The 121896-nt window shown below is 53.5% G+C and overlaps 9 protein-coding genes and 1 long non-coding RNA gene across 19 annotated transcripts in view; 4 read left to right on the top strand and 6 right to left on the bottom strand.

The window, feature by feature from the left end:
* The first annotated feature begins 10650 nt into the window (after positions 1–10650).
* Positions 10651–55121, top strand: SULT2B1 (sulfotransferase family 2B member 1). 2 transcript variants are annotated; one of them, XM_007997433.3, is made up of 7 exons: positions 10651–10776; positions 31555–31697; positions 42423–42631; positions 46978–47104; positions 48423–48517; positions 52080–52260; positions 54687–55121. In XM_007997433.3, exons 1-7 carry the CDS (start codon positions 10706–10708, stop codon positions 54950–54952), a joined length of 1092 nt encoding a protein of 363 aa, XP_007995624.1. In that variant the 5' UTR covers positions 10651–10705; the 3' UTR covers positions 54953–55121. The 2 variants fall into 2 exon arrangements, with proteins under 2 accessions (XP_007995624.1, XP_072873346.1); XM_073017245.1 differs by lacking the exons at positions 10651–10776; positions 31555–31697 and adding an exon at positions 41664–41950.
* A 94-nt stretch (positions 55122–55215) lies between these two features.
* FAM83E (family with sequence similarity 83 member E) lies at positions 55216–70466 on the bottom strand. The gene is made up of 5 exons (XM_007997443.3): positions 68773–70466; positions 66562–66729; positions 65760–65884; positions 59011–59428; positions 55216–56804 (listed from the first exon to the last, which is right to left on the bottom strand). The coding sequence occupies exons 1-5, from the start codon at positions 69235–69237 to the stop codon at positions 56544–56546; spliced, it is 1437 nt and encodes a 478-aa protein (XP_007995634.3). The 5' UTR covers positions 69238–70466; the 3' UTR covers positions 55216–56543.
* SPACA4 (sperm acrosome associated 4) lies at positions 62182–64027 on the top strand. The gene has a single exon (XM_007997442.3). It carries the CDS (start codon positions 62499–62501, stop codon positions 62880–62882), a length of 384 nt encoding a protein of 127 aa, XP_007995633.1. The 5' UTR covers positions 62182–62498; the 3' UTR covers positions 62883–64027.
* Positions 70467–71176: 710 nt separating the features above from the next.
* Positions 71177–75060, bottom strand: RPL18 (ribosomal protein L18). The gene is made up of 7 exons (XM_037991350.2): positions 74925–75060; positions 73593–73679; positions 73138–73245; positions 72547–72645; positions 71928–72051; positions 71726–71795; positions 71177–71294 (listed from the first exon to the last, which is right to left on the bottom strand). Exons 1-7 carry the CDS (start codon positions 74925–74927, stop codon positions 71219–71221), a joined length of 567 nt encoding a protein of 188 aa, XP_037847278.1. The 5' UTR covers positions 74928–75060; the 3' UTR covers positions 71177–71218.
* A 159-nt stretch (positions 75061–75219) lies between these two features.
* SPHK2 (sphingosine kinase 2) lies at positions 75220–85731 on the top strand. 8 transcript variants are annotated; one of them, XM_007997435.3, is made up of 7 exons: positions 75220–75328; positions 76144–76290; positions 81224–81695; positions 83017–83166; positions 83300–83394; positions 83487–83602; positions 84020–85731. In XM_007997435.3, exons 2-7 carry the CDS (start codon positions 76255–76257, stop codon positions 85110–85112), a joined length of 1962 nt encoding a protein of 653 aa, XP_007995626.1. In that variant the 5' UTR covers positions 75220–75328; positions 76144–76254; the 3' UTR covers positions 85113–85731. The 8 variants fall into 8 exon arrangements, with proteins under 8 accessions (XP_007995626.1, XP_037847277.1, XP_007995627.1 ...); XM_007997436.3 differs by having other exon boundaries at positions 75290–75474; XM_037991347.2 differs by lacking the exon at positions 75220–75328 and adding an exon at positions 75488–75909.
* Positions 77327–84100, bottom strand: LOC119621696 (uncharacterized). The gene is made up of 4 exons (XR_005238248.2): positions 83975–84100; positions 82326–82444; positions 81658–81835; positions 77327–77619 (listed from the first exon to the last, which is right to left on the bottom strand). It is a non-coding gene; the product is annotated as an uncharacterized lncRNA (long non-coding RNA).
* A 156-nt stretch (positions 85732–85887) lies between the features above and the next one.
* Positions 85888–93068, bottom strand: DBP (D-box binding PAR bZIP transcription factor). Of its 2 annotated transcripts, XM_007997434.3 has the most exons (4): positions 92466–93068; positions 91194–91604; positions 89065–89276; positions 85888–86376 (listed from the first exon to the last, which is right to left on the bottom strand). In XM_007997434.3, the coding sequence occupies exons 1-4, from the start codon at positions 92602–92604 to the stop codon at positions 86161–86163; spliced, it is 978 nt and encodes a 325-aa protein (XP_007995625.1). In that variant the 5' UTR covers positions 92605–93068; the 3' UTR covers positions 85888–86160. The 2 variants fall into 2 exon arrangements, with proteins under 2 accessions (XP_007995625.1, XP_072872321.1); XM_073016220.1 differs by lacking the exon at positions 92466–93068 and having other exon boundaries at positions 91194–92049.
* A 560-nt stretch (positions 93069–93628) lies between these two features.
* CA11 (carbonic anhydrase 11) lies at positions 93629–103072 on the bottom strand. The gene is made up of 9 exons (XM_007997451.3): positions 102297–103072; positions 102134–102208; positions 101164–101306; positions 95670–95855; positions 95363–95458; positions 95124–95196; positions 94879–95033; positions 94460–94625; positions 93629–93752 (listed from the first exon to the last, which is right to left on the bottom strand). The coding sequence occupies exons 1-9, from the start codon at positions 102361–102363 to the stop codon at positions 93727–93729; spliced, it is 987 nt and encodes a 328-aa protein (XP_007995642.1). The 5' UTR covers positions 102364–103072; the 3' UTR covers positions 93629–93726.
* A 12363-nt stretch (positions 103073–115435) lies between these two features.
* Positions 115436–121896, bottom strand: part of NTN5 (netrin 5) — a 10354-nt gene continuing 3893 nt past the window's right edge. Inside the window, exons 2-6 of the mRNA XM_037991351.2 lie at positions 118996–119184; positions 118208–118357; positions 117803–117856; positions 117505–117585; positions 115436–116070 (exon numbers count right to left, since the gene is read on the bottom strand). Of these exons, the coding sequence (XP_037847279.1) occupies positions 115706–116070; positions 117505–117585; positions 117803–117856; positions 118208–118357; positions 118996–119184 (839 nt within the window). The 3' untranslated portion in view covers positions 115436–115705. The remainder of the gene's footprint in view (positions 116071–117504; positions 117586–117802; positions 117857–118207; positions 118358–118995; positions 119185–121896) is intronic.
* LOC103234988 (galactoside 2-alpha-L-fucosyltransferase SEC1-like) overlaps positions 116065–121896 on the top strand; it is a 19603-nt gene continuing 13771 nt past the window's right edge. The window contains exons 1-2 of the mRNA XM_007997450.3: positions 116065–117304; positions 121512–121651. Of these exons, the coding sequence (XP_007995641.3) occupies positions 117253–117304; positions 121512–121651 (192 nt within the window). The 5' untranslated portion in view covers positions 116065–117252. The remainder of the gene's footprint in view (positions 117305–121511; positions 121652–121896) is intronic.

Below are 121896 nucleotides of genomic sequence, written 5' to 3'. Positions count from 1 at the left end.
AGGCATTAGCCACTGCACCTGGGCCACTAATATATACATACACACACACACACACACACACACACACATATATATATATATATTTTTTTTTTTTGAGACAGAATCTCCCTCTGTCGCCCAGGCTGGAGTGCAGTGGTGCAATCTCGGCTCACTGCAAGCTCCTCCTCCCAGGTTCCTGCCATTTTCCTGCCTCAGCCTCCCAAGTAGCTGGGACTACAGGTGTCCGCCACCATGCCCTGCTAATTTTTTTTATTTTTAGTAGAGACAGGGTTTCACCGTGTTAGCCAGGATGGTCTTGATCTCCTGACCTTGTGATCTGCCCACCTCAGCCTCCCAAAGTGCTGGGATTATAGGCAGGAGCCACCATGCCCAGCTGATTTTTTTTTTTTTTTTTTTTTTTTTTTTTTTTTTTTTTTTTTTGAGACAGAGTTTTGCTCTTGTTTCCCAGGCTGGAGTGCAATGGCGCTATCTCGACTCACTGCAACCTCTGCCTCCCAAGTTCAAGCAATTCTCCTGCCTCAGCCTCCTGAGTAGCTGGTATTACAGGCACCTGCCATCACGCCCAGCTAATTTTTTGTATTTTTAGTACAGACAGGGTTTCACTATGTTGGCCAGGCTGGTCTCGAACTCCTGACCTCAGGCGATCCACCCGCCTCGGACTCCCAAAGTGCTGGGATAACAGGCGTGACCCACCGTGCCCAGCCAATATTTTTAAAGGTCATTTTCTAATTGACACTAGGTGTGTGGGCCACCAGCTCCTCCCCCATGTTCTCTGCTCTGACCACACTGGTGTCCTTTACATTCCTCTATCACGCCAGGCACCTTTCCACCACAGGGCCTTTGCAATGGCTGTTCTCAATGACTGCAGTACTCTTGTCCCAGATATGCACCCAGCTTACTCCCTCACCTCCATCAGGCCACCTCCTCTGAGAGGCCCACCTTAACTGCCCACCTAAAGCATCCCTTAGTTTAGCCAGGCATGGTGGTGAGCCCCTGAAGTCCCAGCTATTCAGAAGGCTGAGGCAGGAGGACTGCTTGAGCCCAGGAGTTCGAGACCAGCATGGGTAGCATAGCCAGACCCCACCTCTACAAAAATAAAACATAACAAATTAAGGCCAGGTGCGATGGTTCACGCCTGTAATCCCATCACTTTGGGAGGCCGAGGCCGGCAGATCACCTAAAGTTGAGAGTTCAAGACTAGCCTGGGCAACATGGAGAAACCCTGTCTCTACTAAAAAAAAAATACAAAATTAAGCCAGGCGCGGTGGCTCACGCCTGTAATTCCAACATTTTGGTAGGCCAAGGCAGGCAGATCACCTGAGGTCGGGAGTTTGTCTCTGCTAAAAATACAAAATTAGCTGGGCGTGGTGGTGCATCCCTGTAATCCCAGCTACTTGGGAGGCTGAGCAGGAGAATCACTTGAACCCAGGAGGTGGAGGTTGCAGTGAGCCGAGATGGTTTCACTGCACTCCAGCCTGGGGCGACAAGAGTGAAACTCAGTCTTAATAATAAAAAAATAATAATAATAATAAAATAAAAAATTAGCCGGGTGTGGTGGCGCATGCCTGCCTGCAATCCCAGGTACCCAGGAGGCTGAGGCAGGAGAATCGCTTGAACCCAGGAGGCAGAGTTTGCAGTGAGCCGAGATCGCGCCACTGCACTCCAGCCTGGACGACAGAGTGAGACTCCGTCTCAAAAAAAAAACAAAAACCCTCACTCCATCAAATCTGCCGTCTCTTTTATGGTGGGAGGTCACATGGTCGCACCTTCCAGGATTAGGACCTGAACCTCTCTGGAGGGACAATGTTCTGCCCACCATGAGTCCGTTCTCACTTTTTTTTTTTTTTTTTTTTTTTTTGCCACTGTGTCTCCAGTGCCTGGAACAGTGCCTGGCACGCAACAGGTGCTGGGGAATGGATGAACATGAATGGATGGGACCCAGCGGCAGGAAGGGCTGGATGCATGTGTCATGGAGCATGTTTTCGGGGACTGAGGGCCAAGGAGGAAGCCAGGCCCCTGGAGGAAGTGGGGGCAGTGCCCTGGCCCGAGGCAGGAGGAGGAGGAACGGAACAGGGATGAGCAAGATGAGGGTGGGAGGCGGAAAGATGAAGCAGCGATTGGGGCGTCCTGTTCTCCTGTAATCCGGCCTCCTGCCCACCCGTGCACCACCCTCGGGCTGGGCCCAGGCCTCTCTGAAGCCACTGCAGGGAAGGGGGGTATGGGGGGGGTGGTGCACGGGGATGCCCAACTGGCACAGCTGGTTTGGCTGGTCCTGGCATTTGGCAGAGGAAAGCACCGGAGACAGGTGAGGATGGTGTTGGGAGCACCCCAGGCCCAAAAGACACAGAGGAGGAGCGGCTACTGTGCTCACTGGTGCACCCCTATAAACCCAGACCCCCAACACAACACTCCCACCCCACACTCCTCACTTGGCTCAGTCTGTCCCAGCCCAGGAAACCAGAAACCCAATCTCCCTGACCCTGAGCCCCAGCCCCTCCTCCCTCTGACCCAGGAATTCAGACCCCTGGCCCCTCCTCCCTCAGACCCAGGAGTCCAGACCCCCGGCCCCTCCTCCCTCAGACCCAGGAGTCCAGATCCCAGCCCCTCCTCCTCCCTCAGACCCAGGAGTCCAGGGCCCCAGCCCCTCCTCCCTCAGACCCAGGAGTCCAGGCCCCCGGCCCCTCCTCCCTCAGACCCAGGAGTCCAGGGCCCCAGCCCCCACTCCCTCAGACCCAGGAGTCCAGTCTCCAGCTCCGGTTCCCTGACACATTGTCACTACAACCGTGGCCTGTTGGACCCCCTGCTCTGTGTGCACCTGCCTCTCTCCCCACCCTGTTCTCCTTTTGTGACCATGCAGCCAGTAAGGACCCAGGTTCCGGCCTTCAGTCCCCCCACCCTATTCGCCCAGCATCCCTCCCCAGTCTCTGTCATCTTGGGGACCCAGGAGCCAGCACTCTCAGCCGCCCCCTCCCAAGAGAGGAGCCTCGGTGTGATGTGGGGCCCACCCCCACGTGGCCTCCAGCCCAGCCCCAGCCCGGCTCAGGGCAGGCGGGGCATGAGTGTGAGTGTGAGTGTGCGGGGTGGGGCGGGCGGTGGTATCGGCCCTGGGGGCCTGTGCCGGCACATCGTGGGGATGGAGTAATCAGGGTGGGGTGGGGAGCAGACAAGGAGGTTTCGCTGCACCCCAAGATGGACCCACTGATTAGAGGGGACGGCTGGGGGGAGCCAGCGTGGCTTTGAGGTATCAGCCACCACCTCTCACCCCACCCATCTGAGGTTACCTCCTCAAGGGGACATTGTGTGGGCTTGGGGGCAGCGGTGTCGTCTACCACCCGCAACCTCCCGCCAACCCCCTTCCCCAGGTCCACGTGTCTAAGTGTCCCATTTTTGTCTGTCTGGGTCACCAGGGTCTGGCCCAGGCCCCTCCTCCATCAAACCCAGGGGTCTGGGCCCCCACCTCTGGACCACGCCGCCTCCCCACCCTATTCCGGTTCCTCCTTCCATCCTTCCTGACTTGGGATTCGGGCACCCCACCCCCAGCCCCTGCCCCCTCGGGAGTCCAGCCTCTAAGCAGCCAGGGCTGGCTGTCCTCAGGCTCCCAGAACGCCCGGCAATGACTGGCTTTTAATGGAAAGGTCAGGCTCTGGAGGTGACAGTGGCCTCGATTCTGTGGAAACGTGACCTCATGACCCAGTGACCTCCCTTTGCCCATGTCTGAGCTCCAAGAGCAAAATGGCACATCCCAGGGCTTGGGGGGCAGATGAGCTCCCCCTAAGAGAGGCCAAGGAATTGCTTCAGGGTGGGAATCCCTGCTCTCCACCCTCAGCCCATTGGCAAGGCCGCTTCCAACGCCCTCTTCACAATCAGCTCCTGAGGTGTAGAACAGGAGACAGCCTCCCTGTGGTCGGTGGCACACAGGGGACCTGTCCATTGTCCTCTGGGTTTATAGGGGTGGAGGGCATGTCCTGACTGGCCCAGCCCATCCCCACCTGCCACACTTAAGCCCCCAGGGATGGGTGTGAGTGTCCCTGGACGCCCTCACAGTCAATCCCTACCCAGGAACCCAGGACTACCTCCCTATCCCCAATGCTACTCTTTGTTTGGGAGGTTTTTGTTTTGTTTTGTTTTGTTTATTTTATTTTTTGAGATGGAGTTTCGCTCTTGTTGCCCAGGCTGGAGTGCAATGGCATGATCTCGGCTCACGGCAACCTCCACCTCCCAGGTTCAAGCAATTCTCCTGCATCAGCCTCCCAAGTAGCTGGGATTACAGGCACGTGCCACCATGCCCGGCTAATTTGGTATTTTTAGTAGAGACGGGGTTTCTCCATGTTGGTCAAGCTGGTCTCGAACTCCCGACCTCAGGTGATGTGCCCATCCTGGCCGCCCAAAGTGCTGGGATTACAGGCATGAGCCACCGCGTCCGGCCTGTTTTGTTTTTGTCACCTAGGCTGGAGCACAGTGGTGCAATCATAGCTCACTGCAGCCTCCACCTCCTGGGTTCAAGTGATCCTCCCACCTCAGCCTCCCGAGTAGCTGAGACCACAGGTGCATGACACTATGCCCAGATAATTATAACATTTTTTGTAAAGATGAGGCCTTATACCCCAGGCTGATATCAAACTCCTGAGCTTCAGCGATCCTCCTGCCTCAGCCTCCCAAAGTGCTGGGATTACGGAGGTGAGACACTGAGCCCGGCCCCCAGAGGCCCCCTCTTTGGCCTGGCAGAAATACCTCCCGGTGTCTTTCCAGCCTCTAGGCCTTTGTCCCTGCCAAGCCCTGTACCAAGATGCCTTTTCCACTGAAGTCCCACCTACCCACCTGGTGAGTTCCTCTGTCCTTGGTTTTGTCTACTGGGGCATCCTTTTCCTGGGAAGTCATTCCTGGCCTCCCAAGAAGGTCCTGGCCTCTACAGCCAGGATACAAAGCACATGGAACTTAGCCTGAGCCAGGAGTCCATACAAATAGCCTCCAAGCCACACACCACAAGTTGCCACATTTTTAAAAAAAGCAAAAAGAAATAGGTGGCCAGGCATGGTGGCTCACGCCTGTCATCCCAGCACTTCGGGAAGCTGAGGTGAATGGATCATTTGAGGTCAGGAGTTCAAGACCAGCCTGACCAACCTGATGAAACCCCGTCTTTACTAAAAACGCAAAATAATTAGCTGGACATGGTGGTACACCCCTGTAACCCCAGTTACTTGGAAGGCTGAGGCAGGAGAATCGCTTGAACCCGGAAGGCAGAGGTTGCAGTAAGCCGAGATCGCACAGACCATGACAGAATGAGACTCAGTCTCAAAAACAAACAAAAAAGAAACAGGTAAAATTAATCATAGGTTTCTCCAGCTTTAAGACTAGAAGGGCCAGGTGCGGTGGCTCACGCCTGTAATCCCAGCACTTTGGGAGGCTGAGGCAGGAGGATCACGAGGTCAGGAGTTCAAGACCAGCCTGGCCAACATGGTGAAACCTCATCTCTACTAAAAATACAAAAAAACAGCCAGGCACGGTGGCTCACGCTTGTAATCCCAGCACTTTGGGAGGCAGAGGCGGGTAAATCACGAGGTCAGAAGATCGAGACCATCTTGGCTAACATGGTGAAACCCCGTCTCTACTAAAAATACAAAAAATTAGCCAGGCATGGTGGCGGGCGCCTATAGTCCCAGCTACTCGGGAGACTGAGGCAGGAGAATGGCGTGAACTGGGGAGGCGGAGCTTGCAGTGAGCCAAGATTGTGCCACTGCATTCCAGGCTGGGCAACAGAGCAAGACTCTGTCTAAAAAAAAAAAAAATACAAAACAAAAAATTAGCTGAGTGTGGTGGTGGGCGCCTGTAATCCCAGCTACTCAGGAGGTTGAGGCAGGAGAATTGCTTGAACCCGGGAGGTGGAGGTTGCAGTGAGCCAAGATCATGCCACTGCACTCCAGCCTGGGTGACAGAGCAAGACTCTGTCTCAAAAAAAAAAAAAAAAAAAAAAAAGACTAGAGGGAAAAAAGAAAAGAAAATAATTAATTGTAGGAATAGATTTTATTCAATTTGATGTATCTAAAATATCACCACTTCAGCATGTAATCAATATAAAAATTACCCATGAGACGTTTTATATGCTTTGTATCTCAATTTTGATGCTCAATTTCCAAAAGTTACATTAAAATGGAGACTTACCAAGGCACTAATATCATGTTTAAGCGGAGAGTATTTTATGCTGTTTCTGTTTTTAAAGTTAAATTTAAATTAATTAAAATGAAATAAAATGGAAAATGTTCACTTTCTCAGTCACATTGCCACATTTCTAGTGCTAAATAGCCACCTATGACCAGTGGCTTCTGAGATGGACAGCACAGGTCTAAGTCATTTACTTACCTGTCTTGTTTGTGGACACAATACCAGAGACTGACCCAGAGGAGGTCTCTGCAGATATTAGTTGGAGAAATAGATGATTGGATATCGGGATGAATGGATGAGTGGATGCATGGATGGATGGATGGATGGAGGATGCATAGAAAGATGGATGCATAGATGGCTGGTTGAATGGATACCTGGCTGAGTGGATGAATGGAGGGAAAGATGGATGGATGGATGGATGGATGGATGGATGGATGGATGGATGGATAGAAGGTTGGTTGAGTAGATGCTTGGATGGATGGATGGATAGATAGTGATGAATGGATGGATAGATAGTGATGAATGGATGGATAGATAGTGATGAATGGATGGATGTATGGATGGATGGAGGAATGGTTGGGTGATGGTTGGATGAATAAATGGCTGAATGAATGGAGGATGGATGGATACATGGATGGTTGGATGGTTAGGTGGCTAAATGAATGGATGAAAAATGGATGGATGGGTGATGGATGGCTGGATAGATGGATGATCGAGTAGAAGGTTGGATGGATGAATGGATGGATGGATGATGAATGGATGGATGGGTGATGGATGGCTGGATAGATGGATGATTGAGTAGAAGGTTGGATGGATGGATGAATGGATGGATGGATGATGAATGGATGAAGAGGTGGATGGTTTGATGGCTGATGAATGGATGGAGGGATGGGTGGTTGGATGGGTAGATAGATGGATGTTGAATGGATGATTGGATAAGTGGTTGGGTAGCTGGATGAATGGGTTGGGTGGATGGATGATGGAAGAATAGAGGGACAGGCAGATGCATAGATAGAGGGATGAACAGCTGGAGGAATGAATGGGTGTATAATCCTCGCTCCTCTCACTACCCATGACCAAGTGGCACTGCGTTTTCCACTTGCATTTTCCCACACTCTTCATCCTTTTTTTTTTTTTTTTTTTTTTAATTGAGACCGAGTTTTGCTCTGTCACCCAGGCTGGAGTGCAGTGGCACAATCTCGGCTCCCTGAAACCTCTACCTCCTGGATTCAAGTAATTCTCTGCCTCAGCCTCCTAAGCAACTGGGATTACAGGCACCCACCACCACTCCCGGCTAATTTTTATATTTTTAGTAGAGATGGGGTTTTACCATGTTGGCCAGGCTGGTCTTGAACTCCTGACCTCGTGATCCACCCGCCTCGGCTTCCCAAAGTGCTGGGATTACAGGCGTAAGCCACCGGCTCCGGCCCACTCCTTCATCGTTCTAGTCTCATCCTTGTCTCCCAGATGTCCAATCCCCTCAGATTCATTTCTGGGGGTTGATGGTCTCCACTAGTATCCCTGCACTCCCATAATTGGCTACAATGTCACTCTGGTGTCTTCTGGTTCTTCCCTGCCACCTCTGGGAGTGGACCCCTCGCCTCCCAGAATCAGGCTTTTGCGTCTCCTCAGCTCCCTCCTCATTTTCCACAGAGATTCGATGGACTTCTCCTTGCGCCACCATGACCCTCACTCATTCCATCACATCTTCCTCTGACGATTCATTCATTCCACCAACAGGCATTTATTGAGCATCTACTATATTCCAGGCTGTTCCCTTGGGAAACAACTGAAGATGTGACATAAAACAAGCCCTTCTTTCATGGGGTTGACAGTCTCGTGGGGAGACAGATGATAAACAAGACAAAGAAGCAAAACATTTAGGAGGTCAGATGGTGATGAGTGCTATGGGAAACAGTAAAACAGGAAAGAGGAATGGAGAAGTTGGTGGATGAGCCTGGGGGAGGTGACACTGGGCAGACTCGCATGAGGGGAGCCCACGAAGCTCCCAGGTATCGGGAACCGCATGCCAGGTGGGGGAAAAGCAAGGGCAAAGGCCCTGCAGTAGAAGCCTCCCCTGGGTCTTAGGCCTCCTAGTTTGGCCAATTTCTTGCCACTGCCCACTCAGGTACAACCTCAGGCCCTACTGCTCCCTTCCCCGACCTTCCTGTGCCCCAGGGCTGCCTCCCCACCTGCCTGCCAGTTTCCCTCTCAGGACCCCTAAGGACCTGGGCATTCCCTTCCCCAGACTCTCCCCACCTCCCCGCCCCAGCAACACACAGAGCCAGGACAAAGGGTCATTGAATAGAAAACAAAGGTGTAGGCAGCCCAGCCCGAGGCCAGGTGGGGTGTCATGGTTCAGTCCCCCACCTCCAACATCAGAGGGGTTCACTCAGCCTCAGAGGGGGAAGCCTGGCCCTCTCACCCTTCCACCCGCCCTGCAGGAGAGCCCTTTTCGCAGCAGGGAACATCAAGGCTTAACACTGAAAGTACCAAGGCAGAATGTTGAGGATGTGGAGTCAGTGGTGGCTGGGGGCAGGGGTGGGCGCTCCCACAGCTCAGCCTCCTGGAGACGTGTCTTGGGGTGGTGAACTGAGAGATGGGATATCCCAGAACCCTCCTCTTCTGCTCGCCCTCAGAGTGAAGGTGGGCAGTGCTGTGTGACCTGGGAGAAGTTACATGACCTCTCTGGGCCCCCTTTCTGCATCTGTTCGATGACTCTGACATCTTCCATCCCCCTCACCTATGTAACAATAATTGGTCAGTAAATACAATTTTGTTTGTTTTGGCTTTTTTTTTTTTTTTTTTTGAGACAGAATTTTGCTCTTGTTGCCCAGGCTGGAGTGCAATGGCGCGGTCTTCGCTCACTGCAACCTCTGCCTCCAGGGTTCAAGCGATTCTCCTGCCTCAGCCTCCTGAATAGCTGGGATTACAGGCACCTGCCACCATAACCTGCTAAATTTTTGTATTTTTAGTAGAATGGGGTTTCACTGTGTTGGCCAGGCTGGTCTCAAACTCCTGACCTCAGGCAATCCACCCGCCTCGGTCTCCCAAAGTGTTGGGATTACAGGCATGAGCCACTGCGCAGGCCTTCTTTTGGCTTTTTTTTTTTTTCTTCTTTTTTTTTGAGATGGAGTCTCTCTCTGTCGCCCAGGCTGCAGTGCAGTGATATCTCAGCTCTCTGCAACCTCCACCTCCCAGGTTCAAGTGATTCTCGTGTCTCAGCCTCCCAAATAGCTGGGATTACAGGCACCTGCCACCACTGGTGGGGAGACTGGCTTCATGGCCAGACTCCAGGACTCTTACGGGTCAGGGACCAACAGCTGGGGAGGGCCAGCGTTTGGGGTAGGGGCAGAACAGAAGAGAACACTGTCTATGCTGAGCCCACTGTGTACCAGATACTCCACCAGCAGCTGAGAAGGTCTCCCTCAGTCCTCACAGCAGCCCGACGGGTGCCATTCACAGATGGGGAAACCAAGGTAAGATGAGCCTCTGAGCCTGGTTCCAGGCCGCACAGCTGGGAGGCACTGGAGCTGGGATTTGAACCAGGGCTGTGACCTTCAAACTCTCACGCCCAACCATATCTGGCAGTCGTCTCTCATATCTGTGTCTTTCCCTGTCCCTGACCTTTCTATGTATCTCTGTCTCTGCCCTCCATGTATCTCTGTTGGGTCTTTCAAGGTCTCTGGCCCCTGTGTGTCTCTGTCTCCTCTCCTCTGGGTCTCTGTGTGTCTCTGTCTCTGCCCTCCATGTATCTCTGTTGGGTCTCTCAAGGTCTCTGGCCCCTGTGTGTCTCTGTCTCCTCTCCTCTGGGTCTCTGTGTGTCTCTGTCTCCGCCCTCAGTGTATCTCTGTTGCGTCTCTCAAGGTCTCTGGCCCCTGTGCATCTCAGCCCCCTCTAGGTCTCGGTCTCCCACGCGCTCTGCCCTCTCCCTCTCTCCCTGGCTCTGTGCTGCTGTGGTCCTGGCTGTGCCTCTGTCCCTGTGTGTGTTTCCAGGGTGCCCCTAAGCATCAGCCCGTGAAGGCGAGTTTCTGTCGCCCGTCCCCAGCGGTGGCCTAGTGCCTGGAACAGTGCGGGGCAGACGGGAGATGCTCAGTAAATATTTCTCAAATGAATAAAGGAATGAATGAGTGAGTGAATGAATGAGCTCGCTGAGATGGGCGAGATCAGCGCCATTTCCCAAATGAGCAACGTGGGCTCCAGGTGGGCGCCCACAGGCCCAGAACTGCCAGCCCGGAAGGTTCCAGCGTGGGCTTGACACTGACCCCCTGGACTCTGCCCCCAGCTGAGCACCAGACGCCAGGACGTGCCCATCACTGCTCCTCCCCGCCCTCAGAGCAGGGTGACTCCCTCCGGCCTCTCCCCGCTGTCGGAGGCGTGGGTAGCAGCTGGGAAAACCGGCTGGGTGCTGCCCCTCCCCTTGGGCCGGGCACAGAGTAGGCACCTGGCGGGCTCCCCAGGTGGCAGACGCTGTCGCTGCGCACACCTGGCCTCCGTGCCGCCTGCTCCCTGCTCGTCCTCCCCTCCCCACCCTCACCCACCTGCCATGGACGGGCCCACTGAGCCCCAGATCCCGGGCTTGTGGGACACCTATGAACCTGACATCTCGGAAATCAGGTGAGGCCCAGACCTGGGCAGGAGCCAGGAGATCCCGGGGAGGACATGGCTGTTTGGGGGAGCCAGGGGCTGTGGCAAGGGTGGCCTCCAGCCTCCCATGGCGGCAGGCCTAGCCCAGACTTGGCTGGCGGGGCTGGGCTGGGCTGGAGCATCCAGCATGGTGTACAGGTCCCTCCTGAGAAGGGAGTGAGGACCCGGCTGTGCTGAGTCACCAGCGGGGATGCCTGTGGTGTTCCTGTCCCTCTCTGGGCCTCAGTTTTTCTGTCTGTCAAAGGGGCTCACAAGCCCTGTGTCTCCCTGATAGAGGAGTGGAAGAGAGCAGGCCACTTGGTGCGCAGTAGTTGCTCAGGAAACACAACGGCCTGTAGTGCCCAGGACACCCCATGCAAGCCTGAAATAAAGGGGGTGTTTAGGGTGAAATGGGAGAAACTGGGACGCCGCTGAGACCCAGAGGGAGTCTGTGTTCTAGGGGGCTTGGGGCTGAGAGGGCAGGCTCCGGACCCTTCAGGTATCCTAAGAGTGGTTAGGGCAGAGTACTGCCCACCTCTGTGAGCTCAGCGTGACTCCCTGTTCCTGGGGGTGAGTCAGGCACTTTGACAGCACCTGCTTTCCAGGTGGGGAAACTGAGGCTGGGAGGGAATGCGACATGACCGCAATTACAAAGCTAGAAGCAAATCTGAAGCCAGTCTGTCTCACCCCAGAGCCTGTGGTTTCTCCTGCACCTCACGGCCTTGGTGATATCCCTTTACACCCCTCCCCGTGGCTCCATTTTCCAGGTGAGCGTGCAGAGGCCCAGAGAGGGCAGGCAGCCTGCCCCATATCACACAGCGAACTGCTGAGACAATCTGCAGTCCCTCGTATCTTGTACTCTTGCCAAGTGGACCTTCCTGGCAGCCTGGACCCCTCCAGCTACCGTGGGCTGTGAGGAGGAGGACAACCAAGACCCGTTCTCAGCCCAGTTGCCTCATTCCTTTCTTATTTTATTTTTTGAAATGGAATTTCGCTCTTGTTGCCCAGGCTGGAGTGCAATGGCACAATCTCAGCCCACTGCAGCCTCCGCCTCCCGGGTTCAAGTGATCTCCAGCCTCAGCTTCCCAAGTAACTGGGATTACAGGAGCCTACCACCATGCCTGGCTAATTTTATTTTTGTATTTTTGGTAGAAAAGGGGTTTCGCCATGTTGGTCAGGCTGTTCTTGAAATCCTGGCCTTAGGTGATCCACCTGCCTCGGCCTCCCAAAGTGCTGGGATTACAGGTGTGGGCCACCGCGCCTGGCTGCCTCCTTTCATTCCACTGTTTCAGGTCCTCCCCTCCCCTCCCTCAGCCAGAAGCTGGGGCATGGAGAGGCCTTCTTGGGTGCCTGGGACTCCAGAGACAGGCGCAGTTCAATCCTGATTGCTGTGTGACCTAGACAAGCTTCCTAGTGTCTCTGGGCCTCCTGGGCTGAGAGCGGTGACCAGGCTGGCCCAGTTCTGCTTGAGGGAGGCCCCAGCATTCGGTACTCAACATTGGCTAATCCAGGCCTTCTGAGCTCTGCAATTCTTCCCTCCGGAGATAAACAGATAAGCCAGCTCGCCTCTGGGAAGGCCTCACCCCCACCCCATCCAGGCACCTGGGAGCCTTTTTTTTTTTTATCTCTGCTAAGGCCCTGCCAGCTGGTCATAAATGCCCTGAGTGTGCTCGCTAAGTGGGTGACCTTGGTTCAGTCATTGACCCTCTGTGATGCTCGGTTTCATCATCGTGAGGGAGAACAGCCCTCCCCTGCAGGACTCCTCCAGCCCTGAATGGCTGCAGCGCCCTGGGGGGTGCCCTTAGGACCTCAAACTTCCAGGCTCTTCTGGAATCCCCTAGGCCAGGAAGCGTGCCTCTCCCCAGCGAGCCCACTGGAGCATCCCCCTGGGGCCTGCTTCCTCCTGGGTGTCCCCCTCTTGGGTCCCCTCAGATACACCACATCCCCCTGAACTCAGCAGCCCCCCCAAATTCGCATCTCCTCCTGGGTTGCCCATCTCAGGGATGCCCCCCCCCACATCACTGGCTCAGATCCACAGGGCTTCTCCTGGCCCCGACTTTCCCCCCTGCTCGCCCCCAGCCTGTCAGTCCCCAATCCCCACCCCCGTCCCCTGACTCTCTGCCCCAGTTCTTCCTGTCGGTTGCCACAGCCCCAGCTCGGGCCTCCTCATCTCCCCCCAACACCACCTCAGCTGTCCCAGGCTGCTCCTCCCTTCCTCCCAGCCATCCTGTGAATTCCTCAGCGCCCAGCCCTCACCCACCCCGCCCCCAGCCTCCTCACCTGCATTCCAACTACTCTACTACTTTGTTTTTTTTTTTTGAGACTGAGTCTGGCTCTGTCACCCAGGCTGGAGTGCAGTGGCACGATCTTGGCTCACTGCAACCTCTGCCTCCTAGGTTCAGGTGTATTACCTCATCTAATCCTCACCGCCATCTGAGATGAACCCACTCTGATGTCATCCCGTGTTAGAGATGAGGCCCAGAAAGGTTGAGTGACTTGCCTAGGGTCACACAGCTGCCAAGCAGGGAACAGCCAAGATTTGAACCAGGGAAGCCTGACTGTATCATGCCCTGGACAGCAAATGTAGAGATGATGAGCAAGACCAGGAAGGAGCGAGATCCAGGAGGTAGACTCAGCCCAGCTGGGAGGCGTAGCAGGCGCTCTGAGGTTCTAGCCTCCCGAGTAGCTGGGATGATAGGTCCGTGCCACTGCGCCCGGGTAATTTTTTTTTTTTTTTTTTTTTTTTTGAGATGGAGTCTCGCTCTGTAGTTCAGGCTAGAGTGCAGTGGCACAATCTCAGCTCACTGCAACCTCGGCCTCCCAGGTTCAAGCGATTCTCCTGCCTCAGCCTCCCAAGTAGCTGGGATTACAAGCACCTGCCACCATGCCCGGCTGATTTTCATACTTTTAGTATGGACAGGGTTTCACCATGTTGGCCAGGCTGGTCTCGACTCCTGATCTCAGGTGATCCACCCACCTTGGTCTCCCAAAGTGCTGGGATTACAGGTGTGAGCCACCGCGCCCGGCCTATCTACTCTATTACTTCGAATTACTTCTGGCCACACTGTTCCCTGCCACAGTGCCTTTGCTTATCTGGCTCCTTCCACAGGGATCCCAGAGAGATCTTTTCTCTCTTTTGAGACAGAGCCTCGCTCTGTGGCTCATGCTGGAGTGCAGTGGCACGATCTCGGCGACTGCAATCTCTGCCTCCTGGGTTCAAGCAATTCTCTTGCCTCAGCCTCCGGAGTAGCTGGGATTACAGGCATGTGCCACCACGCCCAGGTAATTTTTTTAAAAATTTATTATTATTATTATTTTTTGGAGATGGAGTCTTGCTCTGTCACCTGGGATTTCTGTCACCCGGCAATTCTTCTGCCTCAGCCTCCCGAGTAGCTGGGATGACAGGCACACTCTACCACGCCCGGCTAATTTTTTATATTTTAGTAGAAATGGGGTTTCATCATGTTGGCCAGGCTGGTCTCAAACTCCTGACCTCAGGTGATCTGCCCGCCTCGGCCTCCCAAAGTGATGGGATTACAGGTGTGAGCCACCGCGCCCGGCCTAATTTTTGTACTTTTAGTAGAGACAGGGTTTCACCACTTTTGGGCCTTTGCACACACCAGTGCCCCATCCTTTGCCTGGACTGACCTCTGCCCTCTCTCCTTCCTTTGCCAAACTGCTCAGGCTTTAAGATTCAACACAGGCAATTTAGGATTTTTGGCCAGGGGGATGAGAGAATGCAGGCAGACACCCACCCCAGGTCCCAGGTCCCTGATCATGCTGGTCTAACTTCAAATCTGCCCCATGGCACCAAAATATTGACCTGCTCATGGATAGGAAATGAATGTGGGAAATTTGTGAAAAGGATGTCGAGAATGAATGAATGAATGAATGGAGGTTCCATTAAGCAACCTCTGAGCTGGGGCTTCCAGAATGAGTCAGGGTTAGCAGCCGGGGAGGAGGGGCAGGGCATGCTGGGAGAGGGAATGGTTGGGGCACAGGGACGTAGGTGGCTTCAGGAGAGTAAGGATCAGCTGGGTCAGAAGAGAGGCGCCGCAGTGGAAACTCCCTGTGGTGGGCCATCCTGCAGCAGACCTGCGTGGCTCTCAAATGGTTCATTCTTTAAGCACCCCCAGGGAGAGAAACTACTGTTTTCAGAGTACACGCATATGTGATTTTAAAAAAAAAAAAAAAAAAAAAAAAAAAAGTTGCTGGCGCAGTGGCTCACACCTGTAATCCCAGAACTTTGGGAGGCCGAGGCGGGCAGATTGGGAGTTCGAGACCAGCCTGGCCAACATGGAGAAACCCCGTCTCTACTAAAAATAGAAAAAAATCAGCCGGGCATGGTGGCGGGCACCTGTAATCTCAGCTACTTGGGAGGTGAGGCAGGAGAATCGCTTGAACCCAGGAGGCAGAGGTTGCAGTGAGCCAAGATCGTGCCGTTGCACTCCAGCCTGGGCAACAAGAGTGAAATTCTGTCTCAAAAAAAAAAAAAAATTAAAAAAAATTAAAAAAAATAAAATCGTAAGAGGAAACCATTTGGCACAGGCGGTAGGCAGGATGGGCTGCAGAGCCAGTAGACTGACAAGCCCAGGATGTTATAATCCCTGTAACATCCTTGAAGTTGTTCTCAACCTATTGAGTGCTGTCTGTATTACCTCATCTAATCCTCACAGCCGTCTGAGATTAACCCACTTTAACTACTGTCATCCCCTGTGAGAGGTGAGGCCCAGAGAGGTTGAGTGACTTGCCCAGGGTCACACAGCTGCCACGCAGGGCGTAGCCAGGATTTGAACCAGGGAAGCCTGACTGTATCACGCCCTGGATGGGGAACTTAGGGATGAGCAAGACCCGGAAGGAGCGAGATCCGGGAGGGAGACTCAGCCCAGACAGGAGGCATAGCCGGCGCTCTGCGGTTCCAGGCGTTTCTTTGCATTCCCTGCGTGCTGGGCTACGGAGAGTGTCAAGGCCAGAGAAGCCACGCCGGCCTTTGGACCTGGAGCGCCTCGGGCAGCCAAGGAGAGCTGCGATGGCCGCTCCTCCCCTCGCTCTGATCTCGGGAGTCCCTGGCGCCGGCACCGTCTCATCTCTGCCTCTTATTGGCGGGGAGGGCGGGGCGAGGAGGGGCCAACTCTGGTTTTTCAACCCCGGTCCCGCCTTCCTTAGGGAGGGCTGAGCCACTTGAATGATTTTACGGCCAAAACCCTGCCAGTCATGAGGCTGCTTTTTCTTTTTTCTTTTCTTTTCTTTTTTTTTTTTTGAAACGGACTTTCGCTCTGGTTGCCCGGGCTGGAGTTCAGTGGCGCCATCTCGGCTCACTGCAATCTCCGCCTCCCGGGTTCAAGCGATTCTCCTGCCTCAGCCTCCGGAGTAGCTTGGACTACAGGAGCACGCCACCATGCCGGGCTAATTTTTGTAGTTTTAGTAGAGACGGTGTTCCACCATACAGGTCAGGCTGGTCTCGAACTCCTGACCTCAGGTGATCCACTCGCCTCGGCCTCCCAAAGTGCTGGGATTACAGGAGTGAGCCACCGCGCCCTGAAGCTGCTTTTTCTGAGACAGGGGTTGATCAAGAGGTTTCAAACAATTAAGAAATAATAAGACATTGCCTCCCCGCTGGGTGAGATTTGGGCAGGCAGACTAGGGAGAGGGGCTTTGGGGCCGGCACTAACGGATGCGGGGACTTGGGGAGAAGTGGAAAAAGATGCTCACGGTTCCCTCCTTCTCCCCCCAGCCCCTGACTCAGGCTTGAGGAGTGAGGGACAGGATGCGTTTTCCTTTCCACTCGCTCTTTGGGGTGGGGGGTGGCAGTTGTGCCTGGCGGGCCTGCGTAGGGACCGGCGGAGGAAAGGCTGAGAAGTGGGGACGTTCAGAGTTCAGGATCCATTTGGTTTTGTTTTCTTTTAGAGACAGAGTTTTGCTCTGTCCCCCACGCTAGAGTGCAGTGGCACCATTTTAGCTCACTGCAACCTCCAGCTCCTGGGTTCAAGCGATTCTCTTACTTCAGCCTCCCAAGTAACTGGGACTACAGGCATGTGCCACCATACCCAGCTAATTTTGTGTTTTTGATAGAGACAGGGTTTCTCCATGTTGGCCAGCTGAGTTCAGGACCCATTTGGAAAGAACCGAGCAGCCCAGTTTGCCACCTGGAGGGTCTGGAGGAGGAACTGTGGGACCCAGTGGGTCACCCATGACATGGAATAAATGCCAGGCCGAGAAGGGAGACCCAAGCCTTGCCTGGAGGCCTGGAGTGGAGGCCCTAAGAGAGGTGTGGCCAGCTACTTACACGGGGACCAGAGCCCCGAGGATCTGGGAAAGTGGGGACCCTGACACCACAGGCAAGAATGCCTGCAGGGGCCAGGTGCCACAGCTCACGCCTGTAATCCCAACACTTTGGGAGGCCGAGGCGGGAGGATTGCTTGAGGCCAGGAGTTCAAGACCAGCCTGGGCAACATAGCAAACCCTCGTCTCTCTTTAAAAAAAAAAAAAAAAATTAAAAAGAAAAGAAGAATGCCCACAGGAAGGCAGACCCAGGTTTGAATGCCGCCTCTGTGGCTCAGGAGCTGGGACCCTCCTGGTAGACAGGACTGCCCTCAGGGCTGAGCATCTGTGAAACGGGCAATGACTGGGGAAGGGCCTGACCCGGGCTCATGGCTGACTCAGCGTTTGTGCTGTTTCTCTCTTTCCTCCTTCCCCAGTTTCTGGGACCACTGCTGAGCCAGGGAGGGAGGGAGTGGACGGGTGAGGAATGATGATAATGACGAGCTTCCTGAACATCTGCCCTGAGCCAGGCGCTGTGCTGAGGGCCGTGTGGGGAGGAGCTCATTCAGTCTTCACAACAGCCCTGTGCGGTCCCAGTGTTACGATGCCCATTTTACAGATGGGAAAACTGAGGCCCCACTCATAACCCTCATGCCAGAGAAAGGAATGCGACAGGGGCTTGGAACTGCAGTCAGAGGCTGCCCCTCAGTGGCCATTTCTTCTCTGGGGGCCTTGTCACCCCCTGTGGTTTCCATGACTCTGGCCACCCTCCATAGATATATACCATGAGCCCATAGGAAAACATTTTCTCGTAGCCATGTTTTTTAAAAAAACATAAAAGAAACAAGTGAAATTAATTTTAATCACATCTCTAATCTATCTGAAATAGCATTTCCACATATAGTCAATTTCAAAAATTGTCACTGAGGCTGGGCATGATGGCTCATGTAATCCCAGCACTTTGAGAGGTCGAGATGGGTGGATCCCTTGAGGTCAGGAGTTCGAGACCAGCCTGGCCAACATGGTGAAACCCCATCTCTAGTAAAAATACAGAAATTAGGTCAGCCACGGTGGCTCACGTCTGTAATCCCAGCACTTTGGGAGGCCGAGGTGGGCCTATCACTTGAACCCAGGAGGTGGAGGTTGCAGTGAGCTGAGATCCCGCCATTGCACTCCAGTCTGGGCAACAAGAGCAAAACTCCGTCTCAAAAATTAAAAAAATAAAAATTAGCCAGATGTTGTGGTGGGCACCTGTAATCCCAGCTACTTGGGAGGCTAAGGCAGGAGGATCGTTTGAACCCACGAGGCAGAGGTTGCAATGGGGCTGAGATCGCACCTCTGCACTCCAGCTTGGGAGACAGAGCAAGGCCTTGTCTCAAAAAAAATAAATTCGGGCCCTGTGCGGTGGCTCATGCCTGTAATCCCAGCACTTTGGGAGGCCGAGACAGGCGGATCGCCTGAGGTTGGGAGTTCCAGACCAGCCTGACCAACATGGAGAAACCCAGTCCTACTAAAAATAGAAAATTAGCCGGTCGTGGTGGTGCGTGTCTGTAATCCCAGCTACTCCAGAGGTTGAGGCAGGAGACTCCGCTTGAACCTGGGAGGCGGAGGTTGCAGTGAGCCGAGATCGCGCCATCGCACTCCAGCCCGGGCAACAAGAGCAAAACTCTGTCTCAAAATAAATAAAATAAATAAATAAATAAATAAATAAATAAATAAATAAAATTAATTAAGATAAAATAAATAAATAAATAATAAAGGTATGCTGGAAGGGAGAGAGAGAGGAGGCGTTTGAGAGTAAGGAGGAGAGAAAAAAGTGAAGCGCCCCAGGCGAAAGGTGTCGCGCAGGGTGCGGTTCCACGGTGTGGTGGAGCATTCCACACTCGGAACAAGCCAAACTGGACAATGAGAACGGAACAATACTGGCAGCCCAGCTAGAGCGGGACTCGGAGGGGCAGGGCCTGTGGTGAGACTGCCAGGCTTCAAGGGACAGAGCCAGGGACCTCGAACCTAAGGTGTGTGCCCATCAGGCAGATGTGGGTGAAAGATGCTCTCCATCCCAGAGCCCCACTCTCCTCTTCTCCAAAATGGGCCTTGGCTGGGTGCAGTGACTCATGCCTGTAATCCCAGAACTTTGGGAGGGCGAGGCAGGAGAATCACTTGAGGTCAGGAGTTTGAGATCAGCCTGACCAACATGGCGAAACCCCATCTCTACTAAAAATACAAAAATTAGGTCAGGCGCGGTGGCTCATGCCTGTAATCCCAACACTTTGGGATGCTGAGGTAGGCGGATCACCTGAGGTTAGGCGTTCAAGACCAGCCTGGCTAATATGGTGGAACCCCATTTCCACTAAAAATACAAAAAATAAGCCAGGCCTGGTGACGCGTGCCTGTAATCCCAGTTACTCGGGCAGCTGAGGCAAGAGAATCACTTGAACCCGGGAGGCGGAGGTTGCAGTGAGCTGAGATGGCACCATTGTACTCCAGCCTGGACAACAAGAGCGAAACTCTGTCTCAAAAAAAAAAAAAAAAGTAGCGAAGCGTGATGGTGCACACCTGTAATCCCAGCTACTGGGGAGTCTGAGGCAGGAGAATTGCTTGAACCCTGGGAGGTGGAGGTTGCAGTGAACCGAGATCACACCACTGCACTGCAGCCTGGGTGAAGGAGTGAGACTCTGTCTCAAAATAAATAAATTTAAAAAAAATAAAAAATCATATGAATATTTATATAGATTTTAATTATTATTTTATTATATATAGATCACAGTTTTACCTGTTTTGAGGATATATACGATATTTATACAGACTTTATTTATTTATTTATTTTTTGAGACAGAGTCTCACATCCTCACCCAGGCTGGAGTGCAGTGGCACGATCTCAGCTCAATGCAACCTCCGCCTTCCAGGTTCAAGCAATTCTCTTGCCTCAGCCTCCCAAGTGGCTGGGATTACAGGCATGCACCACCATACCCAGCTAATTTTTGTATTTTTAGCAGAGACGGGGTTTCACCATGTTGGTCAGGCTTGTCTTGAACTCCCAACCTCAAGGGATCCACCTGCCTCGGCCTCCCAAAGTGCTGGGATTACAGGTGTGAGCCACCGTGACCAGCCGATATTTATATAGACTTTAAGTGTGCAGGAATTGGAAAGGAAAAAAAAAAGTGAAGGGGGACCTTTCCCTATCAGATCTTTTTTTTTTTAATATAAAATTTTATTAAAATAGATTTTTTTGTGGAGACGGGGTCTCACTATGTTGCCCAGGCTGATTTTGAACTCCTGGGCTCAAGCCATTCTCCTGCTTTGACTTCCCAAAGTGGTAGGATGACAGGGGCATGCGCCACTGCACCCAGCCTCCTATCAGATCTTAAAACCTACTTTACAGCTACTACAATGCAAATCATATGATATCCAGTCTGTGACCTAGCAATTCTGTTCCTAGTTATTTGCCCAAGAGAAATGAGAACGCAGGTTCCCACAAAGACAGGAACAGCTGTGGCAGCTTTGGGAGTAATAGCCTGACCTGGAAACCACCCAGGTGTCCATTAACAGAGGACTGGATCAACACATTGTGATTTATTTATGCAGTGAAATTCTACTCAGCCGCAAACGGGAACAAGCTCTAATGTACACACAGACACGGAAAATGTCAGAAACATTATGCTAAGCAAAAACAACCGAGACATCAAAGAGCCTCTTCTGTAAGATGACAGGTCCAGAACATGCAAGATGGAGTTGACACAATCTGTGCGGTGGGGGAGGCAGAGGGGTGGCCTCTGGGGACAGGGCAGGGACTGACTGAGACAAGATGCAGTCGGGGGTGTAGGCGCCGTGGCTCACACTTGTAATCCCAGCACTTTGGGAGGCCGAGGCGGGTGGATCACTTGAGGCCAGGAATTCAAGACCAGCCTGACCAACGTGGCGAGACCGCATCTCTACTAAAAATACAAAAATTAGCCGGGTGTGATGGCACATGCCTGTAATCCCAGCTACTCAGGAGGCTGAGGCAGGAGAATCGCTTGAACCCGGGAGGCGGAGGTTGCAGTGAGCCAAGATCGTGCCATTGCACTCCAGCCTGGATGACAAGAGTGAAACTCCGTCTAGAAAAAAAAAAAAAAACATACAAAAATCAGCCAGGTGTGGTGATGGGCACTTGTAATCCCAGTTAGTCTGGAGACTGAGGCAGGAGAGTTGCTTGAACTTGGGAGGCGGAGGTTGCAGTGAGCCAAGATGGCAGTGCTGCACTTCAGCCTGGGCGACAGAGTGAGACTCCATCTCAAAAGGTGCAGTGGCCCCATCATGGATCACCGCAGTTTAGAACTCCTAGGCTCAAGCAATCCTCCCGCCTCAGCCTCCCAAAGTGCTGCAATTACAAGTGTGAGCCACTGTGCCCGGATTACTTTTTTACATAACTAAGATACGACTTTCTATCTGTCTCCACCCTTTCTTTTCCATTCTTTGTAATGTCCGACATCTTGCCAAATAAATGCCACCTCCTCTTCCCAACCTTTTATTATGAAATTTTTCGAAACTTACAAGAACAATGGAAGGATTACCCCGTGAACACCCCTATACCCACCACCAGTAAAATTGGGGGGTTTTAACATTTTTTAAATCTTTTTTCTTTTTTACAGTGTCCCTCTCAGGATACACTGAAATTTTATTGTTTAGTACTTGTTTTGTCACAGATCTTTGCATCCCTCTAGCCATGTATCAATCCTTCTGGCTTTTTTGTTATTGTTGTTGTTGTTGTTGTGGTTTTGTGGTTATTGTTTTGAGATGAGATTTCACTCTGTCGCCCAGGCTGGAGTGCAGTGACGAGACCTAGGCTCACTGCAACCACTGACTCCCAGGTTCAAGTGATTCTCCTGCCTCAGCCTCCCAAGTAACTGAGATTACAGGTGCACACCACCACACCCGGCTACTTTTTGTATTTTTAGTATAGACGGTGTTTCACCATATTGGTCAGGCTGGTCTTGAATACCTGGCCTGGTGATCTATCTGCCTCAGCCTCCCAAAGTGCTGGTATTACAGGCGTAAGCCACTGCTCCCGTCCTAATTTTTGGTTTTTTAGTAGGGACAGGGTTTCGCCATGTTAAACAGGCTGGTCTCAAACTCCTGACCTCAGGTGATCCACCTGCATAGGCCTCCCAAAGTGTTAGGATTACAGGCGTGAGTCACGGCACCCAGCCCAATCCTTACTTTTGATGCATTTCAAAGTAAATTACAGACATCTAAATGTTTCACCCTAAACATTCCAGGCTGCATGTTATTAACTACTTCAATATTTGTTTATGGGTGTGTATGTGTGTGTGTGTGTGTGTGTGAGAGAGAGAGAGAGAGAGAATCTCCCTCTGTCCCCTAGGCTGAAGTGCAAAGGCTAGATTTTGGCTCACTGCAACCTCTGCCTCCCAGGTTCAATCAATTCTCCTGCCTCAGCCTCCCAAGTAGCTGGGATTACAGGTGCCAACCACCACATCCGGCTAATTTTTGCATTTTTAGTAAGATGGGGTTTCGCTGTTAGCCAGGCTGGTCTCAAACTCCTCACCTCTGGCGATCTGCCTGCCTCGGCCTCCCAAAATGCTGGGATTACAGATGTGAGCCACTGCTTCCGGCCAGTGTTTTGTTTTTGTTTTTTTGTTTTTTAAATAAAAGTTTACCTACAGTAAACCACGCAAATCTAAAGTGTGCTACTGTTTTTGTGTGTGTTTGTTTGTTTCTGAGACAGGATCTTGCCCTGTCACCTAAGTGGTACAACCACAACTCACTGAAGTCTTGACCTCCCCAGCTCAGACAATCCTTCCACCTCAGCCACCCAAGTAGCTGAGAGAACAGGCACATGCCACCACACCAGGCTAATTTTTTTTTTTTTTTTTTTTTTTAGATGGAGTCTTACTCTGTTACCTGGAGTGCAGTGGCATTGTCTTGGCTCACTGCAACCTCCGCCTCCTGGGTTCAAGCGATTCTTCCACCTCAGCCTCCCAAGTAGCTGGAACTGCTGGCGTGTGCCACCACATCCAGCTATTTTTGTATTTTTAGTAGAGACGGGGTTTCATGCTGTTGGCCAGGCTGGTCTTGAACTCCTGGTGTCGAACTCCTGACCTCGTGATCTGCCCGCCTCAGCTTCCGAAAGTGCTGGGATTGCAGGCATGAGCCACCGCACCCGGCCTAATTTTTTTTTATTGTTATTTGTAGAGACGGAGTCACACTATGTTGTCCAGGCTGGTCTCAAACTCCTAGGCTCAAGTGATCTTCCCACCTTGGGCTCCCAAAATGCTGGGATCACAGGCACGAGCCACCACATCCAGCCTTAAGTGTGCTCATTTTGAGAAATACATGTATGGCTGGGCGCGATGGCTCATGCCTGCAAACCGAGCACTTTGGGAGGCCAAGGCTGGTGGATTGCTTGAGGCCAGGAGTTCGAGACCATCCTGGCCAACATGGCAAAACCCCATCTCTACTAAAAATACAAAAATTAGAGGGACATGCCAGGCGTGGTGGCTCACACCTGTAATTCTAGCACTTTGGGAGGCCGAGGTGGTTGGATTGCCTGAGCTCAGGAGTTCCAGACTAGTGTGGGCAACATGGTAAAACCCCGTCTCTACTAAAATACAAAGAATTAGCTGGGCGTGGCAGCGTGCTCCTGTAATCCCAGCTAGTTGGGAGGCTGAGATGGGAGAATCACTTGAACCCGGGAGGCGGAGGTTGCAGTGAGCCAAGATTGCACCACTGCACTCCAGTTTTGGTGACAGAGCGAGACTCTGTCAAAAAAAAAAAAAAAAAAAAAATTAGAGGGACGTGTTGGCACACACCTGTAATCCCAGCTACTTGGGAAGCTGAGACATGAGAATGGCTTGAACCTGGGAAGTGGTGTTTGCAGTGAGCCGTGATTGTGTCACTACTCTCCAACCAGGGCGATAGAGCAAGACTTTGTCTCAAAGAGAGAGAAAGAGAGACAGAGAGAAAGAGAGAAATGTATGTATAACCCAGGTCCCTGTTGAGCTGTAAACTCCTTTTTGAGTGGCTGAATTCCAGCGTGTCTCCGGCCCGGACTCATTTACCTTGTCCTCTATTGCTTCTGGCCCTTCTTGGAACATCATCGCCATTATTGCCCTGGAATATGTTTCACTGTGCGCTTCCTCAAGGGCATCTGTCTAGGGGATCTGTTCTAGGGGATCAGGTTCATTTGGGGATCTGGCAAATAGAACATAGTGTTTAACCAGGCGCGGTGGCTCACACTTGTAATCCCAGCACTTTGGGAGGCCAAGGCGGGCAGATCACAAGGTCAAGAGTTTGAGATCAGCCTGACCAACATGGTAAAATCCCGTCTCTACTAAAAATACAAAAATTAGCCAGGCGTGGTGCTGCACGCCTGTAATCTCAGCTACTCAAGAGTCTAAAGCAGGAGTAATCGCTTGAACCCAGGAGGCAGGTTGCAGTGAGCCAAGATCATGACTGGGCGACAGAGCGAGACTGTCTCAATTAAAAAAAAAAAAAAAAAAAGGCCGGGCGCGGTGGCTCAAGCCTGTAATCCCAGCACTTTGGGAGGCCGAGACGGGCGGATCACGAGGTCAGGAGATCGAGACCATCCTGACTAACACGGTGAAACCCCATCTCTACTAAAAAATACAAAAAACTAGCCGGGCGCGGTGGCGGGCGCCTGTAGTCCCAGCTACTCGGGAGGCTGAGGCAGGAGAATGGCGGGAACCCGGGAGGCGGAGCTTGCAGTGAGCCGAGAGAGCGCCACTGCACTCCAGCCTGGGGCACAGAGCCGAGACTCCGTCTCAAAAAAAAAAAAAAAAAAAAGGAACACAGTGTTACCCATGGTCAGATATTGGCTTTTGAGGTAGGACATGGCACAGGGAAAATTTCTGCCACCTCCTAGCTCTCCTGCTAGTGGGGAAGGCAGATTTAAAGAAGGCAACAGACCAGGTGCGGTGGCTCATGCCTGTAACCCCAGCACTCTGGGAGGCTGAGGTGGGAGGGTCACTTGAGTCCAGGAGTTCAAGACCAACCTGAGCAACACGGTGAGACTCTATCTCTACAAAAAATGTAAACATTAGCCAGGTGTGGTGGTGTATGCCTGTAGTCCCAGCTACTCAGGAGGCTGAGCTGAGGCAGGAAAATCCCTTGAGCCTGGGAGATTGAGGCTGCAGAAAGCTGTGACTACATCACTGCACTTCAGCCTGAGCAACAGAGCAAGGCCCTGTATCCAAAAAAATAAAAATAAGCAGGGCACGGTGGCTCATGCCTGTAATCCCAGCACTTTGGGAGGCCAAGGTAGAAGAATCCCATGAGTCCAGGAGTTCAAAACCAGTCTGGGCAACATAGCGAGACCCCTGTCTCTACAAAAAATTAAAAAATTAGCTGAATGTGGTGGCACACAGCTGTAGTCCCAGTTACTGGGGAAACTGAGGTGGGAGGATCGCTTGAGCCCAGGAGCTTGAGGGTGGAGGTCAAGGGTGTAGTGAGCCAAGATCGAGCCACTGCGCTCCAGCCTGCGCAACAGAGTGAGACTCCGTCTAAAAAAAAAAAAAAAAACTATTAAAAGGGGCTGCAAAAGAGGCCAGCAGGATGTGGAGATGGGCAGTAAAGTGCACAGAGTGGGAGGTTTCTTGCTTTAGCTAAGGCGGTCAGGGAAGACCCAAGCCCTGAAGATGGAGAAGGAGCTGGCCTTGAATCCTATAAATCTCCCTAAGAGGTTATGCCAATCACACTTCTGCCGAGAGAGTCTCTCTGAGCCATGGCCAAGGGTGAGTCATCCTGCTGAGAGGTTGAGTTGGGGACGCCTGCCCAGATGGGCTCCAAATGCAAGCCTGTCCGGAGATGAGTGAGGGCGAGCCTGGTGGGGAGAACAGCCCGGACAGAGGCAGGGCAGGATGCCGGGACACTGCTCGGCGCGTCCTGGGAGTGAGGCGCATTGAATCCAGCTCAGGCTGGTGGGGGGGTCTTGGCAATGCTCTCTCTCCAAAGGCGAGTTGATCACAGGCGCCGGCAGTGAGTCAGCGAAACCGTGTGCCAGGGCTGCTGAGAAACCCCGCCTGCTGTCGGATTGCATTCCTGGAAGGGTGGGCCGCTCAGGGCCCCCCAGCTCCAGCCCCACTCAGACCCCAGAATCCCCGCAGCCCGCTGCTCACTTCCTTTGCGCGCACTCTGCCTTCTGATCCCCACACAGCGCTCCCTCTCTCGCTACCTTCAGTCTTTGCTCAGATGTCCGGTTCCCAGAGGGGCCTCCCTAACGCCGCCGTTCTAGCAGCGTTTAGCATTTTGATAAATGACAAAATTGAGATTAAATATTAGATACATTTTAGATAAATTTTTATCTAACATTGCAACCCACTGGTCTCAATGACACCTGTAATCCCAGCACTTTAGGGGGCTGAGGTGGGAGGATCGCTTGAGCCCAGCAGTTTTCTTTCTTTTTTTCTTATTTTTTTAAAGAGATTGGGGTCTTGCTCTGTGTAGCCCAGGCTGGTCTTGAACTCTTGGCCTCAAGCAATCCTCCCATCTTGGCCTCCCAAAGTGTTGGGATTATAGGCATGAGCCACCATGCCTGGCCTCAAGATTTTTTTTTTTTTTTCCTTTTTTTCTGAGACACAGACTCACTCTGTCACCCAGGCTGGAGTGCAGTGACACGATCCCAGCTCACTTCAACCCTCGCCTCCCAGGTTAAAGTGATTCTCTTGCCTCAGGTTCCTGAGTAGCTGGGATTACAGGAATGCACCACCACGCCTGGTTAATTTTGTATTTTTAGTAGAGATGGGGTTTCACCATATTGCCCAAGCTGGTCTCAAACTCCTGATGTCAAGTGATCCACCCGTCTCGGCCTCCTAAAGTGTTGGAATTAGAGGCATGAGCCACCTCGTGAAGACTGTTAATCACATCTGCAGAGTCCGTTTGGCCACTTTGGAACACAGTCTCAGATTTCAAGGATTAGGACGAGAACATCATTGGAGGCTGTGATTTGGCCAACCACAGCCACAGAGATGGAACTACACAGACTTCACCTTCCAAGTCTGGCTCTTCCACCCAGCGCAATGCCTGGGAGACCCTTCCCTGTGTCTGTGGGTACTGCTGGTTTGTTTTTTTGTTTTGTTTTGTTTTTTTCCTGAGACGGAGTTTCACTGTTGTTGCCCAGGCTGGAGTGCAATGGTGTGATCTGGGTTCACTGCAACCTCCACCTCCCAGGTTCAAGTGATTCTCCTGCCTCAGCCTCCCGAATAGCTAGGATTACAGGCGCGCACCACCACACCCAGCTAATTTTTGTATTTATTAGAGACGGGGTTTCACCATGTTGGCCAGGCTGGTCTCAAACTGTTGACCTCAGGTGATTCGCCCACCTCAGCCTCCCAAAGTGCTGGGATTACAGGCATGAGCCACTGCACCCAGCTTGCCCAGGCTGAGTCTTGAATTCCTGGCTTCAAGTGATCCTCCTGCCTGGGTCCTTCAATAAATATTGACAAGCACCTCCCTGGTGCCAGGCTCTGCTGAGAGTGCTTTAGGTACATTGGCAAACAAGACAGAACAAAAAAAAAACAACCCAAATTTGTTTAAATTCCCAGGCTCATGGAGCTTACACGCAAGCGGAGAAGATGGTCAGTAAACCATCAGTGTCATATGTCAACTGTAGAGCAGCTCAGGAGTGACAGGTGTGATGGTAGGCAGAGCAGGGGAAGAGGGTGCAGGGGGTCTAGCTGTAAACAGGATGCTCCGGGGTAGCCCTCATGATAAGGGGTGACATTTGGAGCAAAGGCTTGAAAAAGGGGAGGACAAGAGGCGTGAGCCACTGCGCCCAGCTGTACTTGTATTTAATGAAAACGAATGGCTGCTGTGTGACCTTGGGGGACTATATTAACCTCTCTGGGCCTCCATTTCTTCTAGCATAAAGTGGTCCTCTCACTACCCACTTCGTGAGGTTCTGGGAGAAGTCTAGGATCGTGCATGTTCTTGGCAGAGAGTTTCTGTACAGGTGGCTTCCATGCTAGTGCCAGGCCCTTTCCTGGGATTGGAGGGGGATGGGCAGAGGAAATTCAGAGGTTTGAGGAGGCTGTGTCCCCATCTCCTGGGGCAAGGAGGCTATTGGTCAAGAAGGTCTGTATTTAGAGGGTGACATCTGTGCCAGGAGCGGTGACTCACGCCTGTAATCCTAGCACTTTGGGAGGCCAAGGCGAGCGGATCACGAGGTCAGGAGATCAAAACCATCCTGGCTAACACAGTGAAACCCCGTCTCTACTAAAAAATACAAAAAAATAGCCAAGCAAGGTGGCGGGCGCCTGTAGTCCCAGCTACTTGGGAGGCTGAGGCAGGAGAATGGTGTGAACCCGGGAGGTGGAGCTTGCAGTGAGCTGAGATCCGGCCACTGTACTTCAGCCTGGGCAACAGAGCGAGACTCCGTCTCAAAAACAAAAACAAAAACAAAAACAAAAGAGTTGCATGTCTGCCGGGTGTGGTGGCTCACACCTGGAATTCCAGCACTTTGGGAGGCCGAGGTGGGTGGATCACCTGAGGTCAGGAGTTTGAGACCAGCCTGGCCAACATGGTGAAACCCCGTCTCTACTAAAAATACAGAAATCAGCTGGGCATGATGACAGGCACCTGTAGTCACAGCTATTCAGGAGTCTGAGGCAGGAGAATCGCTTGAACCTGGAAGGTGGAGGTTGCGGTGAGCCGAGATCATGTCACTGTACTCTAGCCTGGTGACAGAGCGGGACTCCATCTCAAAAAAAAAAAAAAAAGTTCACATGTCCAGGGGGCTTGCAGGGAGAGCCATTTGCCGTCCAGGAGGCTGAGTCGTTCCCAGCGATCACCTGCCTGCTGTGGCCACCAACCCGGAGCTCTGTCTGCTGTCCCTGCCCCCAGCCTCTCGCTGGCTCAATTGTCCCCTTCATTCCTCTACTCGAATCGAGCGATATTGCATGTCAGGCCCTGGATGTGTTCTGTGGGAACAAACAGGCCTGTGACCCAGGCATAGAGAAGGTTGCCCCGGGGGCAGATTTGTTCTACAAGGTGGACAGCAGGCGCAGGGCACCTGTTTTAGGAATTCGAGGATGCAGCCACATAGGCACTTGGGCGGGTGTCGGGGATGCTCCTTGGCGGGCTCAATGCTTAGGGCCAGAGAGTGGCAGGGTCAGGGCGGCATTTCCAGGAGCGGGAACAGCAGCTCCAGGGGCCCAGAGGTGGGACTAGTGCTCGGTGCATTTGGAGGTCTTGACTGTGGGGTTCATGGGGAAGGAGGGCCTGAGTCTACAGGGCTGAGAGGCCACCGCAGCTTGGGTTCAAATCCCAGCTCTGTTCAGTTCTTGTGTGACCACAGCCAAATCGCTTCCGTCCTTGAACCTCCATGTCCTCTCTGTAGCACTGGAACCTACAGCAAGAGCCTGATTCTACTGCACCCACTGCACAACAATTGGTTTGTTTGTATGTTTGTTTCTAGAGGCAGGGTCTCTGTCACCCAGGCTGGAGTGCAGTGGCGCAATCTCAGCTCACTGCAGCCTAAACTCCTGGCTCAACTGATCCTCCTGCCTCAGACTCCCAAGTAGCTGGGACTACACGTGTATGCCACCACACTCAGCTAATTTTTAATTTTTGCACAGAGAGAGTGTTCTCACTATGTTGCTCATGCTGGTCTCGAACTCCTGTCCTCAAGTAATCCTCCTGTCATGGCCTCCCAAAGTGCTGGGACTACAGGTGCGAGCCACTGCGCCCAGCCGCTGGGGAGTTTTCAAAGCGTCCGCAGCACCCAGGGCTGAGAACTGCTACAGCAGCTGAAAGCCATAAGTGTCTTTGACTTTCCTTTTGTCCTGGTAAACCCCTTCCTTCCTTCCTTCCTTCCTACACTCACTCAATCAAACACTGGTTGAACACCAACATGTCCCAGCACTGTGGGCTCCACCCTGGCCTCCGGGGAGTGGTGGTGGGACCCCTGATTTGGAGATTGTAGGTGCCAAGAGGAATGAGCAAGATGCCCTCCCATTCATTCATTTATTCCTTCAGGGCTTCTCCAAGGGCACAGGGTCTTGTTGGCATCTGGGTTTTCCTCTCCTGTAAGCTGGGAAGGAGCTTTCTCCCTCAAGGAGCTATTGGCCAGATCAACGACTAAAATAATGTTAAACAGAGCTTCCGTTTCCTGATAAATGTATTGGGAGCCAGGCACTTAAAATATATTATCCCGTTGAATCCCCAAGTAGGATTAAAACCTCAAGGCAGAGATTGCTCTTATCCTCACGTGACAGATGAGGAAACTGAGGATCAAAGAAGTGAGATCCACTGCCCAAGGCACAGAAAGGGCAAGTAGGACCTATGGAAGCCCAGCCAAGGCCCAGCAGGCGCTCGGTAGCTAATACTCCTGAAAACTGATTACCTCACCGCATCCGCCCACTGGACTAAATCTGCCTGGTAACCGATGACATCATCACTAATTCCACGCCCACGCTCAACCTTTGGGATAACTGATGACATCACTGAACAAAGTAACTGCAGTTTATTGAAGGCCTACTGTGTGCGCAAGGCTGTGCTAAGCAGGCCCTCCTCTGAGTTCACATAAGGCACCGTGGTGCCTGCTACTGCATGAAATAATCATAATAATTTTAGCTCAAAGTTACGGAATGCAGACTATGAGCTAGGCTCTGTTTTAATCTTTTTTTTTTTTTTTTTTTTTTTTTTTTTTTTTTTGAGACAGAGTCTTGCTCTGTCCCCTGGGCTGGAGTGCAGTGACGCAATCTCGGCTCACTGCAACCTCCACCTCTTGGATTCAAGCAATTCTCCTGCCTCAGCCTCCCAAGTAGCTGGGACTGCAGGTGCCCACCACCACACCCGGCTAATTTTTTTGTTTGCTTTTGTTTTTCTTTTTGAGATGAAGTCTCACTCTGTTGCCCAAGCTGGAGTGCAGTGGCACTATGTCAGCTAACTGCAACCTCAACCTCCTGATCTCGTGATCCACCCGCCTTGACCTCCCAAAGTGCTGGGACAACAGGCGTGAGCCACCTCACCCAGTATCTTTTTATTTTAAAAAATTTTTTAAAAATATTTTATTTTTATTATTTTTATTTTATTTTATTTTATTTTTGAGATGGAGTTTTGCTCTTGTCACCCAAACTGGAGTGCAATGGCACCGCGATCTCAGCTCACTGCAACCTCTGCCTCCTGGGTTCAAGCGATTCTCCTGCCTCAGCCTCCGGAGTAACTGGGATTACAGGCACCTGGCACCACGCCCAGCTAATTTGTGTCCTTTTAGTAGAGACGGGGTTTCCCCATGTTGGCCAGGCTGGTCTCGAACTCCTGACCTCAGGGGATCCACCTGCCTCCGCCTCCCAAAGTGCTGGAATTACAAGCGTGCGCCACTGTGCCCGACCAGCTTTATAAGGTTTATAGGGACAGTGTCACCACTTTACAGAAGAGGGACCAAGGCTCTGAGGAGGAAGTTCCTTGCCAGGGTCCGAGTGGCGCCGCCCTGAGAACCCTGGCACCCACCTCCCTGCTCTCCCTCATGGCGTCTCCCCCACCCTTCCACAGCCAGAAGTTGCCAGGTGAATACTTCCGGTACAAGGGCGTCCCCTTTCCCGTCGGCCTGTACTCTCCCGAGAGCATCAGCTTGGCGGAGAACACCCAAGATGTGCGGGATGACGACATCTTTATCATCACCTACCCCAAGTCAGGTACCTGCGGGCTGCGGGCGTCCGGGGCTGGGGAGCGTGGGGAGGGAGTGCGGCGGAGGACGGGAAAGGCACATCGAGGAAGAGGGGAGGAGGAAAAGCGGGGCCGGGTTTGTTCAGAACTGTGCCCCTGCCAGAAGTAGCCTCCCAGGGATACCCACCCGGCGCCCAGCCTCTCTCCTCCAGGTCAGTTCTCAACACTTCGCCTTCCCTGACCTCCCTGGCTGAAATAGGGCCCTCGTTCTGTCCCTCCCTGTCCTCTTTACCCTCTACTTTTCTTTTATCTTTTCTTCTCTTCTCTTCTCTTCTGTTTTCTTTTCTTTTTTGTAGAGATGGGGTCTCGCGACGTTGCCCAGGCTGGTCTTGAACTCCTGATCTCAAGAGATCTTTCCGCCTTGGCCTCCCAAAGTGCTGGGATTACAGGCATGAACTGCCACACCTGACCATTTTTATTTTTATTTTTTGAGACAAGGTCTTGCTCTGTCACTCAGGCTGGGGGTGCAGTGGTGCAATATCAGCTCATCAATCTTCCCATCCTCCCAAAGTGCTGGGACTACAGGTGCTGGTCACCACCTAATTGTATACCTTTTTTTTTATTTTTGGAGGTCTTGCTCTGTCCTCCAGGCTGCAATGTGGTGGTACAATCTCAGCTCATTGCAGCCTCGACCTCCTGGACTCAAGTGATCTGCCCACCTCAGCCTCCTGAGTAGCTGGAACCACAGGTGTGCACCACCACACCTAGCTAACTTTTATAGAGACGGGGTTTCATCATGTTGCCCAGGCTGGTCTTGAACTCCTGGGCTCAAGCAATCTTCCTACCTCAGCCTCCCAAAGTGCTGGAATTACAGGCGTGAACCACCGCACCCAGCTAAATTGTATACTTTAAAGTGATGAATTATATACAATTTGAGTGTTTGAGTTTGAGACCAGCCTGGGCAAAACGGCAAACCCCCAGTCTATTTTTTTTTTTTTTTTTTGGTGACGGAGTCTTGCTCTGTGGCCCAGGCTGGAGTGTAGTGGCGTGATCTCGGCTCACTGAAACCTCCGCCTCCCAGGTTCAAGCAATTCTCTGCCTCAGCCTCCTGAGTAGCTGGGATCACAGGTGCCCACCACCACCTGTGGCTACTTTTTTTTTTTTTTTGTATTTTTAGTAGAGACGGGGTTTCACCATCTTGGTCAGGCTGGTCTTGAACTCCTGACCTCATGATCCACCAGCCTCAGCCTCCCAAAGTGTTGGGATTACAGGCGGGAGCCACCGAGCCCAGAATTTTTTTTTTTTTTTTTTTTTGAGACAGAGTCTTGTTCTGTTGCCCAGGTTGGAGTGCAGTGGCGTGATCTCAGCTCACTGCCACCTCCGCCTCCCAGGTTCAAGCGATTCTCCTGCCTCAGCCTCCCGAGTATCTGGGACTACAGGAATGCGCCACCATGCCCAGCTAATTTTTGTATTTTTAGTAGAGACGAAGTTTCACCATGTTGGCCAGGATGGTGTCTATCTCTTCACCTCATGCTCTGTCTGCCTCAGCCTCCCGAAGTGCCGGGATTACAGGCGTGAGCCCAGTCAATAAGTAGCATTTAAATGACCAAAGGGAAATAACAAAAACTCTTCCTTCCCTTTTTTCTCCTCTCTTCCCCACCTCCTCCAACAAGTATTTATTAAGCACATATTATGTGCCCTGCACTGTTCTAAGAACAAAGAAAGCTGCAACTCTCCAGACAGACTGAAATGTCTGCCTTTATGAAGCTCACATTGTAGTGGGGGAACCGAGAGAATAAATCAACAAATAAAAATATGACACTATGAAAAAAAAAATGACACTATGACTGGTGGCAATAAATGCTGTGAAGAAAAGTAGAGGGTAGGCGGGCCATAGTGGCTCATGCCTGTAACCTCAACACTTTGGGAGGCTGAAATAGGAGGATCACTTGAGGCCAAGAGTTCAAGGCCAGCCTGGGCAACATAGCAAGACTGCATCTCTACAAAATAAAATAAAATAACCAGGCATGGTGCTTTGTGCCTGTAGTCCCAGCTACTCGGGAGGCTGAGGCAGGAGGATCACTTTAGCTGGAGAGGCTGAGGCTGCAGTGAGCTGTGATCACACCACTGCACTTCAGCCTGGGCAACAGAGTGAGACCTTATCTCAACAAAAAGAAAAAGGGTACAATTCAATGACTTTGCCATGTTCAATAGCATGTAGTCATCCATTACCACAATCAATTTTAGAATATTTTCAGCTGAGTACAGTGGCTCACACCCATAATCCCAACACTTTGGGAAGCCGAGGCAGGAAGATCTCTTGAGCCTAGGCCGGCCTGGCCAACATGGCGAGACCCCCTCTCTTCAAAACATACAAAAATTAGCCAGGCATCATAGTGCACGCCTGTAGTCCCAGCTACTTGGGAGTCTGAGGTGGGAGGATCGCCTGAGCCTGGGAGGTGGAGGTTGTAGTGAGATGTGTTCACCCCACTGCACTCCAGCCTGGGTGGCAGAGACTCTGTCTCAAAAATAAAACACTGAGTGGGCCGGGCAATGTGGCTCATGCCTGCAATCTCAGCAGTTTGGAGGCCAAGGCAGGTGGATCACTTGAGGTCGGGAGTTCGAGACTAGCCTGGCCAACATGGTGAAGCCCCGTCTCTACTAAAATACAACGACTAGCCAGGCATGGTGGCACACACCTGTAATCCCAGTACTCCACAGGCTGAGGCAGGAGAATCACTTGGAACCCAGGAGATGGAGGTTACAGTGAGCCGAGAGTGTGCCACTGCACTCCAGCCTTGGCGATAGAGCGAGACCTTGTCTCAAAAATAAAAATAAAAATAAAAAATAAAGAACATTATCATCATCCAACAAGAAACTCTAGACCTATAAACCATCACCTCCCAATCCTCACATCCCCTCCCGCCGAGCCCTGGTAACCACCAATCTCCGTTCTGTTTCTATGGATTTGTCTATTCTGGGCATTTCATGGAAATGGAATCTACAGTATGTGGCCTCTTGTGTCTGGTTTCTTCCTGAGCATCACATTGTCAAGGTTCAAGCACACTGTAGCATGTGTTAGAGTTTCATTCTTTTTTATGGTCCAATAATATTTTATGTTACGTATAAACTGTATTTTATTTATTCATCAGTTGATAAGCATTTGGATTATTTCCTCTCTGGGCTTATTATGAGTGAAGCTGCTATGAACATTGCACGCAAGTTTTTTTGTTTTGTTTTGTTTTTTGTTTTTGTGACGAAGTCTAGCTCTTATCCCTCAGGCTGGACTGCAGTGGTATAATCTCGGCTCACTGCAACTTCCACCTTCCGGGTTCAAGCGATTCTCCTGCCTCAGCCTCCTGAGTAGCTGGAATTACAGGCACCTGCCACCACATCCAGCTAATTTTTGTAATTTTTAGTAGAGACGGGGTTTCACCATGTTGGCCAGGCTGGTCTCAAACCCCTGACCTCAGGTGATCTGCCTGCCTCAGCCTCCCAAAGTGCTGGGATTACAGGCGTGAGCCACCATGCCAGCCGAAAGGGCTTTTTCCATTCTTCCCAGCAACAGGTGACCCTCTGTTGCCCCACATCTTCTCCAGTGATTAGCATCAACAGGGATTTATTTATTTACTGGAGACAAGGTCTTGCTCGGTTGCCCAGGCTGAAGTGTAGTGGCGGGATCATGGCTCACTGCAACCTCCACCTCCCGGGCACAAGCGATCTTCCCATCCCAGCCTCCCTAACAACCACCACACCCAGCTAATTTTTGTAGCAATAAGGGTCTCTGGTTGGTCTCGAATGCCTGGGTTCAAGCAATCTTCCTGCCTCAGCCTCCCAAAGTGCTGGGATTACAGGCATGAGCCACTGTGCCTGGCCAGTTTTTTTGCTAAAGCTATTTTGATAGGTGCATACTGGTGTTTCACTGCGGTTTTAATTTGCATTTCCCTAACAGCTAATGGTGTGCTCATTAGCCATCATATATATTCCTTTCTGTTTGTTTGTTCTGTTACTTGCCACTGACTTGAAGCTCACAAATACATTCTTTGGCAAATTGTTGAAATATTTTCCCTTTTTTTTTTTTTTTTTTTGGAGATGGAATCTTGCTCTGTCGCCCAGGCTGCAATGCAGTAGTATGATCTCGACTCACTGCAACCTCTGCCTCCTGAGTTCAAGCAATTCTCCTGCTTCAGGCTCCTGAGTAGCTGGGACTACAGGCATGCACCACCACACCCGGCTAATTTTTGTATTTTTTAGTAGAGACAGGGTTTCACCATATTGATCAGGCTGGTCTTGAACTCCTGACCTCAAGTGATCTGCCCTCCTCGGCCTCCCAAAGTGCTGGGATTACAGGCGTGAGCCACCGCACCCGGCCATATTTTTCCTCTTTTGAATTGGATTGTTTTCTTATCATTGAGATTTGAGAGTTCTTTATATGATCTGAGCACAGATCCTTGATCAGATACTTGTTTTGCAAATATTTTCTCCCGATCAATGGCTTGTCTTTCCATTTTCTTATCAGAGTCTTCTCAGAGTATGTTTTTTTATTATTATTATTATTATCATCATCGAGATGAAGTCTCACTGTGTCGACCAGGCTGGAGCGTAGTGGTGCCATCTTGGCTCACTGCAACCTCTGCCTCCTGGATTCAAGCGATTCTCCTGCCTTAACCTCCTGAGTAGCTGGGATTACAAGTGCGTGCCACCATGCCTGGCTAATTTTTGTATTTTTAGTAGAGATGGGGTTTTGCCATGTTGGCCAGCTGGTCTCAAACTCCTGACCTCAGGTGATCCACCCGCCTCGGCCTCCCAAAGTACTGGGATTACAGGCGTGAGCCACTGCACCCGGCCTGGATTTTGCTTGTTTTTCTTTCTCATTGTCCCATCTTGGAACTTTAAACAAATAACTTTCTGGTTTTTTGTTGTTGTTGTTGTTGTTGTTTTTACAGTTCCATAGTATTTCATGACACAGGATATACAATAGTTCTTGCTTAACCAGTTTCCTACTGATTGATATTAATGTTCAATCTTTTGCCTGTGTATACAATGTAAATTTTATGCACAGTGTCTTGTACATGCAGTACTTGGCATTGAATACATTTATCTCTAGGACAAATATCTGGACATAGAATTGCTTGGTCAGAGTCGGTACATTTGTAATTTTGATATATAATGGCTACATTTCCCTCTATAGAAATTGTGGAAACTTGTTCTCTAAGCCAGGCAGGGTGGTTCAAGCCTGTAATCCCAGCACTTTTGGGAGGTCGAGGCAGGCGGATCACTTGAGGTCAGGAGTAGGAGACCAGACTGGCCTACATGACCCCATATCTACTAAAAATACAAAAATTAGCTGGGCATGGTGGCGCACACCCGTGGTCCCAACTACTCGGGAGGCTGAGGCATGAGAATCGCTTGAACTGGGGAGGCAGAGGTTGCAGTGAGCCAAGATCGCACCAATGCACTCCAGCCTGGGCAACAGGGCGAGACCCTGTCTCAAAATAAAATGAAAAAAGAATTATTTGCAGTCGGGCACAGTGGCTCATGCCTGTAATCCCAGCACTTTGGGAGGCCAAGGCAAGTGGATAGCTTAAGCCCAGGAGTTCAAGACCAGCCTGGGCAACATGGCAAAATCCTATCTCTATAAAAAAATAAAAATAAAATTAGCCAGGTGTGGTGGTGCATGCCTGTAGTCCCAGCTACTTGGGAGGCTGAGGTGGGAGAATCACCTGAGCCTAGAAGGTTGAGGCTGCAGTGAGCCATGATTATGCCATAACACTCCAGCTTGGGGAAGACAGTGAGACCCTGACTCAGAAAAAAAAAAAAACAACTTGAGCCGGGCATGGTGGCATGTACCTGGAATCCCAGCTACTTAGGAGCTTAAGGGACAATAATCACTTGAACCCGGGAGGCGGAGCTTGCAGTGAGCTGAGATTGTGCTACTGAACTCCAGCCTGAGCGACAGAGTGAGACTCTGTCTCAAAGAGAGAGAGAGGGAGAGAGAGAGAGAATTATTTGCACACATTAGGTGGCTATTACTTAGAAAATAACATGTGGCCAGGTGCAGTGGTTCGTACCTATTATCCCAACACTCTGGGAGGCCGAAGTGGGAGGATCGCTTGAGCCCAGGATTTCAAGATCAGCCTGGGCAACATAGTGAGATCCTGTCTCTATTAAAAAAAAAAAAAATTTTTTTAAGAAAAAAATCCAGAATAGTCCAGGCGCAGTGGCTCATGCCTGTAATCCCAGCACTTTGGGAGGCCGAGGCAAGTGGATCACCTGAGGTCAGGAGTTCCAGACCAGCCTGACTAACATGGAGAAAGAGGCAGGAGAATCACTTGAACCCTGGAGGTGGAGGTTGCAGTGAGCCGAGATCACGCCATTGCACTCCAGCCTGGGCAACAACAGTGAAACTCCATATCAAAAAAAGAGAAAAAAATAAAAGAAAAAAAAAACAGAATAGAAGAAAATACCAAGTGTGGGAAGGATGTTGAGAAAATGGAACTCTTGTGCACTGTTGGTGAGCATGTAGAATGGTACAGTTTAGCAGTTCCTCAAACAATTAAACCTAGAATTACCATATAAACTCAGGAATTCCACTTCTGGGAATATGCCCAAAAGAGCTACACTTTAGGCGGGGGGACTGTAACAGATATTTGTACACCAATGTTCATAACCACATTATTTGCAATCACCAAAAGCTGAAACGATCCAAATGTCCGTTGATTAATGAATGGATAAACAAATTATGCTATACTCATACAATAGAATATTATTCAGCCTTAAAAAGGAAGGAAATTCGCCGGGCGCGGTGGCTCAAGCCTGTAATCCCAGCACTTTGGGAGGCCGAGACGGGCGGATCACGAGGTCAGGAGATCGAGACCATCCTGGCTAACACAGTGAAAGCCCGTCTCTACTAAAAAAACACAAAAAACTAGCCGGGCGAGGTGGCGGGCGCCTGTAGTCCCCGCTACTCGGGAGGCTGAGGCAGGAGAATGGCGTAAACCCGGGAGGCGGAGCTTGCAGTGAGCTGAGATCCGGCCACTGCACTCCAGCCCGGGCGACAGAGCAAGACTCTGTCTCAAAAAAAAAAAAAAAAAAAAAAAAAAAAAGGAAGGAAATTCGACCGAGTGTGGTGGCTCATGCCTGTAATCCCAGCACTCTGGTAGGCCAAGGCAGGCGGATCACCTGAGGTCAGGAGTTCAAGACCGGCCTGGCCAACATGGTAAAACCCTATCTTTACTAAAAATACAAAAATTAGCTGGGCCTGGTGGTGCACACCTGTAGTCCCAGCTACTCGGGAAGCTGAGGCATGAGAATCGCTGGAACCCAGGAGACGGAGGTTGCAGTGAGCCGAGATTGTACCACTGCATTCCAGCCTGGTCAACACAGCCAGACTGTCTCAAACAAACAAACAAACAAACAAAAAACAAACAAAAGGCCAGGCACGGTGGCTCATGCCTGTAAACCCAGCACTTTGGGAGGCTGAGGCAGGCAGATCACAAGGTCAAGAGATCGAGGTCATCCTTACCAACATGGTGAAACCCCGTCTCTACTAAAAATACAAAAATTAGCAGGGCGTGGTAGCACACACCTGTAATCCCAGCTACTTGAGAGGCTGAGGCAGGAGAATTGCTCGAACCCAGGAGGTGGAGGTTGCAGTGAGCTGAGATCGCACCATTGCACTCCAGCCTGGGAACAGAGCAAGACTCCATCTCAAACAAACAAACAAACAAACAAACCAAAAACACCACACATAGGAATAACTAAACTAGGGAGCAGCCACTTCCTCTAGGGCTAAAGCCAAACTCCCGAGGAAGACAGAAATTGGGTAGAAGGATTTGCCTGCCCAACCTGCTCCCCACCCAAGATTAGAGTTTCACTGCAGAGGTATGGCCATGGCCCACTGGATGACTGAGAAATTCATTGAGGTGCAACAAGCCACTGAAATTTGCTAGGGGGAGGGGTAAACGTCACTGGGTGTCCAGTGCAGGGCTGGTCCCTGTCCGTCACAGCATCCCGCTGAGGGGCCCGTGAGAATGAGGAAGAGAAGCCCGTAAGAATCAGGAAGAGCCCCATCCTCATTCAGTGTTCCTCCAGCGCCCTCTGCTGACAAGGCTTAACACTGAGCTAGCTGGCAGAGGAGAAATGTTTACAGGGTCCAGTTCCAATATCACAAACCGGGAGAGAGGCCTGAAGTTGGAGCCACCAGCCTGTAAACTGATAACTGGTACAGGTTGGTTGTTGGAATGAAAGCCAGTGAATGGATTGGATGTGGTGGCTTATGCCTGTAATCCCAGCACTTTGGGAGGCCAAGGCAGGAGGATGGCTAGAGGCCAGGAGCTCCAGACCAGCCTGGGCAATGCAGTGAGACCCCATCTCTACAAAAATTTTAAAAAATTAGCTGGGCACAGGCCGGGTGTGGTGGCTTATGCCTGTCATCCCAGCACTTTGGAAGGCCAAGGCGGGTGGATCACCTAAGGTCAGGAGTTTGAGCCCAAACAGGCTAACATGGCAAAACCCCATCTCTACTAAAAATACGAAAATTAGCCAGGCATGGTGGCACACTTCTAGTCCCAGCTACTTGGGAGGCTGAGGCAGGAGAATTGCTTGAACCCAGGAGGCCAAGATTGCAGTGAGCCAAGATAGAACCACTGAACTCCAGCCTGGGCAACAAAGTGAGACTCCATCTCAAGAAACAAAACAAAACAAAACAAAAAAAAAGCTGGGTGCATGTGGTCTAGCTACTCCAGAGGCTGACGTGGGAGGATCACTGGAGCCTGGGAGTTGGAGGCTGAAGCTGAAGTAAGCTGTGATTGCAGCAGTGTACTGCAGCCCAAGTCATAGAGCGGACTCCTGTCTCAAAAGGAATCCTGTCTCAAAAAGAATTAAATGCAATGAATACTAACAGAAGGTAATTGTGAACGTAATTGTTTCTCTTCTGAACAGCCTGTGGTCTCCTGAAATTCAAAACTGTGAACTGGCTCCTTGATGAGGTCCCCTTCCACTAGGTAACATTCTGTGACTCCCCACAGAAATAAAGAGGTGAACCTCGACTGGGTGCAGTGGCTCACGCCTGTAATCCCAACACTTTGGGAGGCCAAGGCGGGCAGATCATCAGAGGTCAGGAGTTCAAGACCAGCCTGGCTAATAGGGGGAAATGTGGTCTCTACTAAAAATACCAAAAATTAGCCAGGCGTGGTGGTGAACGCCTGTAATCCCAGCTGCTGGGGAGGCTGAGGCAGGAGAGGCTGAGGCAGGAGAAACGCTTGAAACCGGGAGGCGGAGGTTGTAGTGAGCCGAGATTGTGCCATTGCACTCCAGCTTGGGCAACAAGCAAGAAACTCCATCTCAAAAAAAAAAAAAAAAAAAGGTGACCCTCAAAAGTGGGCAGTGAAAAGTAAAAAGAACAGATTTTTTATGTCCAGACACCTGGGTTCAATTCCAGCTTCCTCCATGTAGTAAAGCAGTGCCTGCTGGACATGGCGCCTGTGATCCCAGCACCTTGGGAGGCTGAGGCAGGAGGATTGCTTGAGCCCAAGAGTTCAAGACCAGCCTGGGCAACACAGTGGAACCCTATGTCTACTAAAAATAAAAATAATAAATTAGCCAGGTGTGGTTGCGTGCACCTGTGGTCTCAGCTACTCGGAAGGCTCTTAAGCCTGGGATTTCAAGGCTGCAGTGAGCTGTGATCACACCACTGCACTCCAGCCTGGGCGACAGAGCAAGATTTGATCCCAAAATAAATAAATAAGTAAAGCAATTCTGGCTGTACTAATAGATCAGCCTCAGAATTTCAGTGGCTGAACCCAAGTTTGTTTCTTGTTCCTATAAACTCGAGTTGGTGTAGGAAGGGTGGAAGGAAGCGGCGGGGAAATCCATGCTTTCCCAGACATTTGATTCCTTCCGTCTTATGGCTCTGCCATCCCCGGGAGTCCCAGATTCTCCTCTGGAGTCTCTGTATCCAGGAGCAGAGAGAGTGGGGAGTCACATGGTGTGCGTTTATGGGCCAGGCCTGGAAATAGCCACACATCACATCACCACCACCTACGCTTCCTTGGCCAGACCCAGTCTCTTGGCCCCACACGTAGCAGCAGGGGAGAAGAGAAAAGGTCATCACGGCATATTCCCAGCAGAAAACTGAAATGGGGTTGGGTGGACAGCTCGCCAGTCTCTACCCTGCACCTCTTTCCTAGCACTGTCCCCTTGGACGAGCGACATGGTTTCTGTGAGGCTCAGTTTCCAGCTCTGAAAATGAGGTTAAGCAACCCTGCCTTCTCCGCCAGCTGTAAGGAATCAGTGTGATAAAATACGTGGTAAATTGCTCAATAAATGCTGTCAGGCCGGGTGCAGTGTCTCACACCTGTAATCCCAGTACTTTGGGAGGTCGGGGGCGGCGGGGGGGTGGGGGTGGGGCAGATCACGTGAGGTCAGGAGTTCGAGACCAGCCTGGCCAACATGGGGAGCCCTCGTCTCTACTAAAAATACAAAATTAGCCAGGTGTGGTGGTGGGTGCTTGTAATCCCAGCTACTCGAGAGGCTGAGGCAGGAGAATCGCTTGAGCCTGGGAGACGGAGGTTGCAGTGAGCCAAGATCACACTACTGCACTCCAGCCTGGACGACAGAGTAAGACTCTGCCTGAAAAAAAAAAAAAAAAAAAAAGGCAAATTGCTCAATAAATGCTGTTGTGATTATTCTGATGATATCCTCCCTCTTCAGCCCTCCCGCACCCAAATAATCTGCTTGATTTCTCCCAACAGGCACGACCTGGATGATCGAGATCATCTGCTTAATCCTGAAAGACGGAGATCCGTCCTGGATCCGCTCCGTGCCCATCTGGGAACGGGCACCCTGGTGTGAGACCATCGTGGGTGCCTTCAGCCTCCCGGACCAGTACAGCCCTCGCCTCATGAGCTCCCATCTTCCCATCCAGATTTTCACCAAGGCCTTCTTCAGCTCCAAGGCCAAGGTTGGGAGGAGGGGTGTGCGTCAGTTGGGAGGGGCTGCACGGGTGTGTGGGGTGACAGGGAGACGGAGCATAACACATTGATTCATTCAGCACCTGTTTGTTAAGCACCTACTATGTGCCTGGCTCTGCTCTAGTGCAGTGGTCAATATACACACAGAAATGCCTGCCCTTTGGCAGGGAGTGATGGCTCACACCTGTGGTCCCAGCACTTTGGGAGGCTGAGGCAGGAGGATCACTTTGAGCCGGGAGTTTGAGACCAACTTGCGCAACATAGTGAGACCACGTCACTACAAGAAATTTTAGAAATCAGTCAGGCGTGGTGGCACACCCTTGTAGTCCCAGCTACTTGGAATGCTGAGGTGGGAGAATCACTTGAGCCCAGGAGGTCAAGGCTGCACTAAGCTGAGATCACGTTACTGCACTCCAGTCTAGGCAACAGAGCAAGGCTCAGTCTCAAAAAAAAAAAAAAAAAAAAAAAAAAAAAAAAAAAAAAAGCCGGTGCTGACACAGTGGCTCACACCTGTAATCCGAGCACTTTGGGAGGCAGAGGCAGGCAGACCACTTGAGGCCAGGAGTTCAATACCAGCCTGGCCAACATGGTGAAATCCTGTCTCTACTAAAAATACAAAAATAAGTCAGATCTGGTGGGCACCTGTAATCCCAGCTACTCAGGAGGCTAAGGCAGGAGAATCGCTTGAGCCTAGGAGGCGGAGGTTCCAGTGAGCTGAGATGGCACCACTGCACTCCAGTCTGGGAGACAGACTGAGACTTCATCTCAAAAAAAAAAAAAAAAAATTACGGCCGGGCGCAGTGGCTCACGTTTGTAATGCCAGCACTTTGGGAGGCTGAGGTGGGCAAATCACCTGAGGTCGGGAGTTCGAGACCAGCCTGACCAACATGGAGAAACCCTGTCTCTACTAAAAATACAAAATTAGCTGGGCGTGGTGGCGCACGCCTGCAATCCCAGCTACTCGGGAGGCTGAGGCAGGAGAATCACTTGAACCCAGGAGGTGGAAGTTGCCGTGAGCTGAGATCGTGCCCATTGCACTCCAGCCTGGGCAACAAGAGTGAATCTCTGTCTCAAAAAATATCTATATCTATATATTATATTACATATAATAATAGTATTACAATATACTTTAAATATATTTAATATTTGTATATTTAATATTTATATAATATATTTAATATACAATATATAATAATATAATACAATATAATATACAAAATGGCTGGTGGGATAAATTTACATTGGGGCAGAGGGCTGGGGATAGAGTTAGGGGTGAGTGTGGGGCTGCAATTATAAAAGGAGGTCAAGGGGGCGCCCAGTGAGTACAAACCCAGGAGGCGATGGTAGGAGCCACAGAGGTTTCCAGAGGAAGAGCATTTCAGGCAAGAGGGAAAAGCAGGTGCAAAGGTCCTGAGGTGGGTGTATCTGAGGTGCAAGAAGGAGATCGGTGTGGTCGGAGCCAAGTGAGCAAGTGGGGAGAGGAGTGGAGTTGAGGTCGAGTTCGGGGGCAACAGGGGCCAAAATATGCAGGGCCTCGTGGGCCCAGCGAGGACTTGAGCTGTGACCAAGTGACGCGGCAGCGCAGCAGGGATCGGAGCGGAGGAGGAGCCCGAGCGGGCTTAGGCTTCACTGGCGCCCTCTGGCGGCCAGATGGGGACCAACTGTTGAGAGAGCAGAAGCCGGGAAGCCAGAGAGGCGGCGCTGGCCGGGGTCCAGGGGAGGGGAAGGTGGCTGGACCAGGGTGGTGGTCACGGAGGTATTTTGAAGGCGAGACCGGGAGGATTTGCTGACAGACTGGATGTGGGTGTGAGAGAAAGGGATGAGTCAAGGGTGACTCCAAGGTTTCGGCGGAAGCAACTGTCAGGATTGGGCAACTGGGAAGGGGAGGAGGGAGGGGAGCAGGCGGCGGGGGAAGACACGGGCTCTGCTGCGGCGCATCCCACGTCCAGCGGAGGCTGCCCGTGGGCACAGAAATGCACCCATCGGGATCTGAGGGGAGAGACCTCGGCTGACACGTCCATTTGCAATTCCGTGGCACATATATTCCGTAATTAATCGAAGCCCCGGGACTGGGTGATATGGCCAAGGAATTGAGCTTGGTCAGAGCAGAGAGGGGGACTGCAATCGGGAAGTCCCCAAGACCACCCTCAGGCTCAACAACTTAGCAAAACTCATAGTGTTCAGCAAAGCTGCTGGACTGCCCGGTTATAGTCAATTACAATGAAAGCAAACTTGGAAATCAGGCAAGGGGGCTGGGCGCGGTAGCTCACGCCTGAAATCCCAGCACTTTCATAGGCCAAGGTGGGCAGTTGATTGAGTCCAGGAGTCCAAGAACAGCTGGACAACTTAGTAACACCCATCTCCACAAAAAAAATTAAGAATTAGTCACATGTAATGGCATGCACCTGTAGTCCCAACTACTTGGGAGGCTGAGGTGGGAGAATCACTTGAGCCTGGGAATTTGAGGCTACAGTGAGCCATAATTGTGTCACAGGCACTCCAGCTTCAAGGACAGAACAAGACCCTGTTTCTTTCCTTTTTTTTTTTTTTCTTTTTTTTGAGACGGAGTTTCCCTCTTCTTGCCCAAGCTGGAGTGCAATGGCATGATCTCGGCTCACTGCAACCTCTGCCTCCAGGGTTCAAGCAATTCTCCTGCCTCCGCCTCCCAAATAGCTGGGATTACAGGCACCCACCACCATGCCCACCCACAGCGCCTGGCTGACAAGACCTTGTTTCTAAAAAATAAGACTAGGCTGGGCACAGTGGCTCATGCCTGTAATCCCAGCACTTTGGGAGGCCGAGGCGGATGGATCACTTGAGGTCAGGAGTTCAAGACCAGCCTAGCCAACATGGCGAAAACCCGTCTCTACTAAAAATACAAAAATTGGCCAGGCATGGTGGCACCCACCTGTAGTCCCAGCTACTTGGGAGGTTGAGGCAGGAGAATCACTTGAACCTGGGAGGCAGAGGTTGCAGTGAGCTGAGATCGTGCCACTGCACTCCAGCCTGGGAGACAAAGCGAGACTCCATCTAAACAAACAAACAAAAAATTCCAAGGCATTAGGAAGTATCTCGGGACCTAGGGCCAAGGACCAGGCCTTTCTCTGGGCAGAAAGGAATCCTCTATAGCACAGGAATCAGAAGGGAGCCCTGGAGAGCCCCAACATCATTACAAGGCCTCACACCAGAAGCCACGTTTCTCTAAGTCTGTTTTCATTTAATTTTTGGTGGATCTGGGGGTGTTTTGTTTTGTTTTGTTTTTGGTTTGTTTGTTTTTGAGGCAGGGTCTTGTTCTGTCACGTAGGCTGGAATGCAGTGGCATGATCACAGCTCACTGCAGCCTCGACCTCCTGGGCTCGAGTGATCCTCCTGCCTTACCCTCCCGAGTAGCTGGGACCACGGGCACGCACCACCACACTCAGCTAATTTTTGTATTCTTTGTAGAATGGGGGTCTCGTTATGTTGTCCAAGCTGATCTCGAACTCCTGGGATCAAGTGATCCTCCTGCCTCGGCCTCCCAAAGTGCTGGGATTACAGACGTGAGCCACCGTGGCTGGCCAAGTGTTCTTTCTCAGACTCCTTCCCTTTATGCCTTCGTCATCCCCTCAAGCAATTTCCACAGCCTCTTGTGTGTGGGGCTCTGGGTTAAGGCTCTAGGAACGAGTAAGACCCCGCCTGACCTCAAGGGGTTCCTCACCCTGTGAGTAACCAGCATGGTAAAAGCCCATCTCTATTAAAAATACAAAAATTATCCGGGCGTGGTGGTACGCTCCTGTAATCCCAGCTACTCAGGAGGCTGAGGCAGGAGAATCGCCTGAACCCAGGAGCCAGAGGTTGCAATGAGCTGAGATAGCACTACTGCACTCCAGCCTGGGCAAAACAGAGTCAGACTCCATCTCAAAAAAAAAAAAAAAAAAAAAAAGGCCGGGTGCGGTGGGTCACGCCTGTAATCCCAGCACTTTGGGAGGCCGAGACGGGCAGATCACCAGGTCAGGAGATTGAGACCATCCTGGCTAACACAGTGAAACCCCGTCTCTCCTAAAAATACAAAAAATTAGCTGGGCGTGGTGGCGGGTACCTGTATTCCCAGCTATTTGGGAGGCTGAGGCAGGAGAATGGCCTGAACCCAGGAGGCGGAGCTTGCAATGAGCCCAGATCGTGCCACTGCACTCCAGCCTGGGCAACAGAGCAAAACTTCATCTCAAAAAAAAAAAAAAATTCTGCCCTGAGTCCTTCCTGCTTCAGAAGAGAGGGGTCTCCAGGGCAGGAGACCTCAGGGGCTGGGGTCCTGCCTGCGTCTGACGCCTTCTCCCCTCTCCTCATCATCCGCACGCAGGTGATCTACATGGGCCGCAACCCCCGGGACGTCGTGGTCTCCCTCTATCATTACTCCAAGATTGCCGGGCAGTTAAAGGATCCGGGCACGCCCGACCAGTTCCTGAGGGACTTCCTCAAAGGCGAAGGTGAGGACAGGGCAAAGCCAGGCAGGAGGGGTGGGGAGGAGCCCCAGAGGACCCTGATGGGCAGAGGAGGGACAGAGGAGGGGGAAGAAAGGGAGAGAGGCAGAGACACAGGGCATCAAAAGGAGCAATGGAGACAGAGACCAGGCAACCAAGAGAAGAAGAGACGGAGGGAGAGAGACTGAGAGACCGAGAGATGCAGGACAAGCAAGGGACAGAGGAGACAGAGACAGAAAGACACTCAGATACAGAAAGACGGAGAGAGAGGGCAACAAAAAAGAGACAGGGGCCCAGCACAGTGGCTCACGCCTGTAATGCCGCACTTTGGCAGACCAAGGCAGGCAGATCACTTGCACTCAGGAGTTCAAGACCAGCCTGGCCAATGTGGTGAAACCCCATTTCTATTAAAAATACAAAAATTAGCCAAGTATTGTGGCATACGCCTGTAATTCCAGCTACTCAGGAGGCTGAGGTGGGAGGATCACTTGAGCCCATGGGGGAGGTGGCAGTGAGCAGAGATCGCGCTATTGCACGCTCTTGCACTCCAGCCTGGGCAACAGAGTGAGACCCTGTCTCAGAAAAATTAAATTAATAAATAAGTAAAAAATAAAAAATAGGCTGGGCACAGTGGCTCACGCCTGTAATCCCAGCACTTTGGGATGCCAAGGTGGGCGGATCACAAGGTCAGGAGATCGAGACCATCCTGGCTAACACGGTGAAACCATCTCTACTAAAAATACAAAAAATTAGCCGGGTGTGGCAGGCACCTGTAGTCCCAGCTACTTGGGAGGCTGAGGTAGGAGAATGGCGCAAACCCGGGAGGCGGAGCTTGCAGTGAACCTAGATGGTGCCACTGCACTCCAGCCTGGGCGACAAAGCGAGACTCCATCTCAAAATAAATATATAAATAAATAAAAATTAAAAAATAAAAAGAGGTAAGGAAATAAATGCAGAAAGAGAGACAGAGTCAGAGAGAGACAAGGAGAGACAAGGAAACAGGAGGACACAGGCCCCAGGTACTAAGAAAGGCAGCGCCCTTTGGCCACGTGTTCCTTTATCTGCTGCTGTCAGAGACCCTGGCTTTGGAGGGAAATCCAGGTGTGCAGAGGGGGACTGGATGGACAGATAGACAAGAGCACCCCAAGATGGGCAACCAGGGGAGAAGCAGGTTGGAAGAGCCCCCGAACTTGGTGGAGATGTGGGGGCTCTGAGGGCTGGACCTGGGGGTTTGTGGGGCATAGCTAGTTAGACACATGAGCCCCAGTGGGGCTGGGGGGACCCTGTCACTTGGCCCTCACCCAACTTATCCCTCTGCCCACAGTGCAGTTTGGCTCCTGGTTCGACCACATTAAGGGCTGGCTTCGGATGCAGGGCAAAGACAACTTCCTATTTATCACCTACGAGGAGCTGCAACAGGTGAGTCCCCACCTCCGCCAGGTGCAGCATCCCCCGCCTGATGCCCTCTGCTCACACCCCACTCTCTCCCCTTCCCGAGGGTCTCAGGACCCCTCCGCTTCCCCATGCAATGCGCCAGCCTCTGGGGATACTGCAGGAACAGAACAGAGGCCCTGAGCCTGTGAGCAAGGACCACAGACAAAATCCCTAAATCACACAGCGGGCTAGCGGGGCAGAGGAGCTAAGGAGCAAAGGCAAGTGGGAAGGAAGACAAGGAATGGGCAGGGGCGAGATTTAACACAGGAGGGTTGGCCGGATGCAGTGGCTCACACCTGTAATCCCAATGCTTGGACAACCTGAGGCGGGCGGACCCCTTGAGCCCAAGAGGTTGAGGCCACCATGAGCTATGATGATGCCACTGTACAGCCTGGGCAACACCTCAAAACCCTGTCTCAAAAGAGAGAGAGAGGGCCAGGTGTGGTAGCTCACACCTATAATCCCAGCACTTTGGGAGCCCAAGGCAGGTAGATCACTTGAGGTTAGGAGTTCGAGACCAGCCTGGCCAACATGGTGAAACCACATCTCTACTAAAAATACAAAAATTAGCTGGGCACAGTGGCACATGCCTGTAGTCCCAGCTACTCAGGAGGCTGAGGCAGGAGAATGACTTGAACCCAGAAGACGGAGGTTGCGGTGAGCGGAGATCGCACCACTGCACTCCAGCCTGGGTGACAGAGCAAGACCTTGTTCCAAAAAATAGAAAGAAAAAAGATTGAACCACATGAAATGCCTGTATTCAACCAGTCTTTATTTATTTGTATTTATTTAATTAAATTAATTTATTTAGTTTTGAGACAGAGTTTCGCTCTTGTTGACCTGCCAACCAGTGTTTATCTTAAGATGGTAATTTTGGCTGGACATGGTGGCTCACGCCTGTAATCCCAGCACTTTGGGAGGCCAAGGTGGGCAGATCACCTGAGCTCAGGAGTTCCAGACCAGCCTGGCCAACATGGTGAAACCCTATCTCTACTAAAAATACAAAAAAATTAGCCGGCCATGGTGCAGGCGCCTGTAGTTCCAGCTACTCGGGAGGCTGAGGCAGGAGAATCGCTTGAACCTGGGAGTTAGAGGTTGCAGTGAGCCAAGATCGCACCATTGCACTCTAGCTGGGTTATAGAGCAAGACTCTGTCTCCAGAAAAAAAAAAAAAAGTAATTTTATACGGTTTTCCCAAATGTTGTTATTATCCCTATTTTATCGATGAGGAAACTGGAGGTTTGTAATTTCAGAGAGGGTTGATAACTTGCCCAAGGCATATGGCTCTTGCCTGCAGACTCCACGGTTATTTTTTTCCACTCTGGTAACTTTCTTTTAATGGAAAGCTCCAGAAAAGGTGTTGGTACTACTCCTCCCCCTCTTTTCCAGCAAGCTTTCTTCTCCAAACCCAGAACTGGGCCACAGAGCCTAACAGCTTCTGGGCTGCCCCTGGGTGTGAGGCGCCGCCCACATGTTAAAATTTCTGGGACACGTCAGTGGTTCAAGAAGATAAAGAGATGGAAGGTTATGAAACCAGGAATGACCTGGAAAATAGGAGCCATGGGGTTGGCGGAGCTGACCAGAGGGCTGACCGTGCTGGGCGCTACGTATCAAAAGGCAGCGATGGCCGGGCACGGTGGCTCACGCCTGTAATCCCAGCACTTTGGGAGGCCGAGGCAGCTGGATCACTTGAGGTCAGGAGTTTGAGATCAGCCTGGCCAACGTGGTGAAACCCTGTCTCTACTAAAAATACAAAAATTAGCCAGGCGTGGTGGCCCATGCCTATAAACCCAGCTACTTTGGAGGCTGAGGCAGGAGAATCACTGGAACCCAGGAAGTGGAGGTTGCAGTGAGCTGAGATAGCACCACTGCACTCCAGCCTGGGCGACAGAGCGAGACTCAGTCTCATTGTAATCCCAGCACTATGGGAGGCCGAGGTTGGCGGATCACCTGAGCTTGGGAGTTCGAGACTAGCCTGACCAACATGGAGAAACCCTGTCTCTACTAAAAATACAAAATTAGCCAGGCGTGGTGGCACATGCCTGTAATCCCAGCTACTCAGGAAGCTGAGGCAGGATAATCGCTTGAACTCAGGAGGCAGAGGTTGTGGTGAGCCAAGATTGCACCATTGCACTCCAGCCTGGGCAAAAAGGGTGAAACTCCGTCTAAAAAAAAAAGCAGAGGGGCAAAGGGGAGGATTAAGGGCTTCAGGAACCTGAGCTCCTCTCTGGCTCTGTGACCTTGGACAAGTGTCTCTCCCTCTCTGGGCCTCTATTTACCAATTGAGATAATGACATTTCCCCCGCAAAGCTGATGGTGGTATCGGCACAAATGTATGGGGGGCTTGGATCAGAGCTTGGTACATAGTAGACACTCAGTAAGGAAGGTGATATTTGAGCTGCAGCCATGGCAATGACCCTTCTGGAAGCCCCGTGCCAAGGCCTGGAGGGAGGAAATGTGTAGGAAATGGTGAGTCTCAGAAGGAGAGGGTGGGAAAGGTATTGGAAGAGCTGAAACCAGACCACATCTGTTCTTTTTTTTTTTTTTTTTTTTTTTTGAGATGGAGTCTCACTCTGCCACCCAGGCTGGAGTACAGTGGTGAGATCTCGGCTCACTGCAACCTCCATCTCCCAGTTCAAATGATTCTCCTGCCTCAGCCTCCCAAGCACCTGGATTACAGGTGCCCGCCACCATGCCCGGCTAACTTTTGTATTGTTAGTAAAGACAGGGTTTCACCATGTTGGCCAGACTGGTCTCCAACTCCCAACCTCAAGTGATCCGCCCGTCTCAGCCTCCCAAAGTGCTGGGATTACAGGCGTGAGCCACTGCACCCGCCCCACATCTGTGCTTGAAAGCTGGGTCTGGGTCTGGGTCTGGGTCTGGGACTCTGTCCCAGGGCACTCGGGAGCCACAGAAGAGTTGGGAGCCAGTGAGGAGCAGGGTCAGTTTGGGTGTGGGGGATGAGCTGGAGGGGGATGAAGACTGGAGGCAGGGAGGTTATGGAGCAGCAGGCTGGGGCATGGGTCCAGGAAGGAGAGGATGAGGCCTGAGCAGTGCTAGGCTACAGGGGCACAGAGGAGGGGACATGGCAAGGGGAGGCAGGTGGGAAGAGACAGGTCTGATGACAGGACAGAGTTTGGGGGTGAGGGGTACCCAGAGAGGGAGGCCAGGCTCCTGGGTGGATGGGATCCTGCACTGGGAGCCTGGGGGAGGAGCAGGTTTGAGATGTAGACCAGCCAATGCCTGTCTCTAACCCGAAGGAAGGTGATTCTGGGTAAGGTGATGCTCTGACCTCTGACCCTGCTGTGACCTCTGCCCCAAGCCCACCTATTCCCTCCCACCTAGAGAACCGTCCAAAGACAGAAACTGCAAAAACCCTTAGAGGCAACATAGCCCAACCCCTCAGCTTGGAGCTGGGGAAACTGAGGCAAAGAGGCAGCGTCCCTCAGGCAGCCCTGGGGTAGGACCCAGACGTGCAGACCCCAGGTTCCATGCTCCTTCATTGGCCGAGTGCCCTCCCTCCACTGACCAGTCTCCCCTGCCTGCAGGACTTACAGGGCTCCGTGCAGCGCATCTGCGGGTTCCTGGGCCGCCCGCTGGGCAAGGAGGCACTGGGCTCCGTCGTGGCACACTCGACCTTCGGCGCCATGAAGGCCAACACCATGTCCAACTACACACTGCTGCCTCCCAGCCTGCTGGACCACCGTCGCGGGGCCTTCCTCCGGAAAGGTGCGGGGGCTTTGGGGTTCGGAGCCCACTAGGCCACTGCCTGGCTGTGTGACCTGGGAGAGTTATTTAACCTTTCTGGGCCTCAGTTTCTCACCCAGCTGTAACATTGGGTGAACAGGGTCACTGTGGCCCCAGGGTTCATCACACACAGGGCTCAGCACTGGCTTGGCACACGTGCCAGCCACCCGAGGCGTCCCCACCCAGAGAACTCCCAACGAGAGCAAAACATCCAGGAGTACTGCCAACGCCAGGTCTACCCTAGAGAGGAGATCTAGAATCTTCACGAATCCTCCTCCATGGCCATGTTCACGGCAGAAATACTCAAACTTTGGGTTATGAGGTGCAGGCGGCAGCGCAGTTGTTTCCTCTTCCTGCTGTAACGAACACCGCAAACTCCATGGCTCAAAACGACACACGTTTAGGTTTTTTTTTTTTTTTTTTGACACGGAGTCTCGCTCTGTTGCCCAGGTGGGCTGGAGGTTGCAGTGGCGCGATCTCGGCTCACTGAGACCTCTGCCTCCCGGGTTCAAGCGATTCTCCTTCCTTAGCCTCCTTGAGTAGCTGGGATTACAGGCATCCGAAACCACATCTGGTTAATTTTTATATTTTTAGTAGAGACGGGGTTTCACCATGTTGGTCAGGATGGTCTCAATTTCCTGACCTTGTGATCCACCTGTCTCAGCCTCCCAGTGTGCTGGAATTACAAGTGTGAGCCACCGCGCCCGGCTTTTTTTTTTTCTTTTCTTTTTTTTTTTTTTTTGAGATGGAGTCTTGCTCTGTCCCCAAGGCTGGAGTGCAGTGGCTCAATCTCAGCTCACTGCAACCTCCACCTCCCCAGTTCAAGCGATTCTCCTGCCTCAGCCTCCTGAGCAGCTGGGATTATAGGCATGCGCCACCACACCTGGCTAATTTTTGTATTTTTAGTGGGGACGGGTTTTCACCATGTTGGCCAGGCTGCTCTTGAACTCCTGACCTCGAGTGATCTGCCCGCCTCGGCTTCCCAAAGTGCTGGGATTACAGGTGTGAGCCACGGTGCCTGGCCCCTGTTTTTTAAAAATATGTTTTTAATAATAGGACAGGAGTCTTGCTCTATTGCCCAGGCTGGTCTCAAAGTCCTGGGCTCAAGCAATCCTTCTGCTTCAGCCTCCCAAAGTGCTGAGATTACAGGTGTGAGCCACCGCGCCCGGCTGCATGTACTTTCTTAACATTTCTGAAGGTCAGGAGTTGGGCTGAGGTCTGTCTCCCTGGGCTAAGATCAAGGTGTTTAAAAGGACATATTTCTTCTGAAGGCTCTAGGGGAGAATCTCTTGCCTCACCTTCTCAGTTGTTGACCCACCTGCATTCCGAGGCTCATGGCCTCTTCCTCCATCTGCCAAGCCACCAGAGAAGCATCTTCTTCTTTTTTTTTTTTTTTTTGAGACAGAGTCTCTGTCACCCAGGCTGGAGCGCAGTGGTGTGATCTCGGCTCACCGCAACCTCCGCCTCCCAGATTCAAGCGATTCTGCTGCCACAGCAGAATCCCTGAATTCTATCAGCCCCAGGTTTCCAGGTGAGGGGTGATGCCCTGGTGGTAGCCCCACAGTGAGAAAACTGAGGCTTGGACTGGGTGCAGTGGTTCATGCCTGTAATCCCAGCGCTTTGGGAGGCCGAGGCGGGTGGATCACCTGAGGTCAGGAGTTTGAGACCAGCCTGGGAAACATGGTTAAACGCCATCTCTACTAAAAATATAAAAATTAGCTGGGTGTGGTGGTGCACACCTGTAATCCCAGTTACTTGGGAGGCTGAGGCAGGAGAATCGCTTGAATAGGAGGTTGCAGTGAGTCGTGATCATACCATTCTACTCCAGCCTGGGCGACAGAGCGAGACTCCATCTCAAAAAGAAAAAAAAAAAATAGAAAACTGAGGGTTGGAGGGTTCCTGAGGCTTGCTTGCTGCGCCAGTCAGCAAATTGGTTGCCAGCCCTGAGCACAGTGCCTGCAGAAGGGGGTCCCTTCCATGTCCCAGCAGTAATGGCTGCAGCACGGAATGTCGTGGGGGCATTGAGACAGGACTTATTCTAGCAGGGGAGGTTTGGGACTGGTCGCAGAGGAGGTGACACAAGCTGTAAGGTGGGCAGGAATTCGGGGTTGGAGATAGAGGTTCTAGGCCCAGAATTAAAGGGTCCGGGAAAAAGGGGAGGACTCACAGGGAGCCTGCAGTAGCAGAGGCAGTGAGGGCGGAGGTGTGAACGGTGCCAGGTGACAGGCCAAGACTCTGCCACCATAGGACACAAAGGGGTCAATGTGGAGGGTGGGGAGGACGGTGTTTCTGGCAAAGGGAACACCTCGCCAAAGGCCGGGAGGGGTAAAGAAGGTGCTGGAATGTTGGAGGTAGGGGCATGGTGCTCCCCAGAGGCTCCTCACCCCCTGGCGCGCCCTCCCCTCCAGGGGTCTGCGGCGACTGGAAGAACCACTTCACGGTGGCCCAGAGCGAAGCCTTCGATCGTGTCTACCGCAAGCAGATGCGGGGGATGCCGACCTTCCCCTGGGATGAAGACCCGGAGGAGGATGCCAGCCCGGACCCTGAGCCCAGCCCCAATCCTGAGCCCAAGCCCAGCCTTGAGATCAACAGCCTGGAGCCTGAAACTAGACCCAATTCCAGCCCCAGCCCCAACCCTGGCCAGGCCTCTGAGCCCCCGCACCCGCGACCCTGAGAATAAACACGTCGCTTCCGCCCAGGTTCCTTGATGCGCTGTGGGAGGGCATGCAGCGGGGCGTGGAGAGTCCTCACCACGCCAAGGCTTCCAGAGGCCAGGTTTCCCGACTCAGAGTCCTGCCCAGAGGCAAAGGTGCTGCAGGAACCCAGCGCTGGGCATCTCACTTTCCCGGGGTGGGGGCCTGATCCCCAGTCTGAGGTAGAAGGGGACTGGGGGCCTGGACTCCTGGGTGTGAGGGAGGAGGGGCTGGGGGTCTGGACTCCTGGGTGTGAGGTAGAAGGGGACTGGGGGCCTGGACTCCTGGGTCTGAGGGAGGAGGGGCTGGGGGCCTGGAGTCTCAGGTCTGAGGGAGGAGGAGCTGGGGACCTGGATCCCTGGGTCTGAGCGGGGAGGGGGCTGGGTTATGGACTCTTGGATGCAGAGCCAGGCTGTGGTAACGAATGTTTTTGGCATGAAGTGGTTTTATTCCGAGCAGATGTAAAGGGGAGCTCCGGCAGACCCACCCTGTCAGCGCCCACTGAAAGTCCCGCCACCCACCCCGTTCGCCTGTGGCTGTGGCTGTACCACATTCCAGTCCCTCAGTATTCAGCTCCATGCCTCAGTTTCCCCACAGCTCCTGAGCACAGTGTGCATGGCAGCGACTCCCCATCTTCCCCTCCACAGTTCCAGCTCAGGGCCTCAGCCGTACCCCTCATCAGGAAGGCCTGATCCTCAGGAACTGCGTGTGCGTTCTTTAGGATCTGCAGCGAGGGACACTGCCGGCCCATTTTCTCGGCTGTGACACTGAGGTCCGGTGCAGGCAACGGCCTTGCCAAAGTCCATTTTCTTTTTTTTTTTTTTTAAGATGGAGTCTCGCTCTGTCACCCAGGCTGGAGTGCAGTGGCGTGATCTCGGCTCACTGCAAGCTCCGCCTCCTGGGTTCAAGCAATTTTTCCGTCTCAGCCTCGTAAGTAGCCGGGATTACAGGCACCCACCACCACACCCAGCTAATTTTTGTATTTAGTAGAGATGGGTTTCACCATGTTGGCCAGGCTGGTCTCGAACTCCTGACTTCAGGTGATCCACCTGCCTTGGCCTCCCAAAGTGCTGGGATTACAGGAGTGAGCCACCTTGCTCAGCCTTTCTTTTTCCTTTTTTTTTTTTTTAAAGAGATGGCCTCTCGCTGTGTTGCCCAGGCTGGAGTGCAATGGCGTGATCTTGGCTCACTGCTGCCTCCACCTCCAGAGCTCAAGCGATCCTCTCACCTCAGCCTCCAGAGTAGCTGGGACCACAGGTGTGCGCCACCACACCCAACTAATTTGTTTTATTTATTGTGGAGATGGGGTCTCACTATGTTGCCCAGGCTGGTCTCCAACTCCTGGCCTCAAGCAACCCTCCCACCTTAGCCTCCCAAAGTGCAGAGATTACAGGCATGAGCCACCACTCCTGGCCCCAAGTTGCAGAACAAGTGAAAAACATCCCTTCTGCTTTACAGACGCTGAGGCCAGAAGCCTTATCCAAGGCAGGGTATGGAGGCAGGGGGCTCTGAGCTGACAGTTGTCCGGCACTGCTCCTTGGGTGGGCCAGCAGATTTGGCTTGGTCTCCTGTTCAGGGTTGTCCCCCAAGTCCTGCCCGTGGGGCCCAGTCTGACGGCCTGACGCCTCTGGGCTCTTGAAGTTTGAATGTAGCATCCCCAGCGAACCGCCTTCGGGCTGGGGACAGATAGCGGAGGCGGTGGGCAGGGGACAGGGGCAGGGCACCGCCCCAGGGAGGTCGGGAGTCCACCTCCCCGCGGGGGCCTCCTCCAGTGCCCCGCTGCCTCATCAGAGCCTTGGCTGGGGTGTCCTTGGAACCCCAGGACTTCTTGAGCTGTGGAAGGAAAGAGAAGGAGGTGAGAGGAGGCTGAGGTGGGGCCCTGGGGGAGAGCCAGAGAAGGCAGGAAGTGAGGCAAGAGAGAAGCAGTGAAAGTGATAGACGGCCAGGCATGGTGGCTCACACCTGTAATCCCAGCACTTTGGGAGGCCAAGGTGGGAGGATCACTTGAGGTCAGGAGTTCAAGACCAGCTGGCCAACATGGTGAAACCCCGTCTCTACTAAAAATACAAAAATTAGCCTGACGTGGTGGTGGGTGCCTGTAATCCCAGCTACTCGGGAGACTGACAGGAGAATTGCTTGAACCCAGAAGGCAGAGACTGCAGCGAGCTGAGATAGCGCCACCGTACTCCAGCCTGGGCGACAGAACAAAACTCAATCTCAAAAAAAAGAAAAAAGAAAAAGAAAAAGAAAAAGGTGATAAAGGATTTGAGGGAAGTGGAAGGAGATGATGGAGGAGGGAAGGGAGGGAAGAGAGGAGTGAGGGAGGAGAGAGATGGAGGCTGGACACGGTTCACGCCTGTAATCCCAGCACTTTGGGAGGCTGAGGTGGGCAGATCACCTGAGGTCAGGAGTTCAAGACCAGCCTGACCAACATGGAGCAACCCCACCTATACTAAAAATACAAGGTTAGCCAGGTGTGGTGGTGCATGCCTGTAATCCCAACTACTCAGGATGCTGAGACAGGAGGATCCTTGAACCTGGGAGGCGGAGGTTGTGGTGAGCTGAGATCACACCATTGCACTCCAGCCTGGGCAACAAGAGTGAAACTCTGTCTCAAAACACACACACACATATACACACACACACACACAGATTAGCCAGGCGTGGTGGCATGGGTCTGTAATCCTAGCTACTTGGAAGGCTGAGGTGGGAGGATCGCTTGAGCCAAGGAGGTTGAGGCTGCAGTGAGCTGAGATCACGCCACTGTACTCCAGCCCGGGAGACAGAGCGAGACCCTGTTTCAGAAAAAAAAAAAAAAGGTAGGGAGGTAAAAGAAGAGGAAGGGGTAAGGGAGAAGGTGAGGGAGGAGAAAGAAGGAGAGGAGGGAGGAGGGGAGCCAGGAAGGAGAGAGAGTAGACAGAGGGGGTGAAAGGTGAAGGACGACATGAGCAAGAAGCAGCAGGGAGGCAGCAGGAGAGGGATGCAGAGGAGGAGGCAGGCAAGGAGGACGCTGTGGGGAGCCCGAGAGGGAAGGGGGAAAGTGAGAGGGCAAGCCTGGGACCCCCTAACCTACAGAGGGGCAAGGAACTGGGTCCCCACCTCTGCAGCTGGGGAGGAACCAGAAGCGCTGGCATCTGCCAGCCGGGAGCAAATATTTGCCAAGGGAGGGGATGCTGGGTGAGGGTGCTCAGGACCAGGTGAAGGTGAGGACCTTGCCCCTGCCCATCCCCCGTCTGCTCTCCAGCTAGGAGCCTTCCTTGCCCGGGACGGAAGGAGATGATTCCTGATTCCCAGGACACTGCAGAACAAGACCCTGTCTCAAATATATCTATCTCCCAGCCTTCCTGGCCTGGGATGCGGATATCACAAAATAAATAAATTCCACTTCAGGAAGTTATTTATTGTTTATTATTATTTATTTTTTGAGACAGTCTCGCTCTGTCGCCCAGGCTAGAGTACAGTGGAACGATCTCAGCTCACTGCAACCACCACCTCCCTGGCTCAAACAGTTCTCCTGCCTAAGCCTCCCAAAAGCTGGGGACTACAGGTGTGCACCACCACACCCAGCTAAATTTTTTGTGTTTTTAGTAGAGACAGGGTTTCACCATGCTGGCCAGGCTGGTCTCGAACTCACTGTTTCAGGAATGTATTGCTGTTATCATTACTACTCTATTTTTCTTTAACCATGTGGATTCCTCCCTCAACCAAACTCAGAATGAGTGCCCTTGCTCCGCCTGTTCCTAGATGAGGATACTGAGGTTCAGAGAAGTCAGGTCCTCGGCTTCCCCCCACCTAGTGTGTCATGCCAGGATTTGCACCCAGCGCTCTCCTGTCTCTGACCCATGCCACCCAGTGCCCACCTGCCCAGCATGCAGCAAGTCAACAAACGATGCTATTAGGAATTTAGCGGCACAGGCCCTCAGGCTTCCTGCTCTATGGCTGGGAGCAGGGCCCCTGGAGCCTGGCTTGCACCAGCCTGGGCAAATGCCTTCCCCTTCCTGGGCTCCATGATCTTCTGGCACCAGCCACAAAATCTCACCTCGTTGTCCCCATCACTGGAGCCAGACAGCTCGGACAGGCGGCTTAGGTCCCACAGGGAGCGGCTGGGCCGGGTGGCGGGGCCGCTGGGGGTCCGGGCGCGCTGCACGCTCCTTAGGATGTCGCTGAGTGCGGGCCCCGGGGCGGCAGGGGAGACGCGGCAGGCGGCCAGGCGGTGGGCCAGCGGGCCGTCAGGCGGCGGAGGCGACGCGGGGGCCACGGAGCGACGGCGGGACACGCGGTGCGGGCTGCGGCCCCGCTGCAGGCCCCCCATGACCGAGGGATCCTGGGGGGGTGCAGGTGGGAGCGGACAGGAGGCCGCGTACAGCGTCCGGAACTCAAGGCTGAAGGCGTCGACAATTTCACCGGTCAGCAGGGTCACCAGGCCTCGGTGCAGGCGTGCGTCACTCCACGTGAAGCTGGGGGTTGGGGAGCAGGGAGATCAGGGTCTCCAACCCTGAGGGCCCAGCCCCGCCCCTATCCCCAGCCAGGTCCCAGGGGGGGCGGTAGGACCTCAGGCGAGTCCTGACCTCTCCAGCCTCAGCTTCCCCGTCTGTAGAATGGGGACAACTAAAGTATGTACCCGGGAGGGATGGAATGAAGACAGCCCAAGTTAAGACACTTATCTAATCAGGGCCAGGCACAGTGACTCACGCTTTGGGAGGCTGAGGCAGGAGGGTTGCTTGAGCCCAGGAGTTTGAGACCAGCCTGGGCAACATGGCAAGACTCTGTCTCTACAAAAAATCAAAAAACTAGCCAGCTGTGGTGGTGCACACCTGTACTTCCAACCACTTGGGAGGCTGAGGTGGGAGGATCCCTTGAGCCTGGAAATCTTTTTTTTTTTTTTTGAGATGGAGTTTTGCTCTCGTTGCCCAGGCTGGAGTGCAATGGCATGATCTCGGCTCACTACAACCTCTGCCTCCCGGGTTCAAGCAGTTCTCCTGCCTCAGCTTCCTGAGTAGTTGGGGACTACAGGCGCCTGCCACCATGCCTGGCTAATTTTTTGTATTTTCAGTAGAGATGGGGTTTCATCATGTTGGTCAGGCTGGTCTCGAAGCCCTGACCTCAGGTGATCCACCCACCTCGGCCTCCCAAAGTGCTGGGATTACAGGCGTGAGCGACTGCGCCCTGCTGAGCCTGGGAAATTGAGGCTGCAGTGAGCTGTGATAATACCACTGCATTCCAGCCTGGGCAGCAGAGCAAGACCCTTCCCCCGCCCCCCCCCCCCAAAAAAAAACCAGGACACTGTGGCTCACGCCTGTAATCCCGGCACTTTGGGAGGCTAAGGCAGGCAGATCATGAGGTCAGGAGTTTGAGACCAGCCTGACCAACGTGGTGAAACCCCGTCTCTACTAAAAATACAGAAATTAGCTGGGTATGGTGGCGCATGCTGTAATTCCAGCTACTCAGGAGGCTGAGGCAGGAGAATTGCTTGAACCCAGGAGGCGGAGGTTGCAGTGAGCCGAGATCACACCACTGCACTCCAATCTGGGCGACAGAGCAAGAATCTGACTCAAAACGAAACAAAACAAAAAACTTATCTGGAATCAGACTGGAGTTTAAACCCAGGCTCTACCTGGTCCCCACTTAGGAACACCTGAATGCCTCAGTTTTCCCCTTTGGAAAGAGACGGAATTCACTTCTGGACACTAAAAGGGATTGTTTTAAGACCCAGCTGCTTCCTAGAATGACTGCCATCTAGTCAGCCCCGGCTGCGCACCAAGCTCTCCACGTTGCTGCTCCCTGCAGTGCTCATCTGCAATATGGAGCCAAAACCTAGGAAGGCCGGGTGCGGTGGCTACGCCTGTAATCCCAGCACTTTGGGAGGCTGAGGCGGGAGGACTGCTTGAGGCTAGGAGTTTGAGACCAACCTGGGCAATGTAGCAAGATTCCATCTCTACAAAAAATTTTATGAAATTAGCCAGGCATGGTGGTGCACGCCTATAATCCCAGCTACTCTGGAGGCTCAGGGAGGAGAATCACTTGAGACTGGGAAGCCAGGGCTGCAGTGAGCCAAGATCGCACCACTGTACTCCAGCCTAGGCCACAGGGCAAGATCCTATATATATTTTTTTGAGATGGAGTCTTGCTCTGTTGCCTAGGCTCAAGTTCAGTGGCACAATCTTGGCTCCCTGCAACTCCACCTGCCAGGTTCAAGCAATTCTCCCTGCTTCAGCCTCCCGAGTAGCTGGGATTACTGGTGCCCACCACCATGCCAGATAATTTTTGTATTTTTAGTAGAGACGGGGTTTCACCACGTTGGCCATGCTGGTCTTGAACTCCTGATCTCAGGTGATCCACCCGCCTTGGCCTCCCAAAGTGCTGGGACTATAGGTGTGAGCCACTGTGCCCAGCCAACTTTAAAAAAAAAAATTAAATTAAAAAATAAATAAAACATAGGAAGATTCAAATGACTGAACACGGGTCAAGCCCCTTGCACGTGGCCACCGCTGAGAGCCTGTGAGCTGTGGGAGCCAGTGCCCTAACACTTCCTGTCATCACAGTAGTTATTGAAAGCACCAAGGGCCAGGTGTGGCGCGGTGGCTCACGCCTGTAATCCCAGCACTTTGGGAGGTCGAGGCAGGCAGATCACTTGAGCTCAAGAGTTCGCGACCAGTCTGGCCTACATGGTGAAACCCTGTCTCTACTAAAAATACAAAAATTAGCCAGATGTGGTTGCACGCGCCTGTAGTCCCCACTGCTCAGGAGGCTGAGTTACGAGAATCACTTGAACCTGGGAAACAGAAGCTGCAATGAGCTGAGATCACGCCACTACACTCCAGCCTGGGTGACAGAGTAAGACTCCGTCTCAAAAATAAAAATAAAAAAATAAAAGCAAGCCAGCGCTGAGCATGAATTCTGGCACACAGTAAATGCTCAGTTAATACACCCTCTTTTTTCCCAGCCTCTTTGGAATTCAATGAACCTGGTTCTCATCCTGGGTCGGGGACCCCAGATACATCACTTTCCCTTCCCCAGCCTTGGTTTGCCCATCTGAAAAATGGGGTCACCATGGGAGGTATGAGGTAGTCAAGCCCTTGGTGGGTATAGCACAGAAAATATGAACAAGCTTGTGGCCAGCGTTCTCTGGGTTCAGGGCATCTTCACCTTGGCAGAGGTGGCAGAGCCCTCTTGCGCCCTGGCAGGTTGGCAGGACAGGCTACCCCTTGGATTGTGACACCCTCTCCTCTCACCTATGACCTCATCCCCAGAGCAGCCAGTGGGAACCCTGAGGGATCTGTGAGATCACTCATTCCATTCACAGACTCTTGTCAGACAGCAGCCACCAGCTCACCTCCATCCCCAGGACTTAGAGGGACACAGGGCATTGGGAACAGAGGACACTCCAGGCGCTGACCCTGGGAGGCCAGGACCAGGGCCAAAGTCCCGTGGGCAGGAGGAGTCCTCGGAGGTCCTTCATTCAGCAGTTCCAGGAGGTCTAGGAAGCCCACGGCCTGGCTGGGGCAGCGTCAACGCCGCCAGGCCGCCATGGTCCTGTGCTGGCTGCTGCTTCTGGTGATGGCTCTGCCCCCAGGCACGACGGGCGTCAAGGACTGCATCTTCTGTGAGCTCACCGACTCCACGCAGTGTCCCGGCACCTCCATGCGCTGTGGCGATGACGAGGACTGCTTCACAGGCCGGGGGATCGCCCCAGGCACCGGTCCGGTCATCAACAAAGGCTGCCTGCGAGCCACCAGCTGCGGCCGGGAGGAACCCGTCAGCTACAAGGGCGTCACCTACAGCCTCACCACCACCTGCTGCAGCGGCCGCCTGTGTAACAGAGCTCTGGGCTCCTCGAGCAGCCAGACGGTGGGGGCCACCACCAGCCTGGCACTGGGGCTGGGTATGCTGCTCCCTCCACGTTTGCTGTGACCAACAGGGAGGACGAGGCCTGGGACTGTTCTCCCAGATCCGCCACTCCTCACGTCCCCGTCTCCTTCTCCCACTAAATGGCCAGAGAGGCCCTGGACAACCTCCTGCGGCCCTGGCTTCATCCCTTCTAAGGCTGTCCACCAGGAGCCCGGTGCTCAGGGAAGCACCCCCAGGCCTGATTGAGCGGCAGGGGAGCGCGGCCTGTGGGTTTGATTGTACTACTCTATTCCACCGGTTCTAAGATGCAGAGCTTCTCATGTTTCAATCACCATGCTTCTCTCCATTGGTGGCACTTAGAGTCCATGAAATACGGTAAAAAAAAAAATAAATATATATATCTCTCTCTCATAATAAATGACAGCTGATGTTCATGGAGCATTCTTTGTTTTTCCTTTTCCTTTGATTGTTTGTTTTTCCTTTTTGTAGCGATAAGATTCAGCTATGTTGCCCAGGGGGGTCTCAGATTCCTGGGCTCAAGTGATCCTCCCACCTCAGCCTCCCAAAGTGCTGGGATTACAGGTGTGAGCCACGGCATCCGGCCAAGACTGTCTTATGTTACATGCCACTGAATCCTCACGCAAAGCTGGGAAGGTAAACACTCTTTCAAACATTTCAAACATTCCGGTCTCAACTCTAGTGGGTTCTCAAAGTGCGGTCCCTGGACCAGAAACTGCAGCAGTATCAAGTTGGAACTTACTAAAAATGCAGATTCTCAGGCCCTGTTCCAGGCACGATGAATGGGAGTGGGGTCCAAAAGCTGTGTATTGTTTTCTCTTTTTCTTTTTTCCTTTGTGAAACAGGGTTTTGCTCTGCTGCCCAGACTGGAGTGCAGTGGTGCAATCTTGGCTCATTGCAGCCTCCACCTCCTGGGCTCAAGTGATCCTCCCACCTCAGCCTCCTGAGTAGCTGGGTCTACAAGCATGCTCCATCATGCTTGACTAATTTTTATTTTTTTTAATTTTTGTAGAGATGGGGTCCCGCTATGTTGCCCAGGCTGGTCCTGAAGTCCTGGGCTCAAGTGATCCTCCCAAAATGCTGGGACAACAGACGTGAACCACCACGCCCAGTCTTTTTCCGTTTTCTTTTTCTTTTCCTTCTTTTTTTCTTTTTTTGAGACAGAGTCTTGCTTGGTCACCCAGGCTGGAGTGCAATTGTGCAGTGGTGTGATCTCGGCTCACTGCAACCTCCACCTCCCGGGTTCAAGTGATTCTCCAGCCTCAGCCCCCCGAGTAGCTGGGACTAGAGGCGCATGCCACCATGCCTGGCTAATTTTTTGTATTTTTAGTAGAGGCAGGGTTTTACCATGTTGATCAGGCTAGTCTCAAACTCCTGACCTCAGGTGATCCACTGCCTTGGGCTCCCAAAGTGCTGGGATTACAGGTGTGACCCACCGCGCCCGGCCATTTTTCTTTTTCCTCTTCCTTTTCCTGAATTATCTGCTACAAAAGTTGTGTTTTGTTTTTTTGTTGTTTTTGTTTTTGTGAGACGGAGTCTTGCTCTGTCGCCTAGGCTGGAGCGCAGTGGCATGATCTCAGCTCGCTGCAACTTCTGCCTCCTGGGTTCAAGCGATTCTCCTGCCTCAGCCTCCTGAGTAGCTGGGACTACAGGCACCCGCCATCATCCCGGCTAATTTTTGTATTTTTGTAGAGATGGGGTTTCATCATGTTGGCCAGGTTGGTCTTGAACTCCTGACCTCAGGTGATCTGCCCGCCTCAGCCTCCTAAAGTGCTGGGATTACAGGCATGAGCCACCGCGCCCAGCCCAAATCTGTGTTTTAACAAGCGCTCCCAGGGATTCTGGTGCACGCACAGGGTTGAAAGCCACTGTTCCTGACCAGTGTTCTCAGCTAGGCACCTGTGCTCCCCAGTGGGCATCTTTGCTGTCTGGAGAGGTTTTCGGTTCTCTAATTGGCAGGGAAAGCTGGGGGTATGGGGCGTGTGATGCTACTGACCTCTGCTGGGTCAAGGCTGAAGATACCAAGCAGCCTCCCACAGTGCACCCAACGGCCCCCGCAACAAAGATTCAGCCAGCCCAAGTGTGGGTGCTACCCCTGTTGAGGGACCTACTTCTAGAGGCTCTAACCCTATCAGCCCCGTGACACAGAGGGGGGAACTGAGGCACGGAGAGGTGAAGTAAGTTGCCTGAAGTCACACAACGGGGAACTGACAGAGCTAGAATTTGAATCCAGGCCATCTGGTCCCAGAGGCCACACCCCTTTCTCCTCCCCGACTGTGCTGTGACCCTGTGAGGTAGGTGCTGTTATTATTTGCAGTTTCTTTTTTTTTCTTTTTCTTTTTTTTTTTCCTTTTTTGAGACGGAGTCTTGCTCTGTCTCCCAGGCTGGAGTGCGACAGCGCAATCTCGGCTCACTGCAACCTCCGTCTCCTGGGTTCAGGTAATTCTCCTGCCTCAACCTCCCAAGTAGCTGGGAAGACAGGGTTTCACCATGTTGGCCAGACTGGTCTTGAACTCCTGACCTCAGCTGATCTGCCTGCCTCGGCCTCTCAAAGTGCTGGGATTACAGGCTTGAGCCACCACGCCCGGGTATTTTCTTAGATGCTCAGACAGGTGGAGTTATTTACCCAAGGCAGAGCTTAGACCCCAATCCAGGTGCCAATCCACCCCCAAACTGTTTGCCCAGTTTTCCAGATGAGAAAACACCAGGTCAAAGAGAAGCAGACTCACCCAAGACCACTAAACAGACCAGCACCGGGTCCGGCCGCGGCACGTATCTCCTCCCCAGGGGAGGGTGTTTTGTCCCCATTACACAGATGAGAAAAGAGAGGGCTGGGCAGGGGATGCCAGCTGTTCTCTGAGCACACTGAGGGAAAGTGGGGTATAGGACGCTGGGAGGTGGGGGGCGGGGCGAGGACTACACCTGTAGGATCCTGAGATGACCCTCTCGCCGTCCAGCAGCACGAACTTCTCCCGCACGGTGCCGCTCACCTGCCGTCGCCAGCGGCTCTGGAAGCTGCAGCCCCGCACGACGCGGACATCCATGTTCTGTTGGTGTAGGGAGTGGACGGCACACCCTTGCTGAGGCCCACTGCATGGATTCAGGCTCCCTCCAGGCTGGTTTTAACTGGAGGGACCCATGACTCCATAGAAGTATCTGTCCAAGGCCAGGCCTCATGGCTCACGCTTGTAATCCCAGCACTTTGGGAGGCCAAGGCGGGTGAATCACCTGAGGTCAGGAGTTCAAGACCAGCCTGGCCAATATAGCGAAACCCTGTCTCTACTAAAAGTACAAAAATTAGCCGGGCATGGTGATACATGCCTGTAATCCCAGCTACTGGGGAGTCTGAGGCAGGAGAATCATTTGAACCCGGGAGGCAGATGTTGCAGTGAGCGGAGATCGTGCCACTGCACTCCAGCCTGGGTGACAGAGCAAGACTCCATCTCAAAAAAAAAAAAAAAAAAAAAAAGAAATATCTGCCTCGGCTTCCTCAGAGCCACTGATATCACCCCTCAGGCGTTCCTTGGGGATACCCAAAATCTGTGACTCAAGATTGCTTGGGGATGCCCACCCCCACTTCCCCAACGCCGTGGGCATCAGATCCCAGGGGACCATCCCTGCCAGCATCCATCTCAATGACCCTGGGCTCAGTGGAAGGGTCTGCCCCCACTGCCCCCATGCCAGGGGAATGGGGACTCACAGGTCCCCCTGGCCCGGCCCCTACCTCCGTGGTCCAGGGGTTCACCCCCAGCTGCTGGGCCAGCTCCAGGAAGGCAGGCAGCTGCTGGCGGTCCAGGAGCAGGTAGACAGGTACCCAGCGGCGTATGGCAGCATCCACCAAGTCCAAAAGCAAGTCTGGGTCAGTGAAGACATCCATGACCACGGCCACCAGCTGGGGGTGGGGAGAGGGGAGGTGGATGTGTGAACGGAAGCTGGTTCGGGGAACATTCAGAGGGTGTGGGAAGCCTGACATCCGGAATCTGGGAGTAAAGTGCTCTGGGGGCTGGGAGTTTAACATTCAGGGGGCGCTAAAGGGGAGACTCCCAGACATACACTGCTGCTCAAACCGCACCTATGTGTGAATGAGCAAAACGCTGCCTCTCCATGAGATTCCCAGCCCCTTCTCAAGATTTCCGGCTCCTAAATGCTGGAAAATTGTTATCACAAATCATATGTTTGCTTGTTTTTCTTTTTTGTTTTTTTTTCGGGTTTTTTGGTTTTGTTTTTGTTTTTGTGTTTGAGACAGAGTCTCGCTCTGTCGCCCAGGCTGCAGTGCAGGGGTGCGATCTCAGCTCACTGCAAACTCCACCTCCCGGGTTCAAGCAATTCTCCCGCCTCGGCCTCCCGAGTAGCTGGGACTACAGGTGCCCACCATGCCCAGCTAATTTTTTGTATTTTTCGTAGAGATGTACTTTCACCGCGTCAGCCAGGATGGTCTCGATCTTCTAACCTTGTGATCCACCTGCCTCAGCCTCCCAAAGTGCTAGGAGTACAAGCGTGAGCCACCACACCCGGCTTTTTTTTTTTTTTCTCTTTTTAAAGACGAAGTCTTGCTCTGTTGCCCAGGCTGGAATGCAGTGGCACAATATCAGCTCACTGCAACTTCGGCCTCCAGGGCTCAAGCTATTCTCCTGCCTCAGCCTCCAGAGTAGCTGGGATTACAGGCGCCCGCCACCACACCTGGCTAATTTTCATATTTTTACCAAGTTGGCCAGGCTGGTCTGGAACCCCTGACATCGGGTGATCCCCCAGCCTTGGCCTCCCACAGTGCTGGGATTACAGGCCATGAGCCACCGTGCCTGGCCTACAAATCACATGTTTGTAACACAGAACATCGTCCCCTGAGCTGCGACACTGCGGTGCCCAAATGTCCACGGCAGTTTGGCTCTAAGATCAGTGGTGGGTGTCCCATAGAGCACTGTGGGCAACTATATTTCTGGGTCCTGGGAAATTTTCTGGGTGCTGGGTGCAGGAGGGCTGACCTGCTAGGCCACCGTGGCGAACCTGGGGGACACGGAGGTGCTGAAGGCCTGGATATTGCAGGCAGCATAAAATAGTGGAAACCCTGACTCAGCAACCAGACAGCCTGGGTTCAAATCCCCACTCGGCCACTTGCAGGGAAGAGATTTAACTGCCCCGTGCCTCCGTGGTCACAATAGTCCTTCTGGTGGCACAGGGTTCTGGCTCGATGATTCACATGAGTCCCTGGGAAGCCCTTTACATGGGAGCTGGCGGACACTAAGACTGTGAAGTACATAGTGGGCTTTCCGAGGGCTACAGTGGGGACATCTGGGTCCTCCTTGGAAGGAGAGTGGAGACCTCTGGTTTGGTGATGAGGGGATAAGGGAATGACTGAGACTGGGGGTGTCATAATTAGGCTCAAGGGGCATCGATACCTAAGGGCACCCAGGTCTTGAGGGAGGGTAGGGGCGCCCCCATTTTTCTTTTTGGCATGGAATCTCGCTCTGTCGCCCAGGCTGGAGTGCAGTAGCTTGATCTTGGCTCTCTGCAACCTCTGCCTCCCGGATTCAAGCAATTCTCCTGCCTCAGTCTCCCTAGTAGCTGGGACTACAGGCGCCCACCACCATACCCGGCTAATTTTTGTATTTTTAGTAGAGATGGGGTTTCACTATGTTGGCCAGGCTGGTCTCGAACTCCTGACCTCATGATCCGTCGGCCTCGGCCTCCCAAAGTGCTGAGATGACAGGCGTGAGCTGCTGCACTCGGCTGGGCCCCCCTTTCTGAGAGTAAGGATGAGGTCTGGGAATGTAGGTACCTGAGTCCTGGGGCTGGAAGGTGTGGACTCCTGGGTCCCAGGGGTATAGGTCCTTTAGGGTAGGGATGTGGGCTTGCAAGTCCCAGGAAGACAAGGGAGAGAATGCCTGGGTCCCCGTCCCAGTCTGGGGAATGGACATGAGGCCCCTGCGACACCCACCTTGTGGGCAGCCTGGATCTCCAGCCGCACTAGCTCCTTGAGGGGCGGCTGGCCCTCTCCAGGGGGCTGGGTGTACAGCTGCGCCCGGGTGATGCCCTTCCACGCTGAGTCCACTGGCCAGCCCAGCCGCAGGATGGGTGCCGGCTGCTCCGACTGCCCAGGCCAGTAGCTCAGGCTGCCCGCATCCCCATCAGCGGTGGGGGCTCCGTCTGCCATCCTGCCAGGCTCCGGCTTGGCCACTGTCCAGTCTTCAGCTGCCGCTGCCAAGCCCTGGACCTCATCTGCACTGAGGAAGGGCCGCAGCTCCTCGCGCTGCACACAGGCCTGAAACGCCTCCGCACCCTTGCTCAACAGAGCCTCCAGTGCCAGCCGCTGGCCCTCGGAATACAGGAAGCTGGAGCTCGCCCCGGGCACCCTGGGACCGGAGTCCACTCCTTCCAGCGCCGCCAGCTGGGAGGCCGCCATCGGGGTCACTCGGGTGGGAGGACTGACTGTGAGAGGCTGGGTCCCCGGGGGTCTGGCTGTCTTTGGGGACTGTGACCATCTGGGGGTTCTCCTGATAGGCAGACCCTATGTGGCCATCCAAGGCCTCCGGGGGGCCCTGCAGATGTCCAAATGGCTCCCTGCAGCAGCCCCTGCCTCACTGTCCTGACAATCACACTGCCCAAGTAAGCGACTACCCAGTATGTCAGGCCACTCAGATCCGCCACCTGCCTGTGCCCAGGTGGCACCATGCCTGGCTGGCCTTCCGTGACCTTCCTGCCAGCCGTCTCTGCTGGTCAGGCTGACCTCCTGACACCATCCCCAACTATGTGGCCCATCAGCTGGCCATCCCTGCTCAGCCACACGACAGCCTCCAACCCACCAGTCACACAGTGCCCAGTCGGACCCTTTAGTTGTCCTGAATTTGGTCAGGCTGACCAGTTGATCGTTTCCAGGCAACAGGCTGTCTGCCTGTCTCCAATCACCCAGAGGTCCTTAAATAAAGGCACGGCAGGCTGCCTGCCTGCCCCAGACCAAGAGCACAATGAACTGACGCTCTCCTTTCACTGTCCGGCAAATGCCAGTGGCTTCCGACTGAGTCGCAGGATCTGGCTGCCTGGTGGATCATCTGTCTCTGGCTGAATCCAACGGCCCCCATGAGTTTCTCCTACTCACCAGCTCTCACCTGCAGACCAGCCAGGATGCCTCTCCATTGGACCTGCTCGTTTAGCCTTAGAGAAATGCTGAAGGCTTGGCATACCCTTCCCTACCCTGTCAATGGGGGACCCTGCTCCCTGGACCCTCACACTCCCTCCAGCTGCCACAGTGGAGGGTGACATGTGCCACACGGGTCTCCATTACTATGGGATGGGTCTATGACCTTGGCAGCCCATCTAGGTATGAGTGCCACCTAACCAACCACCCTCCTGAGGCTGGCTGCGCCTGCCTGGGGCCTGGCCCTGAGACCTGTTTCAGACCGTTCTCGGATCTGTGGTGAGCCCTAACCAAGCCGCCCCCAGCCTGGTTTCTGCCTAAATCCTCTCTCCTGCCAGCAGCCCGGACGCTTCTTCCCAGACAGGGGCCCCTCTCTAACTCGCCCTGTCTCCCTCCCAAGCCCCAGTTGCCCCCTTGAGGCTCCTGACCCAACCTCGGGGATCCCGGCAACCCAGGCGGCTGCTTCCTCCAGACCACAGCAAGGAGCTGCAAAGAGAAAGGAGGAGTCAAGCCAGGCCGGCCTCCCTGCCCCACCCCCACCCATCCCCCTCTGGCCGGGGCCCATCACACCGGCTGGCGCTGGGCTCCACGGCCTCCCTTCCTCCCTTCCGGCACTTGCCTTTTCCGAGGACCCGACACGGGCTGTGGCTCTCTGGCTTCTACTCCTGCGGTGCTTCCCGACCTCTGGCCTGTCCTCAGGCCTCCACCTGGAATCCGGGGAGCCCTACCCCTTGTGTAAATACAGGAGGGCCCCCCCGGGGGAGGTCCGGCTCACACACTTTCTTTACCTGTCCTCACTCGGGGTGAACGCCCCTCCAGACCCAGGATTCCCGGTGGCGGCGTGGGGGGTTGAGATCACCTCACCTGTTTCCAGGCAGCCTCTCCCTCCCCGCAGCCCTGCCTGCCTGCACCCTGCACTTCCCGGTCCACACCCCGCCCGCCATCCCAGCGCCAGGGAGGGGCACAGGATCCTTTAAGAGGGGCGGGCGTGGCTGACCCAAGGAAGCAGGTGTGGGAACACCTGCCACCTGGCTGTTGGGAAGGAGGCAGGGCTCAGACCCTAGGGGGCAGGGAGCTTCCGGGGCAGTGGGGGCAGGAGGAGGGCTGGTCTTCGCTAGCATGGCGTCCTTGTCCCCAAACCAAATGCATTCTCACCTGCAGGAGCCAATCCCCCAACCCGTCCCCCAGTAACACACACACAGGACTGTCAGCGTTCAAAATCTTTTTAATAAGAGGGTAGGATCCAAGGTTAGTTTTTGTAGCCTCGGCTGGCCCGTCGGCCTCTGGCACGCTCGAACTTCCGGCCCTTGGAGCGGACGTAGGGTCTGTGGGGAGAGAAGAGAGTGAGAGGGGGGCCCTCTTACAAGAAGCCATCATGGAGTGGCACAGGAACCCCACACGCCTGTCACATTCAGCCCCAGGAGAGTCAGTGGCTGCTGGAAAAGCCTGGCAGAGTGGGAAGCCAAGGAGCCAGCAGGGGCTACGGAAGCACCTGTCCCACCACCTGCAGGAGCCCAGCCCGGGCAGCAGAGGCCGGTGAACCGCATGCTCCCCAGGAGATGCCAGCTCAGGCCCTGGAAAACACAGCTCCAAGCAAAGTGTTGAAGGGAAAAGCAGGCGAGATGAGGCAGCTGAGAGTTGCAGAAGGCCTGGGGCTGGCTGACACGAGGGACAGAAGCAGCAGCCCAAGTGTGGCCAGGCCTGGCTCTGCAGGCTGAGTCTAGGTAGAAAGCAGAGCTGGGGGCCTGACACTCACTTGGTGTGGCTGTGCGGGGTTCCTGGGGCCTTGCCGAAATGCCGGTACACCTCTCGGCCCTTGCGAGGACCTAGGGAAGGGGAAGGAGAACCAGCTAAGACAGAGATCTGGTGCCCAGCTTTTGGCCTCTCAGATCCAGGAGAGTGAAGGCTGCCAGTAGCCACACAGCTCACTCCAACCCTGTCGACTACGCGTCACTCACCGGAGAGCAGGACAGTGCCGCAGCCCTTGGGGGAGTCCAGGGCCAGCTGGTCGAAAGTGAGGATCTTGCCCCCGGCCCTGAGGATGCGGCTGCGGGCCCGGCTGGTTACGCGCAGTGCACATACCTGGTGGAGAGAACAAGGCTGGCGGGTCAGACCCATGTGGTCACCCAGGGGCTGCAGGGACTCACCCTCCACTGCCTTGGCGCAGCAGAGCCGTGGGAACCAACACCATCATTTATTACCCAGAGCACCCCGGGCTGCGAGCAGCTGTTCTCAACCCTTTATCTCCAGGAACTTTTAACACCGTATCCCCAGTGTTACGCTAGAAATAATAGCAAGGAAGCTGGGCCAAAAAAAGACCTGCTCAGAGGTGACAAAGGAGTCTAGACTTGAGGCCAGGCTGTCTGGCTCTGGGGACCAGCCCTAACAGTTTACAACTTGCCCCAGAAGAAGCCTGCCCAGGGGACCCCACCATCAACAACGCCAGAGACGACCCACTCCAACCCTCAAAGCCACTCGGACGGGCAGGATGCTTGCCTCAGCAGAGGGGGCAAGACTGAGGAAGGACGAGCACAGCACAGCACAGGCCTGATGGGTGTGCCCGCCCCCACCACTCACCTTCAGTTTGGGCACCTCCTGAACCCGCACGTCGTCCGTTATGGTCCCCACAACCACGGCCGTTTTGTTTTCCCGGCCAGGAAGCTTCATCTTCCGGATCTTGGGGTGGGGAGGATGCACATCGTAAGTCCTTTTGGTGTTTACATCCAGCCCCGCTTCAGGTATCCCCAGACCAGGGCAGCCGTGCCCTCTAACGGGACCCCCCACTCACACCACACCCCTTAAACCCCACAGGTCTCCCTCAGGTCCCACTGGGGAAAACTCTAGATAAAAACAATGCAGACTGTTCAACAGGGCCTCCCTCAGCAGGGCCTTTGACATAAAACTCAGTTAATGACTTGGGGCCTTGGGGGAATCTCCTGAAGCCACCAGGACACCCCCACCTCACAATGAGGAGAGGAGGCCCAGGAGCCTCGCCCGCTGCCCATGAACACTCAGTTCCAACCAACAGTCCAAGCTCTCTGCTCGCGGCCGACTGAGACAAACCCGTGATGCCCCGGTTGCTCCCAGAGCTCCAAGTCCCCCCTCCTTTCCAGACAGACAAGACCCAGCGGGTCCCAGGTCCACCGCGCTCTCTGGCCAGCCACTCACCATCCGGGAAAGGGACAGAGGCGGCCGGTTGGTGCGACTCATAAACAACCTCTTCAGCACAACCTGGTTGAATGTGGAATTGGTTCTTCTGGCCAGAAACCTATACAACTGGAGGGACGGGAAGAGAGTGAGAAGCTGGGACAGCTGGCTCCCCTGCAGCCTTCCAGTGAAGGGGCAAATGCATGACGATTTGGACTAGAAGAATCTTTATCCCTTTCCCCCAACCCATCAATCTAGAGAGAGAAATCTGGCCCAGGTCGTTCCTGGCCAAGGACCTAGAAAATCCCAGCTCCACTCCCAAGCCAAGCTGTACACAGCCTAGAGGCTGAAAACAAATGCAGGAGGCCCGGGGACAGAAAGGAGACGCAAGCCTGGTGCCAGCACTAGAATGGAGGATCTGCAAGTCACAGACCTGGGGTGACTCTCCCCAAAGACCTCTCAGGGCCCAGCCTCACCTTGACCAACAGCCTCAGGTAGATATCCTGGCTCTTGGGCTCCTTGCGCCGAACCTTTCGGTCCTTGTTGTGGCGGATGTCAACTCCCTGCGGGGGTGAAGAGGCAACCATGGACCCAATTACCCCCAACCATGGCCAATTATTACTTATTTCTGAAACTGAGAGCTGGGTCCCAAGTCCAGCTCTGAACACACCAGCTCAAATCCCAGGCCCACCACAAGGAGACCTCTGGGCTGCCACCGACCCCTCTGTAAAAAGGGGCTACTTACAAAGCCTTCAGCCCATGGCACACAGAACCCCGAAACAGAAACAGCGTAACACAGCAGTCGTGTTAACTTTATATAAAAAGGTTAATTCATTACAACTTGTATTTTGCAACAATGTTAAGTTCTCAAAACTGGCTCCCATACCTGGAGGATAACCAAAAATATCGAACCAATGGCAGCAATGATGGAAACGAATCCTTATTCAGAACCGAGCACTACTACTAGAACCACCTCTCCTACAATATCAGTCAATCCAACAACCCTTACCAAGTACTGGCTTTTTAAGAAATTGTTTTTGAAGCGGAAACAGGGTCTCACTATATTGGCCAGGCTGGTCTTGATCTCCTGGGCAAGGAATCCTCCAGCCTCGGCCTCCCAAAGGGCTAGCATAACAGGTTTGAGCCACCTCGAAAGGCTCTTACCTCCCTGCTGCCTTTCTGAGTAACTGAAGTTTTTTCAGACTTTGTTCGTAATCATTAAGAACTATTTAAGTTTTAATAGTTCCACTTACTCAGCACTGTGTGCAAGACCCCGTGGTGAGAATTTCCTGTGAATTATTTATTCCCAAATTCGCAAACTTGTCAGATGGGATTATTGTGTACATAACGAACAGCCACACTGGGGCAAAGGCTCAAAAACCATCACAAGGTGGGAAGGGACCTGAGACTCAGAGGCCTCCCTGGTCCCCAAATCGATCCTCCCACCCGACTTTTCATACTACAAAGTGACAAGTCCGGATAGAGGCAACAAAGCCAAGTAACTAAGAGTGGCTGCGGGGCCCGCCAGCCACCTGCGTCGGAATCCTGGCTCCGCCACTTCCTAGCTTTGTAAACCCAGTCATATCAGCCTCCAAGTACCTCAACTTGGTCATCTACTCAATGGGGGCGGTAGGCTAGGACTCTGACCCATCCCTGCTCTCCTGGCCCCCAGAGTACGCCCCCAGTATCGGGAGTTGCCCCCTCCGGGCAGCCGCAGACCCCCTGCCGCCCTCCAGCGTGCCCCTAGGCCGCGACCACAGCGGATGGCAGCTGATTGCCCAGCCCCGAACGCCGCAAAGCGCGCTCACCATGATGGCGCCTCCTGCTCAGCCAGGTCCGGAAAGAGAGAACAGTGCCGGGGTGGGCGGGGAAAGCCTCCAGCGAGTGGCGCCGCCGTGACGTCACATGGGTGCGACGCGGCGCTCTACCACGACCCGGACTTCTCTGTGGTGAGTTGGATGACTGACTAGTCGGGCGACAACCTCAGAGAGCATAGAGCAGAGGAACAAGCGAAACGTCCAAGAGGGAAGGGCCAGCACGTCGGGGGCCTCTCTGGCCCTACCCGGGCCGTGTTCTCGATAGTTTTCCGGAAGAAAGGGATCTAGGAGCGAGATGTGTGGAGCTAGCACGACGCGTCGCGCTGTGACGCTCTGGCCCGACGCCGACGGCCTCTCAGTGGCTCGCGGAGGACCCGGCGGGCCGAGTGTTGGAGGTGAGGAGGCGGGGCTGGCAGGGCTAGTCGGGGCATCTGGAAACCTCTGACCCCACGCTTCGGGCGTTTCCTTATCAGATTCACTTTTCCCTTATCTCGCGCTACACTTCCTAGGCGCGGCCGCTGCTTGGGAAGTCCTACTTAAGGTCTAACCCGAGATGATCTTGCTGCACCTCAATCTATAGCATCCTGTATTCCCATCCTTTGAGTTCCGCTTCTCCTTCTCCCCCGGCCCCTAGATGGCCCTTTGCTGACCTAGAAAGAGACCTAGAAAGAGGGAGACCCCGTGGCTTGGGGGTGGGGGGAATGGAGGCCCAAAGCGTAGGAAGGAGACCCAGGGAGAAGTAGAGGCAAAGAAAGATGGTGAGATGGGGCCTTGCAAGGCTATAACCAAATTCAAATCCTGGCTCTGCTAGTTACTAATGGGGTGACCTTGGGCAAGTCACTTAACCTCTCTGTGATCTTGGGAAAATCACTTAACTTCTCTGGGCCTTACTCTCCTTATGGACAAAAAGGAGATGACAACAGGCCTGGCACACAGGAGGTTTTCCAGGATTATGAAAGTTAATAAAACTGCTGAGGTCAGTGTTTTGCACATAATAAGTGCTCAATAAAAATTGGCCTTCACTCCTATTATAGCATACATATTGTGTGCAACCAGATGGACTGGCTGGGGCAGTGATTAAAATGACTTACCAACTCTTCCCCCCGACCCCAGGGAGGCCCCTGTCTCTTGGTTCTCAGGCACATTGAGCCTGGAAGGGTCTCCTGCAGTCGACTCTCAATGCTGCTCCTCACTCACATCTCCTCCACAGAGCTGAAGGTCAGAGCTGAAGTGAGACCTGACTCCTTGCTCCTACCAGCCTACTATGGCTTAAGACCCAAGCCCAGGGTCCCATTGATGTAACAGAGCAGAGGACGAGCAGATGAATGGACTCCTTGAAGCAGAAGAGCAGGACCAGGTAAGGGACCATCTAAAAGCCAAGATCCTCATACTGTGGAAAGACAAAATCCAAAGCTTTTCTTCTTCTTTTTTCTTTTTTTTAAAAAAAGATTGGAGGCCGGGCGTGGTAGCTCACACTTGTAATCCCAGCACTCTGGGAGGCCGAGGCCTGCGGATCACCTGAGGCCAGGAGATCGAGCTCAGCCTGGCCAACATGGTGAAACCCCGGTCTCTACTAAAAATACAAAAGTTAGTTGGGCATGGTGGTGTGCGCCTGTAATCCCAGCTACTCGGGAGGCTGAGGCAGGAGAATCGTTTGAACCCGGGAGGCAGAGGTTGCAGTGAGCCGAGATCGCGCTGCACTCCAGCCTGGGCGGCAGAGTGAGAAAAAACAGGGTCTCACTCTTGCCCAGGCTGGAATGCAGTGGCGCAGTCACAGCCTACTGCAGCTGCAACCTCCTGGGCTTAAGTGATCTTCCCACCTCAGCTTCCCAAGTAGCCTCCGCCATGCCTGGCTAATTTTTAAATTTTTATTTATTTTATTTTATTTTATTTTGAGGCGGAGTTTCGCTCTTGTTGCTCAGGCTGGAGTGCAATGGCACGATCTCGGCTCACTGCAACCTCCGCCTCCCGGGTTCAAACAGTTCTCCTGCCTCAACCTCCCAAGTAGCTGGGATTACACACATGCGCTGCCACGCCCAGCTACTTTTGTATTTTTCCTAGAGACGAGGTTTCTCCATGTTGGTCAGGCTGGTCTCAAACTCCTGACCTCAGGTGATACACCTGCCTCGGCCTCCCAAAGTGCTGGGATTACAGGCATGAGTCACTGCACCCGGCTAATTTTTTTATTTTTTCTGGAGACTGGGTCTCTGTTGCCTAGGCTGGTCTTGAACTCCTGGGCTCAAGGGATCCTCCCACCTCAGTCTCTCAAAGTGTTGAGCTTACAGGCATGAGCCACCGCGCCCAGCCCGGAAGCCCTTCTATAAGTGATCTCAGACCTTCTCTCCAGGCAGGTGTTGCAGTGGAATAATTCAGGAATCAGAGAGACCGAGGAGTTGAGGATACTTATTATTTATTATTTAGGTGCACCGACCCAGTCAGATTAACATCCAAACAAAGACTGAGCCCCGAACAAAGAGTCAAGTTAGCTTTTAAGCATTTTGTGGGGCTGGGGGAGATCTGTGCACGGGGAAGCATGTTAGAGAAGAGAGAAACAAAGAGTTATTCAATTGAGTCATACATTACATTATTTCTTGCATTTCAAGGAAAAACATGTTTTACGACTTGAGTTTATCCTGTCTAGTGATTTTGCAGCTGCACAGCTAGAGAAACAGGGTCTTCACAATGCCTGGGAAAGGGAGAGATAAGGCTCATTAGCCACAGACAGAAAAACAGGCAGTTAATTTTTAACGGACTCGACCTCTTTCTCTTTCTCAGGGGGAACTGGGTTTTTTACATACAACTGAGTTTTTGCTTACACATTCTTTCTTTTAATTCCTGTTTCAGTGTGAATAGCTTTCTTCCCACATCCCAGACAGGACAGCTGAGGCCAAGAATTCAGGGGTTTCCCAGCAGCCACACAGCAAGTCTGTGTGAGCTGCAGGGTCCTTTCGCCTTTTCCTCCTCCCTGTCCTCTCGTCTTTGGGACTTAGGCTCTGTGTTTGAATCTCAGCCTCTTTGCTCCGTGTCTCTGCCTTTCCTTCTCCCAGGGCCCCAAGCTCAGTTGCTGTGCCCCCTGGCTCAGTCTTACTGGGTTTCTGTCCCCCTTTCTCTCCGTGTCATTCCCTGGCACATACTATCTGGTGCCATTGCTGCTGTGGGTTGGATGCCAGGTACATGATTTGACAATAAGCAAACTTCTTCCTATATTTATCTTTTTTTTTTTTTTTTTTTTTTTTTTTTTGAGACAGAGTCTTGCTCTGTCACCCAGGCTGCAGTGCAGTAGAACGATCTCGGCTCACTGTAACCTCCACCTCTTGGGTTCAAGCAGTTCTCCTGCCTCAGCCTCCTGAGTAGCTGGGATTACAGGCGCCTGCCACCACACCTGGCTAATTTTTGTATTTTTAGTAGAGACAGGGGTTTTGGCCCAGTGTGGTGACTCAACGCCTGTAATCCCAGCACTTTGGGAGGCCGAGGCGGACAGATCACGAGGTCAGGAGTTCGAGACCATCCTGGCTAACACGGTGAAACCCCATCTCTACTAAAAATATAAAAAATTAGCCGGATGTGGTGGCATGTGCCTGTAGTCACAGCTACTCAGGAGGCTGAGGCAGAAGAATCGCTTGAACCACGGAGGCGGAGGTTGCAGTGAGCTGAGATCGCGCCACTGCACTCCAACCTGGTGACAGAGCCAGACTACATCTCAAAAAAAAAAAAAAAGAGACAGGGGTTTCACCATGTTGGACTCCTGACCTCACAATCCACCCGCCTCAGCCCCCCAAAGTGCTGGGATTACAGACGTCAGCCACCTCGCCCAGCCTACGGCCTACATTTGTCACTTTCTAGCGAGCTCTGTCCTTGTCTCCTAATGCATATCTCTTTCTCTCTATGCAATTCTGTTTCTAGGTCTCTTGATATATACTTGCCTTTCTTTCACTTTCGCCATGTCTTTGCCTCGGTGAGTCTGGCAACATCTTAACTTTCTGTCCCAGTTTCTCCCAGCCCCTGGGCTTCCAATATTCTCTCCCTCCCTCACCTTTGACCTAGAAATACTGTCCCCATCTCTCTATGTCTCTGTCTTGCCATGTGACTGGGTCATTCACTGGGCAGATGTTTATCTCATGGCGCTTCCATTCTGGTTTGAGCCTGAGGTAAATAAGTCTGAATTAATGAGCCTCTCCTTCCCGGCTTCCATGCCAGAAGTGTCTGTCTCCATGTCTGTCATTTTCAGGGTTTTCTTGTATCCTTACCTTGCACATTCTCAATCCCACTGTTGTGGTCTCTTGTTTATATCTCTGCTTTTCTCTGGGTCTCTCTGACTCTGTAACTGTTAGAAAATAAACGTATCCTTCCCTTTCCCACTCTCTCCTCCCAGCTCTCTTATTGCCTCATCCAGCCTCTCTGGGTCTCTGCCTTGCTCTGTGTCTGGATCTCTGGGCCTTGTTACGCGTGTTAGAGTCTCTGTCTTTGCAGCTAAAGACCTCCTCCATCACGCCCCTTTCTTTTGTGAATTCAATGGATGGGACAGGCCCACTTTCCCTTAACAAAGATGGCGATAACGGCGCTGTCTATGGGGCCGCGACGTCGTCACCGCTGCGCGTCTGCCCTCACCTACGATGGCGGCCAGTCTCCCGAAGCGCGAGGCCCCGCCCAGTTCTCGGCCTCTCCCGGGGCCAGTCCCTGCGCCAAGCTCGCGAGCTGACTGGCTCCACCCCCCGCGCCCTCGTATTGGTGCGGCCCAGGCCGGCTGCACGGCCATTGGCTGAGCGGATGCACACCCTCCCCCCACCCCTAGGTCTGATGGGGGCTGTTGGTGCTGACTTGCGGGGCCGCCTGGAGGAGGAGTCGGCGTGTGAGGAGGGTGCGGGGGTCGGGGCAGGGACCGGAGTCTAGGGGACTGAGGGACCAAGAGGACGCAGGCCTGGGACTGGGGCACCGGGGTGGGAGATGGAAATGAAAAACCTGGGCCGGGACTGAACCCAGGCCTGGGACTGAGTTCTGGAAATAGGGTGCGGATGGCGGCTCAGAGGACCAGGGCCAGACACGCAGGCCTATGGATTAGGGACCAATGGATGGAGACCCAGGTCCAGGTCTCAGTGACCCAGGGACAGAGACCCAGGCCCAAGACTGGAGAACATCTAGGGCCCTATGCTTGAGCCTGATTTGAGGTTCCCATAATGGGGCCAGGGCAGGTTTAGGGGTGAGGCAGACATCCTAGACCGAGGGAGCCGCTGGGGGTAGGGGAGCAGATGTAGTTCCTAAGGGTGAGTCCACAGGCGGGACGGGGAGGGGGTGTCCTGGCGCTCTGGGTCTGGGGAATGTGAGGGGCAGAACTGGCAGGTGGCTGGGCGGGGCAGTGGGGAACAAAGGTGAGCGAAAAGAGGAGGAGGCAGAATCCGGGCAGAGGGCAGGGAGAGGGCCTGGGGGGAAGGGACCTCAGTCCTGCTCCCACCTGCTCCCTGGAGAGCAGGCGGCCAGACACCCAGGTCAGTGCTCAGGGACCAGCTCTTGGCCCCTGCCCCTTGCAGGTGCTTGCATGTGGCTCCTCTCAGACCCCGCAGTCCCTCTGTCATATCCCTTCTCTCCAGCTGTCCCCATGCCTGCCTCCTACCCCTCCTATTTGCTCTGGCTTCCACTCTGTCTTGCCTTTCTCGTTGGGGTGAGAAAGTCTTACTCTCTTAAGTATCTTTCATCAGCCTGGGTTTCACCTCATTGACCCTGTTTGTCTCCTCTCAGTGTTTCTCTGGCTCTCAGACCGTATCTCTATTGCATTTGTGATTGTTTTGCTGTTGTTACCCTCCACACCATGTGGTGGCAGGGGATGGAGGGGGTGTGTCTTTCAGTCTTTGCATGTCTGTTTCTGCATATTCCAATCCCACTATCCATTCCCCTTCCTGTGCCTTCTTTTCCCCCAAAGCCCGTTATCACCACCCAACCCCCTGTATATTTTAATCCTTTCTCTTGTTTATCTGTTCCTGTGAAGGCAAGGATTTGGGACTGTTGTGTTTCCTGCTGTGTTTGCTAGGCCTAGCACCGTGATCGGCACATAGAGGGTACTGAATATGTACTGGGGAATAAATGATTGAATGTTTGCATGCCCGGCTCTCCGGCCCCCTCCAGGATGCTGGCCTCTGTCCTGTATCCTCAAGGTCTGCCCGCACCTGTCAGAGCCCGTCTGTCTCTGGTGCTCCTGTCTCACCTGCCACTGCCCCTCATTGTCTCCTCCTGTCCACAGCCCCTGCCCCTGCCATGGGGTCCTGAACTCTTACTCCTTCTCTCCTCCCTTTCCACAGAGGCCGGAACAGGAGCTGACCAGGAGCTGGGGCCACGGGCCTAGAAGCACCCTGGTCAGGTCTAAGACCATGGCTCCACCCCCACCGCCACTGGCTGCCAGCACCCCGCTCCTCCATGGCGAGTTTGGCTCCTACCCAGCCCGAGGCCCACGCTTTGCCCTCACCCTCACGTCACAGGCCCTGCACATACAGCGGCTGCGCCCCAAACCCGAAGCCAGGCCCCGGGGTGGCCTGGTCCCCTTGGCCGAGGTCTCAGGCTGCTGCACCCTGCGAAGCCGTAGCCCCTCAGACTCAGCAGCCTACTTCTGCATCTACACCTACCCTCGGAGCCGGCGCGGGAGCCGGCGCAGAACCACCCGCACCTTCCGGACAGATGGGGCTGCCACCTACGAAGAGAACCGTGCCGAGGCCCAGCGCTGGGCCACCGCCCTCACCTGTCTGCTCCGAGGACTGCCGCTGCCCGGGGATGCGGGTGAGGCGCTGGGCAGCTGCTCTGTCCTGGGGCCACCTTGGTGACTCTGCAGAATTTCCTCCATAGGCAGCTGTGTCTGTTTTTCTGTGTCTGGGTGATGTATCTCTCTGGATCCATTAGGAGTAATACCCAGGGGTGGGCTACAGAAGGAACAAAAAGACAGAGGGCCGGGTGCGGTGGCTCATGCCTGTAATCCCAGCACTTTGGGAGGTTGAGGCGGGCAGATCACCTGAGGTCAGGAGTTCGAGACCAGCCTGGCTAACATGGTGAAACCCCGTTTCTACTGAAAATATAAAAAATGAGCTGGGTGTGATGCCACGCACCTGTAATCCCAGCTACAGGAGGGTGAGGCAGGAGGACTGCTTGAACTCAGGAGGCGGAGGTTGCAGTGAGCCAGGACTGTGCCATTGCACTCCAGCTTGGGCAACAAGAGCAAAACTCTGTCTCAAAAGAAAAAAAAAAGCAGAGGCAGAGGTCGGGTGCAGTGGCTCACGTCTATAATCCCAGCACTTTGGGAGGCCGAGGCAGGTGGATCACCTGAGGTCGGGAGTTTGAGACCAGCCTGGCCAACATGGCGAAACCCCATCTCTACTAAAAATACAAAAATTAGCCAGACGTGGTGACGGATACCTGTAATTTCAGCTATTTTGGAGGCTGAGGCAGGAGAATCACTTGAATCTGGGAGGCAGAGGTTACAGTGAACCGAGATCACACCATTGCACTCCAGCTTGGGCAACAAGAGCGAAAGTCTGTCACAAAAAAACAGAACAAAAAGGCAGACAGAGAAGTGATTTATATCTGCTGTTCTCTTGCTAGATTTATGTTTCTGTCTCCTGCCCTCTTCCCCTTTGCATGGGTCTTGACCACAGATGAGTCACCCAGGCTGGTGAGAGCAGCAGCCTGAGACAGGACCAGGCACCACCCAGAGTGATGGGTGCCAACAGAGGTCTCCTAGGGCTTCCCTGGAGTTCAGAGGTGGCATCTAATCCTGCCTGGGTCCCCTAAAGGCTGGAAGTAAACTGATCCTGGGTGATAGGTGTTCGGGGTGAGGAAAGTGGGAACCACAGCTCCGAACTACAGCTCTCGTGCCCTCCTCCCACAGGTGGGGACAAAGGGCATTTGGCTTCACACCTAAGCTCTGCCTTTGTCTCAGCACCTGGGTGGTGGGGCAGGGCTGCATACCTAGGCCTGGCCAGATGAGAGCCAGCAGGTGCCAGGTGCTAGCCCTCCACCAATTCTGTAGGGGGCTGTTTGAAGGGACTGTTGCCAAGGTGGGGGCCCTGGGTCGCTGGTCTCTGCAGACCCTAACCTCTCTCCACAGAGATCACCCCTGACCTGCTACCTCGGCCGCCCAGGTTGCTCCTATTGGTCAATCCCTTTGGGGGGCGGGGCCTGGCCTGGCAGTGGTGTAAGAACTACGTGCTTCCCATGATCTCTGAAGCTGGGCTGTCCTTCAACCTCATCCAGACAGGTAAGGGCCAGTGAGAATGGGAGCTGGGGGCTGGGACAACTGAGTCCTAAGGGGGCAAAGTGGTGGGTGGGACTCCTGGGGCTATGGGGCTGGGGTGGGACAGCCTGCCTAACGGCCTGGTATCCCACTTCAGAACGACAGAACCACGCTCGGGAGCTGGTCCAGGGGCTGAGCCTGAGTGAGTGGGATGGCATCGTCACGGTCTCGGGAGACGGGCTGCTCCATGAGGTAGAGCAGGAGCACCCTGCCCCTAACCCTGGGCCCTGGGGCACTGCAGAGGCTGCCACCAGGACCCAGGCTTCTGGTCTCCCACTCTCCAGGTGCTGAACGGGCTTCTAGATCGCCCTGACTGGGAGGAAGCTGTGAAGATGCCTGTGGGCATCCTCCCCTGTGGCTCGGGCAATGCGCTGGCCGGAGCAGTGAACCAGCACGGGGGGTAGGTTGAGAATACCACCAAGGGAGGGATGAGCCCCTCCTGGGGTGATAGGGACCCCTGTATCTCTCACTCAGCCAAACCCACAGTCAGTCAAGTAAATCAGCCTGCCTGGCTCCCAGCTGTATCCCTAGTGCCTCACCCCCAGCTCCTGGACATTTGTGACTACCTGGCTCCCAGCTGTATCCCTAGTGCCCAGAACTCTGCCTGGCATGGGAGGCACTCAGTGAATTGTAGGGAGCAAATGAAAGAGATGACCGGGAACCTGGCCCCGTCAGGAATTGCCTAGAGGTGGCCCCACGGCTGTGGTGGGCCTAAGCCATGGCCTTCCTGGCCTCATTGCCACCTGCTTCCCTGCCTGTCTCTTTCCCTTACCCCTATTTGCTCCTTCTGTGTGTCTGTCCATCTCTGGCTGTGAAGATTTGAGCCAGCCCTGGGCCTCGACCTGCTGCTCAACTGCTCACTGTTGCTCTGCCGGGGTGGCAGCCACCCACTGGACCTGCTCTCCGTGACGCTGGCCTCGGGCTCCCGCTGTTTCTCCTTCCTGTCTGTGGCCTGGGGCTTCGTGTCAGATGTGGATATCCAGAGCGAGCGCTTCAGGGCCTTGGGCAGTGCCCGCTTCACACTGGGCACGGTGCTGGGCCTCGCCACACTGCACACCTACCGCGGACGCCTCTCCTACCTCCCCGCCACTGTGGAACCCACCTCGCCCACCCCTGTCCATAGCCTGCCCCGTGCCAAGTCGGAGCTGACCCTAACCCCAGACCCAGCCCCGCCCATGGCCCACTCACCCCTGCATCGTTCTGTGTCTGACCTGCCCCTGCCCCTGCCCCAACCTGCCCTGGCATCCCCTGGCTCACCAGAACCCCTGCCCATCCTGTCCCTCAACGGTGGGGGCCCAGAGCTGGCTGGGGACTGGGGTGGGGCTGGGGATGCTCCACTGTCCCCGGACCCACTGCTGTCTTCACCTCCTGGCTCTCCCAAGGCAGCTCTACACTCACCTGTCGCCGAGGGGGCCCCCGTAATTCCCCCATCTTCTGGGCTCCCACCGCCCATCCCTAATGCCCGGGTAGCGGCCTCCACCTGCGGCCTGCCCGACCACCTGCTGCCTCCGCTGGGCACCCCACTGCCCCCAGACTGGGTGACGCTGGAGGGGGACTTTGTGCTCATGTTGGCCATATCGCCCAGCCACCTAGGCGCTGACCTGGTGGCAGCTCCGCACGCGCGCTTCGACGACGGCCTGGTGCACCTGTGCTGGGTGCGTAGCGGCATCTCGCGGGCTGCGCTGCTACGCCTTTTCCTGGCCATGGAGCGTGGTAGCCAGTTCAGCCTGGGCTGTCCGCAGCTGGGCTACGCCGCGGCCCGTGCCTTCCGCCTAGAGCCGCTCACGCCGCGCGGCGTGCTCACGGTGGACGGGGAGCAGGTGGAGTATGGGCCGCTACAGGCACAGATGCACCCTGGCCTCGGTACACTACTCACCGGGCCTCCTGGCTGCCCAGGGCGGGAGCCCTGAAACTAAACAAAGTTGGAACCCGCCGGGGGCGGGGCCTACATTCCAATGGGGCGGAGCCTGAGCTAGGGGTGTGGCCTGGCTGCTAGGGTTGTGGTGGCAGCCCGCAAGTGCAAGGGCCCTGGCCCTGTCTCAGGGTTGCGCCCGCCTTCATGGGACCAGACGTGATGCTGGAGAGTGGGCGTCGTCACGAGGGTAGTGCCTGATCAATGAGGGCGGGGCCTGGCGTCTGATCTCGGGACGCCCTTAAGGAGCAGGGCTTAGTCCTGAAGCTAGCCACCTGCTCCTACCCGGCCAGGCTGGCTGAGGGCGGAGCCTGTTTTACGCGTCGCCCAATGACAGGACCTGGAATGTACTGGCTGGGGTAGGCCTCAGTGATTCGGCCCGTCAGGGCCCGCAGCCTCGCCCCATCCACTCCGGTGCCTCCATTTAGCTGGCCAATCAGCCCAGGAGGGGCAGGTTCCCCGGGGCCGGCGCTAGGATTTGCACTAATATTCCTCCCCCCGCGGGTGGGGGCGGGGAAATTCATATCCCCTGTTCGTCTCATGCGCGTCCTCCGTCCCCAATCTAAAAAGCAATTGAAAAGGTCTATGCAATAAAGGCAGTCGCTTCCTTCCTCTCAGACCTTCTGCCCTTCCTCCATCTGACAGCCCGCGGGAGGACTCAGATTCCAGTACTTCCAGCAGCGCCTGCCCTCTATGGACGGCAGCCCGGAGCTGCCCACGGGCTGTAGCCAGTATGCCAGGGAGCTGCCCTCCTCTTCCACAACAGCTGGCTCTGGGGTTCTCAAGATTTATTCAGGATCGTGTTAACGGAGGCGGTGGGAGGATGGGGTCCCTGACGTGCCGGGGACACACAGAGGACCCTCCCCGCCCCCGCAAGGGAGTGGGGAGGTTCGCTTTTTCTTAAAAATATAAATGTATTTATCTGCATTATCACGTCCCTGGGGCACCCAGCTGGCCGGCCCTTGGGCCACAGGGCAGGGAGGGAACAGGGCGTAAGTCTCAGCAAGGCGGAGGAGAGTTCCGCCAGGTGGGGATGTGGGGCAGCCTCACAGGGCCCCGTGTTGGGCCTGGTATCGAGACAGCACGGCGCGGTAGTGGGACAGCTCCTGGCGCACAGCCACCACTTCCTGCCGCAGCAGGGCGTTCTCCTTCTCCAGGAAGGCCGCCCGCACCGATATCTGGTTCTCCTTGAGCCGCCGGGCGTCCCGGGACCGCTTGGCTGCCTCGTTGTTCTTGTACCGGCGGCTCCAATATTTCTCGTCCTGGGGGAGGAAAGGGGGAGGACACTGAGGTCCAGAGGGACCCAGGTCCCAGCGAGAGAGTAAGGGAGCCACAGCACCGGGGCCTAAACCATACCAGGTCTCTGCTGGGATAGATACCCAAGGGTCTGCCTTTCTAGGGCCCTGGTTGCTAAGGAGATTGGGCCCCTAGCAACAGTAAAGACACGAGATAGACCCCCACCCCTTAAGCAACTCACTTTAAGTCTCCATTCTGCAAAGCGGGGCCCCAGCCCTCCCCACATGATAAAGGGCCTGCAGTTAGCTCCTGCTTGCTAAGGATGCTTGTTCCCTAGCAACAAGGCCTTCATGGTCTGAGGGCTTCTCCCGTTGAAAAGCACTGCCCTGCACATCGCCTTTCCAGATCTTGGTTGCTAAGGAAATCTTGGTGCCCTGGTGATGGGGTTTGGTGTCCCATAAAATCCTCCCAGAGCTGGGGCCTTCTGACCTGGTTGCCAAGGCAACCTCATCCATCCTTGGCAAACAATAGTGAGGTCTAAGTGGTTTCAATGGCTGTGGCCAGTCTCTGACCTGCTGGCCTTGAACTGAGGCCAGAGAATAGCCTCCTCCCCACCAGGACCTGACTGAGAGAAGAGCTGTCCCTTAGGAAAGGGGACTATCCTGAGACCTCCCCAGAGGATTATACCTGAAGTCCTCCCATCCTGGAAGTTGGTTCCTAAGGAGGACTCCTCCTTAGTAACTAAGGACCACTGGTCTCAGAGAGATGCTCTCCACTCCACCATTTAATTAAAGCCCAGTTCCTGCTTGTGAGGGTAAATCCAGTCCCAAGCAATAGGGCCCTCTAGCAGGAGAAACCACTGGTGTAGATTTGACTTATAGGCCCGTCCTAGCTGCTTCAAGTAGCTATGTCTTGCACAAGGGTATGGCAAAATCTTATTTTTTGAGATGGAGTCTCGCTGTCGCTCAGGCTGGAGTGCAGTGGCATGATCTCGGCTCATTGCAACCTCCACCTCCCAGGTTCAAGCGATTCTCCTGCCTCAGCCTCCTGAGTAGCTGGGATTATAAGTGCCTGCTACCGTGTCTGGCTAATTTTTTTTTTTTTTTTTTGAGATGGTGTCTCACTTTGTTGCCCAGGCTGGAATGCAATGGCACAATCTCAGTTCACTGCAAGCTCCGCCTCCGCCAGTCTCCTGCCTCAGCCTCCTGAGTAGCTGGGACTACAAGTGTCCGCCACCATGCCTGGCTAATTTTTTTTATTTTTAGCAGAGACGGGGTTTCACCATGTTAGCCAGGATAGTCTCCATCTCCTGACCTGGTGATCTGCCCGCCTCGGCCTCCCAAAGTGCTGGGATTATAGGCACGAGCCACCACACCTGGCCTGTTTTTGTTTTTGAGATGGAGTCTTGCTCTATCACCAGGCTGGAGTGCAGTGGCACAGTCTCGGCTCACTGCAACCTCCGTCTCCCAGGTTCAAGCGATTCTTCTACATCAGCCTTCCAAGTACCTGGGACTACAGACACGTGCCACCATGCCCAGCTAATTTTTGTATTTTTAGTAGAGACGGGGTTTCACCATATTTGCCAGGATGGTCTCCTGATCCCGTGATCCACCAGCCTCAGCCTCCCAAAGTGCTGGGATTACAAGCATGAGACACTGCACCCAGAAAATGTTTGTACTTTTAGTAGGGGCGAGATTTCACCATGTTGGCCAGGCTGGTCTCAAATTCCTGACCTCAAGTGATCCGCCCACCTCAGCCTCCCAAAGTGCTGGGATTACAAGGCATGAGCCATCGCGCCTGGCCTGGAATGACAAAGTCTTGTAACAGAAGCCCAAGCAACTCTTGCTAGGGAAGACTCCAGTAATGGCCAAAAAAAAAAAAAAAAAAAAAGATGCAAAGATGCAATCACTGCTCAAATCAATCCCAAATCAGAAAGTGGCCCTGGCTGTTAACAGAAGCCTGAAGCCTCCCACCAGTGAGAAGCCCAGGCCCAGGAAACAAGTCCTAAAGGGGCTGGCCGAATCTGCATCCTAGCCAAAGGCAATCACTCCAAAGGAAGGCCCACATCAGACATTAAAGGCCTGCTGAGTAAGGAGAGACAGGCCACAGGCTGATATCCCATTGCCAAGGAAGACTGTCCTTCGCAGTTGTGCCTGGTGGAGCCTGAGACCTGACCCACTGAGGGTTCTGGATCCAAGTAATAAGAGAAGCTCCAAGTCTCTACAAGTAGGCCTAGCAGAGCTGGCTGAGTCAGCACCCCACAGTGACACTGTCTTTTGTTTTAAGACAAGGTCTCGCTCTGTTGCCCAGGCTGGAGTGCGGTGGTGCAATCTTGGCTCACTGCAGCCTCAACCTCCCAGGCACACGCAATCCTCCCCCCTCAGCCTCCCGAGTAGCTTGTAGAAATGGGGTTTCACCATGTTGCCCAGGCTGGTCTTGAACTCCTGAGCTCAAGCGACCCTCTTGCCTCAGTCCCCAAAGTGCTGGGATTACACGAGTGAGACCCCTCGCCCAGCTGACACTATCTTCATAGACCTCAGGCCCCTGCCCCCTTGTGCCCCATGGCCAAGGAGAACTAATCCGTGGCTGCAGGCCAGGAGAGGCTGAGCACTAATCCCAGTGAGAAGCCCAGGCCTGAATGTGAGAAAAGGCCCCTCCCTGGCTGTGGGGCATATCTCCAGCCAAGCCTATGTCCCACATCCAGCTCTGCTCACCTTCTGCTCCTCTGGCACCTGGATTTTCCTCGCCTTCTTCATGATTGGCTGGGGCTTAAGTTCCTCCTCTGAGAAGCGGTGTCTTCGAGGGTCAAAGGTCTCATGGCCAGGAATGCTTGATAGGGCAAGATCAGCTGGGTCGGGTTCAAAGGTCATCAGCACCTCCACGGTGTCTGGGTCCACAGGGCTGGGTGTGTCCCGAGAGGTCAGGCCTTGGAGAAACAGCACGCGTCAGCTGAGTGTGTATTTTAGGGAAGGGGTTTCCAGAAGTTACCTCTTGCTCTGGTATCATAGCCACATGGAAAGCCCTTCTGGGATCTAGTATAAATTTGGCCAGGAACTAATCTCCCTAATATAAAATATGAAGGTTCCCTTGCATGCCGATAACCCCAGCACTTTGGGAAGCCGAGGCGGCAAATCACCTGAGGTCAGGAGTTTGAGACCAGCATGGCCAACATGGCAAAGCCTCATCTTCACTAAAAGTATGAAAATTGGCCAGGTGCAGTGGCGGGTGCCTGTAAGCCCAGCTACTAGGGAGGCTGAGGCTGGAGAATTACTTGAACCCAGGAGGTGAAAGTTGCAGTGAGCCGAGATCACACCACCGCACGCCAGCCTCGACAACAGAGCAAGACTCCGTCTCCAAAATAACAAGAAAAATGAAAGTTCCCCTAAGCCATAAAGATGCTTAGAGATCATGGAGCCATATCCACCTTTACAAACAAGGAAACTGAGTCCCAGTCATAACTGACTTGCCCTAGATAGCACATGAATCAGGGCTATTGCTTCTACACTTAATCTTAGCCAAAAGGCCGAGAAGCGATGGAGCTATTGCTTCTAAAACCTCAGGACTTCAGATGCACAGTCTAGCCTGAATCCTACTTACCGAATCCACGACCTAAGCTTAGACCCCAGATTGTCCAGAGAAAAATAATCTACTGCACTGAAAAGCTCTCAAGTTACAGTCTAAGAGCTACTCGCTGGGAAGAGTAAGGGAAGAGAAGAGGAGAAGCTGCTCTAAGATTCCAGAAGATTGGTTCGAAAGGAGGCGCCTGTACCTTTAAGCACCAGCCAGCCGGGGCCAGCTAAGGACACAGGTTCAGGGCCGAGTCACGTGCTGACGCCTGCTTCCCTCCTCCTCCCTCCCTCCCAGGCCCCCCTGCCATCGGCGCCCTCACGTTCCCCGGCCCCGCCCCCTCGCGCGTGAAGGCGCCTGCGCGAAGCGCGGAGGAGGGAGGGGAGACTCACGTGGCGCAGGAATGTGCGGCTGGGAAGGGTAGGGCCCTGGTTCGGCCCGGAGGTCGGACCTGGGGCAGGTGTGCCCAGGAATTCCCAAACTGCAGTCCGTCCCTGGAGACCTCAATATGCCCAAAGGGAAACATCTTTCCTCTTGCTCTTCCAGTCACTTAGCTCCAACATCTCACCCCCCAAAGATCCCAATCCCCTGCTCTCCAGGGAGCATCGGCCTCCTGGACCTTCTAAGGCCCCCCGCCACTGGGGTACACACGATTCTGGGATCCCACGCCTCTCCTAGGAATATGGGAAGCTTGGCCCTAGCCCCAGTTGGAGAATCCAGAAACAAGATCCCTAACGTCTTCCCTTCTGAAGAACTCTGGGACCCGGGGCTGCAGCACGCCCCACTGGGGGACCCAAGAACTGGGCTGCCAGTCTCTTATGTCCTGGGTAAACAGAATTCTGCGCCCCTCCTTTGCTCCTGTAAAGGACCTAGGGGCTCCAGTTCTATCCCAGTTCCATCGATTATGGGCCCAGATTCTGGGGTCAGTCCACTGCCCAGTAAATAACTCTGGTGTTCCGGACTTCCAGTTCTGGCTTCACGAGTATCCACATCCTTTGTCCCCACGTCCCACAGAAAAACCCACAAAATCTCACTGGGCAGGCTTCCTGGAATTTAGGGTTCCAAGTCTCTCCTCCCCTATGGAGCCAGAAGACCAAGTTCCTGACCCATTAAGAGACACAGAATCTGGCCCCCTCCCACGACACCACTCGACAACTGGACACAAAATTCGGGGCCGCAGCCGGGTCCCACGGTCCCAGCCCCCAGCGTCGCACAGCCCCGCCCCCTGAGTCCAAGCCCCGCCCCGTCAGGACCCGACCCGCCCCCTTCGCCGCACCTGCGCGGTGGCCGCTGGCGGCCCCGAGGGCAGCCCGGGCGGGGGCGTGCCCAGGAGAGGAGCGGGGGGAAGCGGAGCCGCACGAGCCCGGCCCTGGGGAGGGTGCGGGCGTCCGCGCGGGCGACGGCTCCGGCGATGGGCCACCGGGGGGCGGCGGGCTGGGCGGGAGCCCGTGCTCCAGCAGGAAGGCGTCCAGGTCCACGTACTCCACATCGCCGAACGGCAGCGTGCGCTCCCACAGCAGTGGCGCCAACAGACCCGGGGCGGAAACTGGCCCCGGGCGCCCCCGCGGGGACCCACCGCCCACCACCGCCCCAGCCGGGGCATCCGCCGGGCCCGCAGTCTCCAGGCCTGGCCCAGGGGTTGTGGCTGCGGGCAGGGCCGCCTTGCGCTCCTTTTCCTTCAGGAGACCTGCGGGCCGGGAAAGACGGGTTGGGATGGCGGAGGGGGGGTGGAGATAGAGATGGGAGAAGAGACCCCGAGTCCGAGAGGCACAAGGCGGAGATCCAGAGAAAGAGGGGATGGGGAGTCGGAGAGGAGAGACGGGAAATGAAGGGACGGAGACGCAGAGTGGGAGAGAGACCCAGAAAGAACGGAGACGGGGGTGGCAGAGACAGGTGGACAGATTCACAGAGATGGGGACAGAATGCCGGGAAGGGATTGAGACACAGAAAGACAGCGACCCAGAGAAAGAGGGACGGAAGTTCAGGAATAGGGGGGCAGGGAGAGGGTAGGTGGAGGGTTGGGCAGGTGAGAGAAAAAAATGACAGCTCTGTAATTCCACTGTAATTACCCAACCCCATCCCCTGCGCGCTGTACCCCCTTCCCCCTCCCCCACCATCTGTAAGGGACAGGAAGGGGCTCTATTCCTGGGGCACATTCCTCATCCCTAGACTCCATGTGACCCCATGACGCCCCGCCCAAGCCCGTGTCACCACCGTGTGAGCACCCGACACACCCCCTCCCTGGGACCCCAAGGGTCCAGACTCCCGGACCAAAGGAAGAGGAGGCTGGGGCCTACACTCCTGTGAACCGAGGGAGGAGGACTTTGGGGACCTTAGGGTGGACGGGCTTCAGAGCCGGCGCTTTTGGGTCCTGGGCGCTGAGGGATCTAGGGGCCTAAACACCTGAGTAATTGAGTAGATTAAGGTTGGGAAGATGGACTCCCCCCACACAGGAGGTGTCTATGGGCCCCCACCCCCCACCCAACGGCATTTGAGGCCTTAAGGGGGTGGGGTGTCCGAACTGGGTGAGATGGGGGTTAGAACTCACAGCTGGCCGGCTCTTTGGGCTTGCTGGTCCCCTGCAGAAGGCTCCGCAGCCCAAGCAGCGCTCCCCCGCCAGGGGGTGTCCCGACCGGGCCGCCCAGCAGCAGAGGGGCCGGGGTCCTGTCGCTCACAGGCCGCGCCATCGCCTGGCACCTGCCCCCAGGCTCACGGGTTCATGGAGAGGCGAAGGGCTGGCCTGCCAGTCACCGGCACACTCCAGTGGTTTGGACGACTGTCTGCCCAGGGGCGGGCGAGTGTAGCCTGCAACCCTCCAGTATCCAGAACGCTGCAAATCCTAGGAGCGACGGGAATTTGAGGTCCTCGGTGCAGAAACGTGCAACTCAAAAGGGTCCCGGGAGATCATGCAGTCTGGGCGAGGGGGTGTCCAAATCAAGCGGCCGGCCCTTTGCAACCGAGGGTGAGAGGGGACCCAAGGCGCCCCTTCTACAAGGTGGGCGAGCCTGGCTCTTGCAAAATCTACAGCTCTCGCAACGGAAGGCGCTTTGCAATCTGCACCGAGAGGTGTGCGCGGAGGGGAGGAGGAGGGGGCAGGAGGAGGCGGCCGCCTTGAGGCGTGGCCAAAGCAAACTTCTTTCGCGGAAAAAAAATCCAAACCAAAACACCCGACGCCACAGCGTGCGCCCCTCCTCCGGGTCCCCGCCCGGCGCGTCCAGCCCCGCCCGCCTCTGTGGGCATGCACCCCAGCCGCGTGCCTCCCTCCGGCTGCAAACACGGGCCAATCGTCTCCGACCCCTTGAGACGCACAGCCAATGGGGCCTCTGGATACGCCAGGGCCCAGGAGGGCGCGTGAGGGGCTCAGCTCGTGAAGTTGCCTTGCCTTTCGGTGGGAGGCGGGACACTGACCTACATTTGCCCAATGGGAGGCGGTACTGGGGGCGGGACCGTGACCCAGTTTGGGCCAATGAAGCAGGCGGGAGGGGGAAGCACATGGCTCTGCTCGTGCTGCCTGGTGGTAAGGGGTGTGATGGGGGAAGAGGGGCGCCGCTTAAAGGGGCCGCGGTCCTAATGATGATTTTGAGAAGCAGGAAGCCAAAATGCCGTGTAGCGGGGGCTTAAAAAGAGGAAGATTGGTTTCCGGAAGAAGTCTGTTCTTTAATACCCAAATGTTTCCCCACCGCGCCTAGAATCAGACCACTGAGAAACAAGAAGTGTTCTGTCCCTTTAATAGCTTTGTTTTTAGGAGTAACTCCCCTAGCCGTGTGGGGAGGCTTAGGACGGGCGGGTGCAATACTCGAAGGGGAGTCTCAGCGACCATGGGGGGCACCATCCACTGTAAGACAGAGAACAACGGCAGGCGTCAGTTTAGGATGGAAGGGGCAGGGGGCGTGCAGGGGGCGTGGGCTGGGCCGCGCAGGGCTCTACCATCGGAAGTCTGTGAGCGGGGAACCGGAAAGTACCAGGTCGAGAAGCACTGGGCTGAACCACAAGAAGCCAACAGGAGGGGGGAATCGGGATGTCCAGATTCAGCATTAGGCTGAACTACTTGAAGGTCTTCATGGGGGGTGTGGACTGTACCATGTTGCGAAGCCGGGGGGTGTGAGATCCCTGGGCTGAACCACAGGGAGGCAGTTGTAGATTCTCAGTAAGGGGGAAAGGAGCATCAGATTGTGGAACAGCGTAGAGTAGTACGACTTGGAAAGGGACAGAGGATCCAAATTGTACCATTTTGGAAATTCACAGTAATAGGAAGCACAGAACAGTAGGTAATCGGACCACAGGAAGGCAGGGGTCAAAGGTTATAGACCAAGTTACAAAGCAGTGAAGAGGAAAGACAAATCATGGGACAGCAATGACCTAGGGCTGGAAGGTGGACTGTACCACGTTGATACGTAGGGAGAGAGAGAAAAAGAGACAGCTCAGGAGGCTACACCATACAGACGCAGGAAGGGGGATGGGACTGAATCACATGGAGACACCAAGGGGAGACATATAAGCGGGTTAGCCCAAGACACAGAGCGGGTGCAGACTGGACCATACCATGCAGGCGGTAGTTGGGGCCTCGGCAGCGCCTCTCGGGGTGCCGGGGGTCCCTGTTGCCCCTCAGTGCCCTGTGGGCCAAAGGCTGCAGGGGCCGGCCATTACCGCTGAGGCTCTGGAATATCTGGGATGGAGGATTCTGGCTCAGGAGTCTCAGGGAGTGCATCTGCCATGGAAGGAGGGTGGGAAACTGAGAGTGAATAGTGAACGGTCTTGGTGACGTCACGCGGGAAATCCCGCCCCTGGGAGCAGGTGGGCGTGGCCTGTTCTCAGCCCCACCCCACCCCCAAAAGTGGTCTGACCCTCTTACCTCCTTAAATTCAGTCTATGAGGAGAGGGAGGGCAGGTGAACAAGGGGATACCCAGGCCAGTGAGTGGAGTGCCCAGGCCTAGGAAGGGCGGTGCGGACAGAGGGTCACCTGGAGGGAGGTGATATTGAGGGCACGGTCGATGAGGATCCAGGTGACAGTCTCGGAGCAGGGCGGGGTGCTGAGAGAGCCCTGATAGGTGATAAAGCCAAAGGACTCTGGGAACAGGAGCTCCAGGCTCAGGTCTTGAAGAAAGTAGGCGTCATCTGCAGGAATATCAGGCCAGAGTAAGGAGGGCGGCACTCTTGAACACCCCCTCATGTGTGACCACTGGCCCCAGTACGCCAGGGACTTACTCTTGTAGGAGATGCGGGTGATGGTGTCGCGGTTAAGGAGGCGACTGAGGAATGAGTTAGAGCTACCAGCCACCTGTGTGGGGGTACAAGGTGAGGACACAGGAGCCCAGAAGTCCAAGCCCTCAACCGTCTGCTCCCCCAGGACCCAGGAGTCTGGGCCTCCCAGCACCCCTCTTCCCTCAGACCCCGGGTTCCAGGCACCCAAGTGCTCCCTCCTTCCGAATCTCGCCTCCGCTCACGTTGACAAAGAGGCTGAGAATGGCCAGGCCATTGGGGCTTCGGGAGGCAGCGCTGAAATTCCCGTAGAGTTCCTGGTTGAAGTGAATGAGCTGCACCTGGGGGTAGCACAGAGCATGGGGTCCCCCAGCAGAAGGGGAGGAGAGGATAACTTCAGCTTTGGAGGCCCGAATCAGGCTGAGGATTAGTGCTTAGGGTGGGAGGTCAGTTCTGTGGAGGAGGATGGGGTGAGGCATTACGAGGGTGAGGTGGGAGGAACTGGGGTGACTCAGGGTGGAGGGTCGCCGGTAAACAATCAGTGGTCACTACCTCAGCAGAGAAGCCCTGGTGGTTGATCTGATGTTCAGAGCCGGCTCCGTCGCGAGCTCCAAACAGCAGCCGCAGTTCACTGAGTCGGTGGCTATAAAGGAGGGGACCCCCAGACACATTGACCACAGGTCGGGGTGCAGGCAGGAAGGAGACGTGTCGGCCGGTGTTGTACAAGGTTCCCCGGAGCTGTGGGAGAGGCAGGAGCTGTCAGGGGGCAGGGAGAAATCTTTTCTTTCCCGTTTCCCACGCTTACATTTTCTGATTACAACAGTCTTTTTTTTTTTGAAACGGAGTCTCGCTCTTGTTGCCCAGGATGGAGTGCAATGGTGCAATCTGGGCTCACTGCAACATCTGCCTCCTGGGTTCAAGCGATTCTCCTGCCTCAGCCTCCCGAGTAGCTGGGATTACAGGCATGCACCACCATGCCCGGGTAATTTTGTATTGTTAGTAGAGACAGGGTTTCTCCATGTTGGTCAGGCTGGTCTCAAACTCCCGACCTCAGATGATCCACCCGTGTCAGCCTTCCAAAGGGCTGGGATTACAGACACTGAGCCACCGTGCCTGGTCTTTTTTTTTTTTTCCAAATAGAATCTTGCTCTGTTGCCGAGGCTGGAATATAGTGGCAGGATCTTGGCTCACTGCAACCTCTGACTCCTGGGTTCAAATGATTCTCCTCCCTCAGGCTCCCGAATAACTGGGACTACAGGCGTGTGCCACCACACCCAGCTAATTTTTGTGTTTTTAGTAGAGATGAGTTTTCACCGTGTTGGCCAGGCTGGTCTCGAACTCCTGACCTCGGGTGTTCCGCCCACCTTGGCCTCCCAAAGTGCTGGTGTTACAGGCGTGAGCCACCGTGCCTGGCCTCCAACAGTCATTTAATCATTCAACGTAATTTGAACACTGACCACTTTTCAGGCTCTGTGCCAGTCTGTAAGTTGGTGCCCAATATTGGTGAATTTCTTTGATCAACAAATATTGACTGAGCTGGTGCTATGTGCCGTGGATGCAAGAATAGAGCAATAGGCTGGGCGCAGTGGCTCATGCCTGTAATCCCAGCACTTTGGGAGGCCGAGGCAGGTGGATCACCTGAGGTCGGGAGTTCAAGACCAGCCTCACCAACAGGCGCTACTAAAAAAAATACAAAATTAGACAGAGTGGTGGCACATGCCTGTAATCCCAGCTACTCGGGAGGCTGAGGCCGAAGAATCGCTTGAACCTGGGAGGCGGAGGTTGCGGTGAGCCAAGATTGCACCATTGCACTCCAGCCTGGGCAAAAAGAGCGAAACTCTGTCTCAAAAAAAAAAAAAAAAAAAAAAAAAAAAAGACTAGAGCAATAAACAAGTAGACAAAACTCATGGGCCTCATGGAGCTTATGTTCTAATGAAGGCAAGACAGACAATTGTGAATCACATAAGTAACTGCTTCATTAACTACATCCTGAGGTCATGCTTGGGGGAACTGGGAGCTCTGAGGTGTCATGAGGACCTCAGCTTAGATTGGGGGGGGGGTGTCAGGAAAAGCTTCCCTGTGAAGGTGACATTTTATTTTTTTTTATTATTTTGAGACAAAGTCTTACTCTGTCACCTAGGCTGGATTGCAGTGGCACCATCACAGCTTACTGCAGCCTCAAACTCCTGGGCTCAAACAATCTTCCTGCCTCAGTCTCCCAAGTAGCTGGGATCACAGTCACATACCACCATGCCCAACTAATTTTCAATTTTCAATTTTTTTTTTTTTTTTTTGGTAGAGAGGGTTCTCCCTGTGTTGCCTAGGCTGGTCTTAAATTCCTGGGCTCGGCCGGGCGCGGTGGCTCAAGCCTGTAATCCCAGCACTTTGGGAGGCCGAGACGGGCGAATCACGAGGTCAGGAGATCGAGACCATCCCAACATGGGCTAGCATGGTGAAACCCCGTCTCCACTAAAAAATATAAAAAACTAGCCAGGCGAGGTGGCGGGCGCCCGTAGTCCCAGCTACTCGGAGGCTGAGGCAGGAGAATGGCGTGGACCCGGGAGGCGGAGCTTGCAGTGAGCTGAGATCCGGCCACTGCACTCCAGCCTGGGCGACAGAGCGAGACTCCGTCTCAAAAAAAAAAAAAAAAAAAAATTCCTGGACTCAAGCCATCATCCTGCCTTAGCCTCCCAAAAATACTGGAATTATAGGCATGAACCACTGCACCTGGCCAAAGGTGACATTTTAATGGGGACCTGAAGGATAAGCAGAGGTGACTTGCAAAAGAACAGAGAGAAGGGCATTCCGAGAAGCGAGAACAGCAAGTGCAAAGGCCCTGAGGTGGCCTGTTTGAGTAAGAGCAAAGAGATTTCACCGCAGTCCAGTGAACGGAGGGGAGAGAAGTTATGGGGGCTGAGTGGTGCAGGAGCTTGTGGAAAACAGTAAAGAGTTTTGCATTTTTATTTAGATAAACTGCGTATATAGGCTGGATGTGTTGGCTCACGCCTGTAATCCCAGCACTTTGGGAGGCTGAGGTGGGCAGATCACCTGAGGTCAGGAGTTTGAGAACAACCTGGCCAACATGGTCATCTCTACTAAAAATACAAAAATCAGCCGGGTGTGGTGGTGGCGCCTGTAATCCCAGCTATTTGGGAGGCTGAGGCAGGAGAATCGCTTGAACCCAGGAGGCAGAGGTTGCAGTGAGCCTAGATCGTGTCACTGAATTCCAGCCTGGGTGACAGAGTGAGACGCTGTCTCAAAAAAAAAAAACAAAAAACAAACAAACAAACAAAAAAAACAAAAAAAGGCCGGGCGCGGTGGCTCAAGCCTGTAATCCCAGCACTTTGGGAGGCCGAGACGGGCAGATCACGAGGTCAGGAGATCGAAGATCGAGACCATCCTGGCTAACATGGTGAAACCCCGTCTCTACTAAAAAATACAAAAAACTAGCCAGGCGAGGTGGCAGGCACCTGTAGTCCCAGCTACTCGGGAGGCTAAGGCAGGAGAATGGTGTAAACCCGGGAGGCGGAGCTTGCAGTGAGCTGAGATCTGGCCACCGCACTCCAGCCTGGGCAACAGAGCGAGACTCTGTCTCAAAAAAAAAACAAAACAACAACAAAAAAAACCATAAATAAATAAATAGGCTGGGCACAGTGGCTCATGCCTGTAATCTCAACACTTTGGGAGGCCAAGGTGGGCAGATCACGAGGTCAAGAGATCAAGACCATCCTGACCAACATGGTAAAACCTCATCTCTACTAAAAATACAAAGGTTAGCCAGGTGCAGTAGCTTGCACCTGTAATCCCAGCACTTTGGGAGGCTGAGGCGGGTGGATCACAAGGTCAAGAGATCAAGACCATCCTGGCCAACATGGTGAAGCCCTGTCTGTACTAAAAATACAAAAGTTAGCCAGGTGTGGTGGCATGTGCTTGTAGTCTCAGCTACTTGGGAGGCTGAAGCAGGACAAGTGCTCGAACCCAGGAGGCGGAGGTTGCAGTGAGCCGAGATCGTGCCACTACACTCCAGCCTGGGCAACAAAGCGAGACTCCAACTCAAATAAATAAATAAAAATAAACAAATAAACTGCATATATATAACACATTTGCCAGAGTGCCAAACATATAGTAAGTGCTATGTAAATGTTTGCTATTATTACATATCCTAATAGAAGGATTGTGAGCAGGAGTGATATGATCTCGTTTGTGTTTTAAACGTCTCTCTAGCTGTGGGGTGGAGAATGGATTGCAGGAAGTAGAGAGGCAGGCCAATGAGGAGGCTACGCCACCAGTCTGGGTGAGAGATTATGGTGCCTGCATGAGACTGGGGGCAGTAGAGGGCGTGATAGGTGAAAGGATTTAAATAATATTTAATAGCAAGGCTAGAAAGAACATGGATTGGAAATGGATGTGAGGGAGGGAGGATGGGATGGGAAATGGCTTTAAGGCTTTTGGCTGGGGCAGCTAAATAAAAGGTAATCCCGGTTCTTAAAAGAAATGGTATTGGCCAGGCATGGTGGATCACAGCTATAATTCCAACACCTTGGGAAACCAAGGCAGAAGGATCGCTTGAGCCCAGGAGTTCAAGACCAGCCTGGACAACATAGTGAGACCCCCACGTCTACAAAAATCTTAGTTAGCCAGGCATACTAGCATACGCCTGCAGTCTTGGCTTCTTTTTTTCTTTTATTTTCTTCTTTTCTTTCTTTCTTTCTCCTCCTTTCTTTCCTTTCTTTCTTTCATCTTTCTCTCTCTTTTCTTTCTCTTTCTTTCCCTCTCTCTTCTTCCTTCCTTCCTTTCTTTTTCCTTCTTTTTTTTTCTCTCTCTGTCTCTCCATCTTTCTTTTTTTCTGAGATGGAGTCTTATTCTGTCGTCCAAGCTGGAGTCCAGTGATGGGATGTCGGTTCACTGCAACCTCTGCCTCCCGGGTTGAAGCGATTCTCCTGCCTCAGCCTCTCCAGTAGCTGGGATTACAGGCACATGCCACCACACCCGGCTAATTTTTGTATTTTTAGTAGAGACAGGGTTTCACCCAGGCTAGTCTCGAAATCCTAACCTCATGATCTGCCCACCTCGGCCTCCCTAAGTGCTGGGGTTACAGGCATGAGCCACCACACCAGGGCATGTCCTAGCTACTTTTGAGGTTGAGGTAGGAAGATCACTTGGGCCCAGGAATTTGAGGTTACAGTGAGCTATGATTGGGCCACTGCACTCCAGCCTGGGCCACAGAGTGAGATCCCAATTCAAAAAAAAAAAAAGTATGGTTCCCAGCATGGTATTGGAAAGCAGGTCCCACCATTCATGCTACACTGCCTGGTTTGAATGCCAGTGCCGGCTCTCTGTGTGATCCTAGGCACGTAACTTAACCTCTGTGTGTCAGTTTCTGCATGTATATAATAAGGTTAGTAACTGTACCCATTCTGGCTGGACACAGTGGCTCATGCCTGTAATCCCAGCACTTTGGGAGGCCAAGGCAGATGGATCACCTGAGGTCAGGAGTTCAAGACCAGCCTGACCAACATGGAAAAACCCCATCTCTACTAAAAATACAAAAAATTAGCTGGGCGTGGTGATGCATGCCTGTAATCCCAGCTACTTGGGAGGCTGAGGCAGAAGAATCGCTTGAACCCGGGAGGCAGAGGTTGCGGTGAGCCAAGATCACACCATTGCACTCCAGCCTGGGCAACAAGAGCAAAACTCCATCTCAAAATAATAATAATAATAATAATAATAATAATAATAATAATAATAATACTTGTACCCATTTTGTGGGGTGGTTATGAGATTAGAGGCTCATCAAGCTTTTAAATCTGCCTGGCACAGGAAATGTTCTACTTTTCATTGCTTCTGCAGAGATGGGGAGACCAGGGGCCACGGTTGGGAAGGGAAGAATGGGTGATCCATTTAACACTGTAAGCAGCCTTCTCTCTGCCCACTGGGTGTCCCCTCCTCCCCCAAGGCTGCTGTCTTACCTCAGCACCCCATTCCCCAGTCTCTACTCATGCCCATCCCCAGTGGATTCAATAGCTCCTCCCTCCAAGCCCCTTACCTTCTCTCCTCCAGTGCTGAGCCTTAATGGGGGCAGAAAGGGGTCATAAAGAACCCTCTTCAGCTCCACATCCACGGGGCTCTGCCGCTTCCCCACAGCACACAGACTCCACGCTGCATTCACCAGGCCCCAGAAAGGAGGCCCTGGGGGTGGGGTCGGAGTAGGAGGACAAGGAGTCAGAAATAGAGACTGGATCCCAGGGCTGGCATCTGCTGAGTGGGCTGTGGTCTGGACTCCCAGATCCCAGGGGAGGAGGGGCTAGGGACCTGGACTCCTGGGTCTGAGGGAGGACTGGGCTCAGATCCAGAATCCTGGGTCCTAGAAGAATCTTGGAATAGTTTCCAAGTTTAGTGGAGACGGGTTTCGCTAAATTTGCCAGGCTGGTCTTGAACTCTGGACCTCAGGTAATCCACCCACCTCGGCCTCCTAAAGTGCTGGGATTACAGGCGTGAGCCACCGCGCCTAGCCGATACAACCCATCGAGCCATCGTAAATGGAACTACAACTCCCAGCAGGCCCCAGGGCTACCAGCCTACCCCTCTGCTGCCTACCTACCCCAGAGCCCCATGGGAGTTGTAGTTCTTTTTTATCTCTCTTGTCCCACAGCTGGATTATTATTAATGTGTTGGGGAGAGAAGGTGCAAGAGAGGGCTGGACAAGGTGGGGGACGGGGCCACCCAGCCTCCGGTTCCTAGCGGGAGCCAGGACCTTCCTCTCCCGGCAAACACACACATAATCTCCACCCCCACACTTTCCTTCCACTCACTCCCACTCACTACTTGAAATGCGCATGTATAATGTCCCATGGTGAGCCCCTGGGGTTCAGAGGCTGGCCCGACTCCTGAGGGACAGAGGAGGGGGCTGGGACTCCTGGTCCTGAGGGGAGGAGGGAGCTGGGAACCCAGGTTCCTGAGTCTGAAGGAGGAGGCGCCGGGAGGGCCGGACTCCTGGGTCCCCGCCTTGGCGGCACCTGGCACGAAGTTTCCCTGGAGATTATCCTTGTAGCTCCACCAGTCCTCCGGGTCAGGTGCTGGTCCGATGTGAGCTGGGAAGAGAGCAGCCTGAATCCCTCTCCTTGGCACCCCCACCTCCAACCTCCCTCGGGGGCTCCTGCCGGGAACCCCAGGTCTTACCTGCTGCCCCCAGTGCAGCCCAGAGTACCAGCGCTCGAGGGGCGCTCAGACGAGCTGCAGCCCCCATCCCCAGGAGGCCTCTGAGGGACCCCTGCCCAACGCCCTGCCCCCCCCTCAGCTCCTCTGTCCCCTCCTTCTGGGACCCTGTCCCTCCAGGACTTCCAGCTTTCCTCTCCTCCCCACAGGGAGTCCCAGTTCCCCAAATGGCAGAGCTGCCAGGTACTGAGACCCCCCACCCCCTTCAAACCCACTCTTCTCTCCCGTCTCTCTGTGCCTTTCCTCTTTCCTCTCCCCTTTTCCCGGAACCCTGGAGTCTCTCTCTAGCTCCAGATCTTCCTACCCCTCTCAGCCTTCGGCTGCCCCCAGGCCCCCTCTCCGTTCTCTTTTCATTAAGCTCTCCCAAGCCACCTAACTCCAGGTCTCCATCCAGCATCTCCTCCTCCTCCCTCTCTCCTTTCCAGCTCCTGCCTCTTCTCCCCTCTCTCCTTCTTCACCTCCTCCCGCCCTCTCTCTGTGTCGGCCTCCAGCTTCGTGCTCTCCCCACCTCCTCCTCTCCTGCCTCTTCTCCCAGTTTCTGTCTCTCTTCTCTCTCGTCCCTTCCTCCCTCCTCCCCCTCCCTCACTTCCCTCCCGTGGTGTTATTTAATTTTGTTGTTGGGTGTGGGGAGCAGGTGATCTCACAGCAGCAAACACTCCTCGTGTTGGCTGGGGGTGGGGGGTGCGAAAGGGGCAGGATTCGGAAGGAGGTAGGGGGCTTGTCCTCGGTTTCCAGTGGCTCTGGGGCCACGCGGGCGGGGGTGGCCGGGACACCTGGGGCCGCGAGCTGGCTGTTCCCATCCTCCGCAGGAAGGGGAAGGGGGGACGCTTAAGGTGGAGCTGGGAGAGGCTTCGGAAGTCTCCATGCCGGGGGCCGCCGGCCTTGGCAGATGCGGGGTCCCCCTGCTCGCGGGGACCCAGGTTGGAGCCGCCCCAGCGCCCGCTGTCCCCCTTCCCCGCCCCAGGGCTCCACTGGGTCCTCTGCCTGGGGCTGCCTTAACGGGGCCAGGGGATCCCCCTGGGAGCCTAGCGTGCAGTGAGCGCTGCTCGCCGGGAGGGGGAGGCAGAGACCTGGTGAGGGAGAGAGAGGAAGGGAGGTGGAGCCGGGAGGGCTGAGGCGGAGAGCTGGAGGTGAGGACCCACATCTGCGGAGGCTGGGGAGGGGAGGGGAGCCTGAGATGGATGCGGAGAGGAAGGGCGGAGGGACAGAGGGTTAAAGAGGCAAGAACAAATCGCCAGGCAGGAGGGAGGAGGAGGGAAAGGAGGAAGAGGTGGAGGAGGAGGAGGAGGGGGGAGGGGGGAGGGGAAGGGGAAGGAATGAATGAGAGAGATACAGATACAAGCAGAAAAGGAGATACAGAGACAAAACGAGACAGACATGGAGACATAGAGACACACACTTAGAGACAGACAGACTCAGAAACTCAGAGACCAGGCAGCAGGTGGGTTGGGGACAATCAGAAAGAGAGAGAAAGAACCATCCAAAGACAGAGACACCAAATTTTTGTATTTGAGAGGAAGAGATGGAGTCATGCTATGTTGCTCAGACTGGTCTCAAATTCCTGTCCTCAAGGGATCCTCCTACCTCAGCCCTCCCAAAGCATTGAGATTACAGGGACGAACAACCACACCCAGCCTCAGAGCCACCACATATTATTGTTGTTGTTATTATTTATTATTTTTCACCCCGTCTAATGATAATGAAACTGTTCAATGTCTTCTTTTCTTTTTTGAGACAGGTCTTGCAGTGTCACCCGGGCTGGAGAGCAGTGGTGCGATCACGGCTTGATCCAGCCTCGACCTCCTGGGCTTAAACACTCCTTCCACCTCAGACTCCCAAGTGGCTGGGACTACAGGCACGTGCCACCATGCCAGACTCATTTTTTAAAATTATTTTTTGTAGAGATGTAGTCTTGCTATGATGCCCAGGCTGGTCTGGAACCCCTGGGCTCAAGGGATCCTCCTGCCTTGGCCTCACAAAGTGCTGGGATTACAGGTATGAACCACCTTGCCCAGCCTGAGACAGAGAGACATAGAAAGAGACACACATACATCAGTACAGGTGGAGAGAGACACAAAGAGAGGGAGAGACATAGAAACAGACCCGGCGCGGTGGTTCACGCCTGTAATCCCAGCACTCTGGGAGGCCAAGGTGGGCTGATCACTTGAGGCTAGGAGTTTGAGACCAGCCTGACCAACATGGTGCAACCCAGTTTCTAATAAAAAATACAAAAATTAGCTGGGCATGGTGGCAGGCGCCTATAATCCCAGCTACTCAGGAGGCTGAGTCAGGAGAATTGCTTGAACCCGAGAAGCAGAGGTTGCAGTGAGCTTAGCCAGGCGTGGTGGCACACACCTGTAATCCTGGCTACTCAGGAGGCTGAGACAGGAGAATGGCTTGAAGCAGGCAGGGAGGCTGCAGTGAGCTGAGATCCTGACAGTGCACTCCAGCCTGGGTGACAGAGTGAGACTCCATTTCAAAAAAAAAAAAAAAGTAAAAGAAAAAAGAAAGAAACACACAGAGCTAGAGACACAGACCTGGGAACAGGCACACACATCTATAAATAGAGACACTCGTGCAGAGAAAGAGACATCAACAGAGAGGAACAGATGGACAAGAGACAGAGAGACCCAGATAGAGGGAGAGAGGACCAGAAACAGAGCAACTGACATGATGAGAGAGACTAGAAAGGAATCAGAAAGACAGAGGCATTCAGAGAGAGCGAATTGGGATGGACATTCAAAGACCTAGAGATGGAGGCCGGGCGCGGTGGCTCAAGCCTGTAATCCCAGCACTTTGGGAGGCCGAGGCAACCAGATCACTTGAGGTCAGGAGTTCAAGAGCAGCCTGGCCAACATGGTGAAACCTCGTCTCTATTAAAAATACAAAAATTAGCCAGGTGTGGAGGCGTGCGCCTGTAATCCCAGCTACTCAGGAAGCTGAGGCAGGAGAATCGCTTGAAGCTGGGAGGGAGAGGTTGCTGTGAGCTGAGATCGAGCCACTGCACTCCAGCCTGGGCGACAGAACGACACCCTGTCTCAAAAAAAAAAAAAAAATTCCTCTGCTCTTGAAAAGTATCAGAGAATTTGGGGACTAATTTTCAAACCACCACAGGTGGGGAGAGGAAGAGAGACACAGAGTTGTGGAGAGAAATAGACCCTTAAAGACTTGGGAGGGGCCAGGTGCAGCGGCTTATATCTGTAATTCCAGTGCTTTGGGAAGCTGAGGCAGGAGGATCACTTGAGCCCAGGAGTTTGAGACCAGCCTGGACAACACAATGAGACCCCATCTCTGCAAAAAAATAAAAATAAAAAAATAAATAAATAAATATATATATATTTTTTGAGACGGAGTCTCGCTCTGTCGCCCAGGCTGGAGTGCTGTGGCCGGATCTCAGCTCACTGCAAGCTCCGCCTCCCGGGTTTATGCCATTCTCCTGCCTCAGCCTCCCGAGTAGCTGGGACTACAGGCGCCCGCCACCTCGCCCGGCTAGTTTTTTGTATTTTTTAGTAGAGACGGGGTTTCACCGTGTTAGCCAGGATGGTCTCGATCTCCTGACCTCGTGATCCGCCCATCTCGGCCTCCCAAAGTGCTGGGATTACAGGCTTGAGCCACCGCGCCTGGCCCCAATAATTTTTTTTTTTTGAGACAGAGTCTCGCACCATTACCCAGACTGGAGTGCAGTGGTGTGATCTCAGCTCACTGCAACCTCTGCCTCCCGGGTTCAAGCGATTCTCCTGCCTCAGCCTCCCGAGTAGCTACCATTACAGGAGCCCGCCACCAAGCCTGGCTAATTTTTTGTATTTTTAGTAGAGACAGGGTTTCACTATGTTGGCCAGTCTGGCCTCAAACTCCTGACCTCATGGTCCTTCCACCTTGGTCTCCCAAAATGCTGGGATTACAGGTGTGAGCCACCGTGCCCAGCCTCTGCAAAAAATTTTAAAAACCTAGTCAGGCATGGCAATGCACACTTGTAGTCCCAGCTACTTGGGAGGCTGAGGTGAAAGGATGACTTGAGCTCAGGAGGTTGAGGCTGCAGTGAGCCAAGATCACAGCATTGTACTCCAGCCTGGGCAACAGAGCAAGACACTATCTCCAAAAAAAAAAAAAAAAAGTTAAGGATCTTGAGATGCAATCATCCTGCATTATCTGGGTAGACCCTAAATCCAATGACAAGTATCCTTATAAGATAAAAAAAAAAAAAAAAGCCATAGCGAGATTGGGAGAAGGCCATGTGAAGACGGAGGCAGAGGCTGGAATGAGGCAGCTACAAGCCAAGGAATGCCAGGAGCCACCAGGAGCTGGAAGAGGCATGAAACATTCGCCCCTGGAGTCTGTGGAGGGAGTATGGCTTTGCCAACACCTTCATTTTGAACTTCTGACCTCTAGAGCTGTGAGACAATGAATTTCTGTTGTGATAAGCCACGATGTTTGTGGTAATTTTTAGTGACAGCCAACCTGTCACTAAAATAAGACCTGGAATCTGGCTGGGCATGGCGGCTCACACCTGCAATCCCAGCACTTTGGGAGGCCGAGGCAGGCGGACTGCTTGGGCTCAGGAGTTTGAGACCAAGCCTGGGCAACATGGCGAAACTCCATCTCTATTTTTATTTAGTAATATTTAAAAAGAAAGAAAGAGAGAGATGGAACCCGACAGAGGCAGAGGCAATGAAGGAACTAGAGCTATACATAAAGTGAAAGGCTGACTGATACTGCAGGAAGAGCAGAGTCTACCTAAAATGTAGGGCTTTCCTCCTCCAGGAAGCCCTCCTTGACCCCCCAGGCTGGGTCAGTGCTTACTGTGAATATTTACAATGCCCTGTGCTACCTCCATGACAGCATACATCTCATTAGAAAGGGACTGTGTCCTGTGTGTTCCACCAGAGGGTCCAAGCCTGGCCGGTCTCTGAGTCCCCAGCCTCACTGCACACAGAGCCTGGTGTACAGGTGTCCTCAGGAGAGAACTCAGGCATTACTGAATGAAACCATGCTCATGATGTCTTTCCCTGGAGAGTCTGCCAGTTCCCATGTGCCTGGGTGACACTTGGATTTTCTGCAGTGCCCATGGAGGGCCTTGCCTCCTCCAGGACGTCTTCCCTAAACTCCAAGGCACGTCCAGGTGCTTCTTCTAGGCTCCCACAGTGCCCTGCGCTGCCTCCATTGTTGAATATCATACCAAATCTTATTGTAACCAGGTCTCTCTCCTACCCCACCCTCCCAGACTAGGCAAGTCCTTAGTCTGACTCAGGTCAGGGTGTCAGAATTTTCCAGGGAGACCACAGGACAATATGTTGAATGAATTAATAAGTGAGTGAATGAAATAAAAACATAGGGACTGTGGCCCCCGGGCACGATGGCTCATGCTTGTAATCCCAGCACTGCAACCTCCACCTCCTGAGTTCAAGCGATTCTCCTGCCTCAGCCTCCCGAGCAGCTGGGATTACAGACATGCGCCACCACGCCCGACTGATTTTGTATTTTTAGTAGAGACAGGACTTCTCCATGTTGGTCAGGCTGGTCTTGAACTCCCAACCTCAGGTGATCCGCCAGCCTCGGCCTCCTAAGGTGCTAGGATTACAGGTGTTAGCCACCGCGCCAGGCCAACACACTAGTAATTTTTAATTTTTTTGTAGCGATAGAGGTCTCACTATGCTGGCTGGACTGGTCTTGAACTCCTGGCCTCAAGCAATCCTCCCACCTTGGTCTCCCAAAGTGCTGGGATTACAGGTGAGAGCCACCATGCCCGGCCCCTGAGTGGCTGTGTTATAGTCAGAGTGGACCCTGCCTCTCCCACGGCTCCCCTGTACCTCTGGACAGAGTCCCCCTCCTCAGCCTTTCTTGTCGTGACCAGATTCTTCTAATGTCCTTGAAGATTCACCTCTGAGAGAAGTTTTCTTACCTGCAGGCTGGGTTTGGGGTACTCTCTGGGCTCTCCCAGTGAGCTGAGCCACCTCAGTGATGATGACGATTGCCCGTGTCACTCTGTTTTAACACGGTTTGTCTCTCACAAAAAGCTGTTCACAAAAATTCTGTTCCTCCCCTGCTCACAGACCTCCCATGGCTCCCCGGTGCCCTGGGGGAAAAAAAGCCCAGGTCCTCAGCCTGGCCTGAGAGACTCCATATACCCTGACCACCCCCAGGCCCCAGCCTCATCTCTTCTCTCACCACACAGACCTCCTGCCCTGGGATCTTTGCCAAACTGTTTCCTCTAACCAGGCTCCCTTTTTCCCTTCTCTGCTGGGCAAATTCCTACTCAGACTTCTATATTCTTCAGGAGTCCCCTCCTCCAAGAAGCCATCCGGCAATGCCATGAGGTGGGTGGGGGCCTCCTCGGAGCTCTGGAAGCCACCTGTGCTGCCTCCATTATAGCATAAAAACAGACTGGGCTCGGTGCCCAGGACGGGAGGGAACGACCAGGCCGGAGGTGGGTCCCAGATGTGGATTTCACGCCTATTCGTCTCGGGCGCTGGGAACAAAGTTTGGGTCATGAGGAACATATGGGGCCTGCTCTGCACCATGCTTTCATCTCCCATCTCCCCAGCCCCTGAGTGGGAGGCGGTAGCACCAGGCTTCTACAGGCCTGGGTAGTTCCCACAGCCCCTCTTGGCCTCCTCACCCCTCTCTCCCTGCCTTCAACTCCCACTGCCCCTGGGAGCCTAGAAAAATCCTCCCTAATCTCGCCTTCTGGGTTCCAGTCTCCTGGAGGAGGTGTGGACTCTGGGTGTTTAAATTTCACATATATATATATATATATATATATATATTTTTTTTTTTTTTTTTTTTTTTTTTTTTTTCTAGACAGAGTCTTGCTCTGTTGCCAGGCTGGAGTGCAGTGGCGCAATCTTGGCTCACTGCAACCTCCACCTCCTGGGTTCAAGTGATTCTCCAGCCCCAGCCTCTAGAGTAGCTGGGACTACAGCTGTGCACCACCATGCTTAGCTAATTTTTCTTTTTTTTCTTTTTTCTTTTTGTTGAGAAGAAGTCTCGCTCTGTCGCCCAGGCTGGAGTGCAGTGGTGTGATCTCGGCTCACTGCAACACACCTCCCGGGTTCAAGCAATTTTCCTGTCTCAGCCTCCTGAGTAGCTGGGACTATAAGCGCATGCCACCACACCAAGCTACTTTTTGTATTTTTAATAGAGATGGGGTTTCACCATGTTGGTGAGGCTGGTCTCGAACTCCTGACCTCAGGTGATCTGCCCACCTTACCCACACCAAAGTGCTGGGGTTACAGGCATGAACCACAGTGCCCAGCCTAATTTTTCTGTTTTTAGTAGAGACGGGGTTTCACCATGTTGGCCAGGATGGTCTCGAACTTCTGACCTCAAATGATCCACCAGCCTTAGCCTCCCAAAGTGCAGGGATTACAGGCATGAAAGACTGCACCCGGTCTAAATAATATTAATAACAAACTCAAGGCCCTGAGCAGTGACTCACGCCTGGTGATGGGATTACCCAGCACTTTGGGAGGCTGAGGTGGGAGGATTGCTTGAGCCCAGGAGTTCAAAGCCAGCCTGGGCAACAGCAAAACTCTGCCTCTATTAAAAAAAAAAGCGAAAACAAAACAAACCTAGCCTGGTGGCATGCGCCTGTAGTCCTAGCTACTTGGGAGGCTGAGGGAGGAAGATCCCTTGAGCCCAGGAGGTCCAGGCTGCATTGAGCTGTGACTCTGTTATTGCACTCCTGCCTGGAAGACAGAGTAAGACCCTGTCTCAAAATAAATAAACGAATAATAAACTCATACAGCTCTCGGTCTGCGCTAGGCACTGTTCTAAACCCATTGTATATATTAACTAATTTAATCCTCCCAACATACCCTGGAGATTATTTTCTATTATGATTATCATGTCATATTATACATGAGAAAACTGAGGGACATGGCTCAGCAGTGCTGGGATTTGTGTGTTTTTTTTTTTGTTTGTTTGTTTGTTTTGAGACAGAGTCTTGCTCTGTTGCCCAAGCTGGAGTGCAGTGGCATGATCTCAGCTCCCTGCAACCTCCACCTCCTCGATTCAAGCGATTCTCCTGCCTCAGCCTCCCGACTAGCTGGGATTACAGATGTGTAACCACCGGGCCTGGCTAATTTTGGGGGATTTTTTTCGTTTTTGTCTTGTTTTGCTTTTTTCTGTTTGTTTTGTATTTTTGTTTGTTTGTTTCTGTCTGACGGAGGTTGCAGTGAGCCAAGATCATGCCACTATACTCCAGCCTAGGCGACAGAGCAAGAATGTCTCAAAACAAAACAAAAAAAGGGACCTTGAGATGGGGAGATATTATTCTGGATTATCTGGGTGGCCCCATCTCCAAGATGGGGCTTAGTTCATCGTCCAAGAACTAACAGGGTCTGACTCTGCTTAGCTTCTGAGATCAGACAAGATTGGGTGCATTCAGGTGGTATGGTGGTAGACTGGGTGCCCTTTGTCTAATTACAGGAGTCCTTAAAAGCAGAATACCTTTCCCAGCCATGGTCAGAAAGAGATGTGAGGATAGAAGAGGCAGGAAAAATTTGAAGTGTGAAAGGGACACAACTTGCCGTGGCTGGCTGTGAAGATGGAAAAAGGGGTCATGAATCAGGGAATGTGGGTGGCCTCTAGAAACTGGGAATAGAAAGGGAACAGATTCTCTCTTAGAGGCTCCAGATGGAATGCAGCGTCGTTAGCACCTTGATTTCAGCCCAGTGAAACCCATGTGGGGCTTTTGATCTGTAGAGCTGTAAGATGATAAATTTGTGTTGTTTCAGCTGCTGAGTTTATGGTAATTTGTTATGGCAGTAACAGGAAAGGAATTCGACAGTTCTTCTCTGTTACTGGGCACGGGAGGGAATTCTACGTCCCCACCTTCATACAATTGAGTGGGACCACATGAGTAATCCCAATGAATGAGCTGTGATTGGAAGGGCTGGGCCAAAGCTGTTTTGCTTGCATGAGACCATTCAATGCTTTTCCTCTTGCCTTGCCTCAGTGATCAAGGATGCCCTGGGTTACGGCTGGTGCTACAAGATGGTGAACATCTCTCAGCCTGGGTCCTTGACTGTGTGGAAAACCAGCCTTTGCCAACTTGCACGAAACATGTATATGAGCAAGAAAGAAACTTTGTGTTTTCTTTTACTTTTTACTTTTTTCTTTCTTTTTTTTTTTTTTTTTTTTGAGACAGGGTCTTGCTCCAGGCTGGAGTATCGTGGCCCAATCATAGTTCACGGTAGGCTGGACCTCCTGGACTCAAACAATCCTCCTGCCTCAGCCTCCCAAGTATGAGGACTACAGGCAGGCACACACCACGATGCCTGGCTAATTTTTGTATTTTTTGTAGAGATGGAGTATCACCACGGTGCCCACACCAGTCTGGACCTGGGCTCAAGTGATCACCAGCCTCGGCCTCCTAAAGTGCTGAGATTATAGGCATGAGCCACCACGCCCAGCCAGAACTAAATAAACTCCATAGAGCCAACAGAGCTAGCCTGACCTGCCTAATGGAAGGTCTCGATGAAGTAGGGAAACTGGCTTGCCATTACATGAAAAGGTGTGTTCCAGGATGAGAGAAGAGCAAGTGCAAAGGCCCTGGAGCAGAGTGTGCTTTTTTTTTTTTTTTTTTTTTTTTTTAAGACTGAATCTTGCTCTGTCGCCCAGACTGGAGTGCAGTGGCACGATCTTGGCTCACTGCAAGCCCCACCTCCCGGGTTCACACCATTCTCCTGCCTCAGCCTCTGGAGTAGCTGGGACTACACGCGTCCGCCACCATGCCCGGCTAATTTTTTGTATTTTTAGTAGAGACGGGGTTTCACTGTGTTAGCCAGGATGGTCTCAATCTCCTGACCTCATGATCCGCCTGCCTCGGCCTCCCAAGTGCTGGGATTAGAGGCGTGAGCCACCGCGCCTGGCAAGAGTGCTTGGTTTTTAAAGGAACAGGAAGAAGACCAGTGTGGCTGCAGTAGTGTGAATGACGAAGATTTATAAGAGGTGAGATCGGTCACGTGGTGGAGGTAGATCATGCAAGGCTTTGTAGAGAAGGGCAGGGACTTTAGGTTTTATTTTGAGAGTAATGGGAAACCATTCAAGAGTTTTTTTTTTAATTTTTATTTTTTTTTCTGCATTAAAAAATGCAGAAGAAAAAAAAAGTTTATTTTTAGCAATGGGGTCTCACTCTGTTGCCCAGGCTGGAGTGCAGTACTACGATCATAGCTCACTGCAGCCTCCAACTCCTGGACTCAAGCAATCCTCTGCCTCAGCCTCCCAAGTAGCTGGGACTACAGGTGTGCACCACCATGCCCATCTATCTGTTTTTTTTTTTTTTTTTTTGTAGAGATGGGGTTTTGCTATGTTGCCAAGTTTCCTGGTCTTGAACTCCTGGTTTCAAGTGATTCCCATCTCAGCCTCCCAAAGTGCTGGGGTTACAGGCGTGAACCACCATGTCTGTCCTGACATGTTTTAAAGTGATCATCCTGGCTTCCACGTGAAGAAGATTTTTAGGGGGTGGTGGTGAGATCAGTGTGGGCACTATTGTAATAATCCGGAAGAGCAGTGATGGTGGCTTGGACGAAGGTGGTAGCAATAGAGGTGGTAAAAATAGTTGAATTATGGGAGATATTTTGTAGATGTGGACAGGATTTGCTCATGGATTGGATATGAAGGTGGAGTGTGGGGGCAGTGAATGCCTAACTGAATTGGCTTCAAAAGAGGATGAAAATAACAAAGATAAGGAATTTAGTTTTTCTGGAACAGAGGACCCTTCTTAGAAAATCCCTTGGCCAGGCACGGTGGCTCACGCCTATAATCCCAGCAATTTGGGAGGCTGAGGTGGGTGGATCACCTGAGGTCAGGAGTTCGAGACCAGCCTGGCCGACATGGGGAAACCCCGTCTCTACTAAAAATACAAAAATTAACCGAGTATGGTGGTGCGTGCTGTGATCCCAGCTACTCAGGAGGCTGTGAGTCAGGAGAATCGCTTGAACTGAGGAGGCAGAGGTTGCAGTGAGCCAAGATCGCTCCACTGCACTCTAGCCTAGGTGACACAGTGAGACTCCATCTCAGAAGGAAGGAAGGAAGGAAGGAAGGAAGGAAGGAAGGAAGGAAGGAAGGACGGAAGGAAGGAAGGAAGGAAGGAAGGAAGGAAGGAAGGAAGGAAGGAGAGAGAAAGAGAGAGAAAGAAAGAAAGAAGAAAGAAAGAAAGAAAGAAAGAAAGAAAGAAAGAAAGAAAGAAAGAAAGAAAGAAAGAAAGAAAGAAAGAAAGAAAGAGAGAAAATCCCTTAAGACTGGTCGCGGTTGCTCAGGCCTATAATTCCAACACTTTGGGAGGCTGAGGCAGGAGGATTGCTTGAGCTCAGGGGGTTGAGACCAGCCTGGGTATCATAGTGAGACCCCATCTCTACAAAAAAAAGAAAAGAAAATCTCTTAAAAGACTCCTACTTCAGAGATGCCCCCACCCTGAGTTCATCTGGAGGCTAAGGGGAGGTTCCCCCAGATTATGTAACATTTTATTGGTGGCATGGGTGTCAAATAGTCTCCCTGGAGGCAATTTCTTGCCTTTTTCCATCTAACCAAGAGCAAACCCAGAACGTTTGCTGGAAGGTACCTTTCTTCCTGCCTAGTATCCTGTGACATCATGGCATATCCTGACCCCCCATTGGCTGAGAGCCCCACCTTTCTCTCAGGGAAGGAAATTATTAGGCAACACAAATCTGACTAGCACCCAGTTACATCATAGGAGTGTGCTTTTTGTATTGACCACTTTGTTCCAGGTCCAAATGGACCTTAGGCCAGCATGGTGACTCATGCCTAAAACCCAGTACTTTGGCAGACCAATGTGGAAGGATCACTCGAGCCCAGGAGTCCAAAACCAGCCTGGGCAACATAGCAAGACCTCGTCTGTACCAACAACAACAAAATTAGCCAGGCATGGTGGCCTGTGCCTGTGGTCCTGGCTACTTGGGAGGCTGAAGTGGGAGGACTGCTTGAGCCTAGTAGATCAAGGCTGCAGTGAACTGCCATAGAGCCACTGCACTCCAGCCTGGGCAACAGAGTGAGACCCAGTCTCAAAAAAACTAAATAAATAAAATAAAATAAAATAAAAATTTTTGACTGGGCACGGTGGCTTATGCCTGTAATCCCAGCACTTTGGGAGGCCTAGGTGGGCAGATCACCTGAGGTCAGGAGTTCAAGACCAGCCTGGGCAATGTGGTGAAACCCCATCTCTACTAAAAATACAAAATTAGCCAGGTGTGGTGGCGTGCACCTGTAGTCCCAGCTATTTGGGTGGCTGAGGCAGGAGAATTGCTTGAACTAGGGAGGTGGAGGTTGCAGTGAGCTGAGATCATGCCATTGCACTCCAGCCTGGGTAACAAGGGCAAAACTCCATCTCAAAAAATAAATAAGTAAATATAACTATAAATAAAATACATTTTTTTAAAAAGAGAAAGAAACAAACAAATGGACCTTAAATCACATCTCTTCCTCTAAGACTCCCTGAGTACCTGCTCAGTGACTCTCCTGAAAAGATCACCCAAATTTGAGATTATGTTGTTTGCTGTGGGTGCAGGGGCAGAGGTCAGGGTGGCAAGGAAGGTCCCAGGCCGTGGCAACCTTCCATTCCGTGGTACTTACCGCTTCCTGCCTTTTGAGCCACTCCCCTCTGGCTGCAGGTAGCCAATTGGGGTGGGAATACAATTCCCCTTAGCACCAAGTTATGTCATACCACTCTGTGGCTTCCGATTGGCTATTCTCTCAAAAATGAGTCACTCAAAGTCTCTTAATTCCTTTCTCAGAGCCTATCCTGAGGCCAATCAGAAACCAAAAGTTTCTACATCTGGAATTTTCTAGAAATCTGCAACTGCTGTCCTTCCCTTTGTGAGATTTCCCACCTTTTCCAAACAAGCCCCGCCCATTGGCCTTTGGCCTATCATCAGTCAACACCAATCTGACTAGCACCCAATGACGTCATAAGAGCTCTCTCATTGGATTGGCCACTTTGTCAGGGTGCTGTGGTGCTGTGGTCCTACCTTCAGCTCTGAGTCAAGGCCTTGTTCGCTTCCCTGTAGAGACGGTACTGAGTCAAGGCCTTGTTCGCTTCCCTGTAGAGACGGTGCCAGCATCGATCAGGGGTCTGTAGACAAAAATTCCCCAAGATTTGAGACTTTATTGGGGGAAATAGATCACTGGCGGGGAATAAGCCACAAGCCAAAGGAGAAACAGTTGGAACCAGTAGTCCTCTTTGCCGCCTTTTGCCAAAAGTTCCGCACGCCTGCGTGGCGTGGGCGCATGCATAGTGACGTCGGGGCTCTGCGACGTCTTATTGGCTCTCTACGGCGCACCGTCAAGGTATAAGGCTCAGCTCCCAGTCGCTCCCAAATTTCTTTGTTGGCATTGGAGGCGGCCGCAGCCCACATCTAATGCTCCGGCCTGGGGCTGGATGTGGGTTCCCGCACGCCGCGGCAGCCCCCGGCACGCTCCTCCTGCTGCAGCCGCCTCAGGGGCCGGGCCCAGCGCGGCCTCCATGGCAGCGCGAGGCCGTGGCGGTCTAGGATGAGGCGCGTGGGGTCGGGGCCGCCGACCACGCTGCCCAGCAGCAGGTAGTCGGTGCCCGGCTGTAGGCGGAGGCAGCCGCAGGCCAGGTCGGCGCGGGGCACCCAGGCGTCCTGGTCGCCGCGTCGCACGAGCTGCGCCCGCTGCTTGTAGACGGCCTGCACGCGCACGGCCAGCCGCCGCCATGCCGGGCCTGCCGCCTCAGACGCTAGCACCTGCGCCCGAAGAACTGTGGGGAGGGGAGATGTCAGCCCAGGTCATGGGGAGCTTCCAGGGTACCTCTGGGTCTCGTGGGGTCAGTCACAGTGGGCAGGAGCCCGAGATCGGTGGGTGAGCTGCTGGTATCGCAGTGGGGAGAGAAACCTTGAACTTTTGAGAGTTTGACCCTAAATCGTGAGGGGTGGGGCCCGCTGGAGGAAACACCTCTGAGACAAGGAGTTAAACTACAGTAGGTGGTGCTGGGGACAGGGCAGAGGACGCAGGTCCAGGGTCTCTAATACAGTGGGGTCAGAAGGTATCAATGGTGGAATTCTTGGGAAGGAGGGGTCACATTACTGGGGAAGGGACTCTGGGATACATTTGGAGGACCAGAAGGAAGAGATTGGTCCTTGGAATGTGAGGGCTGAGGTCATACTGATAGTGATTCAGAAAAACATAATTTTTTTTTTTTTTGAGACGGAATCTTACTGTATTGCCCAGTCTGGAGTGCAGTTGTGTGATCTCAACTAACTGCAGCCTCCGCCTCCTGGGTTAAAGTGATTCTTGTGCCTCAGCTTCCTGGGTAGCTGGGTTTACAGGATCCTGGCACCGCACCCTTTTGTATTTTTAGTGGAGACGGAGTTTCACCATGTTGGCCAGTCTGGTCTCGAACTTCTGACCTCAAGTGATCCGCCCACCTCGGCCCCCATAAAGTGCTGGAATTATTGGCGTGAGCCACCGTGCCCAGCCAGAGAAATGTGCTTTCTGAGAGGCTGGGTGGAACTCTGACTAGCCAGCTGGGTCTGCGGGGCAGGAGATCCCTGTGGAAGGTGGGGAAAAGCTTTCCACCTTTGAAGGCCTAGAACACTAGTGACCAGATGAGGATCCTGAGGGAGAAGAAGTCTGCGGTCCTATACATTGAGAGAAATAGCTGGCGTTGGTCTAGATTTGTTGGCTGGGCCGAACTCCTGAGTGTCTTAGGAGAGCTGAATAGCCTGAGGTCATAGACCCCAGGGTCATGGAGCCCATGTGGACTGGGGATTAGGGAACTGTGGGATAAGTCTTTATGGGGATTGGGACGAAGGCTCAAATATCTGGGACCATGAAGGGAAGCAGAAAGGGTCTCTGAGATAGGGTGGACAGGGCAAGAACTCATTCCACTCAACCAGTTCCCCTAACTCTTCCATCCCTCAGAGATGTCAGGCTGAAGGGGATGATGAAACTCTGCAAGCCCAAGAACATAGTGAAAGAGGAGACACAGGAAGGTAGTGAATGCCCCCTCCCCACTTCCCCTCCCCATTTGTCTTCTGCCCCATCAATTTCTAGATCAGGAAGGGGCCCTTTGGAATCCAACGCTCCTTGCCATTTAAAATGAGAAAGTGGAAGGCCAGAAAGGGGGTGGCTTAGAAGCAGTCATCAGAACCAGTTGTGTAGCCTTCAGCTATCCTGTCTCCCCAGTACTCACCATAGTCCTGCTGGCAGTACCTCCGAAGGCTCATATATACCCTGGTGTCCGACATATTGCAGTAGTTTTGACACTGAGGGTCTGGGGAGGGTCAGGCTGTCTGCAGTGGGCTCCTGGGGCTTAGACCACAGCCTTCTGCCCCTGCCCATCCCTCCATTCCATCTTGATGGCCAGCTGGGGCACCCAGACCTTTGGGACTGGGCTCAATGGGTGACCCATGTATCCCCATTTGGGGACCCAGTCAGCCCATCCCCAGTCCCACTTGCCACTCAGGGACCTCCATGCCAGACTGTCTTACCAGAGCTATAAGCACCAGGAGTAGTGGCAAGGGTGGTTGTTGCTTCTGGAATTCCTGTGAGACCAAAGGAGAAAGTAACCTCTTAGTAATTTCCCCCAGGATTCCCCTGCCCCTGCCCCGGGAATGCAGGCACCCAAACTCTTTAAGTGTTTATTCCTTTAGGACTCAAGAGTGCAAGCATCCCGTGCCTTCCTCTCCTGGGACGCAGGTGTCCAGGCCCCAAGCCTCCTTTTCCTCAAGAGTCCAAAACTTCATTCCCTGCTTATCCGAGGGCCCAGAGTCCAGCCTCCAGCCTTGGGCTTTCAATTCCCAAGGCCCCAGCCCTCACTGCACCTGCTCACTGGAGACCTGGGATGTCTCCTTCCCGTTCTACTCAGGCTTGTGGCCTGGCCCCTCAAGACTCACGCTGGCAGGGCATCCTGGGGGAGCGGCTCTGCTGGTAGCCAGGGCCACAGCGGTTGCAGGTCAGGCCTGTGACCCCTAACTTGCAGGTGCACTGCCCACTGGTCTGGTTGCAGGTTCCTCCTGTTGCCCCAATAGGGTGGCACTGGCAGGCTACATGAGCAGAGGAGCTGGGGGCATGGGGTATCGGGGCCCCAGATGCCCCTCCTAATTCCACAATGTCTCCTCCCTCAGCCTGGGGAGTCCAGGCCCAGCCCCTCTTCCCTTAGACCCAGGAGTCCAGGCCCAGCCCCTCTTCCCTCAGACCCAGGAGTCCAGGCCCAGCCCCTCTTCCCTCAACCCCAGGAGTCCAGGTCCCCAGCCCCTCCTCCCTCAGATCCAGGAGTCCAGGCCCCCAGCCCCTCCTCCCTCAGATCCAGGAGTCCAGGCCCCCAGCCCCTCCTCCCTCAGTCCCAGGAGCCCTAGCCCCTAGCCCCTCCTCCCTCAACCCCAGGAGTCCAGGTCCCCAGCCCCTCCTCCCTCAGATCCAGGAGTCCAGGTCCCCAGCCCCTCCTCCCTCAGACCCAGGAGTCCAGGCCCCAGCCCCTCCTCCCTCAGGCCCCGAGTCCAGGTCCCCAGCCCCTCCTCCCTCAGACCCAGGAGTCCAGGCCCCCAGCCCCTGCTCTCTCAGACCCAGGAGTCCAGGCCCAGCCCCTCCTCCCTCAGTCCCAGCCCCTAGCCCCTCCTCCCTCAGCCCTAGGAGTCTAGCCCCGCCTCTGTTCCCCCCAGGTCTGTCTACAGGCCACACTCACCCCTGCAGGCCCTGCGGCTGGACATAGGCTGGCTAGGGTCCCTCCAGAACCCTGGTTGGCAGTAGTGGCAGTGCCGCCCGGCTGTGTGGTGGCGGCACCGCTCACAAACACCCCCACTCCGGCCGCCCGACAGCCTGAACAGCTCAGAGTTGAACCGGCAGCGTCGGGCGTGCTGGTTGCAGGAGCAGGCTACGAGCAAGATGGGGTGGGGGCACATCAGGGCCAGGTATGCTCCTCTCCAGTCCCCAGCTTTCTTCCCATGGCCCTGCCCTCATGAAAGGAAGCAGTGAGTGTCCAAGGTAGAAGAGAATGCTTGGGTCTCTCTAGCTAAGCCTGGTTCCCAGGACATTTCCATTCTCATCTTTTTATTTATTTATTTATTTTGTTTATTTTTTTGAGACGGAGTCTCGCTCTGTTACTCAGGCTGGAGTGCAGTGCACGACCTCGGCTCACTGCAACCTCCACCTCCCAGGTTCAAGTGATTCTCCTGCCTCAGCCTCCCAAGTAGCTGGAACTACAGGTGCATGCCACCACACCTGGCTAATTTTTTTTTTTTTTTTTTTGTATTTTTAGTAGAGACGGGGTTTCACCATGTTAGCCAGGATGATCTTGATCTCCTGACCTCATGATCCACCTGCTTCGGCCTCCCAGAGTTCTGGGATTACAGGCATGAGCCACTGTGCCTGGCCCCTCATCTTTTAAATGGGTAGGCCGGGTGCAGTGGCTCATGCCTGTAATCCCAGCACTTTGGGAGGCCAAGGTGGGTGGATCACCTGAGGTCAGGAGTTCGAGACCCACATGGCCAACGTGGCAGAAACCCATCTCTACTAAAAATGTAAAAATTAGCTGGCTGTGGTGGCTTGTGTCTGTAGTCCCAGCTACTCGGGAGGCTGAGGCAGGAGAATCTCCTGAACCCGGGAGGTGGAGGTTGCAGTGAGTCAAGATCGCGCCACTGCCCTCCAGCCTGGCGACAGAGCAAGACTCCATCTCAAAAAAACAAACAAACAAAAAACAAAAAGAGTGGGCTATGGCCTGTGGAATCAGACCCTGTTAGCTTTCTGTCTTTCTGACTGTATTCCCTGGGCAAGTGATTTCTCCCTTCTGTAGTTTGATTGGCTGTGAAATGGCATTTATAATGTTTACTTCATGAGGCTTAAATGAAATGAAGTGGATAGAAAGTGCTTAGCCCAGGCCTGGCGGAGAGCAATTACTTGGCTGTCTAGCATTCCCATGTGCAGGGCACCCTGTGCTAAGTGTTTGATGTATTTCATCTCCACAAGGGTTCTATGAGGCTGGCACTGTTATCACCCCCATTTTACAGAGGGAGAAAGCTGAGGCACAGAGAGGTACAGCTAGCAGGTAGTTGGAGGCAGGGCTTAAACATGGGTCTTGTAGCTTGAGAGTCTGAGCTCTTAGCTCACTCCAGTAATCCTCATATGAAGATTATGCTAAATAATAATAAATATGCATTATCCTGGGAGCCTTTGTCAGGTTTTTTAAGGTGGCTCTCAAACCTTACTACTCGTCAGAATTACCAGGGAAATGTTTTGTTGTCGTTTTTCTTAAAAACACATTAGCAGGGCATAGTGGCCCATACCAGTAAGTCCCAGCTACTCTAGAGACTGAAGTGGGAGGATCACTTGAGCCCGGGAGTTGGAGGCTGCATTGAGTTATGATTGCACCACTGCCCTCCAGCCTGGGCAACAGAGTGAGACCTGTTGCAAAAGGTCTCAAAACAACAAACAACAACAGCAAAAACCCAAAACAACAACAACAAAAGCCAGATTGCAGGGCTCATCCCTAGGCTTTCTGATGGGTCCAGGGATCTGTATTTCCAGCAAGCACTGCAGAGTGAGATGCTGATGCAGGGGGTTCATAGACCACTTTTTGTGTGAGACAGGGTCTCACTCTCGCCAAGGCTGGAGTGCAATGGCGCCATCATAGCTCACTGCAGCCTCCAACTCCTGGGCTCAAGGGATCTTCCCACCTCAGCCTCCTCAGTAGCTGGGTCCACAGGCGTGCACCACTGCACCAGGCTACCTAAAATTTTTTTTTTTTGTAAAGACGGGGACTCATTATGCTGCCCAGGTTCATGGACACTCTTTGAAGAGACTTGGACAGGGTGTGTTGACTCTAAGAAGTTTGAAAGCCCTGGACTGGCAGGTCCCTGGGAGCCCGGAAGAGTTGCAGGATGATCAGGGAGCTCAGACAGCTGCGTGTTCTTGGGAAAACGACTCGCCCTCTCCCAGCCTCTCTTTTCTCCCTGTCTAGAGAGAATCTAGATCCCTCCCTCCCAGGGTTTTTGTGGGCATTCGAGGTGGCAAAGGTATTCAGATGCTCAGTGGGTTGAGTCAGGCTTTGGATTCTTTCTGACCCAAGGGTAATTGCTTCACCTCACTTCCCCTGTGGAAAACTCAGATGAGGGAGGGGAGATGCAGACCAGGATGTCTGTGAAGCCCACAGCTCTGCCGCAGGCATTAGTCTCACCTGGCCACCCTGACCTTTCTCCACCGCAGCATTGTCAGTCTCCTACCCGGGTTTGGAGGGCACTGCCCTGCTCAGTCTGGGAGAATGTGGTGACCCTCAGGAGGACAGCCTCCCCAGCGCCCAGGCCCTGTCCAGGCCCAGGATGAAGGCCGCCTCATCCTCAGGCCAGGTGAGTCTCACCCCTCACTCCCCTGCTTAGGTAAAAGATTTGGCCAAAGAATGGGGATGGTCTGTAAGTTAGCCCATGTGATCTTCATGTATGAAGAAATAAAGGGGCAGAGGCCAGGCACAGTGGCTCACGCCTGTAATCCCAGCATTTTGGGAGGCTGAGGCTGGCGGATCACCTGAGGTCAGGAGTTCGAGATCAGCCTGGCCAACATGGCGAAACCTCATCTCTACTAGAAATACAAACTT

Source organism: Chlorocebus sabaeus, chromosome 6 (assembly GCF_047675955.1).
Source record: "Chlorocebus sabaeus isolate Y175 chromosome 6, mChlSab1.0.hap1, whole genome shotgun sequence".
Taxonomy (NCBI): Eukaryota; Metazoa; Chordata; class Mammalia; order Primates; family Cercopithecidae; genus Chlorocebus; species Chlorocebus sabaeus.
The sequence above is the reverse complement of the archived record's forward strand: the minus strand, read 5'-3'. Positions and strand labels throughout refer to the sequence as shown.

Bases quoted from the DNA above. Each gene is read 5' to 3' on its own strand.
- CA11 (XM_007997451.3), bottom strand. From the start codon at position 102,363: ATGGGGGCTGCAGCTCGTCTGAGCGCCCCTCGAGCGCTGGTACTCTGG. The intron at 101,307-102,133 runs GTGCCGCCAAGG...CCCCACCCCCAG, and splicing joins CCAGGGAAACTTCGTGCCAG to GGCCTCCTTTCTGGGGCCTG. The intron at 95,856-101,163 runs GTAAGGGGCTTG...CCTCTCCCACAG, and splicing joins TCAGCACTGGAGGAGAGAAG to CTCCGGGGAACCTTGTACAA.
- SPHK2 (XM_007997435.3), top strand. From the start codon at position 76,255: ATGAATGGACTCCTTGAAGCAGAAGAGCAGGACCAG. The intron at 81,696-83,016 runs GTGAGGCGCTGG...CTCTCTCCACAG, and splicing joins GCCGCTGCCCGGGGATGCGG to AGATCACCCCTGACCTGCTA. The intron at 83,395-83,486 runs GTAGAGCAGGAG...CCCACTCTCCAG, and splicing joins GAGACGGGCTGCTCCATGAG to GTGCTGAACGGGCTTCTAGA.
- DBP (XM_073016220.1), bottom strand. From the start codon at position 92,034: ATGGTGGGGGAGGGGGAAGGGGGTACAGCGCGCAGGGGATGGGGTTGG. The intron at 89,277-91,193 runs GTGCGGCGAAGG...TGTTTCTCCAAG, and splicing joins CGCCAGCGGCCACCGCGCAG to GCCTGACCTCTCGGGACACA. The intron at 86,377-89,064 runs GTGAGCAGAGCT...TTCCTCCCCCAG, and splicing joins AGGTGCCAGAGGAGCAGAAG to GACGAGAAATATTGGAGCCG.
- RPL18 (XM_037991350.2), bottom strand. The intron at 73,246-73,592 runs GTGAGGCTGGGC...CCGTCCCTCCAG, and splicing joins ACCTGAGGCTGTTGGTCAAG to TTGTATAGGTTTCTGGCCAG. The intron at 71,796-71,927 runs GTGAGTGACGCG...CCCCTTCCCTAG, and splicing joins CGGCACTGTCCTGCTCTCCG to GTCCTCGCAAGGGCCGAGAG.
- FAM83E (XM_007997443.3), bottom strand. From the start codon at position 69,237: ATGGCGGCCTCCCAGCTGGCGGCGCTGGAAGGAGTGGACTCCGGTCCC. The intron at 65,885-66,561 runs GTAGGGGCCGGG...CTACACCAACAG, and splicing joins TGAACCCCTGGACCACGGAG to AACATGGATGTCCGCGTCGT. The intron at 59,429-65,759 runs GTGTAGTCCTCG...CCCAACCCCCAG, and splicing joins GTCATCTCAGGATCCTACAG to CTTCACGTGGAGTGACGCAC.
- SPACA4 (XM_007997442.3), top strand. From the start codon at position 62,499: ATGGTCCTGTGCTGGCTGCTGCTTCTGGTGATGGCTCTGCCCCCAGGC.
- SULT2B1 (XM_007997433.3), top strand. From the start codon at position 10,706: ATGGACGGGCCCACTGAGCCCCAGATCCCGGGCTTGTGGGACACCTAT. The intron at 31,698-42,422 runs GTACCTGCGGGC...TTCTCCCAACAG, and splicing joins CATCACCTACCCCAAGTCAG to GCACGACCTGGATGATCGAG. The intron at 47,105-48,422 runs GTGAGGACAGGG...CTCTGCCCACAG, and splicing joins GGACTTCCTCAAAGGCGAAG to TGCAGTTTGGCTCCTGGTTC.